A 144,179-nucleotide genomic window follows, 5' to 3' on the forward strand; every position below is an offset into this window, starting at 1 on the left:
CCATGGATGATGATGATTTTCTGTCGACGTTACGCCAAGAATTTCCGAGGTCCTTGCCATACACAGCTTCGCTGTAAAACGAACTTTGTCCGTGGCCACCTATGAGATTCTCAACTTATGCCCATGTGTCATTGTACACATGGTCGACTGTGGCGCTAACCGCAGTGATATCGGGCATGTTTATAATTGTTCAGTGCAGAGCCTGCAGCTTAAAGAAAAAAAAAATGACCTGCCATCCCAGCTCGGCGAAAAAGTGGACGTCTAGCGAAGCTGTTGAAAACCACAACTACAACTGCTCAGAGAGGTATGCAATGTTTTATAGTTTTAGAGTGGTGGAATTAATGCTGTTTTACAGCAATAGTAGCAATGGGAGTATTACTAATTTTGACAGCATGCTGCTACAATTAGTGCTGCTGCTGCAGCATTGAAATAAGCTAATAGACAGGTTATTTTATGTACGAAAGGCTATAGGGACGTCACTCCCCAAGTCGCAAGCTGCCGTCACTGCGGCAGCTTGCGCAAAAGTAGTTTCACTGGAAACGCACGCGGGAAGCACTACGCGCTTCGCATTGCGTGTTGGTGCAGAAAGGCCTTATCATCAATTATATGGTTCGGATATTTCTTTTGAGCTAGTTCTTTATCTTGTATGTTGTATGTATGTTTGTTGTATTGTAACGGGGATGTTAGGAGTATAGAAAGAATGTATTTGCACTATTACACAAGCCGAGTGAGTGTAGATAAAGATGACTGACCAGCAACAACATGCAGCAGCCAGCGTCTCGCGATCTTCTTCCTTACTCTTCTTTTATCCTTCCGTAACAGGGCCCACGGGTGTTTAAGTGACGTCTCAGCGCATGGTATGCGAAGGATTGCGAGCGAAGATGGCTGGAGCCGCGAAACGTGCTCGATGTCAACAGGCGTCGGACTTGAGGATGGATCAAACTGTAACGGCGAAATCTCCTAATTGACGTCGTTAACTTGACGTATGACTTCATAAGACCCTGTATAGCGACAGAGAAGATTCTGGCAGAGGCTGACCCGACGACATTGTGACCAACGAAGCACCCAAGCACATGGAGTGAACTTAACATCGCGATGGCACCGGTCATACCGCTCTTTTTCTATTTGTTGCCAGGCTAATAAACGCGATTGAGCGACGTGACGCGCCATGTTAGCGAGATCGATGACTTCACGAGCGTACTAAGTTGCAACACGTGGCACAGAAGCGAGGATGGTGTCAAACGGCAATGTGGAGTCGTGAGCATACAAAAGATAAAAGGGAGGATATCTTGCTGTGTCATGTCGGGATGAGTTATACCTGAATGTGACGTAGGTCAGCGCGACGTCCCAGTGGCGGTGATCGTTGGAGACGTACATCGACATTATCTCTGTGAGTGTGCGGTTGAGACGTTCCGTAAGACCGTTCGTTTGTGGGCGGTAGGCGGTGGACAGCTTGTGCTCAGTGGCACAATTGCAGAGGAGGTCTTCAACAACTCGTGACAGGAACGAGTGGCCGAGGTCTGTAAGTAATTGCCAAGGTGTACCAGGAGGAAGAATCATGTCCTGGAGAAGAAAATCGGCGACGTTTGTTGCGAAACCAGTCGGCAACACTTTTGTGACCGCGTAGCGTGTCGCATAATCAGTAGCGACGGCGATAAACTTATTCCCTCTAGTCGTCGTCGGAAAAGGGCCGAGCAGGTCAATGCCTACGCGAAAGAATTGTCCAGCGGGAACTTCAATTGGATGGAGTCGTCCGACAAGTGGCAGGGGAGGTTTCTTCTGGCACTGACACAATTCTCAAGTTGCGACATAACGACGCACGCAGTGTTAGAGACCCGGTGAGAAGAACCGGCGTCGTACGCGGTCGTATGTATGCAAAACTACAAGGTGTCTTGCCGCCGGTGCATCGTGAAGTTGTTCGACAGAGACCGATCGCAGATGACGAGGAAGGACAAGGAGCAACTCAGGGCCCTCAGGTTTTATGTTGCGGCGGCAGAGGATGCCGTCATGCAGCACGAACATGCGGTACGTGCCGTCGGGGCTGCCACATCGCACACCTGCTACGATGGACTGTAAGGATGCGTCGCGTTGTTGTTCAGCGCGCATGTCGGTCATGTTAGTAAAGCCATCACGCAGGTCAACGGATCATGCACAGCAGGATCAGGGGGATCCACTGGGTGACGAGAGAGGCAGTCAGCGTCCTTGTGGAGGAGTCCAGACTTGTAATAGACAATTCTTGGAGCCGCAAAGCTCAGCGAACAAGCTGTCCTGTTGGGTACCGGAGGGAAGACAGCCAGCAGAGTGTGTGGTGGTTTGTAACTACCGAAAGCGTGCGGCCGTGCATATATATGGCCGGGGCTTGGCGACAGCCCAAACTAAAGTCAAGCATTCCCTCTCGGTGATGGAGTAATTCATTCATTCCTTCATTCGCAAAACTTTATTAGTGTACTGAAGCCCGGTCTTTTCAGACCGAGGCGGGCCGCGTCCACGTCGGCACCGCCAGGCCGAGCCTTATGGCGTCATCGTGGACCCTCTGGACAGCCCGTAGTTGATCTTTATATGAAGAGCTTTTCTCTCGGCAGGTGACAGCAGGCGCCTGGCATAGGCTATGAAACGCTCGGTACCATTCTGTTGGGCGAGAACAGCGCTGATGTCATGGCCGCTTGTGTCAGTGTGGACTTTGGTCGGTGCAGCTCGATCAAAGTGGGCAAGTATGAGAGGGGTTGTGAGAAATCCAATAAGAGCGGCGAACGCGTGAGCCTGCTCCGGGTCCCAGGAGAATGGCGTGTTCTTCTTCAGAATATCTGTCAATGGCGAAGTTTTTGACGAAACGGCGAAAGTAAGAACACAGGCCGACGAAGCAGCGCACGTCAGAAGGAGAACGTGGCACAGGGAAACTGCGAACGGCGTGAACTTTTTCTCGATCTGGTTGTCCGCCGGATGCGTCAAGGAGGTGTCCCAACACGGCAATCTGACGGCGCCAGAGTTGACATTTCGTGGAGTTTACTTAGGGGCCGGCTTTTCGGAAGACCACAAGAATGGCAGCAAGTCGGGTAAGGTGGCTGCCGAACGTGGGAGAAAAAACATTAACATCGTCAAGGTAACAAAGACAGACGGTCCATTTGTAGCCTCGTTCGCAAGAACGAGTCCATCATACGTTCAAATGTCGCAGGAGCATTGCATAGGCCAAAAGGCATGACTTAGAACTGATATAAACCGTCCGGCGTGATGAAGGCTGTCTTCTCACTGTCCATTTCATCAACTGAAATCTACAAGTAGCCGGATTGAAAATCGATGGACGAGAAGCATTTAGCTCCGTGCAAGCAGTCCAAGGTGTCATCGATGCATGGTAGGAGTAAATGTGTTTTCACGTGATCTTGTATAGCGATAATTGATGCAAATACGCCAGGTACCATCTTTTTTTTCACAAGGACGACAGGCGAAGCTTAAGGGCTGTCTGATGGTTCGATGACCCCTTTGTGGACCATTTTGTCTACTTCTGATTGGATGACTCGACGTTCGGCATGCGATACACGATAGGGGTGCCAACGAACAAGAATCGTGTCCCAAGTGTTTATACGGTGGTGAAAAACAGATGTTTGGCCTAAAGGCCTTTCGCCAAAATCAAAGATCGTATCCAGCTTTTCTGGACACGAGGGGTTAGTTAGCGTGAGTGCCCGCACGTGGCCTACTAACCTTAAACATTTCACAGTTCCCGCGCTGACGTGTGATGACGTCAACAAAAGGAAAATAAAATAATTAAAAGCTGTCCCTGCACATTGAACTTTACCACAATGCTTGTCCCACCGGCGTTATCAGTGTTCTTGATAAAGCGTAGCTGTTCGTCGCCTGGAGATGACTTATCATCCTAAGAGCGTTTAGTCGCGACCAGCGATGATGGATTCTAGGCTTTTGATACGGTTCTTTTTCTTTCTTTTTCTTTTCGATGCTACGGAGTAAACAAGCTAGGTTAACCGTCAGAAGCACTACGTGGCAGTCTTTCTTCAGTCGGCAGACATTGTTAACGTCCAAACATCGCACAGCGTCTACGAGAGACGCCGTCGTGGACGGCTTTTGATTTTGAGCTATTGATTTCGTTAAGGTGCCCCCAATTTTTTCGCTAGCAACTTTGCTATCCGCACTCACGGGCTACCGCCACAGCTGCAGATCGAGATGTGCTTAAGTATTAAGACATATACATGGATTTGTTGGTTTTGCAGCTTGACGCAAAGGTTACGACACAAGAATTGAGCAAGCTGTCTCTGTATCGTCGTCTGTAAGCATGCAATTGCCGAAGCTGCTCGCAATATTACGTCCCATTTACTGGCCACCAGGCCTCGTACACCCTTGTGTATGACATATACAGCACTTGCAGTTAGTTTCTAAGGTAGTCTCCTATGACGGTTATCCACGTGTGTGAAGGAAGACCGCTATTTAAAATTATTGCGCAGGAACATATGCGGGATTTGTTTGCTCTCCATGTTGTCTACCATGTTGCCGTTTCGCCGTTATAATATTGTCACCCAGCTATGACAACTAAAACAGTTTAGCACCGACAGATTAAGAAAAAACGTCTGCCTGTAGCGATGGCTGGTCCTCGGAGAGCCCGCGCGCAACCACGAACTTCGTCGTTCTCGCCTTAAGGGTCCCGTTTCAACACGTGCAAACCTATTTCGCGTCATTGCTCCCCTCTCAAAAGCGACCGGCCCGGTCGCTTCAAGGGCAGCGGGCGCGCACTATGGGCAAGAGTGCCAACATGAAAAGGCAAAAAAAAAAAAACATAGAGGCATGTACACAATGCTGAAGCAGTTTGTGAGGGTTGCTTAGCCCTGGCGTGCGTAGTACGGCTTCATCCGTACTACGTGGACGACTTCAGCACGGGGACGGCGTCGGTTCGAGCCAGCATCAGAGGTTTGAGGCACCACCTCGTAGTTCACATCACTGAGGCGGCGTACAACTTCGTAGGGGCCGAAGTAGTGGCGCAACAATTTCTCGGAGAGCCCGCGGTGTCGGATAGGTGTCCACACCCACACGCGGTCGCCTGGTAGGTACTGGACATTACGTCGGGTCCGGTTGTAACGGTAGGCGTCGGTATTCTGCTGGGTGCGGATGCGATTCCGAGCAAGCTGGCGAGCTTCCTCGGCTTTCTCGACGAAATCTTCAGTGTTGTCATTCCTTGTGGTTCCGTGGTCTACCGGGAGCATGGCGTCTAAGGGAGTTGTAACGCGACGTCCGTAAACAAGCTCGAATGGTGTAAACTCGGTGGTCTCCTGCACAGCGGTATTGTAAGCAAACGTGACGTATGGCAAAATTTCATCCCATGTTTTGTGTTCCACATCAATGTACATGGAGAGCATGTCGGCTAATGTTCTGTTTAGGCGCTCTGTTAAGCCGTTAGTTTGGGGATGATAGGCTGTGGTCTTTCGGTGGTCGGTGTGCGTCAGTGTGATGACGTGTTGCAATAACTCCGCTGTAAACGCCGCACCGCGGTCAGTAATGAGTACAGCGGGTGCACCGTGGCGAAGCACGATGTTGTGGACGAAGAAGCTGGCGACTTCAGCAGCAGTTCCCCGCGGCACAGCTTTCGTCTCCGCATAGCGAGTTAAATAGTCAGTTGCCACGATTATCCACTTATTTTGCAAGGAGGACGTGGGGAACGGCCCAAGAAGGTCCATTCCCACTTGCTGGAACGGCGCCGGAGGCGGATCCAACGGCTGAAGGAGGCCGGCAGGCTTGACGGGTGGAACTTTACGCCTCTGGCAGTCACGGCATGTTCGCACATAGCGCTGAACCGACGAAAATAGGTGTGGCCAATAGTATTTTTGCCGTATGCGCGCTAATGTCCTCGCGAAGCCTAAGTGGCCGGCACAGGGATCGTCGTGACACGCCTGTAAAACTTCCTCGCGCAGTGCCGCCGGAACGACGAGAAGGAACGTTTCCTGGCTGTTCTCGAAATTTTTCTTATACAGGACATCGTTTCGCAGGCAGTACGACGTCAATCCTCGTGAAAGTGGGCGTGGGACAACAACGTCAGCTCCCTCGAGATATCGGATGACTGGAAGCAGCTCAGAGTCTGCACGTTGATAGTCAGCCATGCGCACCACGTCGACGACACCAAGAAACGGCAAATCTAGCTCCAAGTCGGAGGATGTCAAAGGAATAGGAGAACGTGACAAGCAGTCAGCGTCGCTATGCTTATGGCCGGATCTGTAGACAACAGTTATGTCGTATTCCTGGAGGCGGAGGCTCCAACGAGCGAGGCGACCTGACGGGTCTCGTAGATTGGCAAGCCAGCAGAGCGAGTGGTGATCACTGATCGCTCGAAATGGCCGGCCGTATAAGTAGGGTCGGAACTTGCTGATAGCCCACACGACTGCTAAGCATTCTTTTTCGGTCGTTGAATAATTAGCTTCTGCTTTTGTGAGACTACGACTGGCATACGCAATTACACGTTCTGCGCCATCTTGCCATTGAACCAGAATGGCCCCGAGTCCTACGTTGCTGGCGTCGGTGTGTATTTCAGTTGCCGCGGTGTCATCAAAATGCGCCAGCACTGGAGCGGATTGAAGGCGTTTACGCAATTCGGCGAAGGCCTGCTCCTGTTCTTTCGTCCACGCAAAGGGCACATCTTGTCGCGTCAGTCTCGTGAGCGGTTCAGCAATCCTTGAGAAGCCTTCAACGAAACGACGGTAGTAAGCGCAGAGGCCCAGGAACCGCTGAACAGACTTTTTGTCTTTAGGACGAGGAAACTCGGCAACGGCAGCGAGTTTTTCTGGGTCTGGTCGTACTCCTTGGGAGCTGACCACGTGGCCTAGAAACTTGAGTTCCTGGAAGCCAAAGTAACATTTTTCAGGCTTGATGGTGAGGTTGGCCTTGCGTATTGCGGTAAGAACACTTCGTAGCCGGGTGAGATGTTCATCGAACGTGCTGGAAAACACAACAACGTCGTCTAGGTATACTAGACACGTCTGCCACTTTAGTCCAACGAGTACAGTGTCCATCATTCGTTGGAACGTAGCAGGAGCGGAACAGAGACCGAAAGGCAGCACTTTAAATTCGTACAGCCCATCGGGAGTCACGAAGGCGGTTTTTTCACGGTCACGCTCGTCCACTTCGATTTGCCAGTAGCCTGACTTTAGGTCTAACGAAGTAAAGAACTGAGCATGACGCAGACGGTCCAAAGCGTCATCGATCCGCGGCAGGGGATAAACGTCGCGTTTCGTGACTCGGTTAAGCCGTCTGTAGTCAACGCAGAAGCGGAGTGTGTTGTCTTTCTTTTTTACTAGGACGACAGGCGATGCCCACGGACTTGTCGACGGCTGGCTGACGTCATCCTTTAGCATTTCTTGAACTTGACGCTTAATCGCCTCCCGCTCCATAGGTGACACGCGATACGGATGCTGACGAACAGGCCGCGCCGACTCCTCTGTAACTATCCGGTGTTGCGTAACGGAAGTGCGCTGGACTTTGGATTCCGTGGAAAAACAGCCGGAGAATTCTGTCAGTAGGCCCAGTAGCTGATCCTTCTGGACATCTGCTAAGTCAGCATTAATGTGGACGCGGGTATTCAGGCTGGCGTGAGTTGTTGCGTCCGGTGAAGTCACTTGTAACGTGCTGATATCGGAGAAGTCAGCAATTTCGTTCAGGAATGCCACAGCTGTACCTTGAGGGACGTGCTGATACTCATGGCTGAAGTTTGTCAACAAAACTTGCGAGCACTTGTGCTGTATTCGAACAAGGCCCCGGGCGATGCAGATGTGTTTTTCAAGCAGCAGCGGGATATTTGCCTCGGCAATACCCTCATAGCCGTCGAATGCGTCGCAGGTGACGAGGGTCAATACGCTGCTCCTTGGTGGCACCGTGATGTTCTCGTCAACAATCCTCAAGGCATTGACATACGTGTCGTCAGTGCTGCTCCCTGCTAAGGCCTGCGCCGTCGAAAACGTTACCCGCGACTTTTGTAAGTTGATCACAGCTCCATTAGCCTGCAGAAAGTCCATTCCCAGAATTAGGTCCCTCGAGCAGCTTGGGAGGATAACAAAATCTCCGAGGTACGTAAACCCACTAATACTCACTCGCGCTGTGCATCTCCCTACCGGGGTTAGCAGATGGCCTCCTGCAGTTCGAATCTGCGACCCTGTCCACTCGGTAGAAACTTTCTTCAGCTTGCAGGCAAGGTCCATGCTCATAACTGAGGTGTCCGCTCCAGTGTCGATTAACGCCGTTATTTCTTCGTCGTCTATGGTGACGGGAATGTTCGACGTTACAACCTCTCGCAAGGTGTTCGACTTCGTCTGTACGTCTGCGTCGTTCTGTTTTCGTCGTTGTCGTCGTAGTGGAGGATATTGCGTACGGTCGTCGTCAGCGGCCTCACCTCCGGAGGTCGCTGAACTCAGTTTTCCCGACCCGCCGGGCTAGGCGAGCGGCGTCTCAGAGCGCCGCGAGTAAAAGCTTGGCTTGGTGATGGTGACCTGTAACGAGCAGGAGACGACGAACGGTGCTCCGGCCATCGCTGATCATCATTGCGACGATTTGTGACGAAACTCTCTATTTCCGGCGGCCGCTCACCAGGTCGTGGACGAGGTGCATTCGGTGAAAATCCACGAAGCCCCAGATGACGATAAGGACACATTCTGTAGATGTGCCCGGCTTCGCCACAATGAAAACAAAGGGGTTTGTAGTCCGTGGTGCGCCAGACGTCGCTCTTCCTAGTCCTTGCTTCGGCGATGTGCGGTGGGCTGCGAGGCGGCCTGAAGCTTACGTCCATTTGTTGAGTGGGGTGTACCATGCTGCTCGCACTTGAGGGTGGCGGACGGCGTACTGCTTCAGCGTAACTCATTTCAGCGTGCGGTACCTGCTGTGGTGCCTCGTACTGTCCAGGAACATGGACGGCCTGTCGGACCTCGGCGCGCACCATTTCCGCAATGGAAAGTTGTCCCACAGGGGCAGTGGTCGTCTGCATCTTCTGCAGTTCCTCCTTGACGACAGCCCTGATGAGTTCTCGCAAGGCGCCAACGTCGTTACCGAGGGTAACGGCAGAGAGCTCCCTTGAAATGACACGGTCGCGGTTGTTTTGCCTGGCCCGCTGTTGAAGGGCCTTTTCCATAGTACTGGCTTCGTCATGGAACTCTGCAAGTGTCGTCGGCGGATTTCGAATTAGGCCAGCAAAGATTTCCTCTTTGACGCCGCGCATGAGATGGCGCACCTTCTTTGTTTCAGTCATCAAAGGGTCCGCACGTCTGAAAAGCCGATTCATGTCTTCTACGTACGCAGTCACTCGCTCATTCGGGCCTTGAATTCTTGCTTCCAACGCTAACTCCGCTCTCTCCTTCCTGTCCGCCCTGGCGAAGGCATTGAGGAACTGCCTACGAAATTCTTCCCATGACGTCAGTGTCGCCTCGTGGTTCTCAAACCATGTTTTCGCGGAATCTTCAAGAGCGAAGTACACGTAACGTAGCTTACGCTCGTGGTTCCAGTCGTTGAGGTTGGCAACCCGGTCAAAATGGTCAAGCCAATCATCGGCGTCCTCTGAAGCACTTCCGTGGAACGGATTCGGCGTCCGGATGTGATTGACGACAACGTGCGATGCTGCAGGAGTGGCAGGAGGTGGTTGGGTCGTCATTCTAGTTCGTTCAGGTAGCAGACCGTGCTGTGGCTGGAGTCCCTGGAGGCGTCGGCTGGCACGTACGTGCACAGGGGTAAGCTCGGTTGAACTACTCGCCGGGCTGAGGTCTGGGGTATGCTCCGGAGATCTTAACATCGACCGTACCCCGCACCTCCACCAGAAATGTCACCCAGCTATGACAACTAAAACAGTTTAGCACCGACAGATTAAGAAAAAACGTCTGCCTGTAGCGATGGCTGGTCCTCGGAGAGCCCGCGCGCAACCACGAACTTCGTCGTTCTCGCCTTAAGGGTCCCGTTTCAACACGTGCAAACCTATTTCGCGTCAATATAGCCTCATTGTAGACTAGCATTTATCGAGCACCATAAAAACTACCGACATACTCAAAGACCTCGCGCACAGCTCCTGACAATTACTTCTTTTCAAGAGTTGTACGACTGACAAGGACATCCTTATTGCCATTGTCCATTGTCCATCCTGCCATTGTCGTACGTAATCTCCACAGAGTAGTCAGGCACCCTCTAATGAAGTGCTGTCAATGTTTGCCTGATTACGCCCGCCATTGGGATGTAAATAAATGTAACTTCAACTAATTTTCTCAGAAATGAACGCTGAATGAAACGCTGACGTCATCCTGAACAAGATCATCAAGCGCCGTAGTGCTCGATCTTATGATGCCCCTATGGGCAATGTTATTTTCGGGTGTTTCTTTTTTTTTGGGGGGGGGGGGGGCGATGTGCTCTTGTACCGTAGAAACGTCCCTCGGACGTCTCTAATGTACTCGTTTTTATTCTCAACCACCCAATGGAAACAGTCATCGCTGCAACTCAAGATGTCCTGCTGGCAGGCCACCATGGCGTGTCATGCAAGTATGACCACGCTGATTCATTTGGGTTCGCATGTACTATTTTATGCGTCATACTTCGCCACATTCATTCTCCAAACTATGCCAGAGCTCGAAAATGCCGGCCAAGTTACTAGGTCCCTTTCTTCTGTTTACTTCCGCGAAGTGTGCATATATCGCTGTGGTTACCAAATATGCCCAGCGGTATGCTATTACTCAAGCCTTTCTGGTGCACTGAGCAACTGAAGTCGCAGGCTTTCTTCAACCGGCGTTGACGTTCGATATGGCTATCCTCAAGTACTTCTCGCGGACTTCGCTCACCGCCTTCTCTCCAGTGTCATCTCTTACACTACTCGCTCCTGCTAGACACAACACAAAACGCAGCGACCTTAATGAAGTATCAATTGCACGCTCACTGACATGCTGTTGATGTACCTTTTCGCTGAGCACCGGGATTGGAGCGTGGTCCTGTCTATGGGGACATTGTTGGTCTACAGCCTCGCTTCACAACAGTGCTCGTTACTCCACTTTTTTTTGTCGACAGCAGCATACTGTACTTGCTCTGAATATACTTTCGGCTTTAGGTGTGACCTTGCACGCCCGCTTATTCTGTTGCGTTGACGGCGACCGTTTTCGTCAGGCTGCCGCCTCATTCTGAGCTTCGCCCTCACCAGAGAACACAGAAGGTTGTTTTCACAAATAAACCACCGGAATTCAAGCTCATGTATTCGCAGCATCCTCCATTTGGGAGCTGGGCACGCTAACCATTACGCTACTACCTCCCTCCACAATTTTGTGTTTATCTGCCTTCCCACTTCTCGTTTTTGTCGCAGACGCAGGCAGAACGGACGCAGAAACGAAAAAAAACTAAAGATCGCTTGAGCCGCCAGCTGACACATGATCTTAACTTTGGCAGGTTACTCTCATTGGAGCGCATGTGCTTGCGGGTCGTGGGTCGCCTTAGCTTTATCGTAAATTTGCTTTCACCGACTCTTTTCGGATAAAACTGAAACGCCGGACAAAAATGAGACCTACCGTTGTATTTTTTTCTTGTTTTCTAAGTACAAACCAAAAACACTCATTCGCACAAACAGTGATTTTTTAAAGAAATGGCTTAAGGATGATTTATTTCGAGGCCATGTAGCTGCCAATATGGGCCAGCACCACGTATTGACGAAAGGGCATCACACTGCCGATGCATGCGGCAGGTTACTGAATGATGAAAACAGGAAACACGACTGTTTTTCAGTTCACGCAACTTATTATACACAGTACACCAGGCGCCCACCATCATTACATTTTTTTGACAACAGCGACACACAACGTCGGACTGATATACTTCTTAAAGGGGTTTAATTTTATTTTTTTCCTCGCAGAACCGCAAGCACAGGGAGCGCCGCGCCGTATACCGCGGCCACGTACTCTAGTCGCCCTCCTTTTCCTCTAACAATATGGCCGCCGGCGACTTCACGCGCTCCCGTAGGCGGCGAATTGGACTGTCATTCCAGAAGTTTAACTATATAACCTCTTTGCATAGAAACGACAGCATGATTGCCAATATATTATTCGCTTGGATATCTTTGGCACGAGGCCCAAGACGGCACCCTGTCTTCTAACATGTTCTTACGTTTGCGTTCGCGCCACTGTCTTGAAGGGACGCCCACCGTAACCTGCTGCAATGGTGCTTGTGTTGGGCGTATGTAAGGCGAGAAACGCTCTTCTAAAATGTCTGTTCTCCAACTTGTGCAGCGAACCCATGTTTATAGTATTCCCGCCATACCAAGAGGCCCGAGTACAGCAAGCGTAGCCGCAAGCGTCAAGTTATAGTCATAAGTTGAAGCGACAGCGAAGTTGTAATCAACAGACCCTGCCAGTAAGGAGTGAGCGGTGAGGCATGACTGACGAATAAGTAATTGCCAAGATTGGTTTTCAGTAAACGTTTGTTACCAAGAATGGCGGGTGCTAATACTACCGCAAAGGACGGATGCTGGGCGGCGACTGCAATCATTCACTTGCCACATCACACATCTACACTAGAATTCAACTGGTTTCACCAGCTCTCGCTTATGTGCTCTCGACCCTAAACTGTGACTTCGCCTGCCATCCGGGCTCCAGCTTTTCCTCTCTTTGTGCCTCGCTTCTTTCCCAATGTGCCTAGACGTGCGTTCACTGATGCTTGCTGCTCCTTTTCCTCAATAAATGAAGGGATTCATTCATTCATTCTTAAGTTGCTGCAGAAAATAGCGCGTCTTCATCTCCATACCTACCGTGTCTCTCACCTGGACTTTGCCATCGCAAAACAATGTTGCTGTATTGAAAATGGCTGGGCGTCACATATACAATTTTCTAGGAATGGCCAGCAGCGCGGCTTGCAATTTTCGATGGGTGTCGAGACAGTATATCAAGCGCCTTCTCTGCCACATCCACACTTAGCGCTCTGCTCCGTGGGCTACTATTAGCCGCTAGCACGCAGTACGAAATGAAAGAAACCTATCTGGGCTGGTCGTGGGCAGCTCATTTCGGATTCGTGATGCGTCGATTTAAAATATATATTTCTTATCTAAGCCTAAATGACAGCGCTATAGGCGATGTGAGTTACGGTAGCTCGTTGGTTTGGGCTAACGACGCTCTTCATGGAGCACTTTCGTCTTACGCCTGTTTTCGAACGGGAATGAAAGGCAGGAGGGTAACACGCCTTCCTGAAATGGAACATTCGGAATAACTCATTGTTTGACTTTTGGACATATGCCAAGGGCCAACGATATGAACCACCTGCTAGTCGGTATCAGCTTCCAAAGGGAAACTCAGATGAAACGTTGTCAAGCGGATAGGCTTTTAATTATCATAAGGATATATATATTGAAATTCTTTAACATGTGGTGAAAGCCGACTAATAAGCATTAAAATTTTCTGTGTTATGAAGACCTCATGTTGATATAAGGTTGCTCTCTTTTACAGCCTCCTAAATTAATAAATGAGTTATGAATAACAAATTGTTGCGGTAAATGTGTAAACACAGACGCCAAGAAGAGTCCTAGTCCGTTTCTCAGTATTAACTCAATGTCTTAAGATGGAGAACGTCTATGCTCTCACGCGTTGTAGTGATGTGAAGAACAAAACACTTTCAAAAGAGTGAGTCAAGAATATAACATATTATAAAAGGTGAGCGTGCGCTGGAAAACACTCAAAGTACAACGATGGCCGCGCGCATAGTAGTGCTTCCTCTGGATCTGGTCTATGGATCAAGACATCGGTTCATCAGATTGAAATGCCCGTACATTGCAGCACAATCTCGGGTCCTCAGATGTTATGGAGAATGTGCGCCAGTATTCGCTTCAGGGGCGCAATCTGATACGATAACGCTATTTCGCTATTGAATCCGTGACAACATGCTGGATATTATAAACACGTGCAGGTGCGTCTTGAGCTAACCTACAACTTAGAAACAGTGATTAGACGCTAAAAAAAGCTCCCCCCCCAAAAGAAAGTGAATACAGTTCCTTTCAATATTAGCTGAAACATAGTGCTCGTGGTAGAAAGGGCCCCCAGGACTGCAAAGCGGCGCCGACATGCAGAAAATTCAAAGAGCTAAACACTTTCCAATTACTGGCATTTATCAAACCAGCATTTTGTGGTTCAATGTAGCCCTGTAGTCCAGGGGCCAGTTCCACCACGGGTACTGTGTCGGAGCTCATATTTCATGGCAGCATTAATTGTCACAAAATCACCGCATTTTTTCTTTAGATCTTAGCATTAGACAGCCAAAATACATGCAGCGACACCATCATCCTAATACTTCAGTACTTTTCGTTCTAACGTACATGTCCGCACTGATCTATATGTTACGAAGTACCGAAAATGTTTCCAATGCTTTCCCCCAGGCAGCTGTTTTTCTTTCTGATCATGGCACGAAACCGAGCTTGATGCTACCAGCGCTCAGAAATCTAAACAGAAGCGTGGACAATGTTCTCGTACACCCTGTGTGATGTACCGTAGCGCTGAGAATAGTCCATTGTGAAGGCAGAATTGCATGGTTGGGCACATGTGCTTAAGAGGAAGCTTAAGCTCGCATGCTCCTATCTAAATACATGTAAAAGCAAAATTCGTGTTTCTCGGCAATCACTGCGCGAGATTCCACGAGGTCTTAATAGACTTAATATCTAGTGACTAGTGTTTTCAAATGTTTGATTGAGGTCGCAAATTTTTTATTAAAAATTGGCAAAAATTGAGAATTTTCAGTAAACGAGGCTACCAATTTACAACTCCGTAACTCAGCAATCAAACAAGATATCACGATTCTGTGAATTGCACCTAATAGTAGATCTAAATCGGACAAAATTGATATGTTACAGATGAATCTCAAAAAAATTCAGTAATATGGAAATACAGATCTTGCAGAACCCTCATACACAACGTAACAAATTCGCGCAAGATATAAACTGACATAGAAAACTTGTCCACTATGAATGATCTGATGGATGCTGTCTACAAATCCGCGATATCTGTTCTTGATGCAGAGCTATTAATTTAGCAACTTCGTTTGTCTATTATTTTCGAAATTTCGAATTTTTTAAAATTCTTTTCAGAAAATTCAGACCCTAAATCAATATTCCGCTTTCAATCGTCGCTAGAATTCATACTCTCTCAAATGCAACAAATTTCATTAAGATTGGTCTAAGGGTAATCTCAGAAAAACGTTTTTACGTTTGGCATGTATATGAATAGGCCGCTTCGAAGTTGGGCCCGAGCTAAAGCTTCCTCTTAAGCTCGTGAAGTTGATTTGCGTCAAGATATCCCGTCCATACTTCCATATTTACTTTATAAGAAGCCTACCGCACCACAAATATGCCGACAGCTTCTAACTGCACCAAACAAAGCTATTCAACCAATACAAGCAATGGTGACATCATTTTATCATGCGAGTGTTCAGATTTGTAACCTTTGGATGCGGAGTAAGTTGAAAAATGGTGTGCATAATTAGCAAAGGTACGTTAATTACCTTTTCAGTAATTGATCTTATACCCCTGACACACGGGCAAAACTAAAGTCCTTTCCAGTAAACCCCTTTTGCTACTCTGAAGGACCCTTTGGAGAAAGGAGTTGCGCCGATGACACACGGCACCGCACTCAACTTCTTTCTGTAGTTCCTCAGATGAACGCCGCAAGAAAAATAGCGGTGGCTGTTAAAGCCACAAGAGAGAAAACATTCTCAAAAAGCTGCGTATTTAATTACACTTAGCTACTGTAGAATCTAAAAATATATTTTTTTCCTTGTTGATGGCTAATAATGCTTATAGTCGTTTATATTATTCATGTTTTTGCGTTGTTAGCAGCCATTTAACTTGGTCCAGCAACTATGTGCAGCCGGTGTTTTGCTGTGCGTGCTGTTTATTCTGGTGATGCCCACGTTTCTGTCGTCCTTTTTCACGTCTTTGTCGTCCCTTCCTTTGTGCGCTCAGGCGTAACGCGTTTTATTCAATATGTTATTCCAACAACTGTGGTTTCTTCTGGGTATTTCCTGCGGGCGCTGATTGTGCAGTCTCCATCTCGCGACGTGAACACACCACATGTGCGCAGCAAACGACGACGACACTGCCGGAATGCAACATGGCGGCACTAGCGACGTTATGCGAGCGTTTGAGAGTATAGCTAGACGAAATCTTCACTATTCGATGAATTGTATTACCGCTAACAATTAAAACATTTTCGCAAGGTAAAAAAAAAATACCTATGGGCACCGTAGTTGTGTGGCAGGTTTCCTTCTGTTGACGAGTTGTGCACGCTGTGTGCGAGAGTAACTCCTTTTCCGCTCGAAAAGTAGTTGCGCGATCTCCTTTCCCGAAAAGGAACTTTGCCGTAAAGGAGATACTCCTCTGTCGTGTGTCACTGCACTTGAACGCCTTTCCGGTAGATGTCCCCTTACCTAAAGGACTTTAGAGTGCCCGTGTGTCTGGGGTATTACATGGCTAAAGAAAATGAGCAGCTTGGAGCCCGTCCTCGATATTAGGCAGCCAAGCTAAGAAATGTCGATTAAACATGCTTCTGTAAGAGGCATGCGAACAAAAATTTTCTAAGGGAACGCTCTTGGAAGGCGTAACTGACGTAGAAAAGAATATATGTAAAGTCACAGAACAGCACTTCAAGACGGGACACAAAGGAGGAACCACACACAAACTGCGCTAACAATTTGAAGCGCTGTTCTTTCTGTGATAATGAAGCAACTAGCCGGTCAGTCATTACTTGCAAATCTGTAAAGTCAACCTGATCGCACCAAGTCTTTTGTGATGCTGTCATCAATAGTATGGCCCCGTGAGCATGTTCTTTGTGGCCGGCCAGTCCGCTTTCGATTTTTATTCACGCTGTTGTTTCGAAGGCCAGCAGTTTAAATTCTTATTGGCAATATAGCAGCGAACGTGTACCGTCGAAAGCTTGCTTGGTCGCAGGCGATGCATGACGCAATGATCGTGCAGATATAGCGCGTCACTGGCATCAAGACAATGCGCTGCCGCCGAGGAAAGGAAGATAACAAAAGTGAACAGCTTGCTAGCTGCTCACAGAGCCGTGCTGATGGTGACGGTGCCATCGTGACGAAATCTGGTGCGGCGGTATTGGCGGCTGATGCATTGATTTTCTTTATATATATATATATATATATATATATATATATATATATATATATATATATATATATATATATATATATATATATATATATATATATATATATATATATATATATATATATATATAAGAGGATGTTCTAATTCGGGCCCAACTCCGGCGCGGCCTATTCAAATAGATGTAAAACGCCGAAACGCTTTTCTCAGATAACTCCTCGACCGATTTTACTGAAATTTGCTGGATTCTAGAGAGAAAGGTAAATTCTAGTGACATTTTGAAGCGGACTTTCCATTTAGTGCCTGAATGATGTTAGAAGAATTTTAGAGATTCGAAAGTGCGAAAAAGATACAAGCGCGAAGTGTACAAATTAATAGCTCCGCATCAAAAATAGATATCACGGTTCTGTCAACGGCATCTATTAGATCATTCAAAGCGGACAAATTCGATATGTCTATTTATATCTTACGTGAATTCGTTACGTTGTGTACAAGGGTTCTGCAAAAGCTGTATTTCCATATTACTAATTTTCTGTTGAGATTCATGTGTAATATATTAATTTTGTCCGCTTTAGATGTGCTATAACATTCAATGCACAGAACTGTGATATCAGTTTTCATTGCCGCAAGACAGAGTTGTTAACTTGATGGTTTCGGGTTCAGAAAATTTACGATTTTTGCAAATTTTCAATAAACAAATGATGACCCAAATAAAAAATTCGAAACCAACAGTCACTAGATTTTACGTTTTCTTTAAAGTGCAACAAACGTTGTCAAATTTGGTGCAGTAGTTGCCAGAAAAACGAATTCTCCTTTTACATATATTTAGATAAAATTACCCGAGCTAAAGCTTCCTCTTAAGGGCTACTGTCTCCGCTATCGTGTCCACCTGTAGAACAAAATCCCGAAGATAGTACAATGCAGGACTGACCCGCGGCGGCGGTGAAGCAGGCGTTAAGCACTCCCTATACGTGAACCGATCCCGAAGATAATGAAATACTGACCCGACCCGACCCGCGGCGCTGGTGAAGCAGGCGTTAAGCACTCCCCATACGTGGGCCAATCCCGAAGATAGTGCAATGGCGGGCTGACCGGCGGCGGAGGTGCAGTTCGCCATTAAGGGGCCCACATACACATCTTCGCCGGTCATCCTTCTTCACAGAGTGGAAGGACACTGAGATTTTTTTCTTATCCGCGTTTGTACTGCATGCGTCTGCGATGAAAACAAGAAGCAGGTATGCACGGAAAATCTAAGGTGGCGGCGGCCGGTGGTAGCGCAGAAGTTATCATACTCAGGCCCTGCAACTACTTATATCTGCATTGACCTTGGTTCGTGGTAGTGATAGCCACCAAAGCTCTCCTTTTTCTGCGCGCTCTAGTGATTGGGAAACTAAGGATGTGGTTAGCATGCCGAGCCACTGAATGCAAATTGCAGCAGTTACGAGTGGTGGAATCCCGCTAGGGGCTGATTGTGAAGAAAGCTTTTTTTTCTTTGTCCGCTTTCGCGATGGTGAAGCTAAAAAGGAGGAGGAGGCCTGATGGACACAACGTTGATCGTCACCATAACATAATGACTGGACGACCTGAGGAAAGGGCAAGGCACACCAAGTTCTTAGCACTTCACTCGTCCTACAGTAAAGGGCTACAATGGATAGTATGCCCTCATGGGTATGATCCACTGAACTGCTTCTCACTGCTAACACTGGACTGATACTAAGAAAATGCTCCATTCGCAGACACCTCGCTACACTGAAATTAGCAAAACAATATCAATTTATAAAAGTGCGTGTGCCAATTATCTGGTGTCCTTTTTGTGCATGTGGAGGGCATAAAGGTCCTGGCAATGAAACGGTAGTATCGACGTTTTTGCTGCAGTTGCACACAAACAAAATTCGTTGAAGAGATCGGACAGCGATCTACCGACCGAGAAGACCAACCCGCAAATTTAAAAAAATCGCTGGTTTCAGATCTTCCAACGTACTTTGCGCTCAGTTACCAAATGCAATATTTTTCTTTCTGTGCTCTTATGAAGAGGAAAACTCCACATTACTACAATATCAACAATAGTACACAAAATAGACTGGCTTTGAAGCTGTGACCACCCACCGCACTTTTGTACATTTAGCCCTTGCAGTATTGAGGCAACACGTTTGAGCAAAATGATTAGGTTTTCGGTCAAAGCACTGTGACATGCGGGAAGAAATTGTTGTCATGCCCGGTCAAAACAAGACCATCTGAAATCTTATTTACTTATATATTTTTTTGAAAGATCACTATAACCGTTTATACATTTGCTTCGTATGAGTTATATACTAGCTTGCCTCGTCAATCTCAAGAATTTATTCTCTTTGCGGGAGACGGCCTTCGTGAAAAACGACGCAACATAACAGTTAAGCATCCAGCAAGGTTCATATCCAGATGATTGGCGAAATTGTGCACTGATAGCGTGTTGACTAGCGTGCGACTGAAAGTTGAATTATGATCGTTGTAAGCTTGTGTTGCGTCTAGCACGAGTAGTAGTGTTAGTGATGATAATGGTGTGAAAATGGTCAGCTCGGTCTGCGATAAGTTCTTGTGGATGTCCACAGTGAACGCCGCAGTCGTCACAATGAGAGCACTCTTGTATCATTATTAGCCCAGTGGGCTGGGAAGGCTCGAGTGGTAGCTCACCTTGAGGGCTATTGGCTAACAATGATTAATATACGTACTTTGCGATGACGAAAAGGATGCAGAAACACCACTGGTGTTGTCTAACTATTCGTAAACAGGCCCCCAAATTTCAGTTAGCCCGCCCCCAAACAATAATTAGGCCCAACCCCAAATTTAGTCAGCCACGCCCAATTTTCGTTTCGTCCAGACTTAAACTTCAAGTTCTCCCAATCCCAAATTTCAATTGCGCCACCCCTAATTTTGAAGTGGGTCCACCCACGAATTTCAATAAATCACCCCCAAATTTCGAGGCGATGCACCCCACAATTAGGTTGGCCCACCCCCATATCGCACCCAAATTCAGATTGGCCGATCCCGAGATTGCCCCAACAATTAGGTAGGACCAACCCCATGTCACCCCCAAATACAGATTGGCTCGCTTCCACAAGCCACCAAATTTAGATTGGCCCACTCCAATACCACCTGCAAATCAAGGTTGGCCCACCCCTATATCAGCCTCAAATTGACGCTGGCCCCTCCCCTCGATCCCCTCAAATTTAGGATGGTCCACCACAAGTCACGCCCCAATTAAGCTTAGTTCACCCATATAACCCCCCCCCCCCCCAATTCAGCTTGGCCCAACCGCACATCACCCCCGTGGTTAGGTCAGCCCGTCCCCATGTCACCCCCAAATTTAGGTTGGCCCACCCCCATATTATCCCCAAATCCAGGTTGGCTCACCCCCATGTCAGCCCCAAACTTAGCCTGGCCCACCCCTCTATCACTTCAAATTTAGGAGGGCCCACCGCAAATCACTCTCAACTTTAGGTTAGTCCACCCCCATATCACCCCCAATTCCGCTTGGCCCCGCCCCTTATCACCCCCATGGTTAGGGTGGCCCACCCCTCATATCATCCCCAAATTTAGGTTCTCTTGCCCCCATATCATCCCCAAATCCAGGCTGGCCCAACCCCCATATTCCTCCAAACTTAGGCTTACCCACCCCTACATCACCTCAAATTTAGGTTGGGCCACCCCCCTATCAGCCTCAACATCAGCTTGGTCAGGCGGTGAGTGCGCCAAAAAAAAAATTTTGGAACATTTTTTTTTGTCTTTTGTGTTACTGGCGCACTGAGCGCCTGACTGGCCCTTCTAGTGCCACAAAAACATGCCGCCAACGACTCCCCCTGAATGCTTCCTAACCTCTCGCATCCCCAACACGCTCCCAAGCACCCGTGTTTTTTAAAATTTTGTTTTTCTCTTTCTTGTTCTTTCTCTCTCCCCTTTTTTCTGTCTTGGTGCCGCCCTGGATTCCCTCACCCACCCTTTTTTCTTTTTTTCTTTTATTTCAGCTTTTGTTTCTTTTCCTTTCTCCCCGCGTGCCCACTCTCAGGCTGTTGTCCCCTCGTCTTGGGAACGAAGCTCACAGACGTCGAACGACAGCGCTTGTTTCCTCTGGTCGTCTTTCTCTTTAAAACCAGCCGCCAGCGACAACACCCGCACGTGACGTCACTGAACTAACCCTTTAAAACTAACACGCCGAGAATGACGAGGCCGCCTTTGACGAAGATACGTCCTCCTATCGAAACGTTGGCCAGCCTGTCTGAGGCACCTTATCCCTGTTTACAAACTGTATACCACAGTATAGAACTCCTCAGTCACTTGAACTATGTCATCCCTATCAGTAATGATATTACCGGCTTTGTCTCTTAAAGTATACATCTCATTCTTGCCTATACCTAGTTTCTTCTTAACTGCTTTTAGGCTTCCTCCGTTCCTGAGAGCATGTTCAATTCTATCCATATTATACTTCTTTATGTCAGCTGTCTTACGCTTGTTGATTAACTTGGAAGGTTCTGCCAGTTCTAATATAGCTGTAGGGTTAGAGGCTTTCATACATTGGCGTTTCTTAATAAGACCTATTGTTTCATGCGATAGCTTACTGGCATCCTGTCTAACGGAGTTACCACCGACTTCTATTGTACACTCCTTCATGATTCCCATAAGATTGTCGTTCATATCTTCAACACTAAGGCCATCTTCCAGAGTTAAAGCCGAATACCTGTTCTGTAGCTTGATCCGGAATTCCTCTATTTTCCCTCGTACCGCTAACTCATTGATCGGCTTCTTATGTACCAGTTTCTTCCGTTGCCCCCCGGGTCAAGGCTAATTCGAGTTCTTACCATCCTATGGTCACTGCAGCGCACCTTGCCGAGCACATCCACATCTTGTGTGATGCCAGGGTTAGCGCAGAGTATAAGGCCTATTTCATTTCTAGTCTCGCCGTTCGGGCTCCTCCACGTCCACTTTCAGCTATCTCGATTGCGGAAGAAGGTATTCATTATCCGCATATTATTCTGTTCCGCGAACTGTTCTAATAACTCTCCCCTGCTATTCCTAGAGCCTATGCCATACTCCCCCACTGACTTGTCTTCAGCCTGCTTCTTGCCTACCTTGGCATTGAAGTCGTCCATCAGTATGGTGTATTTTGTTTTCACTCTGCCGATCGCCGATTCCACGTCTTCATAGAAGCTTTCGACTTCCTGGTCATCATGACTGGATTTAGGGGCGTAGACCTGTACGACCTTCAATTTGTACCGCTTATAATGTTTCACAACAAGACCTGCCACCATCTCCTTCATGCTATAGAATTCCTGTATGTTACCAGCTATATTCTTATTAATCAGGAATCTGACTCCTAGTTCTCGTCTCTCCGCTAAGCCCCGGTAGCACAGGACGTGCCCGCTTTTTAGCACTGTATATGCTTCTTTTGGCCTCCTAACTTCACTCAGCCCTATTATATCCCATTTACTGCCCTCTAAGTCTTCGAATAGCACTGCTAGACTCGCCTCACTAGATAACGTTCTAGCGTTAAACTTTGCCAGGTTCAGATTCCGATGGTGGCCTGTCCGGATGCAGGGATTCTTAGCACCCTTTGCTGCGTCACAGGTGTGACCGCCGCGGTGGTCAGTTGCTTCGCAGCTGCTGGGGACTGAGGACCAGGGTTCGATTGTTGCATTCTATAGGAGGTTGTCGCCAAGTACTGCACCAGGGTGGCCAATCCTGCTCTGGTGAGGGAGTTCGTTACCGGTTCTGATCACCGGGATCAGGCCGCACTCCAGGCCTTGTTTATGCAATTCTATCAACACGCGGACATTTTTTTATAATCCGGTGGAAAATTGCGTGGCACCGCGATTCGAACTACGGTCCTCTTGCACGCGAGGCGGATGCTCTACCTCTAGGCCACCGCTGCACCTCCATCTCACCTCCATCTCACTCCCATATCACTTCCAAATTCAGCTTGCCCATCCCTGTATCACGCCCAAATTTTTGCTGATGCCACTTCCAACTTTAAGTTGGCCACCCCAACCCTTTTTATGAAGACCTATATATGGGGAATGCGTCAAGTTTTTTGGCGTTACAGACACAATTTTGCACGATTTTGCTACCAAACTGCTGGGGTACTCGCCAAATAATGCTGCGCATTAAAAGCAAATGCACCGAACGAGGGACGCCATATGTTGATCCTGAATGCTGACGGCTAGCCAAGCTAGCTTCTCGGTAGGGCGACCGGGGCAAACACAGAGCGGGACATTTATTCAAATGGTTTTTTGCGGCCACACCTACGGATTCATACCACTTGGCTCTAGGGAACACATTAACAGTAGCTATTAATCTAGATGCTGCACATCTCCTACTTGGTGCATTTCTTATTTCAATGAATCGTTAGGAATAACTAACGTTCGGGCAGCGACTCAGCCTAGCAGACCCTTTGTTTGATGTATAGGAATGGCACTGGCCAATGGGTGGCATTGTGGCGCAGGTGGACCTGATTCGCTAGGTGTGTGTGCCAATAAGGACAGCCGGAAGTCGAAGAAAACGCACCTTCTAGAAGAAAGCAATACGAATAGCCATTTTGTTCTCCCAGGTTCCGCTCTACAAAGCACGAAAGGTTTTTTTGCATAACACAAAGCCATGCGCAAGCTTATAGTTATGATGGCCAATGAACAAGATCTTCATAAAAGCGATGACTTAACAAATCAACACAACACTGCTGCGTTTTAGTAAGGAAAAATAGAAAACATAATATTTCAAGAACGCCACTGGAAAACCAGAACGGAAAGGAAACCTTGAATTTTGTGTTTCTGCCACCTGGTAGGAGACTATAAAACTAAGCCCTATGCTGCTTTAAAAAAACTTGCGCTGCTGAAAAGCCAGAACTGAAAGCAAATCTTGGGTTTTGTCCCAAAAGGACTTCTTCTTGGGCAAGTTGGTGCTTAGATTTCCTAGGTATACCTAGGAAAAGTATACAAGGTATACCTAGGAAAACTTGGGTTTTGTGTTTCTGCCATCTAGTGAGAGACAATAAAACTAGGTCCTATGCGGCTTAACAAGGAAGTGTGAAGCGGGAATCAAACCACGGCCACTGTGACGCGGGTCTATAGGTGCGCGCGATTCAACCACTCGGCCACGGCTTCCGAAGCGTCGCTAAGCGGTACGCCCATGTTTTTATAGATACCACGTGAATTTTTACGACAGTGGTACAAAAATTGCTTTTGGGAACAGTGTTACGCCATGTGGGGAGAGTCGAGATAGGCATCAATCGAAAGCTGAGTCTCCGGACTACATGCACTGCACTGGGTATTACGATAGACGCCATAGTTTTATCACGGGCATCGTTCTTGCCTCGAAAATCGAGTACAAATTTTCGTCGTTTCCATAGGTTTCTATTGCTAAATCTTTAACCGCTGTGGGAACAAAATTCTTACGTGACATAGCGTGATCACTGCATTTGGCTCGTGTGGATTGTCTTCCAGAACATGTCTGTCACCTGCTGTTACGTTTCGCCTACGACGCGCGGTATAGCCGGCGCGGATGCAACGGACGCCGGGGCTTCGTTCAAAGCGGCGGACATTTTGACCCGTTCAGCGCCGCCGATACGCCTCCCCGCCAAGCGCGTCCAGGCATGTTTCAATGCCACGTATCTTCAAGTGTGCGTGTGTGTGTGTGCATGTTGGTGCCCACGCTTGTCAAAGCGCGGCAGCCGGGGAGAGGAGCTCCCCAAGTGTGAAGCGAGGAGGTCGGACCGGCGCCGGCCCGGCGGATGCGTCACTACACTCGTCTCAACCTGTCTCTCAGAGTGTCCGTGCCCCGTCACGTGCGCCTCTATCGAGGCGTTCCCTCTTGCCCTCAACTGCGAGAGTATACACGATTTTACGGAGAGAGCGGGGATACTCTCGAACGAGGAGCACTGCGTTCGATTCGCCGTTTCCGTTTCCGGTAACCCAGAGTGGCCCTCTTGCATTGGGCTGTTAAATTTGCTCGACAGAAGCTGACGCGTGCCTGTTTCAATGTGTTTTCTCCTTTTTGCATGAGCTGGTTAACAGTAGAAATGCCTTTCACCGAGCCTACGTCGTCCGGTCAGCACTGTGTAGTGGTGGGTTGTGGCAACAACCAGCGAAAACGAAAGAATATCGCGGATAGCTTGTGCGAAAAACACGCTGTGAAGAAGGAGCAATGTGGTTGCGATATGTTTCTGTTGCACCGCTTCCCCGCGAACGTCGACTTGGGTCGTCAGTGGACTTCTCTGATAAACAGGAAAGACTTCGTGCCAAACAGAAATTCACGTGTGTGTTCTGCGCATTTCGTTGATGGAAAACGCACGGAGCAAAACTCGCTGCCGATGCTGAACTTGGGTTACCAGCGAAAGGTAAGTGAACACTTGTTCATCGCTACCTGACCCGTTATAAAGCACCGCATTTCGTGTAATTAGTGCCTTAGACATTGGGCCTTTACAGCTCTACTGAAAAAGCTTTGAAGTCATGTACCGTAGCTCGTAGCTATTTCTGCCCCTCGATTTCTGCCGAACCTGAATAGGAAACGTGCCGCAGTTTCATGCTCGATAGTGGTGCTGTGAAATGTTACAATTGAGCTAGGCTTCATGCTATCGGTGCGGAGGACACGATATCTAACTGGTGAGACGTTAACTTTTTACATCTTCGTCGCTTCGCTTGTCCGTGGCGATCTATCAGCAATTGTTGCTGAATCGAAGCCTCCGTTCTTGGCTGCGATAATAGATTTGCTGCGGTGGCCTAGCGGTTATACGCAGCCGAGGCGGCGACATTTCTATTGAGGCAAACCGCAAAAACGCTCCTGTACTAATGATTGGGTGGTCTGAGAACTTCGGGTTGTCAGAATTAATAAGTTCGTCTCTACTGCAGTGCGTTTCATAATTTTGTCAATGGCTTTGGCACATAAAACCCACGAATCTTTATCTGCGATAATAAAAAAGCTTCGTAATATTTCAGGTTATCTTTGGGCGCAGACGCCTGAACCGTGACGAAAATACGCCAGCACCAACTAAGCGGAAGGCAAGTGTACATATTGTTGTCACTGTGTGGCTGATAATGATTTATTTCCATTCCAGAGAAAAACGAGCAGAGACACACGAGATGAAGAGTCACGTCAGGTTCCTTCACAGAGTGTAAGGCTTTTCTTTGGTCTAATTTGTCAGAATCTGAACATACCAGTGAATTGAACTATGGAAAATAGCCGGTGTGTGTCGTTATAAGAACAATGTAGCCGATTAGTCACGAGAAAGATTTAAGTATGCTGCGTACCACAATACGGGAACATATTTCGTTTGTTAAACAAGCTTGTCTTTGAGAACAAGAACTTAGCTAGTTGATGTTTTGCCTACAAGTAACTTCACTTACTGGAAATGCCCCAACTAGGTCTTTCCCGTGCTTTGAAGTTTTCATAACTATGTAGGCCAGCGGAAGTTCTGTCAATGCAACAGGCTTAAAGCTATTGATGTGTTTTTACAGGTCACTTATGATGCACAAGCTTCCACATTGACCTCTCTTTTGGACAGTTTGGAATATGTGAGTAGGCATTCACTGTCTTGACATACTATCACTGAGAACATGTGCTCACTGTTATGTGTCCTACCCATACCAGGTTGGAGATAGTGCCGAGACAATTCTAGAGAGCGCTTGTGCATGTCAGGAAACAGAAGTAAGCAATCATGCCAACAGCTTAAGCTTACAGGTACACTAGACACGATAAAACCATGCCAACTGTTGCTATCGTTCTCTCAACAGGAGACTTCCCACAGTGAGCCTGCAGTGTTCACTGATGCATTTGAAAGTGAACCAGCTGTAAGTGACCTCCTGCACCACTTATTGGCACAAGTGCTGTTCAATTCTTTACCCATTATGAAAGAGTAAGCAGTTGTGCAAATTCTTCTGCCTCCTTATATTGTCATATTTAAAGGTAACTCAACTTCAACAGGCTGCAGCACACATGGAAACCACATCATTCAACAATGTTTTGGGGAATGAAGATGTAAGTGCTCACACAGCCAGTCTAGGCTTCTGAACACGGTGCCTGTTAAGAAGTACACACATTCACATGGTTTCTCCTTTCATAGGCTCACCGCAATGAAGATACGTTTCCCAGCTTTGGCACAGTTTGTGAACCAGATGTGAGTGGTGGGGACAATCTAGGCTTTTTCATATGCTGCTTCAAGTGGAACTGAGCTGCCAATTTCTTCTGCAGGTTTCCCTTCACATTGGAAATTCACTAGGCAGATGTACATTGGATAAGGAACCAGATGTGAGTGTACAGGCACTGTCCTCTCCACATGATCATGTCTACTTCCTGTGTGACACTGCAATGATGATTGCTGCTGTGCTTTGTTTACAGGCTTTCACTTATGGTGTAGCTACTCCAGACAGCAGTTTTGCAGAAAATGAAGTTTGTGGGAGCTTAATATCAGATCACGAAGTTGACGTAAGTATGCACGCAGATTATTTGAGTTGCCGGATGACGTGTTTAAGTTTCTCACAAAACTGTCATTTTGTCAGATTCACGTAAGCAAAACCGAGCACATCATGACAAGGAAAAATACAAAGGTAATATTGTGTAATGTTAACGTGTTCTACATCATGAGATGCCTTTCCACGTTCTTGTAGGTGATGAAAGATAGGTCCACACAATGGGAACTGCCACCAGCTGACCATTCCTACACCAGCACGAGACTTTCTATGACTATGAGAACTATTTCCTATCGAACACTGACCAGTGATGACATTCTTTTTTATACTGGCATTTCTGTGGCTGCATTTGACAAGCTCGTGTCAGCACTGAAGACTCAAGACAAGACAATTCGCAAGCTCTTGACCATCGAAGACCAGCTGTTATTGACACTCATGAGGCTTAGACTTGGCCTCCTTTGTGGAGATTTAGCAAGACGGTTCGAGGTCTCTGTAGCTTATGTTTCTAGAACATTTTCGAGAGTGCTGGACGACCTGGTGAAGATCATGCAAGAAGTTGTTGTGTGGCTTCCCCGCTCAAGGTTGCGGGCAAGCATGCCTGAGAGTTTCAGAAACAGCGAGTACAGTCATACAACATGCATATTCGACTGCACTGAAGCACTAATGCAAAGGCCACGGAAACTGATGGCCAGATCCCAAAGTTACAGCCAATACAAGGGTGCAAACACGATGAAATTTCTTACCGTCATAGCACCAAATGGATTTATAATGTTTGTGTCAGATGTGTATGGAGGCAGCGCATCAGACAAATACATTGTAAAGACATGTGGAGTGGAAGAGTACCTCCTTCCAGGTGATGAGATAATGGCAGACCGTGGTTTCAAGCTTGACCCTTATCTTGAAGCTCAAGGGATTAAAATGAACAGGCCTGCATTTACAAAAGGTAGGTGTCCACAATAGTGTTTTCATAACCTCCATAAACTTAAGAGCTACACAGTAATTACATGTACATGACTGCCTCTTCATCTTTTTTTTCTCAGGAAAGGATCAGCTACCTGAAAGTAAAGTCACCGAAACTAGGCGCATCGCATCGCTACGAATTCATGTTGCGCGGGCAATCAACCGAATCAAGACGTACAGAATTTTCAAGCAAGTACTGCCCATCAAGTCAAGAAAGTATGCCAGCAAAATTGTCCTTGTTTGTGCAGGACTCTGTAACCTTTAACGCCCGCTCATCAACGAACAGACAAAAGCATAAATGTCCCGTATGTACTTTAATTTAGCCTTAAGCACTCTGAGAAGTGAGTAGGGTAAACTTCACTAATGCCGTTTTAAAGTGAAAGCTTTATTGGTCTGGACTTGCAACCTGGACTTGCAATCAAGATTAACCAAGGCTAACCATGCTATGCCTTAGCTTTCGCTATGTATAGCCGAGGTAAGCCACTGCCATTTTTTTTGTAACGTCACTGGTTTCGTACCTGTGAAGCTTATGGAAGTGATTTGAAGCCAAGGTGTTAAAATGTGGTTGAATGTTTTTTTATTCATTCAATATACTTGGATGGCTCCAATGAAGCAGACATTATGAACAAATAAAATTTCACTTGCTCATCACAAATCGCAAATCTCGTCATACTTATTGCACATAGCCAGCTTTTTCTTATAATGTAGGTCCTCAAGGTGAGGCAGGAGATGCAAAAAGTAGAATGTTTTGAGCCTCTTCAAGTTCTGTTCAATGTACCGTGTGTCAATAGGCACATTTACAATGACATCACTTTCAGCCGACCACACATAAAAATAGCAGGTGGTTTTGCCACAGCAAAACATGCTAAACTGCACTTGGTCATAATAACCATTTTTGCCACCTGGACAAAGCACAGGTTCCCCATTCACAAGCTTAACGTCATACTTTCCCTTTTCAATTAATACCGTGCAATCTGACACCGTGGGACACTTGATCTCAACTAGAGCATCATCAGCACAGATGCCATCAGGGCTTGCAGACAGCCAAGGATGTGTACTGCTCACTACCATACCCGACTGCGCCACAGCCAAACCAGTCTTCCTCGTAAATGCTACTCTTGCAATGGCTTCATACTTCAGCCCATGCTTTGTGGCAGCATTACCGGTATAGCCTGGATTTGAAAGCGCAGAAACAGCTTTCGAGGGATCAGTGCTTTCCCTTTTAGGAACCCGCTTCACATTTGATGCAGTTATGCGAAGGCGCCTGGCCATGCGCCATAGCGGGCACCCCTGTTCCCTAGTGGCAAATTCAAGGGAAGCCCGTCCTTCATTCGAAAGCATAACAAACTTTTGATAAAATACTCTGCAAGGGTCGCAGCCTTTTGGGAGTTCCAAAGGGTCTGTATGTGAGTGGCGAGGCTGGCTTGGCAGATCAGTAGCCCGTGAGTCCCAAGCAGCCGCATTCAATGTACTATGAAGCAAGGTACCTGCAAGATATAAAGCAATTACACACAATTCACACTGCACTGTGCCGGCTAACACCACTTGTATATATAATGATGTGCAATAACCAAACATGATATCTACTGTATTTGACAGGCACCAACACCTATCACAATCTGCATTACCATTATGTTAAATAAATGGCAACAAATAACCCGTCAGTCTCCTAACGTATGCGTGTCGATGCCAAAAAACATACTGATGCCATACAGTGGCAAAAAAAATATAGGGTTTCAAGGAACAACCGCCGCTGTAATTTTAAGGCATTTCACTTAACACAACTGCACTCATTTCATGTTGGAAGAAATGTGCCCTCACCAGGAATGTTGAAGAGATCTGAAAATGGTTTCCTCCCAATGTGGTTCATCAGCTCTACATCATTTCCGAAGTGATGAAACTTTCGTGCGGGTTTTGGGACCTTGTTTTCGGAGTCCACAGTTCGTTTTTGCAACTTAAAGTCCATATCTTCAATCAGGACAGGTTCCACATTCCTCTTTGTTCCCCTGTTCCACTGAGCTGTTTGGTCAGTACATGATGTGCCGGTCATTCCCGAGGCGACAGCCATATCGACTTTCCACAGTAGTGCACCAACATGGCTGCAAACCCTTGCTTTCCCAGCCATACACGAGCAACCAGCAGTGATCACCTGTTCGGTGTGCCTTACGCAAGCCCATGCTGTCCAAGGCTTTTGATTTATGGCCTCCGATGGTCGAACATCCGCCTTGAGGTACACTAAGTCTGCGTTAACATTGTGACAAAGCACCTGGCCCACCCAGCCACTCTGTACAAAATTGTAGGAGTCTAGGCTTTTGTATGCCTCAGCTTCTTTGAGGTCACATGCCTTGCTCTTGATGAGGTAGCACACAATGTGGGCACTAGACACACTTGGCCACGCCTTGACATCGTCCACCCAGCTTTTGACAAACATTGGGTGCACGTAAGTCACTCCATCTGAAAAATAGGTGACATCAATCAGTGAGTGAATATGCAGGCTAAAAATATTTGCATATACTGCAGCAACAAATACAATGATTAAAAATTATATTCTGAGGATTTACGTGCCAAAACCACGATTTAATTGCAAGGCACGCAGTAGAGAACGACTCAGGATTAATTTTGACCACTTGGGTTTGTTTAACGTGCACCCGATGCACAGTACACGGGCATTTTAGCATTTCACCCCCATCGAAATGCGGCCGCCGCGGCCGAGAATTGATCCAGCGCCCCCGGGCTTAGTAGCGCAACGCCATAGCCACTACGCCACCACGGTGGGTTATCAAATACAATGGGAACATGCGATGGGAGATGGGAGATGAGATCATCGATCTCATATGTGTTAAACCAATGCCTCATCTTTGGTTACACTGCGAGATAACCCGCCGTGGTTGCTCAGTGGCTATGGTGTTGGGCTGCTGAGCACGAGGTCGCGGGTTCGAAGCCCGGCCACGGCGGCCGCATTTCGATGGGGGCGGAATGCGAAAACACCCGTGTACTTAACTTTAGGTGCACGTTAAAGAACCCCAGGTGGTCGAAATTTCCGGAGTCCTCCACTACGGCGTGCCTCATACTCAGAGAGTGGTTTTGGCACGTAAAACCCCATAATTTAATATTAAAAAACTGTGAGATGCACTTGGAGGCGACATTGTCATGCCCGTGGCTCAGACTGCAACGTCCCTACATTCCCTTCACTAAAACATTAAATGCTGTTTGTAGTGGGGTACTCCAGATTACTTTGACCAGCTCGGCTCCTTTAGTGTGAACACAACGCACGGCAGTGGACGCTGCGGCCGGCCTTAAGTCCAACAGCGCAACACCATAGCCACTGGGCTACCGCGGAGTGCTCGTTTTTCTGAGACGGTAGATATCGCTTCGTTCCCACATCGTTTCCATTTATTACGCGAGATTAGGCTTCGTAGCACGCCAGCGATGCGGGCGGATTATTAGGACGGCTAGACGGCTTTCCGCGATCGCAGATCAGTACAAACTGCGTCGTTCCGCACATGTCTGAGTGGAAAGCACTTGCAACAGAGAACGAAGATTTTGGGTAGGACACCGCCGCGAAGCTATCCTAAGCAGCTTGGTTGCAGACCAGTCATGCGATAAGATATTGTTCATAGCAGGATAGCGAGCGATGGGAAGATGCGGTGTCCGCGCCGCCACAAACGTGCGAGCTGACAGCTGCTGCTAACACTCCCGTTCAAAGTACAACTCACAGACGCACCTGTATGTAATTGCTGGCTGCGCGATCACGGACACAGCGAACGATGAAACACAGCATGCATTGTTTATTCTACGCGAAATTGACGCGCGAAACATTGCGAGTTGAGCGCACACACTCACCGATGTCGATCGTATCCCCAGCCGACAATGTGTGGGTCCCGCTGGCTCCTGGCTGCGTGCTGCTGTTCGTTGTGGCCACTGTGGCCATTTCCTAGCAGCGATGAAGACTTCGCGAGCAGAAAGATGCGTCTGCAACGCGCTAACAAAAATTCTGCAGGAATTCACAGACACAAACGTCGGCACACCTCATACAAACACGTTGCCAAAAGGCACTGCCGGCGCAGTTAACACACAGTTAACAGCCCAGCATGGCGCGGCAATGACGCTTCCGGTGAAAGCCGACAGGTGGCGCTAGTATGATGCATATGGCGGCGCCCAGCTGCCTTAGGTAAAACAGTCTATAAAAGCAGCTGCCCCCGGACGCCAAGGGGGAAGCTCCGATTTCTTCCGTTGAGTAGCGTGCTCTCCCGTCTCTCCACTTCGGTCGACCTGACCGCCCGCTCTTTTGCGATGCTAGAATAAACAAGTTGTTCTGTTACCAGTCGACGCATGCTTTGCCGTGACCTTCGGATGCTTCCAGTTGTGCCCCAGGCCGCCAGGCCAACGCTACCCTTGGGGCTTGCGACCCATTTGCAACAACGGGTGTCAGCGCCGAGATTCCAACAACTGTCTGCCAGCGGTGAGATCGCGACAACGGAGGCCAGCAGCGAAGATATGCGGTTGACTGTATGCTGAGCAGCACAACGACCATCCGGGAGCAGTGCAACGAGCCTTGTGTGATGACTGGTTGCCTGCAGCGGAACGACTGCGCTGAATTCTTGGCTGCGAGGTTTGGTGAGTGCGGGACTTTCTTCTTCTGAGTTTTGCCAGGCTTTTGTTAGTGTCAGAAACAGAGCTGGTAATTGTGGTTGTCGTTGCTGCCGGGTTAGTTTGCGGCAAGACAATAGTAGGCAGTAGAGAAAGCAGCATTCAGAGTAGCCATGGATTGGAAGTCGTTGCGCAAACTGAAATTGCTGGAGCTTGCAAGAGAGTTGGGTCTGGATGTCTCAGACAAACTCAGAAAACCAGAGCTGCTAAGGGCTATTCTTGAGTTAGAAGCTGAGGATGACGAGCTGTCGGAATGCCTTGAGACCATTGAGGAGAGGGAGCACGAACTTAAAGAGCAAAAAGAGAAAGAAAAAGAGGAGCGCGACCGTCAACACGCTTTGGAAATGAAGCGTCTCGAGGTAGAGATGGAACGCGCTCGTAATGGAAGTCAGGCACACGGTGCAGGAGAACGAGTATTGTTCAAAATGACTGACCTGATGCGGCCGTTTAAGCTTGGAGAGGACATTGGTCTGTTCCTGGTTAACTTTGAGCGAACGTGTGAGAAGCAGGGGTTCTCTCGGGAAACGTGGCCACAGCGCTTGCTCACTTTGTTACCCGGCGAGGCGGCCGACGTAGTCGCTCGCTTGAAGAGAGAGGAGGCAGAGGATTTCGACAAAGTGAAATCGAGTCTGCTAAAAAAGTACAGGCTGTCAGCGGAGGCGTTCCGCCGGAAGTTTCGGGAAAATGAGAAAGGCAGAAGTGAGTCATATACAGAGTTTGCCTACAGGCTTATGTCAAACATGCAGGAGTGGCTCAAAGAAGAGAAAGCGTTTGGTGACCACGAGAAAGTTCTGCAGTGTTTCGGGCTGGAACAGTTTTATAGTCGGTTACCTGAGAACGTGCGGTACTGGGTCTTGAATAGGCCAGACGTTAGTACGGTGGCTAAAGCAGCCGAGCTAGCCGAGGAGTTTGTGACGCGTCGGGCTCGCGGAGCTAAGGACGGTCAAAAGGGTCAATTTAACTCCAAGTTTGAGAGGCCGAAGTTCACGCCCATGAGAGCAAGGGGGGACACACGAAGTGCGGATGCGAATGAAAATAGTCCGACCGAACGTAAGGAAACGGCGGCAGCCGAAGCCGAACGCAGAAAGCGGTTCGAGATGAGGCAAGCGCGCGTGTGTTATACGTGCCAGAAGCCGGGTCACTTTTCGGCGCACTGTCCAGAAACAAAAACAAAAGTCGTGTTTTTGTCATTATGCAGCACTGACGAGAACATGAAGCTTCTCGAGCCTTACATGCGAGACCTCCTCGTGAACGGGAAAGAGTGCCGAGTGCTTCGCGATTCCGCAGCTACAATGGATGTAGTTCACCCCTCATACGTAGAACCCGATATGTTCACGGGCGAGTGCGCATGAATCAAGCAAGCCGTGGAAGCTCATAGCATGTGTCTGCCCGTAGCAAAAGTGCTTATTGAAGGACCTTTCGGAGCACTTGAGACGGAGGCCACAGTGTCATCTATGCTGCCCCCCCAGTACCCGTACCTATTTTCGAACAGGTCCGATCACCTCCTGCGCGAGAAGGGACTTCTGTTTGGTGAGGCTAGCGTTCAGGCCTTAACCAGGTCGAAAGTTCGGGAGCTCGCTGCAAAGGCGGTAGTTGCGGGGCCGACGTTGTCGAACAATGAAAAAGGGTCAGAGGCGCAGCAAGCTGATATTCAGAGCACGTCCGAACTGAATAAACTTGAGCCTGTAGCGTTGAAGGCACCAGATACTGGAGAGGACATGCCCGACACGAGAAAGTTAGAAGAGCTATCTGCAGATTTGCTCATCGCGCCTACGTCAGATGGACTCAATGGTCAGCCGGTCGGCTTTGATAGCCGAGCAAAAAAAGGATGGCAGCCTAGAAAACATACGCTGCAATGTCAAGGAAGGTATCGCCAAGAAAAATGCTCGTTTTGTGGAAAGAGGTGGGGTCCTGTACCGGAAGTATCTAGACCGCAGGGGAGTGGAGTTCGATCAGCTGATCGTGCCTCAGTGCTACCGTCAGGATCTGTTGCGCTTGTCGCATGGGGGTTCGTGGTCCGGACACCTAGGAGTTAAGAAAACTAAGGACCGTCTCTTGCAAGAGTACTATTGGCCAGGGTGTTTTCGGGACGCAGACCACTTTGTGAAGAGATGTGACACCTGTCAACGGGTGGGCAAACCAGGGGACAAATCGAGGGCGCCGTTGAAGCTGGTACCTATCATTACGGAGCCTTTTAGACGGCTCGTTATTGATACAGTGGGACCTCTGCTGGTAACAGCCACGGGGTACAGACACATTTTGACTGTGATCTGCCCAGCGACAAAGTTCCCTGAAGCAGTGCCGCTTAAAGAACTCAGCTCAGTTGAAATAGTCAGTGCACTACTGTCCATATTTGCGCGAGTTGGTTTTCCTGCGGAAGTCCAATCAGATCAGGGCACAGTGTTTACTAGCGCTTTGACGATAGCCTTTCTCGAAAGGTGCGGGGTAAAGCTGTTACACAGCTCAGTGTACCACCCCAGTCGAATTCCGTTGAGAAGCTCCACTCCGTCATGAAGCGCGTGTTGAGAGCATTGTGTTTTGAACATCAAACTGACTGGGAGCTGTGTCTGCCTGGAGTGATGTTTGCATTAAGGACCGCGCCGCATGCGGCTACGGGGTTTTCGCCAGCTGAGCTGGTGTACGGTCGCTCGCTGCGGTCTCCGCTTCGCATGCTTCGAGAATCGTGGGAAGGCAGGGGCGACGACCCAGTCGTGGTGGAGTACGTGCTTAGGCTCCTCGAACGCTTAAGAAGGGCACAGGAGTTGTCAGGTGAAGCAATGGCAAAGGCCCAGCTGAGGGCCAAGGTTTATTATGATCGGACAGCCAGGGCCCGTCGTTTTGAGGTGGGCGATGAGGTCATGATATTGCGCACATCGCTAAAAAACAAACTCGACGTGCAGTGGGAGGGCCCAGCACGGATTGTTCAAAAACTGTCGGACGTTAACTACGTACGTGGTGAGTCTGCCAGGAAAACGGAAAGCACAGCAAGTTTACCACTGTAATCTGCTCAAACCCTATAGACAACGGGAAGCAGTCGTGTGCATGATGGTAAACGTTCCCTAAGAGCTTCCGGTCGAGCTTCCGGGACTAGGCTCAGTGACGAACAGGAAAGACACCGATCAAGTCATTAGTGACTTAATCAGTAAAGCATCGCTGTCGCCTGAGCAGAAAACCAAACTACACCAGCTCTTACAGGAGTTTCAAGGTCTGTTCTCTGAGAGGTCTGGTAGGACTTCTGTCCTTACTCATGACATAGAACTTACCTCCCCAGAGCCAGTACGATCCAAGGCGTACCGGGTGTCACCCCGCCAGAGCGATATTATGGAGGCTGAGGTAAAGAAAATGCTACAGCTCGGTGTTATTGAGGCGGGTGAGAGTGATTATACCTCCCCTTTGATTTTAGTCGAGGTACCGGGCAAGGAACCTCGTCCTTGCGTCGACTACCGCAGGCTTAATTCCATCACTAAGGATCAAATTTATCCGATCCCTAACATCGAGGAGCGCCTTGAGAAAGTGAGTAGCGCTCAGTTTATTTCCACCCTAGATCTTGTCAGGGGTTATTGGCAGGTTCCACTTACAGAAGAGGCTAGTAGGTATGCGGCGTTCATTTCACCAATGGGGACATTCCGTCCTAAAGTTTTGAGTTTTGGTTTGAAGAACGCGCCATACTGCTTTTCAAGCCTCATGGATAAAGTGTTGCGGGGACAGCAAGAATTCGCTTTACCGTATCTAGACGACGTAGCGATATTCTCCGCATCCTGGTCTGAGCATATGGCACACTTGCGGGCAATGCTAACCCGCCTGTGCGAAGCGGACTTGACAGTCAAGGCTCCCAAGTGCCAGTTAGCACAGGCCGAGGTTGTCTACCTCGGTCACGTGATTGGTCGGGGTCGTCGCCGCCCCTCTGAAATAAAGGTGGCCGCTGTGCGAGACTTCCCGCAACCGCGCACGAAGACCGATATTCGGTCGTTCTTAGGTGTCGCCGGCTACTATCAGAGGTATATCCCCAGGTACTCTGATATCGCGGCTCCCCTGACGGATGCTCTAAGAAAAACAGAGCCCCAAACAGTCGTATGGGACGAGACAAAAGGAAAGAGCTTTTAGCGCCCCAAAGAGCGCCCTAACAAGCCAGCCTTTGCTACGATCGCCAGACTACACAAAAGGGTTCGTTGTTCAGTGCGACGCTAGTGAGCCAGGCATGGGCGTTGTACTGTGCCAACGGGAAAATGGAGAAGTGGAACACCCCGTCCTGTATGCTAGTCGTAAGCTGACCAGTCGTGAGCAGGCGTACAGCGCCACCGAGAAAGAGTGTGCGTGTCTCGTGTGGGCCGTTCAGAAATTGTCATGCTACCTAGCCGGCTCGAGGTTTATCATTGAGACGGATCACTGCCCTCTCCAATGGCTGCAGACCATCTCTCCCAAAAACGGCCGCCTCCTGCGCTGGAGCCTCGCTTTGCAACAATATTCCTTTGAGGTGCGTTACAAAAAGGGGAGTCTCAACGGTAACGCCGATGGCTTAAGTCGAAGCCCCTAACGTGGGAATCAGCCTCAGAGTTGTTTGTTACTGATGTTTTTCTTCCTGAGGCAGGATTTTTAACATATTGCTTTTGTTTAGTGTTTCAAAGTGATAACGTGCTTTCTAGTGCAATTTTCCTATTTGTGGACCCGTTCTGAGTGCTGCTAGACTACTGTAAGGAACTAGGCAGTGGTATAAAAGGGGAAAGAGCCTGGCAGGACTTGGTGAGGGTTGTTTCGTGCTTGCTGACTGAGCGGTTGAGTTTCGGCGTAGTTCTAACGCTTGCCGGGAACGAGAACAAAAATGTCAACTCTCCCGAAGTCACTTTGCAGTGTCCTGTGTGAACCTGAACGAGAGAACGAAGCCTTCTCTGTGCGCTGCGCTCAAGAAACGCCGAAGGACGCCCGACTTCGGTTATGAGCATCATCGAGCGACATCCATCCGGACAGCGGATGCAGTCCCCTGACCATCGGGATCTCCTTTCCCCGGCGGGGCGGTCTGTTACGTTTCGCCTACGACGCGCGGTATAGCCGGCGCGGATGCAACGGACGCCGGGGCTTCGTTCAAAGCGGCGGACATTTTGGCCCGTTCAGCGCCGCCGATACGCCTCCCCGCCAAGCGCGTCCAGGCATGTTTCAATGCCACGTGTCTTCAAGTGTGCGTGTGTGTGCGTGCATGTTGGTGCCCACGCTTGTCAAAGCGCGGCAGCCGGGGAGAGGAGCTCCCCAAGTGTGAAGCGAGGAGGTCGGACCGGCGCCAGCCCGGCGGATGCGTCACTTACACTCGTCTCAACCTGTCTCTCAGCGTGTCCGTGCCCCGTCACGTGCGCCTCTATCGAGGCGTTCCCTCGTGCCCTCAACTGCGAGAGTATAAAAGCAGCTGCCCCCGGACGCCAAGGGGGAGGCTCCGATTTCTTCTGTTGAGTAGCGTGCTCTCCCGTCTCACCACTTCGGTCGACCTGACCGCCCGCTCTTTTGCGATGCTAGAATAAACAAGTTGTTCTGTTACCAGTCGACTCATGCTTTGCCGGGACCTTCGGATGCTTCCAGTTGTGCCCCAGGCCGACAGGCCAACGCTACCCTTGGGGCTTGCGACCCATTTGCAACAACGGGTGTCAGCGCTGAGATTCCAACACTGCCTTTATCAACATTCGACCTGCAGCTTTTGTTATTCGCGAAAAACCCGCTCGTTCCACTGAAAACGCGCTAGATTCATGCCGGGCCCGCTTAGGGCGCTAGTCTGTACGTGTCCAGAAAAGCTGGATATGGTCGCTGTACGATTCGAGTAGGAGACGTACGTCCGTGGCCTGTGCAGAGGTGAGGTCAGGTGCAATCATATCGCGAAGTCATCCGTTAAGGCACCAGAGCTGTGAGCAGCAAATGGGATAATAAGCTAGGCATGCAGACTCTCAATGTGAAATTGGGAACTAGTTGAAAGGCTGGCCAAGGACATGCCGGCCGGAAGCACTTGAGAGCACAGGCTGAAATTCAGAAGCGGTAGAACGACGTCGTTATTATTAACCGCGACCAACGTATTCGGAACAGCAACGTTCCGGTTCAAATGCACGTCGACGATTGGGTGAAGGGCACATTCACCGTCAGGAACCTGTGGCTGGGCGGTCAGAGTGACGTAAGTAACTACCTCGGGTGACATACGCACATCGTTAAGCGAGCACAAGTGCGGTGAGGCCGTGCTCAGACCATCGGCGAGTTGAGCCACTTGTAACTGAAGAACGTCGGTTGCGCAGTCGATGAGAGCAAAATGACTGGGTAAGAAGTACATTACAAGGATAACGTCGTGAGGGCACTTGTCGATCACTGCAAAGAGAACAGAAGTAGGGCGGCCGGCTATACTTAAACAGGCAGTACACATTAAAAGAACAAGCAACACACCGCCGTCGGTCACACGAAGCGCTCGGGCAGCTACTAGGGTGAGGACCTTGTTTAAACGTCTACGTAGGCTAGCAGTCATCACAGACACATGGGCGCCAGTGTTGACGAGTGCTTGGACAGGTACGCCGTCTATTTTAACTTCAATTACACTTCTCTTTTTGGGCACAGACAGAGGATTTGCTGCAGAAGTAGCCAATGCAGCACACGTCCGAGGGCTGCATTTCAATTTTCCAAAAGCCACAGGGGACGAAAGGCGACGTGTTTGCGGTGTACGAGAGTGGTGTCCGCGCGGCCATGGTGAGCGACTGTACCATATGTTCCTAGAAGAGTTGTTGACACTGTTAGACTCGGCGGTGGGCCAAATATTGCGGGCATTTCCATCAAAACGGCTCAGCTTGGTCGGCATGCGAGGTGTTGAGGGCCACGAGTTGCGACAGTATCGGGCGACATGACCAATGCGGCGAGAGGTGAAACATATTCGCTGGTCGTCCGCGGTTCTCCACTCAGTCGGGTTGCGATAACACGGAGAGAAGCGTAGGGGTGGAGCGAAAATAGTAGCAGGGCGTTCGTTCGCTCTGGCATTGGCGACAGCACAGAAAGAATGTGAACCAATATTTTAAAGCTCCTGGCGAGCGATGGCTTGTACGAGAGGAACTGGAAAAGGGTTAGCATCAGGGCCGCGCGAACAGGAAGCTGCGGGCGCCATCGCATGCTGTTCACTTCGAATGATTCGCACCGCATCCTCTGATGGAGACGCATGCTGCTGTGCGGGGCGATCTTCACACGTCCACGTTGCAGCAGTGTTGGGAAGTCTGGCGAATGGTTGCAAGACTCGTAGTCTTTTGACCTGCTCGAATTGTCGGCACTCTTTGATGATAGCATCAACTGTCGAGCAGCTTTTGCACATGAGATGATTGAAGGCGTCATCAGCAATGCCGTTCAGTACGTGGGCGACCTTCTCAGCTTCTCGTATTTACGCGAAAGAGCTAGCACATCCTGGATGTACGAGACATAGGAGTCCGTGGGGGATTGGGCACGGGAGGCCAGTTGCTGCTTTGTGGCAATATTACGGCCGGCTGGTTTGCCAAACAACTCTGTCAACTTCTCTTTGCATTGGTCCCAGCGGGTCAGCTCCTGTTCGTGGTTATCATAGCACACCTTTGCCGTGTCTCTTAGGTAGGACAACAGGTTAGCTAGCATAAGCGTAGGGTCCTATCTGTTGATTCCACTGGCGCGTTCGTACATCGCCACCCACTCCTCAACGTCGGTGCCAACGGTCCCGCAGAAAGTTCTAGAGTCCTTGGGTTGCACAACCACAACCGAAGGGGACTGCGACGTAGACGTTGACGTTGGAACGGCGTTGACGTTCCAACGGTGACGTTGGAAGCGGCAACGATGTTGATTCCGCGTGCTCACCGACATTCAGGGTGCGGACGGTGATACGACGTCAACTGCGGAGCTCCGTTTTCAGCCGTGGTTCCCAGGAGCTCCCACCAATATGTTACGGGGATGTTGAAAGTACAGAAAGGCTGTATTTACACTACATACCCAAGCAGAGTCAGTGTAGTTAAAGATGGCTGACCAGCAACAACGCGCAGCAGCCAGTGCCTCGCGATCTTCTTCATGCCTCTTCTTTTATGCTTCCGTAACAGTATGTTGTATGCTGCATATTGTGTTTATGTTATATGTGTGATTCCGAAGAATGCATGATCTGTTCGCTTCGCTTTGCTGAATGCTTGCAGCCTCTGATCTACGGGGCTATGAGTAAATTCGTTTGGCGGTATAGGCCATTGGTGTTGATAGTTTGCTGTCGACGTAACACCACGAAGAAATCACGTGAACCTAGGCATAGACAGCCTGGCTGTAAAAAGTAGCGGCATGACCCATCTGACTATGACTGACGACGGACATGCGTTAGCATTGAATGACTACAGTGACAAAACATATTGCCATCATCGAAAGGAATTATGTATGAAGCGTATCCTGCAGCGGGACTCTTGTTTCGGCCTTCGCTAAAAATACCCGGCGCTATTTTATGCCACCACCGTGAAGCCTGCACGTGGGGTCCGAAATGTTTAGTGCGCCGGTGTGCGTGAACACTGGGAAACGCGTGGCCTAAGTTGGCGAGTTGGCGAGAGGTTCACTGAAGAGCGAAATACGCCCAGGGCATTTATGGCGCAGCTTGATAAAGCATTGGCGAGAAAGTCGTTCATCGAAAGCGGCACACAACCCAGTGCACTTACAGTGCAGCCTGCCAATGTGTCCGATTTATTGTCCTTAACAAATCCTTGTGACCTGAGTTTGATTTCACTCAGCATCAGATAAACTTAAGTGATCATTTTCGCCATTGTAGAGAGGCGCATAGCCAGTGCCGCATATCTACTTACCCAAGCTGGCATCAAATATGTTCTTTGAAGAACAGCGCACCTACTGGCACATAATGAGTGACCCAAATTGGCATCAAAGAGTTCTGTTGTAGAGCTGCACGTATGTACGCATTGTCACATGTTCAATTACTCAAGTTGGTTTGATGGTAAGTTTCGGACCTTGTTAGCTCACCTTGGCCGCCCAATGCGTTACTATGCGAACAACGGACTTCCCATTGACCCAGGTAAGCAGGAGAACGGTTTGATACAAACGAACGTGCATATAAACAAACACATAAGCGTACATGCATACATTGTATACCGAAAGTGCTTCAAGTACGCTGAGAATGTTAACGCATGAATGTAAATCCGCGAACCTGTACTTGCCGCACTCTTTTGAGGCGTGCTCTGTGAGATCGACGACGGATAAGATGCTGTCCACCATGGGTTTTAATTCGTTTTCAGGGATGCCTCGCAGCCGACCGACCAGGTACAGGTACTGGTACGCGTTCATATTGTCCAGGAGGCCTCCGAGCTGGAAGCAGTAGCTGATCTGTGACTGCCACTGCGGTAGGTGTGAATAAAGAAAAATATACATGTATATAATCGACAAAGTGAAGAGCATTACAGAGGGGAGTGAATAATATCAATAAAGAGAATAGAAAAAATTTAAACGGATGAAAAATCAATCATAGATGTAGGAAAATCTGAAAACCCATCCGTCATAGGCTAAGCAAGTTTTCACACCGCTTGGAAGCACTAGGGTTTCTGCTTATTCACGGCCTCTCTCGAACACAGCAGCAGTTGTAGCACTTGATGCTGCGTCCGACCGTGGTCATGGCTTGCTGTTGAAGGTCTTAGTGAGGTCAACCACGTGAATTGTCTTGCAGCACGACGGCGTCAACTTTCGCTGCCGCAGTAGCTGGAACTCCTGTCTGGGCTCCAATATCGAGCCCGTATAACGTGACGTGATAAACAAACATTGCCTCATTACTGGTCAATATGTAAGTTCTTGTCGGCAGCCATGAAATGTACGCAAGGTAGCTTGTATTTTAAAATCAATGACAAATACGTTTCTAGCAAAATTCGGGGCTTGGGCACACATTGCGCTGCGCTTGCATTTCACAACGACCGTGCTTTCGGAGGCCCTTCCCCGCCGCACTGAAACCGTTGTGGAACTCCCCTGAAAAGACGTGCATTAATTATGCGAAAGCATAATATGTTCCACGAGGAAGAGAAGGCGTTGTCCGTCGTCAGTGGTAAACATCATCATCAGTAACTCCATCAGCGTCTTGTATGGCGTCGGTAGTAACACATATTTAAAGTTGGAACAAGTTAGAGTGAGGTGACTTAATGCGGAGTAAAGTGAATGAAGGCGAAATAGAGAGGAAAAAGGTGGATTAAAGGGTGTCAAGGTTGGTGCAGATTAGAGCAAAATGGATTAAGGTGTACTAACGTAGACTTCTGAAGGACACGGGACAACGTATGACGTTATGTATCATGAACGTAACCAATCAATTAGAGATGTCAATATGCTTTCGAATTCAAATCATGCAGGGATATTTAAGTGACTGTCAATCATTTTACTGCTCAATGGAAACTGCTGAATTGTATAGTGGAGAGGATTGACAAATTCGGGACCCTGTGGTTTCACATCGATGCGGGTGGTCCGGTCGAAGGATTTTCTTTAGAATGATTATTCGCGCATATCACTGGTGGACTCGATTCCAAGGGACGGGAAGCGTAGCAGGGGGCGGCAGAAGGTTAGGTGGGAGGATGAGAGTAAGAAGTTTGCAGGGACGACATGACCACAATTAGTACATGACCGGGGTAGTTGGAGAAGTATGGGAGAGGCCTTTGCCCTGCAGTGGGCGTAACCAGGCTGATGATGATCATCATCATAATTGGTGGCAAACAAGAGTATTCAAAAGCGTCCCGGCAGTGCTCGGTCAAGAGCAGCTGCGTTCGAATGGGTGAACCGGAGCAGGCGCACTAATGGCAGAGCAGGAGCAGTACGGCTACAGCTAGAGTAGATTAGAGCAGTTGGAGCTGCTCCTGCGCGAGATACGGACGCCACATGGCGCAAAGGTGTCTTATCGTTTTATTTTAGTTTTGTTTCCGTCGTTTCGGATGAGTGTGTGGCAGCGGCGGCGGCTAAAAAGTGAAGTTCGGATGATAGTCACAGCACGTCTGGCATCATGTGATTCACTTTGTTGAAAGGTAAATGTCCTGTCAGGGACGGCAAATTACCTATTGACAAAGGGTTCAGGCAACGAGAGACAAGCTCTCCACAGGAGTACTTTGATTTAGCTCAACTACCCATAAGGGACCATGTTCATGAGGAGGACATTCGCAGAAGAATGAAGATGGGTTGTAGTGGCATACGGCAGGCAATACGAAATCCTGACTGGGAGCTTACGGCTGTCACTGTAATGAAAAGTGTAAAATGATTGCCTTCTACTGATGCTAACACAATAAAAAAACTTGGAGGTTAACAAAGAAGCTCAAGAACAAGTTAAGGACTGCACGAACAGCGACGGAACGTAAAATGTTAGGCGTAACTTTAAGACGCAGGAAGGAGCGGTGTCGATCAGTAACCAACCAGGTATAGTCGATATTCTAGCCGATACTAATAGAAATAAATGGAGGTAGGTGGGCCATGTAATGCATAGGATAGATAATTGGTGGACCATTGGAATTACAGAATGGTCGACGCATATTTTTCTACCAAGGGAAGAGGAACGTAGTCGAGGACGGCAGAAAGTTAGGTGGGGTAATGAAGTTAGGAAAATTGTAGGCCCTAGTTCAAATCAGTAGCTCATAACTGGAGTAATTGGAGATCGCAGGGAGAGGCCATCTTCCTGTAGAGTGCACAAAGAAATATGGTTCTCCCGTAATCGAGAGTAGATGTAAGGAGGAAATGGCTACCGGCAAGGCAGATTTGTTGGAGATGATACTAGCCACAATCTTAGCATGGGTATAGTACTTGTTCGCAAAGGCACACCCAACCAGACCACAGCGCACGGACCTGTTTTGAACTGTACCTCATTGCAAGTGTCGTCCCGGCCAAACAGCCATCTGTCGTGCGTCGGACGCAGCCGATTAGGTGAGGCAGCGTCTCTCGAGGCGGCGTAGAAGCCGCGCCAGTCAATGTCGGTCAATGTGCGCGATACGACGCTCAGCCGCTAGTTATGCCCCGGCATGGGCTACACTATAATTGGCCAGCCCCTGTTGCCACTTTGCCTGTATATGTTTCGGGGAATAATCTATTGTGGGTGTAGCGGAAGGAGCTGACGTTCAAAAGTTTTTCTCAAGGCGCTAGTTCCTCTTGGAAGGCAGCGCAAAACGGCATTACCCGAGTGCCAACATTTCACGCAGCCGTCCTTTCAGTTCCTCTCTTTTACTGACAGTGTTCTGGAGAACGCGGAGAGTGAGTTGTGGTTTTTCGCATGTCATATTCCTGTGATCCAATGAGTGACTTGGTGAAATTTGTCGTGGCTCTTTTGATCCAATGAGTGGCTTGGTGAGATTAGTCGTGAGGTGTTCTAGCTCGAGAGGGCATAACCCTAGTGGCAAACCGAGCTCTCGACCCGACGCGAGGTTTCTGGACGTGGTAGCGGAGCTTTCCACTTTCGGCGTTCCAACGTTCACGTACAATTGATGGCCTGTGAATAGTACGTGTATAAGGTCTAGTTATCTTTTTAGTCACAACGCGTCTCTGGCTTACGTATATTGCACATACAGAGCTTCGCTGGTTGTCCTTCTTCACAGAGTGGAATGGCGCTGAGTTTTTTATCTCCGCTGCAGGATGAAGGCTCCTCCTAGTGATCTCCAAGTACCCCTATCTTGCGCTAGCTGATCCAAGCTTGCTCCTGCACAGTTTCTAATTTCATCCTCCACCTACATTTCTGCCGTCCTGGACTACGTTTTCTCTCGCATTGTTACCCATTTTGTAAGTTCAATGGAAAGCCCACCTCCTAATGTCAACTAGAATTCCGGCTATCCTGGTTTGCTCGATGGTCCACACCACTCTCTTCCTGTCTCGTAACGTTACGCCAAACATCTATTGTTCCATCGTGGCCTAAGTGGATTATTGCAGAGTCATTTCTCAAGCCAGCACGAGTACCCCACAAGCCAATGGCTCTGGCGAAAGGAACAATAGACGGGCAGAATCGAAAGACATGACAACGTGAAACGTTCTTGCGTTCCTATTGAGGCAGCGCTGGCAGCGAAGAGATTTGCCGAATAACGCAAGCAGCGCGCTCGCAAACATGCACACACTCATAAACACGTACACACATACACATACACACACAGAGCAAGCGTTCAAGAGTACTTGGTAAATAATAATGTTACCAAGGTAGAGATGAATTCTCACACAACAAAAATTAAAGGTTTATAATCTCTGAAGCTTAATTGTCTCACGGCAATAATTTGAATACTTCCTGTTATTTTTATTCTCGATTATGAGACATGAATAAAATTTTGCGTAAACAGATCGCTGCTGCGCTCGTTCTTTCTCCTATCAAAGGTACGCTGTCTTCTTCAAGCTGTCAGTACGACTCTCCTAATATGGGCCCCCGACCGTCGTGTAGGACGTGTTGGAGATAACAAAAAACAAGAGGGTGGTTCACGGGAAGATGGGCGCTTCAAGTGATTAACAGTGGTAGAACAATGGATGCCACCGTAAAGTGGACCAGTCTTCATCAGGGCAGCGACTGCACAGAAGAAGACCACGGCTGGACAAAAATACTTGGCGAAGGTATCATGATACGACGCAAGATACTAAGGCAACAATATTTGATTTAGAGATAGAAGATACTACCGCAATTATTGCGTCTGATACGATACTTTTCATTTGTATGTTAAGATACTCGAATACATTCACAAATTTTTTATTGTAGATATGTATACTGTAGCAGCAAACGTGTGTGCAGAATAATGTTTGCTTAGAAATTTTTCAACGCCAACCAAGCATGTTTCATTATACAGAAATGTCTGTCAATCTCTCAGAATGTTGTCTATCAAGGTAAAAAAAAAGCCACCTTAAACGCGTCGCCCGGAAGCAGCGTCAGGCAACCACCCTCTGGTTCAGGTCCACCCTTTGGTTCAGAACAGTGAAACTTACATCCACGAGATCGTTCAGATCGCTGATGCGTGAGAGTTGCTAGACGCAAGACAACCTCATTCTCGCATTCTTGAGACTTTGCAAGAAAACGCCCAGCAAGAGAAACTTCGGTAACGACCCTATAACGGCATCAGTATTTGCGCGAGAAACGCCACATGCATTGACATAAGCAGCACGGTACCGTGGCTACGAGCAACTGTCATGGCACAGACGCAACGTAAAACAAAAAGAGAAAAGAAAAAAACAACAGGGCAGAAGTTCGGCTGCTCCACACGTTCGCGCGCTTTTTTGGCCAGACGGCGCGAGCGCCATCATGTGGCACTGCTCCGACAGTAGAGACACACGTACTTCACCGCCTGTTCTTGATTGAGGACTCTGGTAGAAAAATGAAAGAATGTCTCTGCCTTTAGTTTTATTCATAGAATATAATATAATAATTAGTAGGGGGAACTCTGGTGCTTCGTCTACAGGAGCAGCAATCGGGGTGGTTCAGCCGGATGGGAGTTACGGGTAGTAGAAAGGCTTGCCTAAACTTCGTCCTTCTGGCTTCAAACAGCTTCGTGACTTCGCAAGCTCACAATTTTTGCCAAAGTGGTGTGTACTAAATCATTCAACAAACAATAATAACGTTGTCCGATGGCAGGATGTGAACACAGGACCTCAAGCACAGAAGCCCCGCATTGAAACCATTACGCCTTATGAATTGCTCGCAGGCAAGTCAGCGCTTTGAGACGCTTGGTGCGTTTCGCTCTGCCCACTCCGACAGGCTTAGCCGATGCAATTAGTGGTGATTGTGTGTGTTTGCAGACTCTTCTGCACTTTGAAAATTATTCATATGTCTGAAATTTCGGAAAATGAAGACTGATAAAGAGCAATAAATGAATTCGCACGAACATCCGAGGCCACAAGCAGGAAGATGAGACAAATCCATCTATAGTACTTCCCATCACGACCATGGTGCCTGAAGGATCGCAGCGCCAGAGCTCCCTCTTGCAGGTAATTAGTATAGGAAAGTCTATGGTTTTGGTGAGGCGGCTTAGAAGCAGCAAGTAGCAGCTTGAGAAGCGAAGTTGAGCCAACCTTTATAGTTTCGTACAGTGATGCTGCGATAGAAATGTCTCGTATCTTAAGATACACGATACATTCTTTCATGTATCGGAAATAGAGATACTGATACACGTCCTGCCAGACGTATCCGGGCACAGATGCAAGCTACTCAAACAGTATCTAATATGTTATCTAAGCTACATGTATCTTCAAAACTGCCCAGCACTAATGAAGGCAAGTCCACTTGTCGTAATGGTGGCTTCGACAGCATTCAGCTATTATTCACCACTGTTCATCACGCGGTGGCAATAGAGAGCAGAGAGTCCCACTCACTTGGCGGATGTTTCCACTGAGTTTCGCCACCGCGGTGACAGCGTCCCCGTCCGAGACACGGATAAGTCCGGCCAGCATCTGAAACGTGGTGGTTTTGCCGGCCCCATTCACGCCGAGGAGGCCGAAACACTCTGAGGGCCGGAGCGCCATGTATATGCCACGGACTGCGTGCAGCGTGCCAAACCGCTTGTGCAGATTCCAGGCTAGGAGCGAGTAGCCTGCGAGCCCGTCCTGCTGGCGCGCAGCTTTTACTCTCGTCTTCTCCTCCTCCACGTCTTGTTCGCCGGGCCGTTCGTCGCTCGCGAGGGCGTGTCCCGAAAGCAAGTAGCCGGACATCAGGAAGATCATGAGCGCCATCAAGAGCAGGCCTTCGGCTACTACGGCCACCAACTCGAAGCCTATTCCGTTGTAATTGAATTGCACTAGACCGCCGGTGCAATCGATCCCGAGGGAGTAACCTGTAAAAGATCAACTTTTACAAGCGATGGCATAGAACGGGAACTCCTGCAACTAACATCAGCAAGCGAGAAGCAGCGCTGCGTAGGGCTACCACAATGAAGGTGCTGAACTTGCAGACTTGATTTTCTGTTTCAGCAAAAAATTCTATTGGAGCTAATAAAAATAACACTTCAGAGGGTGCTATACGTAGTTTATATATTACAGAAGAGAGGAATAAAATATTTAGAAGTTGCCTTCTGGCATCTGGTCAGAACGAAGTTCGCGCTGTACGCTTTCATAGAAATATTTTTGTAAGGCAATATTTCCCATTGATTTGTCTTGTTGCATATTTTATTTGTCCTTAACAGTTGGTCTCGTCTGCATTTTTCGGCATGAAAATTGGTTTACAGTCACTGATTTCACTTCTTATTGAAACTACGCGTACTCCCTTATCTACATAACTCCTGATATCCAACGCAAGGCGCTCCTTTTTAACTCACCATTAAATGTACCTATAGCCTATGAAATGTAGCTATGGACGTCAGACTCTGGAGTTTTGCAAGACGCGTAGCGCCACCTGCTGTTGCGAAGAGGCAGTAATTGAGTAGTGCGAAGCCCGACTTCCTTGCTAAATTGCCTATGCAGCTAGCGACTGCGAAACAACGATTTAACGAGATTTTGGTCCATATTGCGAGTGTTTTGCTCATTTAACACCCAGACAGAGAGCTATGAATTTCTACGCTAGTCGGACGCGCCGCTGAACTGCAATAAGGCGCTTGCTGGCTCACTCTTCAGACTGATGGCGGAAACGACGGCAACCGCGATAGCTCCGCGCGCTACGAAGAAACGCCGCAATCGACGCTACTGTTGTGTTGTAAATTGCCATGAACGTGAAGGACGGAATAACAACGTTCAATTTTACCGATTTCTATCGCGATCGTATGAAGGGGAATGGCTAGAGCGCTGGATACGGGCCGTGCAACCGGTTGCGTAATCGGATTACTTGCATTCCCCACAACACAGCGGCTCGCTTGAGAAAGTGCTACAATTTTTTTCTGCTGTAATTGTGTTGCGTAGCCCTGACGGAGGAGAGTGGTAACCAAGCGAAAACTCAAGAATCTGCAGCCGCCACTTCGTTGGTAACAGAAAAAACAACGTTGCGAACCATCCTGCTTATGTGCCATCGATATCTCCACCTTTTAACAGACGTCCGCCTCCGCTTGACTCAACAAGTGGAACGGAGTGATTTGGCAGATCAGCTTAACCAAACATTTTGACGCGTTTATGAAGTCGAAATCCTGTTCTAGAGGATCGTTGTATCGCGAGCTCATTTCCACTTTCGGTATTTTGTAAGTCCTGCGCCGATACAACAAGCACGCTTCGCAATGTGTTGAGCCTGCTCGACTGCATTTTTCAAATATTCAATATGAACCAATTTGAAATGCTTAGATTTTTATGCTGATATATAGACAAACCTGATGCTCTCTGTACTTTCGAGTTGCAGCACGCCGAAATAACACTTGAGACTTTATTTTATATTGTACACGTACTTCGCCCTGCTGAACTTCCTTTCCGAAGCGTGGATAGGCAGAAGAAGCTTTCCAGGTCCTTGATTTTTAGGAAACCGTGCCTCAACACAAACGAAAGAGAAGGGTCCATTGTGGCCTACGCACCTTCGCTTGCGGACAGCTCTCCTTGCACTACTCAGTTAGCGCCGAGGCGGCGATGAGGGCGCTGGTGACGGGTCTTTCCGCAGCGCCACCTGGGCAGAGTCTGAGGTCTATAGGCCAGCGCTGCCAAACCCGCGCTTAATAGCAAACCCATTTGTCGCTAATAGATATGCTCCATCCTTGTGAACAGCTCTATTTCCTTGAACGCAAACTTCATTGCACATGGTTATGAATAAACACCACCTAGGTTTCCAGAAACCTGCGCCCTTACTTACTATATTTCCTTGTCATAGAAATTATGCAGATACTCGAGGAGCCTTCACGCCACCGCCTCCGCGGCTGTTTTCATGCCAACAGCGCATGCGCGATGCGCACGCGGGCCGATGGAGGATGTTCACTGAGGTGGAGTGCATCTCACCGCAAAAACGACGAAGCCGAGGAGGAAAGAAAGCTGAGGAGAGGGCCGCACTACTTGTCGTGGAGCTGCATCAATAATGAGTGGCGGAAGCCACGTGTCTTTCGCAATGAAGCTCTGGAAATGGTGGTTTAACTACCGTTGGTAAAGCAGGTGCTCACTTTCGTACAAGAATTACTAGGGGGAACTGTGGCGCTAGTGTCTGCGGTAGCTGCTAGCGGGCCGGTTCATCCAACAAGGGAGTGATAGGCACAGGGCAGCACATGATTTGCCTCAACTCCGTCCTTCTGGCTTCAAAGGACTTCGCAACTTCGTAAACTCGTCCTTCCCCACAAAAATGGTGCGCAAGAAATAATTACATAAGTACCGATAAAGTTGTCCGATGGCAGGAATTCAGCACAGAGCCTCTAGCACATAAGCCCCATGTTGACACCATTGAACCACGGACACATGCTTCGAGAAGCGGCATAAAATGTCCTCATGAATTTCTCGCGCGAAAGTGAGCGCCTTCAGACGCTTCGCGCGTTTTGGTTTGGCCACCTCGGTAAGCTGAATCATTGCAATTAGTAGCGATTGTGCGTGTTCGTAGCGTTCTAGACTTAGAAAAGCACAAATTCATTTGTGACAATGAAGGTGGATACAGCGTGATAAACAAATCGTATGACGTATGAATCAACGGACACAATTATCAGACAAATCCATGTACTGCAGATCATTCGCATTGATGTTTTTGTTTTAAAACCTTATTTGGCTTTATTTAGAAAGGTGTTGCGCACCTGCCCACCGGGATACTAAGTCCGGATGCTTCTATTCCCAGTTGGGGTCATCAGGGTCGGTTGCCTTAGGCCAGGGCTCCGTTGGCCTCAAACGCCTTGTGAGCCTACTGCACTAGACCGATTTGGTCTTCGCGGTGGTCGCTGGTCAGCTGTGCGTCCCAATGCTCCCCATTTGGGCTTGTAATATTGGAATCGCATTTACTTTCTGCCACTCCCTGTAGCGTGATGGAGGGTGGGTTTCATGTTGAACCAGGGGAATTGGTCTGCATATTGTGTAGGGTGCATTTTGTTCGTATGTATAAGTTGGGAAAGGTGCCTGTTTGATGTTGCCCACAGTCGACTGCCTATTCCCTAGCAAGATGACTATGTGGGGGCGGGTATATCTTTGTGATCCCTCTGTAATGTGCTAGAATGGCCGAGTAGTCCATGGGTCCTGGTGAGCGATCTTCGAATTCGGGTTCGCTGGGAGCTCGGTTTGTAGTATAGCCTCGTGATTGAATTATCCGGCTATCTGCACGGTGTCCCACGTCCCTTGTTAGGACGCACACCTACTTATGTCAAACACTCGGCACATTTCACTGAATTTGTAAGAGATATCGCCATTGAGGACGATGACATGAAAGGCTTTTTCGGCATAAGATTAATGTTTACTTGTGTGCGAGCGATTACACAGCCCAGTGTTTCAAGGAACTTTTTGAGAAGGACGCTTCACTACCTCGACGTATGCCATTTGAAACGCAAGACATATGTTACCTCCTGGAATTCTACACGAACAACACACACTTCGTGTTCAACGAATAATTTTACATGCACCGGTTCCAAAGAGCAATGGGACCTTCCGTTTCCGCTGCCTGTACAAAGATATCTCTAGAGGCACTTGAAAATTCTGCGATGACCTCGTAGAAGACCACTCCAAAAGTTTTTGCCCGATACATAAAGGACTGGTTTTGTGTGATTCGTCTCCAAGAGTTGTTGCATTTGCTTGAGCATCTGAACTCCTTTTTACCAAGTATCCAAGTCACCATGGAAGAAGAAAACAATGGAAAGATTGCCTTTCTGGACGTCCTCATAAGACGTTCGCCCAAGGACGTTACAACCAGTGTGTATCGGAAGCCGCCTCACACGGGGAGGCATTTGAGGTTATACTGCGCATCCTATAGCCCAGAAATGCTCCGTTGCCGCATCACTCTTCCCTCGCGCATTGCGCATCTGCTCCGAGCCTGGACTGCCCAAGCAAGAGCTAGTCGTGTTAAGGAAGGACCTCTCCAACAGTGGCTATACAGCAAAGATTCTGAGAACTCAAGAATTGCGGTCTTCAGTTGCTGACCACACAAGGGCACAAGAAAAAGAGAAGCTGAATCTGGCGGCTGTCCCCTACGCGCAAAGCACCAGTGAGGCACTGGCATGAGTTTTTGGCACATATGGCGTAAAAATCGCAGACGTGCCAAAAAAAAAAAAAAAAGACTAAGACACAATCTCGTACGCGTGAAACCCCCTTCGGAAAGGTCAAGACTTCCAAAGGTAATCTACAAGATTCCGTGGAAGAATTGTGACACAAGCTACATAGGTGAAACTGGAGAAAAGACGGGGAATGCGGGAGATGGCAATTCCGGACGATGAGCAAAACGTGAACAAGGTGAATGCAGGAGCCAACGTTTCGACAAGTGGACTTGTCTTCTTCAAGGCGTCACCTACGTCGCCTTGAAGAAGACAAGTCCAGTTGTCGAAACGTTGGCTCCTGCATTCACCTTGTTCACGTATTGTTCACAGGTTAAACGGTGCATTTTAAAAGAAGGATTCAGTAGCACCAGAACGCTGCAAGAAAGAGCAATGCAAGTTCAAACGCCTTGGCGGATGATCACATGGCTACCAACCACATCATCGATTAGGATGCTGCGAGCATAATGGTAACAAAGAAGCGACCATCTTCAAAACTACCCTTAGAATATTCACATATTCAAACAACTAAAAACGCGGTTAAGCGGATACGGGGTAATCTTGCCGAGATATACATGCGCACTTTGTGCCACATAACACATATATAATTACCTCCTCTTGCGCTCATCTTCATTGTGAACAAGGGACCCGTAGCGGTCTTGAAACGCCATGTCGCGTTTTATTTTTTTAAGACCTTAGTCGGGTGCCACGTTATCTGACAATGTATCACACCCTCGCCTGACGAGCTTTCGCCGAACTTTGGAGTAAGCACCTCTTGAGTGTATCGCCGTACATTATGAATCGGTGACAAGTACGTAGGCAACGAGGTGCGCTGATTATGTTCCGACCCTTCTCCGCCGTTATAGCTCGTTTCTGCCTCATCAATCCGCGTTCAACCGTTATAAACCATGACCAAACGTACTTGGGCAACCGCACCGCCACACGGACCGATCGTGAAAGCGATCAGCGAGGCCGACAAATGGTGCCCACTAGTGATTTAGCTTCGCCCTTTGTGTTCCCGCCACTTACTTAGCGTTGAATAGAGACGTGGGGTCAACGCCGAGAAGGCCTTCGGAAAGCGTCTGCTACCTCAGCTCCGCGTGAGGCTGCCAACGCCGGCGCCGGAAGAGGAGAGAGGAGATGGGGCTACCTTTGTTTCGTTTAAAAGCTTTAGGGCCGCATAATTGCCCTAGATTATGGAGGACGTAGAGCGAAGGAGAGGCCCCGACCAGCACAGACGTGTTGGAGAAAGCTTGTCTTTCGCAAAGGAGCACTGGTACTGGTACCCCAAACATCAACGTTGCCACAGAAACCGCGCTCCTGAAGCTCCCGCTGCTGCTCTAAGCCACGTGCATAGGAATGCAAGTTCAAAGTTCGGGCCTATCTGCTCCGGTGAGTTCGTTGCAGGTGCAAACTGACATGGCACACCTACATGGCTGTATTTCCGGCTTCAAAAACGTGACGTCCGGGCCTCTGATATTTTCTTTCCACCTTGCGTGCCCTAGATAAAACAATTACCCGCTGTGGTTGCTCCGTGGCTATGGTGTTTGGCTGCTGAGCACGAGGTCGCGGGATCGAATGCTGGCCACGGCGGCCGCATTTCGATGGGGGCGAAATGCGAAAACACCCGTGTACTTAGATTTAGGTGCACGTTAAAAAACCTCAGGTGGTCGCAATTTCCGGAGTCCTCCAATACGGCGTGCCTCATAACGAGAAAGTGGTTTTGGCACGTAAAACCCCATAATTTTTTTTAGATAAAACAAGTTAGGGGCCATCCATAAGGCTTTTGCCGTCTTAGCCTTTGCGCATAAGGAAAGCACGCCGAACTGGAATAAATAATATAAGGTGTTCCCAACCTTAGTTTTCTGCATTTTTTATTGCTGGGCAGGCACTGTTTATGGTGAAAAAACTTTGACATGAATCTAGATGTGTTTAAATGGGCATAAAATACATACGTATCTAGGTGGCGTCTTCTCTCGGAGGTTGGTAGTACGTTAAGTTATCCCTGATCTATGAATGGCAACCGTGAAATGAAGTTAGAGACACAAATTCGCAACACCTAAACGCCTATGCTAGACCTTGAGAGAAATGATAGTGCGGGAAAACTGCAGAAAGAGAGATTCGTACACATATCAGCGTAACAAGCAGAAGCCCAAAGGGCGCTGTCTGCAGCGTGATATTGTGCTCTGCTGGATGAAGGAAAGGGCGCTTTGCGGAGTTGTTCTTGAGAAGGCATACTTGTTTTAAAGGATCGGAACAGTCAAATGTATTGCATTTTCAGTGTTTTGTGATTAACAGTGGCTGCCGCAGAATAAATACTTCCACAAAACCTGGTCAGCATTTTAGACTTTCATTCTTATGCATGTAGTCTATAGGCTCTATTGTTGCGTAAGCTTGAACACCAGAATTTCCGGAAACCTATATTCGCTGTTGCACGAGGAACTGATTAGGTTCTTGTCTTTGGTTATGTACAGTTAGGCGCCCGTCATCAACCAAAGTGTGAATTTGTAATTTTTTAGCAACCTTCGCATCCAACTTCTTAAAATCATTCATGGTTACTGAAGCATTTTCTGGAAGGGTCAGCCGGCCGTTGCGAAGTTATGCACACGTAGCAATAAAATTAGCCCATTATGGCATTTTCGTTATCCATGCCAAAGAGCCTACTAAGGATAGCAGAAGTAGTAGGACTAGAGTGCAAATTGAACTAATGTAATTGGATGCGACGACGTAAGAACACTAAATCGCGCGATTGTTTCGATGACACCTACGAGAGCAGAGACGCTGATTGAAGAGAGATAATATGTGTGCTAGCAGATGGGGAGCCAGCTTGCGAATACATCGGAGATAGCTGTAGAATATTGTTACGTGTAGAAAGACACAGACAAAAGAGGCTATTTACAGACTATTTACACTAAATGGAGCCAGAGCGCCAGGCCGACATTCACTCGCGCCAAGGGCACCGACCCACTTCGTCGTCGTTCTCATGGCGGCTCGTCTCTCGGGTATTTACCGATCATATCGTAATACTACCCCCCGGCGGCAAAAGCGCCGTCACGGTGCAGTTAAATATCCAAGGCACGTGGAGAGTTGTAGGGCTTGAGTCGGGCGACGTGGACAATGTCACTGGTAGTCACAGCAGAGGACGTAGTGGGCGTGGCGAGAACGATTTCGTAGGTGACATCTGTCACTTGGCGAAGCACGCGATATGGGCCGGTATAACAGGAAAGCAGTTTCTCACAAAGGCCAACTTTACGCGATGGTGACCAAAGTAACAAGAGGGTGCCGGGGACAAAAGTGACATCACGGTGACGGAGGTCGTAGCGCTGCTTTTGTTTGTCTTGAGAGACTTGTAGCCGAGCGCGCGCAAGTTGGCGAGCATGGTCAGCATGGGCGATAGCATCACGGGCATAAGCGCTAGTTGATGCTGTGTTGGACGGAAGCACAGTGTCCAGCGGTAGCGTCGGTTCACGGCCATACAAGAGGTAAAAAGGAGAAAAGCCAGCAGTGTCGAGACGGGAAGAGTTATACGCAAAGGTGATGTAAGGTAGAGCCTGGTCCCAATCACGGTGGTCGTCTGAAACGTATTTGGATAGCATGTCTGTAAGGGTGCGGTTCAAACGCTCAGTGAGGCCGTTCGTTTGAGGGTGGTAGGAGGTGGTAAACTTATGCTGTATTGCGCAGGCACGCATGATGTCGTCAATGACTTTGGCTAAGAACGTACGGCCACGGTCTGTTAGCAATTGACGCGGAGCACCATGAATCAAAATGATATCATGCAGGAGGAAGTCCGCAACATCAGTTGCGCAACTGGTCGGAAGAGCGCGTGTTACGGCATAGCGGGTCGCGTAGTCCGCCGCGACTGCAACCCACTTGTTTCCTGATGTAGATTCCGGAAATGGGCCGAGAAGGTCTAAGCCGACACGATGGAAGGGCTCGGCAGGGATGTCGAGCGGCTGCAGGTAACCAGCGGGGAGCTGGGAAGGCTTCTTGCGTCGTTGGCAAAGTTCACAGGCGGCGACGTAACGTCTCACGGAACGGGCAAGGCCCGGCCAGAAAAAACGGCGACGTACACGGTCATAGGTTCGAGATACGCCGAGGTGTCCTGCCGTTGGTGCGTCGCGAAGCTCTTCTAAAACGGTTGAGCGGAGGTGTTTAGGCACGACAAGTAGGAACTCAGAGCCGTCCGGATGAAGGTTACGACGGTACAGAGTACCATCGCGGAGGACGAAGAGGCGTAGTGTGGCGTCGGCCGGAGTGTGTTCAAAACGGTCGATGAGTGCTCTGATGTAGGCGTCACGACGTTGCTCGTCGGCGAAATGAAGCAGCTGCGACACAGAGAATATGCAAGCAGCACTGGTAATATTGGAGGAGTCAGGGTCGTCAACAGGGTAACGCGACAAGCTGTCAGCGTCTTGGTGCAGGCGGCCATACTTGTACACCACGGAATATGAAAATTCTTGTAGCCTCAAAGCCCATCGACCAAGCCGGCCTGTAGGATCTCTTAGCGATGAGAGCCAGCAGAGAGCATGATGGTCAGTGACTACGGAAAAAGGGCGACCGTAAAGGTAAGGACGGAACTTCGCTACCGCCCAGACTACAGCAAGGCATTCTCGTTCTGTAATGGAGTAGTTGCGCTCCGGTGGTGTGAGGAGGCGGCTCGCATAAGCAATAACGCGATCCTGGCCACGCTGACGCTGGGCTAAGACGGCACCTACGCCATGACCGCTGGCATCTGTACGCAATTCTGTAGGGGCATCAGGGTCGAAGTGGGCGAGGATGGGTGGTGAGGAGAGAAGAGTAACGAGACGAGAGAAGGCGGCGGCTTCTGCAGTACCCCACGAGAACTGTACGCCTTTCTTCAAAAGATTAGTGAGGGGTCTAGCAATTGCCGCAAAATCTTGAATAAAACGACGAAAGTACGAGCATAGCCCTACAAAACTTCGAACGTCGGCGGCTGTCTTCGGAACCGGATAGTCTCGGACAGCGCGAGTTTTGTCAGGATCAGGCTGTACTCCGGAAGCGTCAACGAGGTGGCCCAGAACAGTAATTTGGCGGCGGCCGAAACGACATTTGGACGAGTTAAGTTGCAGCTTCGCCTTTCGAAATACATCAAGTATAGCTGTGAGACGCTCAAGGTGAGTGTCGAACGTGGGTGAGAAGACGATGACGTCGTCGAGGTAGCAGAGACATGTGGACCATTTGAAACCTCGGAGCAAGGAGTCCATCATACGCTCAAAGGTGGCAGGGGCGTTGCATAATCCAAACGGCATTACTTTAAATTGGTATAGGCCATCAGGTGTGATGAACGCGGTTTTTTCTCTGTCCATATCGTCAACAGCAATCTGCCAGTATCCAGAACGAAGATCAATAGAAGAGAAATAGCTGGAACCGTGGAGGCAGTCAAGGGCGTCGTCTATACGTGGGAGCGGGTAGACGTCTTTCTTAGTAATTTTGTTCAGATGACGGTAGTCTACACAGAAGCGCCACGTGCCATCCTTCTTCTTAACCAACACTACAGGTGACGCCCAAGGACTCGAAGAAGGCTCAATGATGTTTTTGTCTAGCATTTTGTTCACTTCGCTTTGAATAACTTGGCGTTCCGACGCAGAAACTCGGTACGGTCGTCGGTGAATAGGAGTAGCATCGCCAGTAAGAATCCGATGCTTGACCGCGAGTGTCTGGCCTAAAGGGCGATCGTCGAAGTCGAAAATATCTGTGTAGGCCGATAATACTCGATAAAGGTCTTCAGCCTGCGCAGAAGACAGGTCCGTCGCAACCATTTTCTGTATCTTGGGATCGGCGGCCGAGGCTGGCACGAGAGGCCTGCTAAGCTCGCAAGAAGGATCGGTTGATAAATTTGCCACGTGATGGTCGCCGAGACAATCAACGTTGGCAAGGCAAATACCTTGTGGTAGAATTTGCTTCGCCAATCCAAAGTTAAAGATAGGCATGAAAGTGCGGTTCGCAGTAACAGTAAGTATACTGTGAGGCACGGTAACGTCATACTGTAGTGGAATGTCGCGCAGAGGAGTGACGAGGTACTCGCCATCAGGGACTGGTGGGGAAGACAAGAGTTCAATATAGGCTATTGATTTTGGTGGCAGGCAAATAAAGCCAGTGGGGCGTAGGCGGCACTGGGGTGCGTCAGAAGGTTCTGCGAGAATCGGTAACTCAAGGCGAAGGGTACTGGCAGAGCAGTCAATAAGAGCAGAATGCGCGGAGAGAAAATCGAGGCCGAGAATGAGGTCGTGGGGGCAATGAGCAATCACGGTGAAGAGGACAGGAGTGTGGCGGCCGGCGATGCTAACACGTGCCGTACACATGCCGATGATAGGCACAGTACCACCATCCGCAACGCGGACGACGCGTGCCGACGCTGGGGTGAGGAGCTTGTTCAGTCGTCGTCGGAAGGCAGCACTCATAATAGAAAGATGTGCCCCTGTGTCGATGAGTGCCGTGACAGGATAGCCATCAACGTCAACGTCAAGAAGGTTTTGGTTCGTGTTTAACGTGAGCAGAGGATTTGAGGGCAGTGTCGACAACGCAGCTTCACCTCCAGAAGCTGCAGTGCCTAGTTTTCCGGCTGGGCCCGGGAGGTGATAGGCGGCGAAGAGAAGCGGCGGGGTTGGGGCGAACGGGACTGACGGCGTCGAGGTGAGGGCGAGCGGCTGTAGCGAAGGTTCGGAAGAGGAGCATCAGCGGCAGTGGGTTCACGGCGGGTGGCATAGGGAACAGACGGTCGAAAGGTGCGGGAGTAAGTGGCGGCGTATGTCCGAGGAGGCGGAGGCCAACGGTTGCGGCAGTGACGAGCGACGTGGCCGATGCGACAGCAGTGAAATCAGATTGGTCTGTCATCAGGGGTACGCCAATCGGACGGGTTGCGGCGAGATGTGGCGGTACAAAAACATTTTAGCGGTATTGGTGCCGTGAAATACAACATAATACCTTAATGCATTGTAAGAGTAACCTAGATTGTACTGCACAGTCTATTCATTTCATAGGATTCGGTGCTCAAGATGTTTTTTCTAAGACATATACTGTCGCCTGATGGAATAAATCTTTCTTCACGATTGCACGCACTCCTCAGACGGCCATCATATTTCGGGGAATAAAGGGAAACTGTTTTTTGCACGACTTGTATCCCGTGTTACGAAGCGGGACGAATCATTTTTCCCCATTGTGCGCTAAAACGTTCGATACATTGCTGGGAAAGCTCGCGCAAAAAGAGCATGTGCTCTCAATATACCAATAAATCAATGTGAAATGAAGAAAAGGAAATGGGCGCCCCCGCTGGACCACTACTACTCGCGCGTTTACCGACCGCCGTGCAGTTCGTACAACTGTCATATTCTTCCACCTTGTTCTGGATATCAAAAATTTCGCAATGTTTTTGAATTCACAATCTTGTCAGCTTTCATTGGCCAAGAGAAGGCCGAGAGTTCCGCGATGGCCTTTCTGATAGCTGAAAAGTGGCCCTATTACTGAGCTTGACAATACGGCAGAATTCGAAAATGCCTTTACTAGTGCTCCATGCGGGTAATTCAGAAACTTCGGGACAGGAAGCGTTGAAACAGGAACAGGCACCAATCTGGCGGAGCCTTCGCCCCCATCCGGCTCAAAACTTAGTACCCTTTCGCTTTGTAGAGAAGGTTAACCAGCGAAGCTGTGTGTGCGGTCTCTTTAATTGAGAACAGCACATCCGTTGCTGGTCGGCTAGGCATTGTACTATCTTTGGGATCGGCACACTTATGGGGAGTGCTTAACGCGTGCTTCGCCTCCGCCGCCGGTCCACCCTGTATTACACCTGCTTCGAGAAGGGACCACGTATGGCGTGTCTTAACGCCTGCGTCACCTCCGCCGCGGGTCGGCTCAGCATTGCACTATCTTCGGTATTGGCCCACGTTTGCGGAGCTTCTTGCGAACACATGGACAAGATCATAGGGAAACAAGCTCCTAACAGCTTCGCTGTAAAATACATCAGTGCCTCTTGTATGTTGTTTTGCTTCCTCCACGAACGCATCGAAGTGGATACACCGTCAATGCTATGCTACATTGCCTCGGCAGAGCAGCCAGGCCAGCGTGCGGCCTACTGCTAACCGCGAGTATGTTATACGCACGCACTATAAGCAACTTGTATTGCTACTCAGTTGATGTGTGCATGTTCCTGTAGGAGCAGTAAACGCCAAATTAAAATGCTAAATAATATTACACAGGCCCCGACTAACGCCGAGGGTTTCCTGCCGGTCTCGTCTTGTCGATCATTGATGCAAGACGCGTGCGACGCCATTGGCGGCGTCGGCTCTCATCACGCCCGCGTTCTGAGACGCCTGGTCGGCCACTGGGCTGTTTCCAAATTGCGTGGTTTCGCGCGAAGGCGAAGGCATAGAGTTTCCTACAAAATTACTAGAGGGAACTCTGGCGCTGCAGGCGTTGTCCTACTAAAGCCCCTTGATAATTTGAAAGTAGCGACACTCTCCTCCTCACGGCGCTTTCCTCCTCGATTCTCCTCGCCCGCCGGCTGCGCACGGCACGCTATTCCTCCTCGGCTCCCGCGGACGGGCCGCAGGATTCTATGGAGGTGTGTTATTTTGGGCCAGTTGCGCGCCCCAGTGGGGTTGAAAATTTTGAGAAATGCTAATAACACCATCGATAATGCTGGAGGCAACGTTTATGAGGAGGTTGATTTTTTCTTAAAGCCGTATGAGCGGGGTATACTGGTTTAAAGGGAGCTTTGAGGCGCGTTCTATACTCCAGACAATTTTTCTGCCACACGATCAGACGCTTTACTTCGTGCGTCTGATCTAGTATAGCTTGTGACACATCCCTTTGTGTGTGGCTTATTAGGCGTTTAGACCTCTGTTTCAAGGTCCCGTTGTGAGCTACATAAAACATCACGTGACCGAAGGAAGGCGGGAAGCGAACCAAAGCATATGCAGCCGCGTATAAGAGATGATTAATGATTAGCAAAGTAATGATTGATTAGTGATTGGATTAAGATGAATTCGCGTGTATTAAGGATGATTAAGGTGGATTAGAGTCGATGAAGGTGCATTACATTAGGGTGAATGAAGGTAGATTAAGGTGCATAAAGGAGGACTAGGTTGGATTAAGGTCGATGAGGTTAATTAGGGTGGATGAAGGTGCGTTGATTTGCATTGAGGACGCTCATAGTGGATTATGGTGGAATAAAGTGCATAAAGAAGGATAAGGGTGGATTAAGAGGAATTAAGGTGTATTAAAGAGGATTATGGTGGGCTAGGGTGTATCAAAGTTAATGAGGAAGCATTACGGTTGATTAGAGTAGATTAAGGTCGATGAAGGTGGATTAAGGTGCATTAAGGAGGACTTAGGGTGGATTAAAGTGAATGAAGGAGGATTGAGGTCGATGAATGTGCATTAGGAGGATTATGGTAGACTAATCGGTCTTAATACTCAATGAACCCCGATTCACCTTAGTCCGCCCTAATCCACCTTAATGCTCCTTCATCTACCTTAATACTCCCAATCCACCTTAATCAACCTACATCGCCCCTAATGCAACTTAGCCTACCCTATGCGGTCTTAATCCTCCTTTATCAACCGTTATCCATCATAATCCGCCTTAATCCTCCTTCATCCACCTTAATCCTTATTCACGCACTTTAATCCCACTCAATCCTGCTTAATGGTCCCAATCTACCTTAATACACCCTAATCCGCCTCTATCAAACCTAATCCAGCTCCGTGGTCCCTAATCCACGTTAATCTACCCTAGTCCATCCAAATCGGTCTTAATCCTCCTTTATCAAACCCAATTCACCTTAATCTTCCTTTATCCACCTTAATCCTCCCTAATCCCTTTCATGTACCCTAATCCACCCCAATCGGTCTTAATACCCTTTCATCAACACTTCACCTTAATCCACCATTATCCGACTTAATCCTCCTCCACGCACGTTAACCTTTATTCATGCATCTTAATCCTTCGTAATGCACTCTAATCCACCTTAATCTTCTTTAACACACTCTAATCAACCTTAATCCTCCCTAATCCACCTTATGTCAACCACTAATGATTCATTAACTTGGGTAATCATTCTCTTATACAGGGGTGGACATGCTTTGGGTCCCCTCTGGCCTTCCTTGGGTCACGTGATACTTCGTTTACAACGCGACCTTGAAACAAAGATCTAAAGGCTTTCGCCTTAAAACTTTAAAAAAGCTCAATTTTGACTAGTTAAAGCTCATCACCTGCAATACTACGGGCATACTTGCCACTAATTTTTTCAGGGCGCAAAGCAGAATAAATAATACTGCACTTCCGACTGAACAACAACAGTTAGCGACGTGCGAAGTGATGGAGCCGCCCCAGAATATTAAGCATACTGAGGACAACCGCAACAAAAACGCTGGTGAGCAGGCCGGAAGAATGAAAAAATAATGCCGCATTACGGGATGCTTTGCTACGAGCTATAATAAAGACTCATGAGCTCGCAAATAACGCTGTTCTTTGTCGGTACAAAGTTCTTTCGGCCAATGTCATGCAGCCACTGCTTCCTACGCAAGCCGTCACGCTTTCATTGTGGTATCATAAAAACGGTATAACCATCTTCAGGCTTCTTGCTGCAGTTATATGCGCAACAGCCCGGCATAGCGCTAGCACATAGACCAGAAACACAGCGTACAACGTTCGCTACGCCGAGCTAAAGCGCCGAGCCAGCTGTGCTCAGGAGGAAAATGGCGCGAACGAAAAAGAAAAACACAAGCAAAACTCAAGATCCGCGCGTTTCTAAGGGCAACGGCAGGGAGACCAATCGTCGTGCAGAAAAACGGGGGCAAAACTGGTTGCCGCGGGGGAACGCGCAAGGGGCGAGGAGGAGGCGAGGAGGTCGCGCGGCGGCGGCAGAGTTCAAAGAGTGTCGCTACTTTAAAATTATCAAGGGACTTTATGTCCTACCATGGGAATGATGGGAAGTACATGGATTTGTCTGATCTTCGTGCTTGTGGATTCAGACGTTCTTGTGGTTTTGTATATTACGCTATATAAATATTATTGTCGTATATTTCGGCGCAAACTATATTCTTCGAAGTGCAGAAGACGCCGGGAACGCGTACAGTTTCTATTAATTGCAACGATTGAGCTTGTCCAGGTGGCCAAATCGAAACGCGCCAAGCGTCTCAAGGCACTGGCATGCCCGCGATAAATTCATAAGGGCGTTTCATTCCCTTGTCGATACGTGCGTCCGTGGCCTTATGGTTTCAATATCAGGCTTCTGTGCTAGAGTTCCTGTGTTCGAATCCTGCTGTCGGGCAATTTTAATGATGTTTATTTACTTATTCCGCAATATACTGTTGAAAATGACGAGTTAACAAAGTCACAATGCCGTTTGAAGCCAAAAGGATGAACTTTAGGCAAATCCATGTACTTCCCATAATTCCCATGCTGGGACAACCGCTCCCATTGCAGCTCCCGTAGACACTAGCGCCAGAGTTCCCTCTAGTAATTCTTGTAGGAAACTCTATGGGCCGAGGGACTGAAATCAACACCGCAACAACGCCGTGGTTTAAGGTTGTACTGATTACCTGAGGTTATGTTGTGAAACGCGGGGGTGACGTCTAGGAGCGACACACGGAATTCCGCAGCCGCTGCACAGCCCAAACAGCGCCCTGCAATCCTATTGGAAATCTCCCAGCGGTTGCAATATGAGAAGCGCCGCACTTTTATGGAGCAGGAAACGACACGCAGGGAAAATCGTCAACGTTTTCAAGTTCATGTAAACCGTGAGTTCCGCTAAGACCACCGCGTGCACCAGCCGGTGTGCACCACGGTGTCGTATATGCACGCAGCTACAGAGTTGGAAACTAGGGATTCTAGCTAACAACGCTTGAGTGCAGCCGAGGACATTACGCTGCCCTCAGTCTTACAGCGAAACGCACTCAGCGCGCACCCCTGGCGTCTCTGAACACGTTAGCCTCGATAGTATATCGCGTGCTAAATTAAATCACTGAAACTAGGCGAACGTGACCCCAATGAACATGACCCGCTAGGAGGCGCCTACAAAGAGACATGCACAGTCCTACTCCCGTATCACCCCGCTCACAGTCGACCAAGCCAACACATCCCCCAACCCGCCCTCACATCGGGCACTTTCTATCTTTCACACACCGACTATGGAAGTGCCCCGAAACTCGGGAGTCCCATACTAGTACACAAGAGAGTCACCCCCCCTCCCCCCCGGCCCTGTATCTCACCTCCTAAAGTGGCTCTCTAAATTCCTGAACCCAAATGTCTCTTTTCCTCTATGCCCTTGTTAAGAACATCCAAGACATGCCCGGCTGGTCAAGCATGGGGTTATAATCTGGAAGTGTCCACCTAGTGGACTGTCGATTTCAGCTGCCGTTAAAGTGCTGATTGGCTGAGTCTGGGTAGGAGTGATAGCATGGCAGGCGCCCCAAGGCAATATTTTTCATTGGGTAGACCACGGCAATCACGAATGGCTGAAAAGCACAGTTCACCAGGTGGACACTTACAGAATGCCCTACCCTAGTAGGCAATGAGAATCTTACGCCAAAGCTCCGGACTTGGGACTGCATTATCAGAAAATTATTCTCTCTCTGCCTCCACGCTCAAGTCGCACATGCACCGCTGACCAGGACAGCACGATGGCGCCGGCGCTAGAGACGCGAGTGCACCTCAAGTGCCTGTATACAATTGTAGTTGCAATAAAGGGAAAGTAATCATCGCGCGTGGGCAGGCGTTGCTAGTCAGGGGAGCCTAGTTTTCCGACGTAGTTGACCGTACCTAGGGTAGTGACTTTGGCATGAACTTTTGTCTTGCTTTGGTTAGCGTTAGAATATTGTTTCAGCTTGTGAAACCAACGCTTTGGGGAAAAGTGTTTTTATCAGTCTTAATCATTGTAAGAGGTTACAAGTACGACCCAGCGTGGAAAAAAAAAAATTCAGTAGACTTGTGCGACCATGTAGAATTACAACCCGATTTCCAGCGAAGCTGTACTGTTTGACATGTTGAAATACGAATATCAGTGTACTATCATTAAACCACATGCTTTAAAATGTTACTTGTATATAACTTATGCCTGGTCCGTTTGAAACATTCGCCTCATGTAACGCTATCCATCACATTTTAGGAATTTTAGTACAGGTAGTAAATTCATCCATGCATTTATTTCACCAGAACGTTGGTTGGATAATCGCCCGCCACTGCAAGATTTTCCCTAAATTTGACGGGAATGGAAACGCACTTTCTTTCTGTTGTTGGTCGGCGTTCTACTTTTTAATGATAGGCGCTGTATGATTGTTAAGTTAGATGGGAAGGCTCGACTTTAGTTGCAAGAACTCTAGTTATGGCAGGAAATGCTCGTGGTTCCAATATGCCGAGTCTCAAGTAGGAGTACACTTGTACAGAAAAATCTGCTCTATAAAATAACACCGGTCGACTATGTAGCAGATACGCGCGTCCTCTAAAGAAACTACGAATACATCGTTCTATCTTGCGTTGTGTCACGGCTGACGCGTGCCAGGCTGTGGTAACGCAGAATGCCTTAGAGACCCCGATGAGATGACGAACATTGCACGCTGCTGTGAAGCTGGAATCAGCCGTTCGCCTGCGTATAAAGAAATAAAAATACTTCACCCTGTTCGGTGGCACGATCTTTCTCCAGCAGCTTGCACTGCTTGATCTCTTCTGCGTTGCGCCATAGCTTGAAGAACATGGAATGCACGGTGTAAGAAGGGATGATAAGTGCCACATAGTGCGGGACAACTGACATAGTCAGATGCATAACAGGCTTGACCATTATGCTGATCATAGGACCTGGAATCCAGAAGAAACGCCACAGAATGGTGTAGATCCCTACGGGAAATTAAACACAGAAAAATGGCAGAGCCAACGCCCATTTTTGAAATCCACATATAGCGAAGCTTTGTACAAATACACCGAGTGCTAAAACCTGCCTTAGTTTCTTTGGTATTGCAATGCGAGCGCGAGGTGACGCCAAAGGTCCTTGTCTAAACCACACCATATCTGTAACAAGCTGTCCAGACGAAGCCCATTCACGCCTGCTCTAATGGCAACACGAACTGTACCATAACCGTGTTGCAAGGTGATGCAATAGATGATAGTGTCAAAGAGTTAGTTGGGGTTAGCATGGTATTACTATACGTGCGATTGTGACCTAATGGTTAGAGAATCGGGCTTCGACGCTGTGCGGACGAGGTTGGATGCTGCCATCAGGCACGTAGTTCACATTATTTAAATGTGAGCAGTACGGCGATACAGCAGCAACCAGCAGCCACACACAGAAAAGTGAAGGAGGCTTCGCCAAAGAAGCGTAGCTTTTACAAAAACTAGGTAAGGGCCTAAAACTGCTAACTTTCTAACCATGCGGCCGCATAGCTAGACTATGGTAATTGTAAAATCTGCCTGCACATGCAACTTGGGCGCCTTACATGCTTTGATTTATCAAAGTCACATTTCAATGCCTGGTACCTCAGTGGCAATTAGGTGTACTGTGTGACGCAATCACGTGTGCTCGAGGCATCTCGAGTTTTCTGTTAGATGGTGAAATCTGCCGAAAATGGTATAAATACGCGTGACTGATATTACGGTCTAACCCCTGTCTTCAGTATACAGTCCAATGCTCTAATCATTAAGCTGTAATCGCAGTCTTTGCAAGCTTGACACGTTTAGTTTAGGATGTTTAAAATATTACAGCAGTGGTATAATAGACCGATTAAAAGGATGATTGCGTAGCAGCTCCTACCTTGTTCTCCTAGTGTAAAAGGTGTTATATAAGGTATCCTAGCTATGGCTAGCCAATCTGTCTGATGAAAAAAGAAACATGCAAAATAAGCTATGCCCAAGATACGACACCACGACAGACTGTGTTCGGTCGACACACACCTAACAACCCAACAATGCAGATTTTATTACTGTATCTGGCGCCATTTTTTAATGCTTGGTTTCATTGAGCAGATTGGCTAACGTTGGTTGGGACACACGGTATAGGATCGCAATGCGTCAATCCGGGACAAGAGTAATTGAGCAATCAACTCTCGAAGGCGGGTATCATCCTTCAACGAAATTCTGTTGCGCGCCTGTGACGAGTGGACATACGATGCAGGTTTTTGTGTTTAGGTTTTATAGCGGGTTACTGACGCAGAAACTATGAGCACCCAATTAGGAACAAAGTGCTTTGTTCCCACTGACATACATACGCATTTTAATGGAAAGAAGAAAGGGGAAGCAACTAACCGACAGCAACACAGTTAACAGCATGCTGCGCAATGAAAACTCATTATTAGTGCGCTACAGAACGATATGGTGCCAAGCAAAGGACTTGGGAGCAGGCAGTTCTACTAAAGCAAGAACAGTTCAACGCAAAAAAAAATTAATATGGGGTTTTACGTGCCAAAACCACTTTCTGATTATGAGGCACGCCGTAGGGGAGGACTCCGGAAATTTTGACCACCTGGGGTTCTGTACCATGCACCTAAATCTAAGTACACGGCTGTTTCCGCATTTCGCCCCCATCGGAGTTCACCGCTGCAAAGCGATGCTAGAAACGGTGGTGAGCTCGCGACAACAGTTGTAGGGTTGAGTTACGGGTCGTGGATAATGGGCGAGCGGTTGTGTCCAACTGCCTCAGGAAACACAGGCGTTGCAGCAGGAACCTACAGAAAGTAGCGGTGGTAGACCAGGACATTCTGTCTCGGCAGCTGTACGTAAACTCCGGCCCGTAACCCAATGGCCCACGCTCTGCCTATGAACGTAGGTGTCCACAGGCCTCGGGTCCATGGTGTGGCGAAGTCTCGAAGCGCAGGAACAGGTTGCAGGATGCCCTGGTCGGGCATCGTGCCAAGGCATCCTGCCATCCTGCCACCAAGGCCCTTGTCGGTCCTTGGTGACTCGTGTCTGGAACCCGATGGTCCACGTTCATTTTGTGGTCCAATGGCCGACCTTCGTACTTGGCTCTTCCTGGAACTCCACTGCATTCTCCCAATGCGCTTCGTTGTTTTCTCCATTTCGTGCCTTTGTGGTTGTACACGATTGGTTCTTTGAACATCATGTACTGTCGCGCACCTGTGCTATGGCAGGTGATTGGTTTTTAGGGCTTCGTGCAGTTGTTTAATTAGCTCCTGTCTCTTTTTTATGTTGGTCACCCCACTTGCCCTCTCACGTGCCATACGTCATCATCATCGTCTTTGCCAAACACTTTTTGTTGTAATCTCGTTTTTCCTCTGACCACGCAATGCATCTGCTGCTGCGCAAATACCTCACCACGAAAGACCCCGTCCCTCCCCCCCCCCCCCCCTAGAGAGAGAATCAACTTTAATAAAAAAGGATGGCTCGGTGGCCTCCGCAGAGGTGATTGCAAATAGTGGGGATCACGAGGCAAACAAAGAAATATAGTGCAGCCACACATGCATAACCTGATGGTCAAGCCAAGTTCGCGCACAATCTTTGCAGACTTTATAGTTCCACTGTAGTCGACATCAGGCCGGCGAATTTCATGCCTCTTGTGAGGCAGTGCCGCGTCCCTTGTGTTGCTCTCTTACAATAGCGAGACCGCGACAGTCCGTGCCTAACCGTCGGACGAGCACCGATGTCGCACGCACTGCACGTCACCGGTGACAGCACCACGTTCGGCGTCTGTTTCTTCTTTCCCTTCTTTGGCCAGGCGTTGCCTCTGATGACTTCGCGCCTTCATTGAAGTAGCTAATGCGAGCCACTCAGTCATGGCGTCTACGCGTAATGTTCAGACCATCCTGTGTTTATGCGGCAGGACTTGCGCACTACGAGGAAGCAACTTGGTCAAAGGATGGGCATTGGGATGAGCAATCTGCCTTGAGCTCCAGATTTGCTTGTACGTTGAGTCACCCACACTCACCTTACGGGTCCAGGAGTCCTGGACCTGGTCCAGGCGTCCTGGCTCGTTCGGTTCACTGAACGCCCCACCGTTGCCGATGATGCCGGAGTGTCCCGAGTCCCAGTAAATTCGCCCACCAACGGCCTAATCCCGACTAATGGAATCGCACGTGGCCTTATATCATGCGACCACGTACGACTCTGGGTGTCTCTGTCAGTACCTTTAGGGCGTCCAAGGAGTCGGTGAAGATTGTGAACTATGCATATGTGGTCTTCCGGAGTTTTCCCTGCCATTGTTGTCAGCCTCTTGATGGGAGTTAAGATGGCTTGCAGTTGAAGTGCCCTAATGGTTGGTTCTTGATGATGTTGTAAATGCAGACATCTCGCTGCTCGCCACTAACGGTATACAACGCTGCTTGGGATGTAGCAGAATCCCACGCCGTATCTCTGAATTTGCTTTGTGTCAGCCCCTTCTGCTAGTTTGCTCTATAAGCACCGGGATACTTTTTCGTCTGCCAGTGGGCGACAAGTTTTGTGACTCGAATCTGCACGCCATCTAAAGCAGCGAGAACAGGAAGCACTTGCATGTTGTCCAACAAATGTTATCGATATAACTCTTAGAACTGTTCTCCGGAGACTGTGTAGCGGCGACTGCGATCATGTCCCTCCTTGTTTCTAAGATGATGTCCCTGAGAGGAAAACCCGCGTACCGATGGAGGTATTCCATTCGCTCGTGGCGGCAAAGACGGTTGATCACTCAACGATACTCCCAGTACATAATTTGCAGCTTGTTATATTGTGCTCTGGCGAGGTAAAATCATACGACGCCGTAACAGGCCTTAAACCTAAGCACTGCGACGACAAAATGCGAGCAGTACAGGTGTCAGGCGATATGCCTTTCGCGAGTTGAAGGAGTTTCTTACACGTAGGCTCCATTTGTTTGAGCTCGGTAGCCGACCGGCCGCGCTCATGAATTCGACTGCAGAGTATCTCGACAAGGCGTTCCGCAGCTTTTTCATGTTTCCGGTCAGCAGGGTACAACTCAACGTTTTGCCTTTCTTACACTGTCTTACACGGGAGGGTGTACCTTCTCTTGTCTGGAGGTGGCTGCATGCCTGTTTCGTTCAGATAATCTGCCAATCTATAGAGCGCATTGTGCGTCGCCTTAGTTGCTTTTTCTGTTTTCCTGAGAGGGCCGCTAGATTCAATCGAAGATGTCACGTCGTCTGCATATATGGTGAATAGCATGTCATGAACCTGTCGCAAACACGCAAGCAGCCATCGCATCACTAGGTTAAAGAAAAAAGGCGATAAAATTGAGCCCGGAGCATTGCGTCCATTGATAGTTAATGTTCTCGGCTCTCTTTTGCCACCACGGATCTCGAATGTTCGGTGCTTCAGGAAAGACGTAACAGTGTTGCAGTTTTTCACATTGGAACCCTCGTCTGTATGTTGTCTCTTACCTGTTCATTGTATTGAAAGAATAAGGATCTTAAACTGAAAAGTGCAACTGAATGTACGCCCTTCGTATGCAAGGACGCACTTTGTCAAGCACCAAGATTACGGCTTCATGCATGACACACTCGAATACCTTCCATCATTCGGTGGTGACCAAAGTCGCTACTGCCAGGCAACCTGCCTTCACGCTACCCATCCGCAAACTGCCCCAGGGTTTGCGGTCTATATGTGCTGCTCCATCCCTCACGCAGAAATCCCGATGGCAGACCTGACCGGCGGATCAATGGAGGGCTGTGCACTGACCGTGCAGCTCCGATCAAGGGACACTACTGCGGCGAGCATCTATGTGCACCACTGCTGCACCTGTGACGGTCCTTGCCTGCTGCCACTGTCTGCCCATCTGGGAAAGGAGACCATCCACTGCGGCGATTCTGTCACATCCCACAGCTTGGAGTAGCCGCAGCTGCCACGTCCGTGGCAACCATTTGCTAGCTGCTACACTTCAGGCCAGGCTTATCATCCTCAGCACAGCGGAGGACCCTTACATGCGCCTGGCTACCCGCAGCGTGAGCACAGCCATTGACCTCCGACATTATTCAGAACGCTGTTTTTACCCACAGACCACGGCTCCTGACCCTTACACGTCCGATCACTTTCCAATCTCACTGACGCCCTCGTGCGCTTGATACCTCCCCGCGTATTCTCTACAGCAATTCCAGCAGGGACTTCCTTAGGACGATTCAGGAGAGCTCAGCGGCGGTCACCGCACGGGCAACCATGCAACTCGCCCAGCACCTACTGAACCGACGGCTGCGTACTCTAGGTACCCCATGACGCCATGGAGAACGCCTGCCCTGCAGTCCATATGGCCAGAGCATTGGAGTGCTTTACGGCGGATAGACACTGCCGAACGATGCCAGGCCGACCGATGGTGTCGGCAGAGTGTCCGCTCAGTCACCTGGGGTGCTGGTCATGGTTCCAGGGCGTGGAAACCTCTGCGGTACCTCCTGCAAGGTCCCACGATACGCCAGCCTATCATGGCCATCGCCTCACCATGCGGATTGTCTAGACTAACATGGTAGAACGACATGCGGGCGTCTAATGCTACTGGTCCTGGACGACTGTTTCACCATTGCACCGGGGGGAACTCTAAACCAGAGCTTCCTGCTACCTCTGAGGCCTACATTTCCTTCCCGACGGAGCCGACTGCAGCCCTCTGTGGCCAGCAGAACACTCCTGGCGAGCCCTTATTGGTTATGGGCCGTGCACTGCGAGGTAACACAGTGGGGTTGGACGGCATTACTTTTCAGAGGCCACGGAAGCTGGCTCGCATGTAGCAGGACCGACTGCTGGAATACTTTAATGCCACCAGGTGGTTTCGTTGTCCACCATTACCATGGCTTATGGCTGTCGTTGTACTGGTCTTGAAGCCGAGAAAGTCAGTCAAGGAACTCACCTCCTACAGGCCCGTCTCCCTCACTTCAGTGGCCTGCAAGGTGTTGGAGCCTTAGCATTGAGGCGCTTCGTGTGGCTCTCACGAACTCTCTGCTTCTTCCCTGAGCAGCAGACGGGGCTCTGCTTTCAGCGGTATGCGGCTGAGTCCATCGCGGACTTCATATCGTCTCTGGAGGATGACAGAGTCTCTGGCAAAGCGTCTGTTGTGCTTCTCGGCGTAGAAAGCGTTCTTGATGGCTGACCCCACACAGTTATTGAGTGCTCTCTCAATGACTTTGGGTTCACGGGGTGCCTCAGTCGTTTCATCTTAGCCTTTCTCGCATGGAGCTATTTTCGCGTAAGAATGGGAAATGCTGTAATCTCCCTGTGGGCGGTCTGTTCTGGAGTGCCACATCGATCCGTCCTGAGCACCTCTATTTTTAACTTGGCGCTAGCGTCTTTCCTTTGTGCCATTGAACGCTCGAAAAGAAGTGCCGAAATCGAAGATAATCTTTTACCTAACAATCAAAGCTTCGCAAGTTACGTATGTTGTCTCTGAACGCTCGCAGCATCTAAAATTAACAAAATAGATTTTAATGTCTTCTGCTGCTAATACACCTTATTTTTGCGTAATCAATCAAACCCGGTTGATCCAGTCAGTTCTCGATCACGAAAGAGTTTCACCAGCTTATCACTTGTATAGAAGAAACAGGCTCTCGTGGTGCTGGTGTAGCAGTCATTGAAAAAAACGAAAAAAAAAAAGTAGACGTTCTCAACGAAATCCACAATCACGAGAGGTTGTTCCTGAGAGTGGTGTCGGGAAGAACATTTTTTCTTGTCACAGTTTATCGATGTGCTGATTGTAAAATGATTATATGACTCAATTGTAGTATGAATTTGTAAGCACAGGTGACTTTCATTCGCCACATGCTCGATGAAACCTCCGCTACGAGTGTTCTGCTTCTTAACACTTGATCCTTGACATTAATTTTTCCCTTAACCTCGAACAAGTAGTGAAAGTGAACAAAAGAGGGAACTTGACTCTCGACCTTATGTTCATGAGTCAAATCTTCAGCGGCGCACATGTGACGATTGAGACCGGAATCACAGATAATTTTTTTTATGTGGGGCAGAGCTTTTGATGGCTAGAAAGAGTTACGATCAAGCAGATGATGCGGCAATAATAGGCTACTTTGATACAAACATTTGCGATCCCGTGTATACTAATAAAAACGCGCAGCAGATGTTTTGTAATACCGTCACAAACTGTGTAGAAAATATTATACAATAGAAAAGGGCACACGTCGTTCAAATCGATAGATTAAAATTAAATTATGGCGTTTTATGTGCCAGAACCACGATCTGATTATATGGCACGCCTTAGTGGGGGATGCCGAAATAATTTTCACCACTTGTGGTTCTTTAACGTGCATCTATATTTATTGAAAACACCTTACAGGCCCAAATAACGGGCATTGGGTAAGGGAAGCTTCAAAAATTTTACATAGTATAAAGAACATACAATTATACAGTACATAAAGCGCTTTGTTAATAATAATACAACGAAGAGTGAAATGTACACAAATTCTAAAATTCTCAGAAAAAAAAGGAAAAAGAAGGCATACAAGAAGCAACGCAGACAAGAAGTTTTTTGAAAGTGAGAAATGAATGTTTACGTTGTGACGGAATCTTTGTTAGCTTCAGCTACCAGGGTATCGGGAAGGTCGTTGCACAAGCGGATAGTAAGTGGAAGTGCAGAAGAGTTAAAAGCGTCTGTTTACCATAGACGTGCATGAAAGAAAGATGATTATGCAATCGTCGAGAGGTAAATGGAGACTTGCAGAGCTATTGGTGATGGCCTTGGTCCATGAACCTACTTGTGAAACAGCAATAAAAGTGCACACATCCCGACGGGTGTTCAAAGAAGGAATCCATAAATTGTTTTTGATTTGCGTTATACTTTCGCTGCAGTTGTAATTTTGAGAGATGAAACGAGCAGCTCTATTCTGGACTTATTCTAGCATAGTGGTTAAATAAATGTAATGACAGGACCATATTGAAGAAGCAAATTTAAGTTTAGGGCGAAAAAATGTAACATAGGCTAATTTCCGGACATTTGTCGGCGTGTTGCAGAGGTTCCGCCGTAAGTATCCCAAGGATCGGGAGGCATTTCCGTAGATGTTGGTATGTGTATTCCAGGAAAGGTTTGATGTCAGGGTTACGCCTAGGTATTTGAAGGAAGTAACTACAGACACAGGATTGTTAATATAGTATGAAAAGTTGGAAAGGAAATGTTTGCGAGTGAAAGACATTACTTTACATTTATCTGGATTAAGCGACATTAGCCAGGTGGTACACCAATTGCTAATGACGTCAAAATCATTTTGAATTTGTACGTGGTCATCAGTACAAGTAATTTATCGGTAAATTATACACTCGTCAGCAAATGTCTGCACACGAGAAGATATGTTATTCGGTAAGCCGTTAATATACAGCAGGGAAAGTAGTGGACCGAGGACACTGCCGTGTGGCACACCATAGAAAACGTAAGAGAGCGGGGAGGAAAAATAATTAACCACGGTGAACTGCTGCCTATAGATAAGAAAGTTCCGAATCCAAGATAGCGTTAGTGAATCTAAGGATAAAGAACACAATTTAGAAATTAGTCGGCAGTCAGCTAGGCGATCAAAGGCTTTTGAAAAATCGAAAAACATGCAGTCAGCTTGCAGGTTTTTGTCCAGATTAAAATGTAATTCAGTCGTGAACTCAGGTAGTTGCGTGTCGTACGACAAGCCCTTCCTGTTGTTGGTTCGCGAAGAAAAACTTATAATTCTCTGACTAGTTGTAAATGTGGGAGGTGATGATATGCTCTCGCATCTTACAGCAGATGGAAGTGAAATGGGTCTGTAGTTTAGCGGTGAGTTTATATTGCCAAACCTAAAGATGGGAATCAGCTTTGCAATTTTCCAATCTTGGGGAAGCATTCCTGTCGATAGCGATTGCCGGAATATATGAGATAATAGTTTACTCGAGACTGATATCGTGTTTTTTAGTATCTTTGAGTTTATGTCGTCAATGCCTGCTGATGGGGACACTTTCAGGTCATTTATAATGAATGCGATGCCGTCGACAGTAATGTCGATGGGCTGCAAAAAAAAAAAGGGTAGTCAAGATCAGCTACGTCAGGCACGTTTGAATCGTCTTCTATAGTGTATACTGATGAAAAGAATGACTTTAACCTGTTTGGACAGTCATGGTCCGCAATTGGAATGTGGTCGTTATCATGAAAGATGGCGTTGCTGTCCCGTCGCTCAGGACACACTGATTGCCCAATTTTTTTTTGTGTTAGTTGTGAGCAGGGATGGCAACTCATGCTAAAGGTACTCATCTCGGGCAGCGCGTACTTAGAGCAGTAGCTTTTCAAGAAGTCGCTGTATTTTTTCCAACATATTGGAATGCGCGCACGTTTTGCGGCCACGTACGATCGCTTCTTATTTCTCAGTTTGTTAAGTGAATTGGTGCACCACGGTTTGCGCTTATCATTTGTTATTCTAATTAACGGAACATGTTGACTAACCAGTGTCATTAACTTGTTTTTGAACAAATACCAGTTATCTTGAACTGTTCGGTTACTGAAACAAGGAAGTAATACACCAATATCTAAGTACGCGTGCGTATATTGCATTTCGCCCCCATCGAAATGCGGCCGACGTGGCCGGGATTTGATTCTCCCACCTTGTGTTTAGCAGTGCCACACCAAAGCCACTAAGCAACCATGGCATGCAAATCCATCGATTACCAGTGAGATAACTCCCTGTAAGCTCAAAATAATACGACTGAGGAAGCTAAAACCTAGTATTTTGCTGGTTTTGAGCACTATGATGAGGCAAGCTAGACGTAACTTCTTCAGTAACACTTTTGAAAAGAGTTTATTAAAAGCGACCCTTCCACATTCTCATGTGTAAGAGACGTGCGGAGTAAGAACGATGATCACGAAGAGCTCAGAGCGTTTGAAACGGCACGAATGCTCGAAGCACGTCACCTGAGCAGTGATCAGGAGAGGAGCAACACTGAGTTGGCATTGTCTGCGTGACTCTGGGTGAAGAGAAAAACACGCGGATTTCGAAAACGTGGTGGCCCCCGCGATGCGACTCGTTCTTTGTAGGGTCAAATTAATATTGTTAGGTGATTTTAACGGACAACACCCAAACTGTAGCTACAGTTGAGACAATCCCAAGACATCTTATTAGGAGACGTCGTAGAGCGCTATGGAATTTTCCAGCTAACTCAATGGGATCTCCCAACGCGAATCGGGAACAGCGTGCTCAAGGACACTTCCTCCGACGTCACGTTCACGAACAACGAATGTGAGACGCGATGGACGAACCAAGGTAAAAACCTAAACAGCGATCACTATATCTTAAGCCTATTGATGCAGCCAGGATGCGAAGAGCTATGGGGAAGGCAAGGCTATTGGAATGGAGCAAATTTAGTGAAGAACAGAAAACTGTCGGCAGCACAACAGACATGGGGGAATGGGCCGAGCGGATCAGAGTGATTCACGCTGAGGTCACAAAAACGATCGAAACGGCAATGGAGGCTGCAGTCATGGACTGTCACCTCTTGCATCTCATCTCTAGGAAGCCCGAAGAGGCCTCACAAAAAAAAAATGAAAAAGGGAGAAGCTTTATCGCAAACTCAGGATAGGGATAGCTCAGCTTGGACAGGAAGTTAACGAATACGCCCAGCAAGTGGCATCAGTTCAGCGGCTCGCTTTGGGGCACGTTGACTGCAATGCAAACATGGCACATTCTTCGAAGTATAATCTACTCGGGAGGAACAAGAACACTCACGAATCGCACACTCAAGGTGCTGGAAAACGAGTTTTAGAGTCGTGAAGCCGACGTGATAGACAACATTAAACAGAGATTCATAGGAACTCTTCCATACGGGCTATACACAAAACCCGTTTACGAAGGTCTGGATCAAACGGAACTGGATGCTCCCACTACCTTTGACGAGCTTCATGCAGCAGCACATTCCTTGAGGAAAAACACGGCCCAGGGGTAGATCAGTTGACGAACACAATGATTTGCAATCTAAGTGACGGCACGCTGAAGAGCTTGACCTAATTTTTTAAACACATGGTCTGGACAGAGGACGGCATCCTTCCAAAAGAATGGAAGTAGCCAAAATTATTCTCAATCCGAAACTGGGCAAGTTCCGTAACATCAACAACTTTCGACCCATCTTCCTAACAACGTGCGCAAGGAAACTCTTTGAGAACGTTGTGCAGGTCCGGCTCTCGAGCAACATAGAACTAAACAACATGCTCCTCTCCAACATGTTCGGTTTTAGACCCCGCGTGTCGGCGTAGGGCGTTTTTCTAGTACTAAACTACGAAGCCTGCGCCCCAGCAGAGGTCCGGAGGAGAAATGTGCATTTGAATTGGATATAAAAAAGGCCTTCAACACCATCTCTCCCGACAATATTCTGGAGGGAGTGGAAGTGGTGAACTGCGGAACATGATTTTACAACTACGTGTGCTCGTTCCTGAACGACCGCACGGTCACAATCGGATTAGGCTCCACGAGGAACGACACCTTGAACTGTCCCGAGAGTGTAGGTTATGACGCAGCGGATTACGTCACTGTACTTTCATACGTAAAACAGGAACCGGCTAACAACTGATATCATTTCTGTCATGATAGCGCTGTGGAAAGGTCATTTATAGCCAGGACTACCCTAGAGCAGCGGGAACGAGACGAGTGGCAACGGGAACAGCAAGGTCAAAGTGCAGAAGTTTGTCATGCTTAGCCTAGGCACGACCCATCTCAACGCTAGATGACACTCATCGATCGGATCATGTGGTTGACAGGTTGACAGCGTGGATTGGAGCACAATTTTTTTCTTCACTTTGAGCCAACGTTTTTCTGTTTCTTGCAAACTCTTTTCAAGATCCCAGACGTTGCGCATACTGGCCTGCTTTTCTCGTACAGGGGTTTGGTCCTTTATGTATGCGGCAGGGATCAGCTCGCTCGAGAGATTGACCGAATGAATCTTCTGGCGGTGATCAAGGCAATGATATTTTAGCCTAGGCTTGAACGCCGTTGTCGGCCCCAAGCGATTCCTCCTGCACAAAACTGGAAATACTCCTTTGTTTCTTTTAGGGGCTTTGAAGTCGCAAGTACGATCAGGGAAAATTCAAGCCTGAGCAAGTGACCTGCGTTCTTTGGAAATTTAACCTACTCTTCCAAAGTGTCTTGACTCAGACTCTAGAATGTGCCAGTTTGCCGATACAGCATTGAGAGTGGAATTCAACAACAAGGGACACTTCCATGGAGCCCAGCGGTCTAATTGACTGTAGCGCACCAAGCGGCTGATGTGAACAACTGGACCACATTTCTGGTTTCGATTTCGGGCGCATGCAGTTTGGGCCCTCGCTCGTACGTTTTACGCCAGCCGCGCTGTTCGGCGTGGCGTTTGTTTTTGCTTCTGCTGCGCAACCTCGCGCTGTCTCAGTTCGTGATCGTTCTTTTAAAATTCAGTTAGGTTTCAATTCAGTTGCGAGTGACCTTTACGAGCCCCCAAAGCGATCGAAGCTGCCCTCCGTACAACGTACAATCTGTTAAAGTAGACGCAAGACACCTTGTGAAACAAGGAAATTAAACTTCGCTCTACATAAATGCTCATTCTAGTCGTTTTGTGCGTGTGTCGTTGTTGTGGCAGCAGGTGAGCAGCTGTAGTTTCTGAACGAAGCTCCGCCTTATGGTATCACGAAAAAAGTAAGTTGCAAGCATGTGTCGTTTTTGGTGCCAGGAAACTGCGTACACAGGTGAAACGTGAAAGTGGTGAATGGGCGACTTTACGCACAAAATCTGTTCGCTTTTACAAACATGGCATAGAAAAAAACCTGACGCATCCCAAACAATGCCACACATAAAATATGATGATGACATCCCGAGCCTTATTTCTTTTTCTTTAAAACCACAAATACATGGCCCACTGCAGGTTTTCGACACAACTTGGCCTGAGCCGACGAGATAGTACGCCACGCACACAGAGGTGACCACAACACTGACTCCCCACCAGACGCTCACAGAATGCCTTTTGCCGAAGACAAATGCGTGGCTGCAGAATGTGTGTCCAGTCGTTCGGAAAGCAGGATTTTCGAGGTGTAAGCTCCTTGTTTTTGAGCTCTTCGGTGTTATTGTTTGCGCGCTTTGCCGGCAGGAGCAACATACTAAGGTGTTATAACTCCTGACAATCGGTGGTCGAGGTTTCAATAAGAGTCAGTACCAAAAAAAAAGGTAAGCGTTGCAGAGGGGGTAGGAGCATATAAAGCGTCACAATCTTGCCCCGGTAACATTCAGTACATGCTGTACTGCTGTATAGACAGGTCGTCACGGCGACCGACTTGTTTTCAGCTAATTGCGTCACAGCGGCTGGCGCGGCAAGCATGCTCAAAAAGCACCCCAAAATAGCGAAATAAGGTACAATAATGTTGGGGGTCATTGCAAGCGTCACAAATATGTACTAGCATGATTCAGTACACGCCCAACTAAATTCGCCCCAGAGCCCTGGCTGTTCTTGGCTGACTGTGACAGATCAACCAATACGGCCAGTGTGCTCTAAGCCAAAATAGCTCGGAATGCAGCCCAAACTGACAAACAAATTTTTTCTCTTTGAAGTAGTAGAGTGCCGTCTCGAAGTGGTTGCATGGGCGTTAAATTCGCCGACAGCCTAAGCAACTAGGGGGCATATTCTGGAGCGATACACTTCGGCGATAGCATCAGCGATAGTATCACCTCGGAACCTGACGGCGAAATATCGCCGGCGCGATAGTATCGCCGAAGTGGATCGTTTCAGAATACGACTCCAGAGCTACAAAAAAAAAAAAAGAACAAAAAAAAAAAAAAAACAGGACGCCGAACGGCCGGACGCTCACAAACGCATCGGGCGTCGCTCGCTTTGGTGACGTGTTTGGCGCATGCATCTGGTGCGTCTGGAGTGTCAATAGCTTGCCGTTAGGTAACGCAAGGAAAAATAAGTAACAATATAGAAATTACTCTAAGCGCAACACTTTCTGGATTTAGCGGGAGAATGAGAAAATATAACTGTGTGCTACCTTAATTGCACATTCTTTTCTTTTAGATTTTCGCGTCAGCTACCGGAAGATGTGAACGCTAGACCGCGACGTGTTCCTTAGTGCTAGTTTTGGCAGTGTGTCCGCTCTTGTTGAATGTTTTTTTCTCTGTAGCTGCAACGTGTTTATAAACTGGCTCCAGTGTGATCGTACATTCCACTTTGATATGTAATGACACGCAACAGGTGTTCTAGCAGTTATTTCCAGTTAGCGGTTAAAATTACGTTGATGCTATTGAGAAGCCGCTGCAGAACGATAGCCTTCTATCCCTTTCTGCGCCAAAGCACGTGTTGACTCTGTTATAAGGTTAAACCTGTAAGTCACGGGATTGTTGAGGCTCCTGGTGCTCTCTCGATAAATACAACCAGTGACCTGAAAATGGGTTGCTTCTTACCTGTGAAGAACAGCATGATAATGCACAGGACTGCACAAGTTGTGGTCGTCGTTAATTCCGCCATCAAGTAGCCAACGCAAATAAAGAGTGGTCCAGAAGACGCAAAACCGAGGAGAAAGAGGCCTAAAAAAGAGGAAAATATATATACAATTTAATTTAATGGCGTAATCATTGCGCGAAAGTGATGCTGCCCGGGATTGAGTTTCTCTTCATGGGGCACCAATTCTCTAACCCTTACAGACCAAAGGTAATGTGCCCCAACTCTTGCATGACATGCCCAGCTACACTTCCTAATGTGAACTACAATATCGAGCACTCCCGTCTGCTCGCTCATCCACATCCCAGTATTCCTGTCTCTCAAGGCTACATTGTAAAATAATAAACACCATTAAAAATAATAGTGGGGTGAATTATTCGACAAGGCATGCCTACCAAAATATGTTCCGTCGCTCGCTGTGCTAGTATATGCGTGCGTGCATGCGTGGGGGTTTTGAAACGCGTATGGATGTGAACTATGTGCGTTCGTGCATGGCTATGCATGTGAACACATTTGTAAAAGCCTATGTGGGCATGCGTATTTGTGTGTGCATGCAGTGTGTGTGCGTGCGAGCCAGCATTCTGTCGCTCCCACGTACTCTCGTAGACAAAGTGTAAGTAGAGGTTATATGAAGCCCTTCTAATAGCGAGGACGCAGGGAGCAGCGGAAGGGAAACTACCTCGCTCACATTTGTACGGATGCTACATTATATAACATCATGATCACGTAACATGCCGAATGTGCCAACTGTTAGTAACAAATAGCATCACTGTGCCAGTGCGTGCTCTTATGACCATCTCTTACATTCCTCCCCAAACAAAAGATACAAACATACAATACTTAAGCAGGCATTCGTGGTCAGAACTGCCCAACTGGTTTTCTGATCCTCGTGCTTCGTCGCATTATCGGTGTACTATCATTGCCATTGCAAACAGCCCGAGTGTGTGTTGCTAAAGCTTCACCCTGTCCTGCTTCACGTTGCACAGCTTCAGTTTGACTGTGCATACCAAGATACGGCTTACATGACTATGTGTGCTAAGTTACCAAGATACGGGGTCGCTCAACGACTGCGCGGGAGAAGGCGCGGAAAAGACGCCACCTTGCGGACGTCAGTCGAGGGAAAGGGAGGCAACCTTGACGGGGTTTGTGGGCTACAGTGCGGCAGAAGGCACTAAAGAAACGGCGTCTTGCGGAAGCTAGTCGAGGTTAAGGAAGAGAGGCTTGACGGGGCTTCTCGGCTCTAGTATAGAAGAAGGCACGGAAACAATTCCGGAAGAACGCATTCATTGCTGCAAAGCAAACATTCGTCGCCTGGGTCTCAAGCTAACACTGCGTCGCTGAATATAGCTTGTGTACCGCAGTGTTTATAGATTTTACTGGCGCATAAACGCTGCAAGTTCCACTGAAGTTCTAACCGCGACACACAGCTGCCTCCCGTTTCTGGCCCGGAAGAAATAGAAACTCACGCACACAAGTTGCCTTTGTATCCTGTGGTAACTAGCACGGAGGGTGTTCATTAACCACTTTAACAGCACTAGCGCGCATTTTTGCGCATAAAATGTGGAGGAAGCTTAAGCATTGCCTTTAAGAGTGGAACGCGACAGCATTAAAACACCCCTGACTGCTTCTCATGTTTCCCGGCAACTGCAGCTTACATAAGCGTAACGTTTACGGGGAAACGCTGGCGGTGAACGCTATGCACGAAGACAAGCTTCCTGGCAGAAACGCGGCCTCTTGCGTGGGTCGATGTCATGCTATTGTTTCGCACTTTTAATAGTTCTTTCTGAGAAGAGATAACATAACAGGTATGCGTTGTCCGTGTTTTTACCACTACATTTGTTTGTGGGCTCCCGTTCTCAAAATTCCGAGGAATAACCTTCTAAAGAATGAAAGGCAAGCTATTAGGGACTTTGGTGGTAGAAGAGTGGTTGGGTATGCGTAGTTGGGAATTATGGTTGAAATTATTTTTGCCGGAGTGACGGCCGACGCTTGATTCCGGACGCGGGATGCCGAATGCCGACGCCGGATTTTCTGCGAGACGGCGCCCTTAACGCTATCACGTTAGAAACGCCGCCATGCGAACGCTAGTCGACGCAGTAAGAGAGAGCCATGATAGGATTTCTCGGCTCCAATATAGGAGAAGGCATGAAAGAAGAAACGCCTCCTGGACGCTAGTCCAAGCAAAGGCTTTGTTTTTTTTTTCGTCTCCTGTGCGGGAGAAGACATAAAAAAAACTGCGCCATGCGGACGCTAGTTGAATTAAGTCGAGGCAAAAGGAAAGAGCCTAGTTTGACGGAGTTCCTCGGCTGCGGTGTGCGAGAAGGCGTGGAAAGTACATTGCCATAAAAACGCCAGTCGAGATAAAAGGGGAGATCCATGACGGCATTTCACGGCTCTGGCGTGGGAGAAGGCACAAAAGAAACACCGCCAAGGGAAAGGGGCAGAGCCTTGAATGTGTGTCCCGGCTCCGGTGTGGGCGAAAACATGGAGGAAAATTAAGTCACTGCAGCATAGCCAAAGAGGGCGAAGGCGAAAGCCTGCCCGCTAAAGTGACATTCATTAAATTACTTAACATTCTCATTCGAATATACTGTTACTTCTTATCACTTACTTTTTACGTCAAAGATTTAGGCTGGAGTGCCTTATTTGACGTTATCTTAATTACCTGTAACTCTGCCCTAATTAACATCAAAGGTTGTGGGTTCGGCTCCCGCCAAAGATTAAGGATGCGACTTTCACCAAAGGTGACCTGTTTGTGTGCCCTGTTTCACTCCGCATTAATTACTGTGCCCTAATTAACTTCGCACTAACGCCAAAGGTCGCGGGTTCCACTCGTAGATAAGCTCGACGGAAAAACACCGCATTGCAAAGACTAGTAGACGCAAAGGGAGAGAGCCATAATCGGGTTTCTCGCCTCCAGTTTGGGAAAAAGCTTGGAGAAAACACAGCCATGCGAACGTTAGTCGAAGCTATGGGAGAGGGCCATGACGGTGTTTCTCGGCTCTGATGTGGGAGAAGGCATGGAAAAAATTATGCAGGTCGCACGCGCTTTGCCAGTCGACCTAAGCGAAGCTTCCCGCGCTGATTGGTTTGACTAAAGATAATTAGCGGTGATGTTGATGGTGAAAGCTTAGTTTCATCAACGCTTAGGCTAACAGGAGAGTAGTGAGTTGATGTTGAACGTTACCTTACGAGCGCTACTGCTGTTTGTCTTTGTAGTGCGCAGAACACTCAGAAAGAGGTGTTTACTGGAGGCGTTCTTGCGCGCCATTTTTCATAACCTCTGAGAGGGTTGAGCATTGTCATTGCCTCGCATGGCACGTCGCATCATGGTAGAAGGATTAAACTTGAAGTGGATTTTGGGGCTGTATGTGACAAAACCACAATCGGATTATAAGACACGCCGTAGTGGTGGACTCCGTATTAATGTTGACATCGTCATGCACTTTTCTTTGTCGTAATATCTAAGTGCACGTTTACTTTTCTATTTCCCCCGGTAAGAATGCTGCTGGAGCGGTAGGGATCGAAATGGCAACCTCTAGCAACGCTATGGCCGAAAAGCTACTGCGGCGGGCACCGAAGTGTTGATTTGATGGTCCACCGCTTCCGTTGTGTCGCCCGGACCCTGCGGTGCACTTTAATTATTGCGGTGCTGCTTCAGCACCCCCTGCGTAATTTGTCCGCTTGACATATTTGGATGGTGTTTATTTTTCAGAAATAGCAGGAGCGCACTGTACCGTGCTTTGAACCTTGACTACCTTGGCTTATCCAGTTCCCCGCAACCGCTGTCGTATAGTAATAGGGTTTCCTTGCCTTCTCACGTCAACTTCCTCCCCTACACCTTGTATGAGAACTGTCTCTTCTCCTCCCTCCTATCTACAGATCTGTCTACATCCCCTATAGACTCGCGCGTTAGTAGAAGTAGAAGTGCCGCTGTTTCTGCAATGCTTTTGAGGAGGACTGTGATGTGTGGTGCGCGACATGGTGCAGTGATCGGGACGGACAGGAGCAGACGACAAGGAGTGCGCGCGCCGAGGCTAATTCCGTGCTGGAAGGAGGAAAACGACGACGCCGAAGAGCGTCCGGCACGTGAACGCGCGGCGCAAGAAAAGCAACTAAAAGAAGAAAAGCCAACCAATTAGGAAAAACCACGGGGCGTCAGGCAGCCAATCGGAGAATGCCTAATCGACCAGATAGAAGAAAAAGCGTGGTGCGCTGGTAGAAGGGGGCAGACGCAGGGTAGACGCCGGGAGAGTTCCAGGAAGCGACGTCATGAGGAGGTCAACCACCTGACTGGCAGTTGAAGACGGGCCGTCGGGTTCCGGACCCGAGCCACTAGGACTTCACCCGACCGGGGCCTCCTGCCAGCCCGTTCCTGTGCGTCGCCCGTCTACCCGAGCGTGCCGCCAGCTGCTCAAAGCCGGTGAGCTTCTGTGCCCGTGGGCAGCACGAGAGCAGTCGGGCTACGGGCCCGAGCTCTACACCCAGCTGCCCGGCTAGAACGCCGTCTGCTTCTATCTTCAAGCCAGAGCAAGGGCGCTCCGGTCGCCCGGTCATCCAACTTACACCACGACCTTCGATGAGACCGGCGCAACTCCTTTCGTCAGCTTGTCGCCGCGTCGCCGCGTCGAGACTTATGTGTCTCTGCCGTCGTGGCAAGCCCGGACTCGCGCACTAGTTAGCTTCATACTAGCACCAAATGTGTGTCTTGCTGCCGTGATGTCTATTTGAGTGTTTCTTTTATGTTTTCTATTTTCTGCTATTTATCTTAAGCTTTTTTAGCTCCATTAAAAGTTTTGTGTTTGTTTTTCAAACCAACGGCTTTGTCCTCAATTGGGTTCTCGGAGGCTCCGCCTAAGAAAACCATTAAAACCTCTGAGTGCACGAACCTTTGTCCCCATATTTGGGCATCACAAATTGGCGTCCGCGACAGGACAAAGCCGTTCGTTTGGATTTTTTTTTCTAACGGCTAGAACTATGGATAGCACACGAGACTTGTTAGCGTTAGCCGAACGCATGGGGCTAGAAGGTACGGAGATGAGGGAATGTTTAGATGAGCAGGAAGCGCGGGCGCGAGAAGAGCGCGCAGCCGAACGCGAGGCTTGGAAGGAGGAGCTTGCCTTTCGGGACAGAAATTTACAACTATGGCTTAAAGTCGCAGAGGCTGAGGGCGCATTTTTGGCCAAGAAACAGCCAGAAATTAGTTTGTTTGACTTAGCCACCGTGGCCCAGCGAGTGGGTTTGCATGGGGCAGACTTGCACAGGCGGGTGCAAGAGAGATGGTTGTTAATGTGCGGGAAAGCTCGGAGGGAGTGCGACAGGCGAGTGGCAGAACAGGCAGCTGAGAGGGAACGCCTGGAGGAAGAGCTTCGCAGGGTGCGCGTTCGCATCAAGGCACTCGCGGATGCTTGCTCCGAAGGGACGAGGTCCATTGTTGAGGATGCAGCACAGCAGTGCAGGGGCGACCCGAGGGTTCCCTCCGACATGGCGTCAGGCCTTGGCGAGAAAAAAGTGTCTCAAGGAGAGACAACTTGTGATCATGCCATTGCAGGCAAAAATACTGATGTTAGATCACAAGACAAGAAGCAGATTGCTTTCGTACCTCAACCAGTGGTGCGTGGGCCCAGTGCAGGCGATGACTCGTTTGTACAAGGTTCAGAGCTACCATGCATAAGCATGGTTGAGAAAACTAAAGTTAGATCTGAGCACCTCCTACAGGCTAAATATAGTACGTCGGAGTGTTTGCGCCAGTGTCAAGATGAACCTGAAGATATCAGGGCTCCTGAGGAACCAGGTTTGGTTTCCATAAAAAGTATTGAGTTGTCCTTACTGCGTTCCTTGAATCCAACAAAGGCGACCGGTTGTGACCCTATGCGCACTTGGGAGGGCTCAGGCCAGTGTACCACATCAACTTATGGCTTTAAGGTTCCAGAACATCCTTTGTGTTCTCATGCACTCGTGTGTGGTTCGACCATTGGCACTGATGCTGCAACCACACATTACAACGGTAACTACCTTAGAACGCAGGCAGTGACTTGGTCGACACCATGCAGAGACATCAATGCCTGGAGCGTTATGGCCACAGACGGGCCAATGTATTCTAAACGAGAAGATAGATGTCTAGTCCGCTTGATCTGGGAAAGGGTCACCTAAAGGAGCCGATGCTTCGCTTATGGCTTTTCTCGGACTTGTGACCTCGGACATGGTGACCTTGGACTTTATTGTTTTTTTTTCTTCAATAGGGTATTATGACAGCCTTTGACGCTACCATTTATTTTTCACTTGTTATACTTTCTTTTAATTAGTGTTTTCCTTTAACGTTTTTTTATCTGTGTGCTCAGTGAACTGTGCATTAGAACCATACAGTGCGTTCTCGTGAATGGACCATGACTGTAGTGTTCCGAGCATGCGTGAACTATGTCGCGCACTGAGCGGCAGTTTTTCTTCAGAAAAACTTGTTAAAAAATGGCTGTGGCTTAGCTAAGGTTAAGCCCAGGATGCGAAGCATACTAGCCTTTATTTTAGTTGTTGAACCACTGTTTAGCCTGGTGAACTGCTGTTGCTTCGCTATATTTGGTTCGGCTCGACCAAGAAACAACTCATGCGTTACTCTGCTTCGCCTTCAAGAGTGGAACGCGACAGCGTTCCCGTAGACCCGCCAAGGGGTGTAAGACAATGGGCTACGGTGCAGCGACTACGCGCCCCGCATTGGACGCGGTGAGCGTCGAGCAACGCAGCGTTCGCCGCGGCAACGAAATGTGCGCCTGAGCAAGCGACGCACGCCTGAGCCTTAGAAACAGCTCGTTTCTAAGGCAACACCGCATTCACTAGAGGCGCTTTTGTACCGCTTTGAAGCATCGTACTCGTGGCTCAGTCAAAACGAGAAACAATCTGTCGTAAGAACAAATGCGGCTTTTATGTATGTATGTCATTTTGTGAATAAAGAAAAAAAAAAAAACTCGTGGCTCAGTGGTAGCGTCTCCGTCTCACACTCCGGAGACCCTGGTTCGATTCCCACCCAGCCCATCTTGCAAGAGTTGAGCCAAAGCCACCTAGAAACAAGCGCAGCTGCTTATATACCGCCGCGAGCGACGGCGCGAATTGCTGATGACATTACACTGCTTATCCTTACGGGAATAGACCTTGCCCTGTAGTATACTAAGTTTTCTTCTCACAGATTTCATCTTGCGGCAATTTTTACTACTTCCACTGTATTTCTGACGTTATAATTTGGTGTATTGCTTACTTTATTCTTGCTTATAACTTTCGCAGTTCAGTGAATCCTATCTGATCACTTGACTTAGACACTTTCATACTTTGTCGCTCCTTGAATAGGTCGTTTGTTACTTGAGACCACTTACCTATTCGATGACTTAATGTCTTAACTTTCACTGCAACTGCTGCTTCTGAAATCAACCTAGTTCCCGTTTTATTCATCACCTATGTGTTGCTTTTATTTTCCTGTTCTAAAGCTGCATATTTGTTTGCGAGTAACAGCCTGAATTTGTGTGCTTTTAGCCTTAATACGTCTAGGTAGGCCTGTTTGTATTTGACTAATTTAGCACTTTCTCTCTTCAAATTAAGAAAATCATAGACATCACAAATCAATGGTCACGGCCCGTTTGCCCTATGTAATACTTCTACATCCTGCACTATGGTGTTATCAGCAAGATATATATAAATCTACTTCAGTTCTAGTTTCTCCATCAGGGCTTTTCCAGGTTCAGTTCCTGTTACTGCGCTTCCTCAAGAAGATTTTCACTCTCTGGAGTCTTCCTTTCGACCAATTTCACCACTAAATCTCCTCTAGTGTTCCTGAATCGATTCTGTAGCTGCCAATTGCTTGTTACCCCGTGTGCTTTTCCTCCGCTTTCGCAGTGAAGTCGGCGATGACTACACTATACTCAGTTTGCCCCTTTCTCATTGCTAATTCAACATCTTTTTAAAACTGTTTTATTTGCTAATCAATGGTACTGGAGGTTAGAGCATAGGTTTGAGGTACCTTTATTCAATATGTCATATTTAGCTTTATTACGATGACTGCAACCCTGGCATTACAGCTGTAGAATTCATCAAAGCTGCCAGTTACATTTTTGAAAATGAGAAATCCTACGCAGTGACCTTTTTTATCAGGAAGACCTCTGTAGCAGGAAGCCTGGCCGTTATTCAGCTGTGTATAAGGCTCCCCAGTTGTTCTAACCTTACTGAGCCTAATAATATTGTTGCGTGTGGAAAGACACAGACAGAAGAGGCTATTTACAGGCTATTTACACTGGAGCCAGGCAGCCAGGCTGACACTCGCTCGCGCCAAGCGCACCGACCAACTTCGTCGTCGTTCTCGCGGCGGCTCATTTCTTGAGCATCGCTTTAGCATATCGTAATACTACCCCCCGGCGGCAAAAGTACCGTCACGGTGCTGTTAAATATCCAAGGCGCGTGGAGAGTTGTAGGGCTTGAGTCGGGCGACGTGGACGATGTCCCTGGTTGTCACAGCGGAGGACGTAGTGGGCGTGGCTAAAACGATTTCATATGTGACATCGGTCACCTTGCGGAGCACGCGATATGGGCCTGTGTAACAAGAAAGGAGTTTTTCACATAGGCCAACTTTACGCGAAGGTGACCAAAGCAACACGAGGCTGCCGGGCACAAAATGGACATCACGGTGACGGAGGTCGTAGCGTTGCTTCTGCTTGTCTTGAGACACTTGTAGACGACTGCGCGCAAGTTGGCGAGCGTGGTCAGCATGGGCGATTGCATCACGGGCATAAGCGCTAGTTGAAGCTGTGGCGGACGGAAGCACAGTGTCCAGTGGTAGCGTTGGTTCGCGGCCATACAAGAGGTAGAATGGGGAAAAGCCAGCAGTTTCGAGACGGGAAGAGTTATATGCAAAGGTAATGTAAGGTAGAGCCAGGTCCCAGTCACGGTAGTCGTCGGAAACGTATTTGGATAGCGTGTCTTTAAGGGTGCGGTTCAAGCGCTCAGTGAGGCCGTTCGTTTGGGGGTGGTAGGAGGTGGTAAATTTGTGACGTATTGAGCAGGCACGCATAATGTCGTCGATGACTTTGGCCAAAAACGTACGGCCACGGTCTGTTAGCAATTGACGCGGAGCACCATGCATCAAAATAATATCATGTAGGAGGAAGTCCGCAACATCAGTTGCGCAACTGGTCGGAAGAGCACGGGTTACGGCGTAGCGGGTCGCGTAGTCCACCGCGACTGCAACCCACTTGTTTCCTGATGTAGATTCCGGAAATGGGCCGAGAAGGTCTAAGCCGACACGATGAAAGGGCTCGGCAGGAATGTCGAGCGGCTGCAGGTAACCAGCGGGGAGCTGGGAAGGCTTCTTACGTCGCTGGCAAACTTCACAAGCGGCGACGTAACGTCGTACGGAACGGGCAAGACCAGGCCAGAAAAAACGGCAACGTACACGGTCATAGGTTCGAGATACGCCGAGATGTCCTGCCGTTGGTGCGTCGTGGAGCTCTTCTATAACGATGGAGCGGAGGTGTTTAGGTATTACAAGCAGGAACTCAGAGCCATCCGGATGAAGGTTACGACGGTACAGAGTACCGCTGCGGAGGACGACGAGGCGTAGAGTAGCATCGGCCGGAGAGTGCTCAAAACGGTCGATGAGTGCTCTGATGTAGGCGTCACGGCGTTGCTCGTCGGCGAAATGAAGCAGCTGTGATACAGAGAATACGCAAGAAGCACTGGCAATATTAGAGGAGTCAGAGTCGTCAACAGGATAACGCGACAAGCTGTCAGCGTCTTGGTGCAGGCGGCCACTCTTGTACACCACGGAATATGAAAATTCTTGTAGCCTCAAAGCCCAGCGACCAAGCCGACCTGTAGGATCCTTTAGCGAAGAGAGCCAGCAGAGAGCATGATGGTCAGTTACTACGGAAAAAGGGCGACCGTAAAGGTAAGGACGGAACTTCGCAACCGCCCAGCAAGGCATTCTCGTTCCGTATTGGAATAGTTGCGCTCCGATGGTGTGAGGAGGCGGCTCGCATAAGCAATTACGCGATCCTGGCCACGCTGACGCTGGGCTAAGACGGCACCTATGCCATGACCGCTGGCATCTGTACGCAATTCTGTAGGGTCATCAGGGTCGAAGTGGGCGAGAATGGGTGGTGAGGAGAGAAGAGTAACGAGACGAGAGAAGGCGGCGGCTTCTGCAGTACCCCACGAGAATTGTACGCCTTTCTTCAAAAGATTAGTGAGGGGTCTAGCAATTGCCGCAACATCTTGAATAAAACGACGAAAGTACGAGCATAGCCCTACGAAACTTCGAACGTCTGCGGCTCTCTTCGGAACCGGAAACTCTCTGACAGCGCGAGTTTTGTCGGGATCAGGCTGTACTCCGGAAGCATCAACGAGATGGCCCAGAAGAGTAATTTGCCGGTGGCCAAAACGACATTTGGACGAGTTAAGTTGCAGTTTCGCCTTTCGAAATACATCAAGTATAGTTGTGAGACGTTCAAGGTGAGTGTCGAACGTTGGCGAGAAGACGATGACGTCGTCGAGGTAGCAGAGGCATGGGGACCATTTGAAACCTTGGAGCAAGGAGTCCATCATACGCTCGAAGGTGGCAGGGGCGTTGCATAATCCAAACGGCATTACTTTAAATTGGTATAGGCCGTCAGGTGTGATGAACGCGGTTTTTTCGCGGTCCATATCGTGAACAGCAATCTGCCAGTATCCCGAACGAAGATCAATAGACGAGAAATAGCTGGAACCGTGCAGGCAGTCAAGGGCGTCGTCTATACGTGGGAGCGGGTAGACGTCTTTCTTTGTAATGCCGTTCAGATGACGGTAGTCTACACAGAAGCGCCACGTGCCGTCCTTCTTCTTAACCAACACCACAGGTGACGCCCAGGGACTCGATGACGGCTCAATGATGTTTTTATCGAGCATTTTGTTGACTTCGTTTTGAATTACTCGGCGTTCTGACGCAGAAACTCGATACGGTCGTCGGTGAATAGGTGTAGCATCGCCAGTAAGAATACGAAGCTTGACCGCGAGCGTCTGGCGTAAAGGGCGATCGTCGATGTCGAAAATATCTCGGTAGGACGATAATACTTGGCAAAGCTCGTCAGCCTTCGCCGAGGACAGGTCCGTTGCAACCATTTTCTTTATATTGGGATCGGCACCCGAGGCTGGCGCGAGGGGCCTGCTAAGCTCGCGAGAATTATCAGCCGATAACGCTGCCACGTATTGGCCGTCGAGACAATCAACGGTGGCAAGGCAAATACCTTGCGGTAGAATTTGCTTTGCCAATCCAAAGTTACAGACAGGCATTCGAGTGCGGTTCCCAGTAATATTAAGTATACTGTGAGGCACTGTAACATCATACCTTATTGGAATGTCGGGCAGAGGAGTGACAAGGTACTCGCCATGAGGAACTGGTGGGAAAGACAACAGTTCAATGTAGGCTATTAACTTTGGCTGCAGGCGAAGAAAACCGGTGGGACGTAAGCGGCAGTGGGGTGCGTCAGAAGGTTCTGCGAGCATCGGCAACTCAAGGCGAAGGGTACCGGAAGAGCAGTCAATAAGTGCAGAATGTGCGGAGAGAAAATCGAGGCCGAGAATGAGGTCGTGGGGGCAATGAGCAATTACGGTGAAGAGGACAGGAGTGTGGCGGCCGGCGATGCTGACGCGTGCTGTACACATGCCGATGATAGGCACAGTACCGCCATCCGCAACGCGTACGACGCGGGCCGACGCTGGTGTGAGGAGCTTTTTGAGTCGTCGTCGGAAGGCAGCACTCATAATTGAAAGATGTGCTCCTGTATCGATGAGTGCCGTGACAGGATGGCCGTCAACGTCAATGTCAAGAAGGTTTTGGTTCGTGGGTAACGTGAGCAGAGGATTTGAGGGCAGGGTCGATAATGCAGCTTCCCCTCCAGAAGCTGCAGTGCCTAGTTTTCCGGCTGCATCCGGGAGGCGATAGGCGGCGAAGAGAAGCGACGGGGTTGGGGCGAACGAGACTGATGGCGTCGAGATGAGGGCGAGCGGCTGTACCGAAGGTTCGGAGCAGGAGCATCAGCGGCAGTGGATTCATGGCGGCTGGTATAGGGAACGGAAGGTCCAACGGTGCGGGAATAAGCGGCGGTGTATGTCCGAGGAGTTGGTGGCCATCGGTTGCGGCAGTGACGAGCGACGTGGCCGATGCGACAGCAGTGGAAGCAGATCGGCCGGTCATCAGGGGTACGTCAATCGGACGGGTTGCGGCGAGATGGGTCGAAAAAAGACTGCCGAGGACGAGGAGGGCTGCTAGAGAACCGGGAAACGTTGGGTTGAGACGTGGAACACACAGAGTTCAGACCCATGTTCTGAAATTCCTGTCGGACGACGGCCTGGATCATCGCAATGGTGGTTGTTGGCGGATCGGGAGGCGTCTTGGAGAAAGCTGGCGAACAGGTGGCCTCGAGTTTGCGGCGAACAATACTGGTGACGTCGTCAGAGGTGGTGGTCTGACGTGGTCGACCCTCACATATCGACGTAGCAGCAGTGTTGGGTAGCCGTGTGATGTGGTGTGTAATACGGCGGCTCTTAGCTTGCTCAAGGCGACGGCATTCTTTGATGATGGCGTCGATAGTCGAGACGTTGCCGAAAACAAGCAAATTGAAAGCGTCGTCGGCGATGCCTTTTAGAATATGTGACACTTTATCGGCTTCGGACATACCATCGTCAGCTTTGCGGCATAGAGCTAAGACGTCGAAGATGTAGGAAACGTACGGCTCCGTAGATGACTGTACACGAGACGCAAGAGCCTTTCTCGCGGCAGCCTTGCGCCCAATGGGGTCGCCGAACAGTTCCCGTAGCTTCTCTTTGAAATTATCCCAACTGGTTATCTCGTCGTCATGCGTTTGGTGCCACACGCGTGGGGTGCCGCCGAGATAAAAGATGACATTGGCGAGCATAATCGTTGGGTCCCACCTGTTATTAGCACTGGCGTGTTCATAAAGTTTGATCCAGTCGTCAACATCCTGGCCCTCCAGGCCAGAGAACACACCGGGGTCGCGATGTGGGGCGACCGTGACGATTGGAGCAGTGGGACATGCCGAAGTCGTTGCAGTGGTGGGCGCGTCACCGGGAGGCATGGTGGCAAGCTCCGTGTGCCGACCAGTTCTGAGTTCCGTGGTGAGGACGGGGATCGCTGACCTCCACCAGAATGTTGCGTGTGGAAAGACACAGACAGAAGAGGCTATTTACAGGCTATTTACACTGGAGCCAGGCAGCCAGGCTGACACTCGCTCGCGCCAAGCGCACCGACCAACTTCGTCGTCGTTCTCGCGGCGGCTCATTTCTTGAGCATCGCTTGAGCATATCGTAATAATATCTTAGGCAATGCCTGATAGCTCCTCAAAGATGCCTGCTAAGCTAGCCTCATTCGAGAGCGTTCGTGTGTTAAATGTTGCCAGCTTCAGTTTCCAGTGGCAGCCTGTCTGAATCAAAATTCTTAGCACTCTCTGTCCCTGGTAGGTCGGATTATCGCCTTGGTGAGGTGCTCCACAGCCACTGCAGATTTATTGCCACGGGTTAATTGCAAGAGTCTCGAGTAAGGCGGCGTACGGATACTGCGAAAGGGAGAGCAATTCCTGTTGTGGTGATGTGCACACTCAATCGTTGGAGGCGGAATCCGCCATTCGCTGAGTGCATGCGAGACAGTAACACAATACTACGCAGCAACGTATTGGATTTAACACCTTGGGAATGTAAATCTGTGTCCTTGCTTTATTCCAAGTCATTTCTGTCACAGTGATATGTAAATTAGCGTTTAAGTTTGTAGCGACCTTCCTTGCGCGGCACCACGAAACCGGAGAGCACGCGGCCGCATGAGAAGAAAATAAAGATGGCGTCTGGTCGTGACACGGGAAGCCCCGGCTCGAGGTTCTTTTCCTGCATCGATTCGGGTCACCTGTCGTTCGCCTTCGCTCCTGAAGCATAAACCTACAAGTGGTGACTTAGGACGAACACAATGACTGACCTGCCCGAACCCTCCACGAAACAGGATTCACGTCTACAGGACGTCCCGTCACTGTAGCTTCGCCTCCCACTATTCTGGCTCCAGAAGCCGCATGTTTGGTTTCTCTAGATAGAGACATAAGTGTGCCTCTACCGCATCACCTTGGAAATGACGAGCTACCACCACGCCACCCCGGTTTTTCCTTCTGACGTTGACAGCGACCTCTCGGATGTTCTCAGCGTCCCCACGGGCGCTGCGCCATATCAGCACCTCAAGAACAAGGTGCTGGAAGATTGATGCCATCGGAACGCACCTACATCCAGCACCGTCTTACCGAGGAGGACATTGGCGACCGGCGCCCTTCCTAACTGCTGCACCCGATGCGACACCAACTCGGGGAGCGCCACGGCCCCAACCAGTCCGCGTCGCTTCGAGAACTTTTCCTCCAGCGTCTTTCCCGGCCCATCCACCTCGTCCTCGTGGCGGCCGGCGATGTCACCCTCGACCGCCTGGCGGAGCTTGCCGATCGGCTTTATGAGGCGACCTCCCTGTCCGTCACTGCTGTCTTACCGCCTAGACCCGGCGATTTTGCGCCTTGACGCCCTCATCGATGAGCTCGCCGCCTCAATCGCCGCACTCCGGAGGCCCTCACTGGAGAACCGTTCGGCTCGTCTCGGTCACCGTGCACTTCAGCGCACTCGTCAAGCTCGGAGTCCCAGCTTGACGAGGTGTTTCTGACACTGAGCCACGAAGGGCACACCTCCCTGTTCGTGGCTGAGAAACGCCCGCTGAGATCAACTGACGGTGGCGTATGGTCTCACTTGTTGTCGCAGCCGCCTTTTTATAGTAACAGACAAGTTTGCTCGCGCCCGATTCGTTATAGGCGTAGACGCTTCCCCTGACTAAGGCTGATCATTGCAGGCCATCGGGCAGTTGCTTCGTGTTACCAACGCCTCGTGTATAGCAGCGTACGGACTCCGATCTCTCACCCTCGACTTCAGCCTTCGCCGCACTTTTCGAAGGGTCTTCGTCATTTTAGGCGTAGTTCACCCGATCATCGGCTGGGACTTGCTCTCATACTTCGATTTGGACGTCAGCGTGCGGCGTCGTCCCCTCCGAGATGGTCTGACTCGTCTCTACATCTCTGGATTCCTGTCCGACCTTCCTCCCATGGGCTTCCGCACGCTGATGCTTTCTCTCAGTTCGAAGAAGTCTTGGCGGATTTTGCGGAGTTGGCAAAGCGAACCAACCTCATTGAACCACCTAAGCATACAGTGACAGACCACATCATCATCCGTAGTCCACCAGCAGCTGCTCGACACCGACCCTTGTTTGAGGACCGTCTAGTTATCGCCAGACGGGAGTTCGACCACATGCTACAGCTCGGCAACATACGCCTGTCGTCCAGTGCTTGGACTTCTTCGTTACTGCTGCATTTAGTGCCCAAGGGTGACCCTGGTGATTGGCCTCCCTGTGGAGACTACCGAGTGTTGAACGCCAAGACTGTCCTCGACAGCTTTCCGCTGCCTCACATCCGGGACCTTACATCGCGCCTCAGCGGCTGCGCCATCTTTAGCACAGTGTTGTTAAGGCGTACCACCAAATTCCCATCGAATCCAACGACATGCACAAGACTACCATCACGATGCCCTTTGGTTTGTTTGAGTACGTGCGGATGCCGTTTGGACTTCGCAATACGGCTCAAACCTTCCAGCGGTTCATCGCTGAGGTCATGCGGGGCCTTCCTACTGTGTTCGCGTACCTTGATGATGTACTCATCGCCAGCCCTACGCCTGTAAATCATTAGTGCTATCTACGTGCCTTGTTCCAGCATCTACAGCGACCCCGCTTGGTTGAGAATTCGTTCAAGTGAGTTTTCGGCGCGTTTAAGCTCGAGTTTTTGGGGCATCACCTATCATACGAGGGTATACGCCCTCGCCCATCCCATGTGAAAAACATCCAGGGTTATTCCCAGCGTACAACACTGCGCCAGTTACGCCAATACCTCGGGTTTGTGAACTTTGCAAGGCGCGTTATGCCGCACTGTGCAGAGCTGCTTCACCCGCTCACCGATCTCTTTCTGTGAAACATCGCCTCGTCCTGTTCCACTTCTTGGTCATGACAAGCCCAGGGCGCCTTTACTGCTGCCAAGCAAGGAGTCGCGAACGGCGAGCTTCTCATCCATCCGCAACACCCCATCTCGCATGATAGCGGATGCCTCCAGCGTGCCCGTCGGTGCCGTCTGGATTAGGTGGATTAAGTCCGAGTAGATAGCTCTGTCTTTTTACTCTCGGAAGCTACGACCTCCTGAGACACGCTACAGCGTTTTCGGCGGAGAGCTACTGGTCATCTACACTGCGATATAGCACTTTCGGCATTTTCTGGAAGGATGCCAGCTTCACGGGCTGACCAATCATAAGCCACTGGCGTATGTTTTTCGCACCAACTCATCAATGTACATGCCACGCGAACTTCGCCATTTCGCCATTACCGAATTTACCACTGCCCTCCGTCACGTGAATGGTGCCTACAACACTGCCGCTGATGTCCTTTCTCGTATAGCTGCGGTTGATTCTCTATTTCCAACCATCAACAGGGTCGAATTCTCTTCCACACAGCAGAATGACAGAGAGCTCGCTGCTTTTCGGGTGAACCCCCTTTTTCTCCTACTACGGCTTGTGCTTCAGCTATCCTCGCTTGAACCCTTGTGGTGCGATGTCTCAGCAGACCTTCCCCGCCCTTTGATTCCGGCTTCACTACGTAGCACCATTTCCCGCTTTCTATACGACATAAGTCACCCAGGTTTTCGGGCTACTCAGCGCCTTCTCACCCAGCGCTATGCCTGGCCCAGAATTAACGCTGATCGGCGAGCTTGGACGCGCAAGCATATTCAGTGTGAGACGACAGAGGTTTCCAATCATACCAAGAATCCTTCCCAAGCGTCCTTTACTACCAGCTGTTGTCTCAACCATGTTCATCTAGACATCGTGCGCCCTTTACCACGTGCCTTCAAGGCTATCGTTATATACTTGCCATGGTCGACCGTTTCACACGATGGCCGCAGACTGTTTCCATTCGTGACATCACGGTTGAGGATGACGGCCGCGCTTTGATTTCTGTGAGGGTACCTCGCTGTGGTTCTCCTGGCACCGTGACAACAGATCGTGGAGGCCAGTTTGAGTCTTCCCTTTTTGCTTGCACTAATCGCATTCTCAGCACCAGACATTGCCGTATCACTGCGTATCACCCGTGTGCCAACGGCACGGTGGAACGCCTTCACCGCCAACTGAAGGCCACCCTGGCTACCCACCTCAATTGCGCCAACTGGATTGACACCTTGCCTCTTGTGCTCGTGGGTTTACAGGCCCTCCTCCGGGCAAACCTACAGTGCTCAGCAGCAGAGCTGGTGGTGTATGCTAGTTCTCTGCGCCTCTCCAGACACTTCTTCCCATCAACGCAGCTACCAGCCGAGCAACAAACATTCCTACAACGCCTCCTGGACTGTGTTAAAGACCTCCGGCCTACTGCGGCTCGTCCTTCCCACCACAATGCAATCTTCGTGCACACCAGACCTGGCCACTTCAGCACACGTTTTCGTGTGCCGCGACCACCGCTAACACCGGCCTTCGACGGACCATTCTGCGTCGTCTACCGCACCCCGAAAACCGCCAGTCTACTAAAGAACAGTCGTGAAGAGACAGTTAGCTTAGGCCGCCTTAAGACGACTTACGGGGAAATTGCGATGAAATGCTTCGCATCACCCCCTGACCTCGCGCTAGAGTGCCATAGCCGGCCCTCAATCTGGTTTCGACTTCCAGTCTAGGCGGGGGGCCCTGTAGCACCCTCCCTTGAGCGGCGCCTTGAACCCCAATAGCGCGTGTCCGCATGAGAAGAAAGTGAAGATGGCGCCTGGTCGTGGTACACGAAGCAGTTCTTATTCAGCATTGATTCGGGTCTGCTGTCTTTTTCTTTCGCTTCTGAGGCATACGCCTACATTTTTATCAGGGGATATCAGCGCCGCCATTAGTTAGGAAGCAGGGATGCAAAATACAGCTTATGCACATGGAATGGCCGAACCTGTGATTTCGCCGAGTCCTGACTGAGCAAAGCCAGTTAACGTAAGATATCCTCAGAAAGGCCTAACAATATTTTACATGATAGAAATTTGCAATGACTTGTTCATCTCTATTTTTCGCTCTAGGAGGGCAAATCCATAGAGAAAGCTAATAAATCTTCTTTCAGAACTTAATTAGCACACTAATTAAAATTGTACTTGGTTCGCAGAATACTTCATAGTGAAATGCTCGCCTCAGTGTACGCAAAGGCTGTGCTTATTGGTTCGACTTCGTGCGACTCAACCGAGAAGGGCAATTTCTACCACCCTATGGCCGCGTCAGTTCTGGCGCACGTGGGAGCAGCAGCGTTTGCCAGAGCGTAGCAAACTCAAATATGAACTTAGGAGAACATTTGCCATTTTTAACTTAGGCGAACAGTTGGACTTCTAAGAAGCGTGCTTGTCGGCATGCAGAGCTGTTTTGGACGTGGATGGCGCAACCGTTTCGGACGAGCAGCGCGTACTTGCTACAACACCTGTATCATTGCTACTGGCTTAGCGTTTGGGGGCGGTATTGTCCGGTGATCACTTCCCCAGTTTGTGCGAGTTTCGTCAGATTTTGCGAGACTCGGCACTGGGCGCGTCGGTGTATGTGGTCTACAGCGCTCCCGGCGCCCGTGCGAAGGCGACGAGCTCGACACCGTGCCAGAAACGCTGTACGCCGTACACGTGGATGTTTACGGTGCCGAGGCTCGTGAAATCTTGTCGAAGTGAAACCATCTTTGAATGGGATCGCCCGAGAATACTGCCCTACCTTTCCGACTTTCAAAGTCGAATGGCAAGGAATGATACTGAGCGTGGAAATAATGAGATACGTTGCTTATTGCGGGTGTTAAATGTTAGAGCTATAGAGAAGCGATAATGGTGGGCACTCAGTGCACGAGTGGAAGTGACCTCTTTCTGCGTAATCGCCATACGATGCGCGCGCGACACCGAGGCCTCGAAAGAGTCCGCCGAATGGCCGCACCTACCGGTTGTGCTCAGCGAGCAGGAGCTGAAACCGCAATGGATGATGCACCACGAAAGGCTGTAGTGGACGTGGTAGATGAAGTCGAAGACAAAGTGGGCGAAGACGTAGTCGACGCCCGAGAGGCCCGTCATGAGCTGCACGTCTCGGGCTCCGCTTAGCCGCTCGGTCAGCGGAAATACGCAGTATACGGAGAAGGCAGACGTATAGGTCAATGACAGACCCGCCACCCAGTCGTCCAAAGATGAAATGTTTAAAAGTGTGACGTCCAATGCATCCGGATTTTCACGGCTTTCCATGTAAGCGACGGTGACGTTGATCTGCGCCGCCGGCTGAGCCGTCAGTGCTCGCAGCCAAGCCGTGTACACCAGGTTGACAGTGATGGGAAGCGTGATGGCGCTCGTCGGGTTGGGCACCATGCAGATGCTGCGGACACACGAGTTCAGATTACGTCGTCATGCCTTCTCGAAAATGAACCGCGCAGCGATTCAAGGGCACAAACATTAGTACTCGGTCACTCAGCTACTTCACGGGCTATACAATTACAGTTGATGAAACGAAACTTGGAAGCTAAATGTAGTTACTCTCAGTTTTCATGCTACCAACACGGCGAGCCGGTATGTTCTAGGACTTTCCCCAACTGAATTTTTGGGGAAAAAAGGTTAGTGTTTCACTCTACTTCTCTAAACCTGTCACACTGACCGCATGGTAACCTAATCTGATAACACACAAAAGAAACGAAAATAAACATGATGCACCAAGATTGTCTCAATCGTGTACATTTACTGTGTACTATGTTGGGCGGCCATAAAGAAAAAAAGATTCAGCTTAAGCCTTTGGCCGAGCAGCAGCGAACATAAGCTCTACATTTACTCGATACGAGTAAGATTTGCTTAGACCAGGATAGACTGAGAGTTCGGTACAGGAAAAACGATTAAAGTGGCAGCTTGCTGGTCTAAACAACCCTTTTTTCACCTAATATCACATAATCTAGCAGTATCTTATGTCCTTATTTAAACCTTTATTATCTTCAATGCCATATTATTATATTACAATATTTTTTACTGCACCCATCCCACATTCTAACCAAGAACCGTTCAACTACTTTCTTCTTCTCCAGTAGTGGGTGAGCGCAATTACTTAAGGAAAAAGCAGGAAAGCAAGAAAAAGAATTGTAGTATTCACTGCTGGGGAATATTGCTGTCGTGAAGAATGATTTCACCAATGCAGGAATAGCTTATAACAGCTGCCATTCTTTTATTTTGCTGCTTCTTTAGGGGGGAAGCAGAGAATCTGTGCAACTCAATATGGTGTCTAGCGTATTATTGTTGCAGGTCGTACACAAAATGTCACGCAGAATTTCTTCTGTAGGTACGGCTCCCGATTGTACGTCGTACGTCTACGAAATTACATTACTCATGCACTTGCATTGATGCCTAGTAGAGAATAGCGCGTTTCTGATAAGCACCTGGTCTTTTCAAATCCAGCTTTAGGGATTTGACAAGCGGTGTGCCTTTAACGGCCGACCTTTTCATCCAACAGTCAAGTGAACGACATTTTACCCAGTAATTGGCGAGTGCTTCATGACTTCCAGGAAGGATACTCACGATCTACGAAACGCACAATCGACGCTGACTCAACATGAGCCCAGGTACACAAGTCAGCCGTCGAAATCCCCGGCACCCTTCCAAAACCTTTCAAGCGGTGCGCGGCAGAGTGCAGCACAGGTAAATGAAAAAGGCGAATTGATTGAGCACCGTCATGCGGTATTTTTCCCGCGCTTTACTTTTTCCTGTCCGCGTCTCGGCCAACTCGCCACTATGACAGTTGGGCGTCGAGATGCTGCAGCGAGGCATTTGCAAGTGTTTTGATAGGCTTTAGCTAAGTTTAGTACCTTCCCGCGCCATTGAAGAACTCCGTTCTTGTTTTGTTTTATGTTAGGAATTGCTTTTAAGGGTACTCAAGGTGCAAAAGTGCACCTACAGAGCTTTTTTATTTGTTCACCGGGTGCGGAGTTCAGGTATGGGTAAGCTTATGCACGGGTGCTACTCTGAGTGCTCGTTCAGACTTTTTTCCTGATTGCGCTATATTGAACAAGTGTATGAAGCTATGGAATGTGTAGGCTGTGTGCTGTTATATATCGTGCTAAAAATGTATATTATTGTGCAACTTAGAGTGCGTTGCTTTGACGGTTCCATGCTTTTCTGAAGCGCTGTAAATAAATTTCGCAAGAGGGAGAACCAATTAACCCTTTTCACACTCGCGTTGCAGCGCAAAAGGCAACACTGGTAAAGTGCTCATTGATGGAAACCATTTCCATATGTATCTTTCGTCTTTGAAAACGCTTTGTTTACAAATGAGGTAAAGGTAGGTTCCACTGTTATGTTTGCCCTTGAGAGGCAGCGGAACCAGTCACTTTGTCATAGAGGTGTGCGACGACTTTCACTTCATGCAGGGATGAGAGCGTCATGACGAAACGAGGAGAATCTTTTAGATGGTCCGCGCTGATTGCGCACAACTCTACATGGAGCTCGCATTATTCAGGCAAATATGTCACGTGCCTTGCCTTCATCGCGGTTCTGTCATGATTAAATTGTAAAGCTACACAAGATAGACACACGGCAGCCGATGGGGTACCCGCAGGTACGCACCTACGCCCTGGCAAGCAGCGCAAACCCGTCGAATTGTTGAATCAGTAGGTGCTACATTCTGCTACACGCACGCAAACACATCGATTTCCCCGTGCACCGGCGAAACCTGGATTTCATTGCAGCCCTTTTACGCCATGCAGAATGGCGTAATGGGGATTTGGAGCCGGCACGCTTGCCGACATGCAGCTCACGCCACTGTTGTTTCTGTAGGTTTTCGGTGCTCCATGAACGGTGCTCGCATATATCGGCCGATTGGTGGGCGTGCGGTTAATCTGTGCTACCCCGAGCAATCTTCTGACCCATCGTGGCACATGTCGACAATCGACGCAAGCTCATCGCTGTACGAAGAAGGCCGCAAGGCTCACGGCGGCGGTTTCGTCGACTATGACGTCGATGGCAGGCTCGTCGAGCGTTGTGAGCCACGTGAACCGGCACTGGCCTATATAGCTGCGTGGCACCTTGACTGCGTGGGTTTTAGAGCCGGCACGCTTGCCGTCATGCAGCTCACGCCAGAGTTGTTTCTGCAGGTTAGCACTGTTCACCTAATGGACACTTCTAAAGCAGTTATGGCGTTGCCGGCTCCTCCCATGAGTGTGGCGTGTACAACGCGAGTACCGTGCGCTAGACGTGATAGACGTTTTCCTTTAGTTGTGAACCGAGTTTTATGGCTCCTTTTGATCTTTCTTCTTTCCGGCGACATTGAGCTCAACCCTGGGCCTTCGATAAAGGCGAAATGGATTTCTTGAAAAAACTACAGGATACTATTATGAATGAGTTAGAAAACATTGATGCCAGGATAACTAGTCATGATGCCAAAATAGCTGCAATGGACGGCAAGCTTGACAGAACCAAAGACCAGATAGGTAACGTTATGAAGCTAGTACAAGAACAAGCAACTGTAATTAGGGATCTCAGTCATCAAGTAAGAAATCTGCAAAAGAAAACTGTAGAGCTCGAAAACAGGAGCAGTAGGTTGAACCTGGTGTTTTACGGGATAGATGAGAATGATCGGTCCAAAACGTGGGAACAAGCTGACGCCTTGGTTAAAGGTATCTGCACTACTAATTTGGGAATCAAACTGCAGTTGGTTCAAAGGGCACATCGGGTTGGTCGCTTTTATGAACGGAAGAAAAGACCTATAATTGTACATTTTTCATCTGATAAAGAAAAAATAGCCGCTTTGAAAAATGCAAGCAAGTTCAAGGGCTCCTTTGACAGTGTAGAACAGGACTTTTCATTTGAAACTCGAGTAATGCGAAAGAAACTTCGGGAATATGGAAAAGTAAAGAAGACGGATAAGAAAAACTAGGTTATATTAAAGGCCGATAAACTAATCATAAATGCCACAGCGTTTACGTGGGACGATGAGAAGGAAGAAGCTGTTGCCCAGTGAAAACGGTGACGTACAAATGATATTTGCTTTGTTTATCGTGATTAATTATTGCGGTGGTAAATTGCCAAGTATAATCCACAAGATAGATGAGTTTGCTGAATTGGTTGAGTTATTAAAGGCAGATATAGTGTTTGGTACTGAATCATCGCTTAACCCCTCCATCACTGATAGCGAGGTGTTCCCCTGCAACTATACTGCTTATCGCAACGACAGGCCGGGTCACGGCGGTGGTGTTTTTCTATTAGTTCATTCGTCCCTTTCGCCTTTGATGAACATCGGTCATGACTCGGTCGAGTCGGTTTGGTGCACACTTGCACTGGCTAATAATCTTTCTTTTGTCACTGGAGAGTTTTATCGGTCACCAAGCACGGATTTCAGTGTTTCGTAAATGCTCTACGATATCGATTCGGAGGCATCTGGCTAAATAATATTGCTTGCGGGTGATTTTAATTTGCCCGACCTAAAGTGGGAAAACGGCACATGCGAATTAATGAATGCAAACCATACTAATGTAGAAATGAGGAACCTAATTGATAGTTCTGGCTTTTTTCTGTATGTCCTCCTACCCACTTGAATTACCAGTACCCTAGATCTTTTCCTTTGTAATTCGCCAAATTTAGTTGGTAATGTTGATATCACTCCCGGTATTAGTGATTATCGGGTTGTGGCTGCAGGGATTAAAACGAAAGTACAGCGCATAAAAAGGTGCATCAGTAGAATAGTTTTCTTCTTTGAAAAGGGCGATTATTCATCAATTTGTGATGAACTTCTTGCTTTTCTTCCTGTTTTTGAATGCTTTGCGGGGGAACACGAAGTAGAATTTTTGCGGAGCACATTTAAAAAAAGAAAAGCTGTTTGACCTTACAGAGAAGTTCATACCAAGTATTGAATCCGCTAGACAGCGAAAGCGTAAAAAACCATGGATCACCTTTCGGTATTGAGGTTAGTTAAAAAACGAAGGCATGTGTTTCAAGGATATAAAAGAAGAAAAACACACGCGTGCTTTAAAATGCTGCAAGAATTAACACGCGAATACAAAGGCCTGTTGAAAAAAGCAAAAGACGGCTATCTTAAACGATTAAATCACAAAATGAAAACAAATCCTAAACCGTTCAGGAAATATCTGAAGGGATGTGGGTCTGATCCTGTTGGAATAAATGAGATTATTTACAATGAACTCACTCTTTCTGACGATGCAGAAAAAGCGACATGCCTAAACAGATACTTTTAATCAGTCTTTCTCCCTCAATCTGCATGCAGCCCAGAAACATCCAATAGCAACATTCCTCTTATGAAACCAATCGAATTCAGCGTTAGCGGCATTGAATCTCTGCTAAAGAACCTTGGTGAAAGTAAGGCTATCAGTCCTGACGGTATCTCTGCAAGAATTTTAAAGCAGTGTGCTCACGCCATCTCACTTTACCTTTATTTAATTTTTCACAAGTCATTAACTACTGGCCAGATGTCACAGGGCTGGAAACTTGCGAATGTAGTCCCAATTCATAAAGGGGGCTCTAAAAAAGAATTGACTAATTAAAGACCTATCTCAGTTATTTCGATTTCGTGCTAGATCATGGAACACAATATATATAAGGCTATCACGAAACACCTAACGGACAACACGTTGCTTACAAACGGACAACACGGATTTCGCAAGGGGTTTTCATGTGCGACACAACTGATTGAATTTTATGATGACTTAGCGTCTGTAGTTGATTTGGGCGGGCAAATAGACTGCATACTTCTGGGCTTTCGCAAAGCATTTGATACTATTTGCCATTCTTTAGTACTTCGTAAACTTCGAATGTTAAATATAGCTTCTATTGTTTTTAGCTGGATGAAAAACTATTTGTCAAGTCGCTGTCAACGTGTTGTCCTGAATGGTACTAATTCAGATTATCTTGAGGTCACATCAGGCGTGCCACAATGATCAGTTCTGGTTTCCGGCGACTGCGGTCAGCAGCTGACTCTCTCGCGGACGTCGGGGCTACGCTCGAGCATGCAGCAAGTCGCGAGGAAGTCGGATATCTCGTGCTGCTCGATGTGCAACACGCATTTGATGGTCTCCCTCACACCACCATCATTCAAACCCTTCCTGAGCTACGTGTCACCGGCCGCCTCTTTGACTACGTCGCTGCCGTCCTCAGTAACCGCACGCTCGGAGTGCGAGTTGGCGACGTGCTCAGTGCCCCTCGCAGCTTGACCTCCGGGGTTCCCCAAGGCAGCGTGATCACCCCATTTCTTTTTAACTTGGCTCTAGCAAGACTACCTGACTACATCCCGAAGATGACAGCCCACGAAGTCCGTGTGGCGATCTACGCCGATGGCATTGCACCGTTCGCGTGCGGGCCCACGGGCCTCGGCTTTCAAGTGCGAGAATCCCTGCAGTCGGCGATCAACGCCGTCGATGAATACCTCGCCAGCATAGGGCTCCAGCTCTCGGCGTCAAAAACTGAGACCTTGTTAGTACACCCCCGGTGCCCGGGCGTGCTTTAAAGTGCATTGTCTCACGCTACGCGGAAGCAGCGAGGCAGAGAAAAGTGCACTATCTTGGACTCGACGCTCGACTCGAACTCGACTGCCGGGTCAACTTTAACGCCGCCGCCTCCCAGCTCTGTAAGAATTCTAAGAAGATGGCTGGCACCGCACGCTCCCTGCTCGCCCAAGGTCGCGGTTGTGTGCCGCGACTTGCGCTTCGAGTTTACAACTCGGTGGCAACATCGCGAGCACTTATGCGCTTCCCCTCAGATTACCTATTAAGCGTGTTTTTCTGCTTGTGAAGCTTTCGATGCTGGCCACCTGACATCGCGACACGTGCAAGAACAACAACGTCACCTGAGTCATCAAGCTTTCGATGCTGGCCACCTGACATCGCGACACGTACAAGAACAACAACGTCACCTGAGTCATCAAGGTACCTGCGACCCTAGCGGCCTTGTGACCCTAGCGGCCTTGTGACTCTAGCGGCTGAGGCGGACACCAGAGTTCTTCGCCACTTAAAGCGTGGAAGCTTCGACAGGCGGTATCATTGACAGCAGCGACGGCACTGTGAACACCTACTAAGCGCGTTCTTCGGCTTGTGCAGGTCAGTAATTCTGTGCTTGAGCACTTTATCTTTGGTTTTGTTGCTTTGCTGTCGCTGCTGCCACATATATTCCGTGCCTTTACGTGTAGCTTTACGAAGGTTCTGTTTTCTTGCATGCGTGTTTCAAGGCTGTTTTCACTATGCCCACTTGTGCTGAGCTCGCGAAAAGAATCGATGAACTCGAATCAAAATTAGCAAATGGGATCGGTAAATTTGAAAAAGACATAGCTGTCAAGCTAATGGTAAAATTTAAGGCAGCTGGCATAGATTTTGGTGAAATGAAAGAGCAGATCCGTAACCTGGTGTCAATCTTTGAATTTCTCAACGACATGATTGAAAAACTGCGCTCAGAAAACGCCTTGCTCGTTAGTGAAAACAAAGAGCTGAAACTGCAAAACACCTCGCTCACTACTGAATGCCAAGAAATCAAGTTGGAAAACAGTACTCTCTCTTGCAAACTGTCCGATTTAGAGCAGTATTCAAGGGTAAACGTCGAGAATAAAGGCATTCCGTGCACCTAAGGTGAAGATTGCAATGTAATCATTCAGACCATCGGAGATAAAATTAGCTGTCCTGTCTCGCCCATCGATCTGGAAGTCGTTCACCGTGTTCCAACCAAAGATGAAAAAAAAAACGTGATTGCCCGGTTCTACTCTCGAACAAAGAAAGCAGACTTCGTCAGCAAGGCGCGAAAAGCGAAGCTTTGCCTCACTGACATCGGCTTCTCTGGACCAGTTCAGGACATTAAAGTTTATGTAAACGATCACTTGACATCGCAGAACAAAGCACTATTATCTAATGCCCTGTCATTAAAGAAGGCTAAGAAATGGAATTTCCTCTTGACAGATAACTGCCAGATTAAAGCCCGCAAGATCATCGGCAGTAAGGTGTTTCGCATTGCTAACGAATCTGACTTGGCTGTATTTACTTAATACAGCACTGCATCTTAGGAAACTTTTCAGAAACCCTCGCTAATAGCAAAAACAAACATGTCTGTGTATTTTTCAACTAGCCAATTAAATGAGCTAAAAACTAATAGTTCATGCTCAGCCGTTCATTTTAACGCGGGAACTTTGCGGAAACACTATGACGACATTAATTCCCTTCTGTCTACGCTCTTTTTTTTATTTAAAATCATTAGCTTTACTGAGACTTGTCTCTGCGAAGACGACAAAAACTTATTTTCCTTCCCTTCCTACTCAGCCGAATACTGTCATCGACAAACTAGCAGTCATGGTGGTGCGTCCGTTTACGTATCATCACATCTTAGCTATAAATGTCGTCATGACCTCGACTTAAACCTAAAAAACTGTGAATCTGTTTGGTTAAAATTCAATCATCCTGTTCTTCAGCCTGATAACAGAAACTTTATTTTTGATTGCATTTGCAGACCACCGTCTTCATCTTACACTGACTTTTGTTCCGCCCTCGATCAATCCATAGAGAAACTATCATTTGAAAACAAGAATGTAGTTATTATGGACGATATCAATATAAACCGTCTGGAGGAAACTTCACCTAACCCCTCCCTTTATAGCCACTGTTCTCAGAGTTACGGCTTTGAATGTTTGGTAACGCTACCTACTCGTTGTAATAAGATAAATGAGGCAACGCTACTAGATCATGCGCTAAGCAACATGACTTCACCGCCAGAGGCTGGTATCATTGATGTCGACATAACAGATCATTACCCTATCTTTGTTTTCCTCAACTCAGAGCCGCAGTCAGCCACTATTTCATACTTCAGCTACGTACTGAACAAAGATGCCTTTTTGGAATGTGTGACTAAAACTCACTGGTCTGGTGTCCTTGAAAATAATTATCCGCCAGAAGCCTTCTTTCAGTTCTCCGCAATTTTGTTATCATTAATCGATTCAGATACCGTCAAGAAAAAATGCAAGAAAATATTATCCCTTCCTTAAAACCCTTGGTTAAATGCTAGCATACTATCCAATATGCGGAAATGTGACAACATATATAAAAAAAACTAAAAAGCAACCTTTTAATGTCGCCCTCTCTGCGTGATACAAAAAATTTTGCAACGCACTCAACAGCAAAATAAAGAATGCAAGGTAGAGCTGCTATGAGCCCGAACTTGGTCAGTCTGGCAGCAACTCACTACAAAAGTGGCAAGTTTTAAATTCCTTTTTGCGCAGAAATGAACAACTTTCATTTATCGGTACCATCACAAACCATCGCGTTACATCTTATTACGATATCATCGAGCGATGCTCAAAGGACGAGCCGCCGCGAGAACGACGACGAAGTGGGTCTGTGCCCTTGGCGCGAGTGAATGTCGGCCTGGCGCTCTGGCTCCAGTCCAGTGTAAATAGCCTCTTCCGTCTGTGCCTTTCTACACGTAGCCTTCTGGTGGAGGTGAGCGATCCCCATCCTCGCCATGGAACTCCGGAGTGGTCGGTACATTGAGCTTGTCAGCATGCTCGAGACTGCCTCTGCAACGGCTTTGCCTTGTCCGACTGTTCCGGTCGTCACGGTTGCCCAACATCGCGACCCTGGTGTGTTCTCTGGCCTGGAGAGACATGACGTTGGCGAATGTATCAAGCTATATGAACATGCCAGCTCTAATAACAGGTGGGACCCAACCATTATGCTCGCCAATGTAATCTTTTATCTTAGCGGCGCCCCATGCGTGTGGTACCAGACGCATGATGACGAGATAAGCAGTTGGGACACTTTCAAAGGAAAGCTACGGGAACTATTCAGCGACCCCATCGGCTGCAAGGTTGCCGCGAGAAAGCCTCTTGCGTCTCGTGTTCAGACATCTACAGAGCCGTACGTTTCACACATCTTCGAACTCTTGGCTCTATGCCGCAAAGCTGACGATGCTATGTCTGAATAAGATAAAGGGTCCCATGTTCTCAAAGGCATCGCCGACGGCGCTTTCAATTTGCTTGTTTTCGGCAACGTCTCGACAATCGACGCCATCATTAAAGAATGCCGTCGCCTTGAACAAGCCAAGAGCCGCCGTATCACGCACCACATCACGCGGCTACCCAACACCGCTGCTACGTCGACATGTGAGGGTCGACCGCATCAGGCCACCACCTGTGACGACGTCACCCGTATTGTTCGCCGCGAGCTCGAGGCCGCCTGTTCGCCAGCTTTCTCCACGACGCCTCCCGATCCGCCAGCAACCACGATTGCCATGATTCAGGCCGTGGTCAGACAGGAATTTGAGAACATGGGTCTGAACTCCGTGTGTTCAACATCTGAACCCAGCGTTCCCCAGTTCTCTATCGGCCCTCCTCGTCCCCGACACTTCTTTTCTACCAAATCTCGCCGCAACCCGTCCGAATGGCGTAAGGCGTAAGCCATTCGTCCATTGACAGACCAATCTGCTTCCACTGCTGTCGCATCGCCCACGTCACTCGTCACTGCCGCAACCGATGGCCACCGCCTCCTCGGACATACGCCGCCACTTATTCCCGCACCTTTGGACGTTCTGTTCCCTATGCCACCTGCCATGAACCCACTGCCGCTGATGCCCCTGCTCCAAACCTCCCCTACAGCCGCTCGCCCTCACCTCGACACCGTCAGTCTCGTTCGCCCCAACCCCGCCGTTTCTCTTCGCCGCCTATCGCCTCCCGGGCCCAGCCGGAAAACTAGGCACTGCAGCTTGTGGAGGTGAAGCTGCGTTGTCGAGACTGCCCTCAAATCCTCTGCTCACGTTAAACACGAACCAAAACATGGAGGCGAAATGCGAAAACACCCGTGTACTTAGATTTAGGTGCACGTTAAAGAACCCCAGGTGGTCAAAATTTCCGGAGTCCTCCACTACGGCGTGCCTCATAATCAGAAAGTGGTTTTGGCACGTAAAACCCCATAATTTTTTTTTTAACGAACCAAAACCTTCTTGACGCTGACGTTGATGGCTATCCTGTTAAGGCACTCATCGATACAGGGGAAAATCTTTATATTATGAGTGCTACCTTACGACGACGACTCAAAAAGCTCCTCACCCCAGCGTAGGCACACGTCGCCCGCGTTGCGGATGGTGTTACTGTGCCTATTATCGGCATGTGTACGGCACGAGTTAGCATCGCCGGCCGCCACACTCCTGTCCTCTTCACCGTGATTGCTCATTGCCCCCACGACCTCATTCGCGGCCTCGATTTTCTCTCCGCGCATTCTGCTCTTATTGATTGCTGGGCCATTACCCTTCGCCTTGAGTTGCCGATTCTCGCAGAACCTTCTGACGCACCCCAGTGCCATCTACGCCCCACCGGCTTCATTCGCCTGCCGCCAAAATCAATAGCCTATATTGAAGTCTTGTCTTCCCCACCAGTCCCTGATGGCGAGTACCTCGTCGCTCCTCTGCCCGACATTCCACTACAGTGTGACGTTACCTTGCCTCACAGTATACTTACTATTACTGCGAAGCGCACTTTCATGCCAATCTTTAGCTTTGGATTGGCAAAGCAAATTCTACCGCAAGGTATTTGCCTTGCCAACGTTGATTGTCTCGGCGACCATCACGTGGCAACTTTATCGACCGATGGTTTTTGCGAGCTTAGCAGGCCCATCGTGCCAGCCTCGGCCGCCGATCCCAAGATACAGAAAATTGTGGCGACGGACCTGTCTTCTGCGCAGGCTGAAGATCTTTACCAAGTATTATCGTCCTGCAGAGATATTTTCGACTTCAACGATCGCCCTTTAGGCCAGACGCTCGCGGTCAAGCATCGGATTCTTACTGGCGATGCTACTCCTATTCACCGACGACCGTATCGAGTTTCTGCGTCGGAACACCAAGTAATTCAAACTGAAGTGAACAAAGTGCTAGACAAAATACCACTGAGCCTTCTTCGAGTCCCTGGGCGTCACTTGTAGAGTTGGTTAAGAAGAAGGATGGCATGTGGCGCTTCTGTGTCGACTACCGTCATCTGAACAATACTAAGAAGGACGTCTACCCGCTCCCACGTATACACGACGCCCTTGACTGCCTCCACGGTTCCAGCTATTTCTCTTCAATTGATCTTCGTTCTGGATACTGGCAGATTGCTGTTGACGATATCGACCGAGAAAAAACCGCGTTTATCACACCTGATGGCCTTTACCAATTTAAAGTAATGCCGTTTGGATTATGCAGCGCCCATGGCACCTTTGAGCGTATGATGGACTCTTTGCTCCGAGGTTTCAAATGGTCGACATGTCTCTGCTACCTCGAGACGTCATCGTCTTCTCGCCTACGTTCGACACTCACCTTGAGCGTCTATCAGCTATACTTAATGTATTTCAAAAAGCGAAGCTGCAACTTAACTCGTCCAAATGTCGTTTTGGCCCCGGCCAAATTACTGTTCTGCACCACCTCGTTGACGCTTCCGGAGTACAGCCTCATCCCGACAAAACTCGCGCTGTCCGAGACTTTCCGGTTCCGAAGACAGCCGCAAGCGTTCGAAGTTTTGTAGGGCTATGCACGTACTTTCGTCGTTTTATTCAAGATTTTGCGGCAATTGCTAGACCCCTCACTAATCTTTTGAAGAAAGGCGTACAATTATCGTGGGGTGCTAGGGAAGCCGCCGCCTTCTCTCGTCTCCTTACTCTTCTCTCCTCACCACCCATTGTCGCCCACTTCGACCCTGATGTCGCTGCAGAATTGCGTACAAATGCCAGCGGCCAGTCTTAGCACAGCGTCAGCGTGGCCAGGATCGCATTATTGCTTATGCGAACCGCCTCCTCACACCATCGGAGCGCAACTATTTCATTACAGAACGAGAATGCCTTGCTGTGGTCTGGGGGGTTGCGAAGTTCCGTCCTTACCTTTACGGTCGCCCTTTTTCCGTAGTCAGTGACCTTCATGCCCTCTGCTGGCTCTCATCGCTAAAGATCCTACAGGCCGGCGTAGTCGATGGGCTTTGAGGCTACAAGAATTTTCATATTCCGTGGTCTACAAGTGTGGCCACCAGCACCAAGACGCTGACAGCTTGTCGCGTTACCCTGTTGACGACCCCGACTCCTCCAATATTACCAGTGCTGCTTGCGTATTCTCTGTGTCGCAGCTGCTTCATTTCGCCGTTGAGCAACGTCATGACGCCTACATCAGGGCACTCATCGACCGTCTTGAACACTCTCGGGCCGACGCCACACGACGCCTCTTCGTCCTCCGCGACGGGACTCTGTACCATCGTAACCTTCATCCGGACGGCTCCGAGTTCCAACTTGTCATACCTAAACACCTCCGCTCAACCGTTCTAGAAGAGCTTCACGACGCACCAACGGCAGGACACCTCAGCGTATCTCTAACCTATGACTGTGTACGTCGTCGCTTTTCTGGCCGGGCCTTGCCCGTGCCGTACGACGTTATGTCGCCGCTTGTGAACTTTGCCAACGACGCAAGAAGCGTTCCCAGCTCCCCGCTGGTTACCTGCAGCCGCTCGACATTCCTGCCGAGCCCTTCCATCGTGTCGGCTTGGACCTTCTCGGCCCATTTCCAGAAACTACAACAGGAAACAAGTGGGTTGCAGCCGCGGCGGACTATGCGACCCGCTACGCCGTAACCCGCGCTCGTCCGACCAGTTGCGCATATGATGTTGCGGACTTCCTCCTGCATGATATTTTGATTCATGGTGCTCCCCGTCAATTGTTAACAGACCGTGGCCGTATGTTCTTATCCAAAGTAACTGACGACATCATGCGTGCCTGCTCAATACAGCATAAATTTACCACCTCCTACCACCCTCCTACCTTAGGAGGCCAAAAGAAGCATATACAGTGTTAAGGAGCAGGCACGTCCTGTGCTACCGGGGCTTAGCGGAGAGACGAGAACTAGGAGTCGGATTCCTGATTAATAAGAATATAGCTGGTAACATACAGGAATTCTATAGCATTAACGAGAGGGTGGCATGTCTTGTTGTGAAACTTAATAAGAGGTACAAAATGAAGGTTGTACAGGTCTACGCCCCTACATCCAGTCATGATGACCAGGAAGTCGAAAGCTTCTACGAAGACGTGGAATCGGCGATGGGTAGAGTGAAAACAAAATACACTATACTGATGGGCGATTTCAATGCCAAGGTAGGCAAGAAGCATGCTGGAGACAAGGCAGTGGGGGAATATGGCATAGGCACTAGGAATAGCAGGGGGGAGGTATTAGTAGAGTTTGCAGAACAGAATAATATGAGGATAATGAATACCTTCTTCCGCAAGCGGAATAACCGAAAGTGGACATGGAGGAGCCCGAACGGCGAGACTAGAAATGAAATAGATTTCATACTCTGCGCTAACCCTGGCATCATACAAGATGTGGACGTGCTCGGTAAGGTGTGCTGCAGTGACCACAGGATGGTAAGAACTCGAATTAGCCTAGACCTGAGGAGGGAACGGAGGAAACTGGTACATAGGAAGCCGATCAATGAGTCAGCGCTAAGAGGCAAAATAGAGGAATTCCAGATCAAGCTACAGAACAGGTATTCGGCTTTAAGTCACGAAGAGGATCTTAGTGTTGAAGCAATGAACGACAATCTTGTGGGCATCATTAAGGAGTGTGCAATAGAAGTCGGTGGTAACTCCGTTAGACAGGATACCAGTAAGCTATCGCAGGAGACGAAAGATCTGATCAAGAAACGCCAATGTATGAAAGCCTCTAACCCTACAGCTAGAATAGAACTGGCAGAACTTTCGAAGTTAATCAACAAGCGTAAGACAGCTGACATAAGGAAGTATAACATGGATAGAATTGAACAAGCTCTCAGGAACGGAGGAAGCCTAAAAGCAGTGAAGAAGAAACTAGGAATTGGCAAGAATCAGATGTATGCGCTAAGAGACAAAGCCGGCAATATCATTACTAATATGGATGAGATAGTTCAAGTGGCTGAGGAGTTCTATAGAGATTTATACAGTACGAGTGGCACCCACGATGATAATCGAAGAGAGAATAATCTAGAGGAATTCGATATCCCAGAAGTAACGCCGGAAGAAGTAAAGAAAGCCTTGGGAGCTATACAAAGGGGGAAGGCAGCTGGGGAGGATCAGGTAACAGCAGATTTGCTGAAGGATGGTGGGCAGATTGTTCTAGAAAAACTGGCCAGCCTCTATACGCAATGCCTCAAGACCTCGAGCGTACCGGAATCTTGGAAGAACGCTAACATAATCCTAATCCATAAGAAAGGCGACGCCAAAGACTTGAAAAATTATAGACCGATCAGCTTACTGTCCGTTGCCTACAATGTATTTACTAAGGTAATTGCAAATAGAATCCAGAACACCTTAGACTTCCGTCAACCAAAGGACCAGGCAGGATTCCGTAAAGGCTACTCAACAATAGATCATATTCACAGTATCAATCAGGTGATAGAGAAATGTGCGGAATATAACCAACCATTATATATAGCTTTCATTGATTACGAGAAAGCGTTTGATTCAGTCGAAACCTCAGCAGTCATGGAGGCATTGCGGAATCAGGGTGTAGACGAGCCGTATGTAAAAATACTGAAAGATATCTATAGCGGCTCCACAGCCACTGTACTCCTCCATAAAGAAAGCAACAAAATCCCAATAAAGAAAGGCGTCAGGCAGGGAGATACGATCTCTCCAATGCTATTCACAGCGTGTTTACAGGAGGTATTTAGAGACCTGGATTGGGAAGAATTGGGGATAAGAGTAAATGGAGAATACCTTAGTAACTTGCGCTTCGCTGATGATATTGCCTTGCTTAGTAACTCAGGGGACCAACTGCAATGCATGCTCACTGATCTGGAGAGGAAGAGCAGAAGGGTGGGACTAAAAATTAATCTGCAGAAAACTAAAGTAATATTTAACAGTCTCGGAAGGGAACAGCAGTTTACGATAGGTAGCGAGGCACTGGAAGTGGTAAGAGAATACATCTACTTAGGACAGGTAGTGACTGCTGATCCAGATCATGAGAGTGAAATAATCAGAAGAATAAGAATGGGCTGGGGTGCGTTTGGGAGGCATTCGCAGATCATGAACAGCAGGTTGCCATTATCCCTCAAGAGAAAAGTGTATAACAGCTGTGTCTTACCAGTACTCACGTACGGGGCAGAAACCTGGAGGCTTACGAAAAGGGTTCTACTTAAATTAAGGACGACGCAACGAGCTATGGAAAGAAAAATGATAGGTGTAACGTTAAGGGATAAGAAAAGAGCAGATTGGGTGAGGGAACAAACGCGCGTTAATGACATCTTAGTTGAAATCAAGAAAAAGAAATGGGCATGGGCAGGACATGTAATGAGGAGGGAAGATAACCGATGGTCATTAAGGGTTACGGACTGGATTCCGAGGGAAGGGAAGCGTAGCAGGGGGCGACAGAAAGTTAGGTGGGCAGATGAGATTAGGAAGTTTGGAGGGTCAACATGGCCACAATTAGTACATGACCGGGGTAGTTGTAGAAGTATGGGAGAGGTCTTTGCCCTGCAGTGGGCGTAATCAGGCTGATGATGATGATGATGATGATGATGATGATGATGACCACCCTCAAACGAACGGCCTCACTGAGCGTTTGAACCGCACCCTTACAGACATGCTATCCAAACACATTTCAGACGACCACCGTGACTGGGACCAGGCTGCACCTTACATCACCTTTGCGTACAACTCTTCCCGTCTCGAAACTGCTGGCTTTTCTCCTTTTTACCTCTTGTATGGCCGTGAACCGGTGCTACCACTGGACACTGTGCTTCCATCCACCACAGCATCAACTAGCGCTTATGCCCGTGATGCTATCGCCTATGCTGACCATGCTCGCCAACTTGCGCGCGCTCGTCTACAAGTCTCTCAAGATAAACAAAAGCAGCGCTACGACCTCCGTCACCGTGATGTCAATTTTGTGCCCGGCACCCTCGTGTTGCTTTGGTCACGATAGAGTAAAGTTGGCCTTTGTGAAAAGCTGCTTTCCTGCTACACGGGCCCATATCGCGTGCTTCGCCAAGTGACCGATGTCAGCTACGAAATCGTTCTAGCCACGCCCACTACGTCCTCTGCTGTGACAACCAGTGACATTGTCCACGTCGCCCGACTCAAACCCTAGAACTCTCCACGCCCCTTGGTTATTAAACAGCGCCGTGACGGCGCTTTTGCCGCCGGCGGGTAGTATTACGATATCATCGAGGGATGCTCAAGGGACGAGCCACCGCGAGAACGACGACGAAGTGGGTCCGAAATGAATGTTGGCCTGGCGCTCTCGCTCCAGTCCAGTGTATATAGCCTGTAAATAGCCTCTTTCGTCTGTGTCTTTCTACACGTAACAATATGATCAACCATTTGAGATACCAAGAGCGTTCAGTGATGCCTTTTTTTTTTCGGACAAACCAGTCATCAGTAGCCATCCTTTGTCACTGAATCGTGTGCCGCATTCATTTTTTCTTTACCCTATAACTCCCCATGAGGTTCTTGATGTCATTCGCAAGCTGAAAGTAACCAGTGCCGGCCTTGATAATATTCATCCTAGTAACATAAGACTAGTTGCTCATCTCATATGCGATATATTATGTTTTATTACCAATTTATTATTCAGAACCGGCATTTCTTCATCTGAGCTGAAACGAGCAAAGGTAACTCCAGTTTTTAGGAGAGGCGACCGTTCTTTACAAATAAATTACCGACCAATATGTATACTGCCGTTCTTTAGTATGATTACGAAGACGGCACCGAATAAAACAACACACGAAGAAGGGAGACACGAGACAAGCACGTAGACATGCTTGTCTCGTGTCTCCCTTTTTCATGTGTTGTTTTATTCGGCGCCGTCTTTGTAATCATGCTTAACCAACTAGCCCACCAGCACATGCTCAGTTCTTTTGTAAAGTGATTGAAAAGTTGATTGGTACTCGATTAACTAATTATATGTCTAAATTTATTATTCTTTCCAATTCTCAGTATGGTTTTCGTCCCAGCTATTCGACCGACCTTGCTCTTTTCTTCCTAACGGATCGCTTAAAGGAAGCTAGTGATAAAGGGTATTTTGCTGGTTCAGTTTTTATTGATCTTACGAAAGCTTTTGACACTATTAACCATCACATTTTGTTTTTAATCTTGGAAGCACTCGGCATAACTGGGCCAGCACTAATGTTACTACGAACCTACCTGCAGGATAGACATAACATAGTTAAAATTTCTAATGTTTTTTTCAGAAGCTAAGGTTACTAACCTAGGGGTACCACAGGGTTCTATTCTCGGACCTTTATTATTTTTAAGTTACATTAATGATCTGTCTGACTGTCTAACATCCTCACAATGTGTATTGTACGCCGACGACACAACCATTATTAACTACGATAAAAATATTTCGTCCTTAGTTACTAAACTCAATAATGACTTGGCTAAGGTTAGAAACTGGTGTATAAATAATAATGTTGTTATTAATCCCTCGAAAACCAAGTTTATTGTATTTAATTCTTCTCAGAAACCATCTTGTTCAGTTCCATTGCTGATTCTTGGTTCCAATTTAATCCCTTTTAGCACTCATTGCTCATTCTTTGGGGTAGAACTAGACTCTATCATCAAGTTTCATTATGTCTTGAATATTAGAAAGAAAGTTGCTTACGGCATTCGGTTACTGATTAGAGCCCACCAATTCTTTAACTGTTCTACACTTCTCTCGCTATATTACGCTTTTATACACTCACAGAATAACTACTCGTAAATATTATTACGATATGATAGGTAAATACCCGAGAGACGAGCCGCCATGAGAACGACGACGAAGTGGGTCGGTGCCCTTGGCGCGAGTGAATGTCGGCCTGGCGCTCTGGCTCCATTCTAGTGTAAATAGTCTGTAAATAGCCTCTTTTGTCTGTGTCTTTCTACACGTAACATTCTGGTGGAGGTCAGCGATCCCCGTCCTCGCCACGGAACTCCGGAGTGGTCGGTACGTCGAGCTTGTCACCATGCCTCCCGGTGACGAGCCCGCCTCTGCAACGGCTTCGGCTGGTCCGACTGCTCCCGTCGTCACGGTTGCGCAACATCGCGACCCTGGTGTCTTCTCTGGCCTGGAGGGACAGGACGTTGACGAATGGCTCAAGCTATATCAACATGCCAGCGCTAATAACAGGTGGGACCCAACCATTATGCTCGCCAATGTCATCTTTTATCTTGGCAGCACGCCACGCGTGTGGTACCAGACGCATGACGAAGACATCAGCAGTTGGGACTCTTTCAAAGAACAGCTACGGGAACTGTTCGGCGACCCCATTGGCCGCAAGGTTGCCGCGAGAAAGGCTCTTGCGTCTCGCGTTCAGACATCTACAGAGCCGTACGTTTCCTACATCTTCGACGTCTTGGCTCTATGCCGCAAAGCTGACGAGGCTATGTCTGAATCAGATAAAGTGTCACATGTCCTAAAAGGCATCGCCGACGACGCTTTCAATTTGCTTGTTTTCGGCAATGTCTCGACAATCGACGACATCATTAAAGAATGCCGTCGCCTTGAACAAGCCAAGAGCCGTCGTATCACACACCACATCACGCGGCTACCCAACACCGCTGCTACGTCGACATGTGAGGGTCGATCGCGTCAGGCCACCACCTGTGACGACGTCACCCGTATTGTTCGCCGCGAGCTTGAGGCCGCCTGTTCGCCAGCTTTCTCGACGACGCCTCCCGATCCGCCAGCAACCACAATTGCCATGATTCAGGCCGTAGTCCGACAAGAATTTGAGAACATGGGTCTGAACTCCGTGTGTTCAACATCTCAACCCAGCGTTCCCCAGTTCTCCACCGGCCCTCCTCGTCCTCGACAGTCCTTTTCCGCCACATCTCGCCGCAACCCGTCCGATTGGCGTACCCCTGATGACAGACCAATCTGATTTCACTGCTGTCGCATCGGCCACGTCGCTCGTCACTGCCGCAACCGTTGGCCTCCGCCTCCTCGGACATACGCCGCCACTTACTCCCGCACCGTTGGACCTTCCGTTCCCTATGCCACCCGCCGTGAACCCACTGCCGCTGATGCTCCTCTTCCGAACCTTCGCTACAGCCGCTCGCCCTCACTTCGACGCCGTCAGTCCCGTTCGCCCCAACCCCGCCGCTTCACTTCGCCGCCTATCACCTCCCGGGCCCAGCCGGAAAACTAGGCACTGCAGCTTCTGGAGGTGAAGCTGCGTTGTCGACACTGCCCTCAAATCCTCTGCTCACGTTAAACACGAACCAAAACCTTCTTGACGTTGACGTTGATGGCTATCCTGTCACGGCACTCATCGACACAGGGGCACATCTTTCTATTATGAGTGCTGCCTTCCGACGACGACTGAACAAGCTCCTCACCCCAGCGTCGGCACGCGTCGTCCGCGTTGCGGATGGTGGTACTGTGCCTATCATCGGCATGTGTACGGCACGTGTTAGCATCGCCGGCCGCCACACTCCTGTCCTCTTCACCGTGATTGCTCATTGCCCTCACGACCTCATTCTCGGCCTCGATTTTCTCTCCGCGCATTCTGCTCTTATTGACTGCTCTGCCAGTACCCTTCGCCTTGAGTTACCGATTCTCGCAGAACCTTCTGACGCACCCCAGTGCCGCCTACGCCCCACTGGCTTTATTTGCCTGCCGCCAAAATCAATAGCCTATATTGAACTCTTGTCTTCCCCACCAGTCCCTGATGGCGAGTACCTCGTCACTCCTCTGCGCGACATTCCACTACAGTATGACGTTACCGTGCCTCACAGTATACTTACTGTTACTGCGAACCGCACTTTCATGCCTATCTTTAACTTTGGATTGGCGAAGCAAATTCTACCACAAGGTATTTGCCTTGCCAACGTTGATTGTCTCGGCGACCATCACGTGGCAAATTTATCAACCGATCCCTCTTGCGAGGGGAAAATGTTGGGGAAATACACATAATACTCACCTTAGTTCACTTCAAACTTTGCAAAACTAAGCAACTAGAATAGTCACCTCTAGTCCCTATAATACTAGCGCTCTCCCATTGCTACACTGCAATAACATTATGTCTGTCAAAGAAACTGTGTTGTATAATCTGGATATGCATATTTTTAAGTTATTACATAATGAAGTTCCTGCATGTTTAATTGCTAAAACATGCCTGATAAACACTAATGTCACTAGATTTGCTTTACACAATAATCTAATTTTGCCTCAGGTGCGCACCAACTATGGCAAACAATCAGTTCATTTTGCAGCCTTTTCATTTTGGAATTCCATACCACTTTGCGTTAAAACTTCGCGTTCAACATACGTATTTAAAAAAAAAATCATCTGAAGAATTTTCTTCTAACAGAAAATATTTAACATTAACTGTTTTTCTTTTCTTTTTCTTTCTCTTTTTTCTTCACCCTTATTACTGTTCTGATACTTTTTCTTCTTTATTAATAGTCATGCGTATTTCGAAGTTGTTTTGTTGTTGTTTCTATTGTTGCATTTATGGTCATGTATACTTGAAATTCTTTTTTTTTTGTATTACATGTTTACGTAAAATGTTTTGTCCGTTACTGTTCAATTCGTTTAGTTCATTTAGTTTTGCTACATTTGCTTCTTACAATAGTACAATTTTCTTCGTTAGATTTCTTGTAATTAACTCGTAATCTTGCTTTGCATTCTCCAGCACTTACTTTCTTCCATGTTTGCTTATACATGATTTTAATGTAGTTCTATTCGTTGCTTTAGAAAACGCATATTTATATATAACAGGAGGTCCCGATACAGTCATTGACTATGGGACCTCTTTGTGTATATTATTTTTGTTATAACCTGTCATCTATAATGAATAAAATCAATTTCAATTTCATTTTCAACCCCAGGGCCGCCATCTAGAAAGCCATCGATATGGAGCACCGCACCGTAATCCGCCAAATCCAAGGGTTGCCTCGCAGTTCGCTAGTGGGAGCAACTCTCGCCGTAGCGGGAAACTTGCCGCCCTCACCACGCTCGCGGAAGCAAGCGCTGCACCACATCAAACGCCTCCAACTATAGCCACAGGGCCAGCGCCTCGTGTTGCCGCCTCCACACCCTCGAGGGCTCGGGCATGGGCCAGCGTGCCACGGAGTTCAGCGTACTCATCGCGTCACTGCCGCTCTCGCCGCACGACTCCGCTTTACTCGCCGTTACCACCACTGTGCCAGGTGTCAAGTCAAAGTGCCGAGCAGCTGGATGTGCCATGTAGCAGGAGACGGCTGCTTTTCTCTGCGAGCGCCTAGGGGACCGGCTGCTCTTTTACACCGACGGCTCTGTGTCGAGTGATGGCTCCGGTGCTGCTGCGTGCACGGCGCCGGACATTTCCGCTAAGCGACAGTGCCGCGTTCGGTTTGCTTCGTCGTTGACGGTGGCCGAGCTCGCTGCGATAGACCTTGCGGCTGACCTACTTCTACAGCAGAGCGGCGTCGCTTCCGCTGCGATCTTATCTGACTCGTGCGCGGCACTGTGCATGCTTGCGAAGGGCTATGTCGGTCTTCCGCTTGTGCAGCGGGTCGGTTCAAAATCTCCGCCATCTCATCGGGCAGGGCTGCGATTTGGCCTTGCAGTGCGTCCCGGCGCACGTCGGCTTACCGGGCAATGAGGCGGCCGATCCCCTCGCTAAGGAGGTTCACTCCGATCGCTTCCCCATCGCCACCTCGGTAACCCCTTTCGACGTCGCCAAGACAGATTCTGCGCACCCTCTGCGCGCAGCACCTGGACCCGCGCATTGTGGCAAGTACGCCCCCTCGCCTCCTCCCCCGCGCCGGACTCTCCCGTGAGGACCACTCGTTCCTCCTTCGCCTGCTTGTCGTATGCTACATTACGGCCGCAAGGCTACATAGGCTGCGGGGAAAAGGCAGCCCCGTGTGCAGCGACTACGCCGATGTGGAGACGCTCGGGCACCTCCTACTTCACTGTCCTGCTTTCAGTGTGGCGCGCACGGACATTTAATCATCGTATCGGCGTTTGGGACTACCTTGCGACACGACCAACGCGCTGCCTTTTCTTGTTGCCCACTCGTCTATAGTGAAGAGTGCGCTTGCGGCACTACTTGACTTTTGCAGTGCGACGGAACTAAGAGCGTGGCTCTGAGCCCCGCATTCTCTTATGTTTTTTTGCCGCCTTCTGCTTTCCTCTCTCTTCATCCTTTTCTCCCCACACGCTTTCCCCATGTAGTGCTGTTGAGGTGTCCTCCTGTGAGAGACAGTTCCGGCACTGCACTTATCTCTTCCATTTTCTCTAAAGTCACTTCGCGCGCACGCGCGCACGCACGCACGCACGCACGCACACACACGCGCGGGACATGGATGGCGAAAAGACCGTTTTCGTAACAGCAGACTTGCTTTATTTGTTTAAATGTTATGCCGTTCGGCGTCTGTAATGCCTCGTTAACCTTCGACCAAATCCGGGACTCTATACTTCGGGGGTATAAATGGCCCACGTGTCTATGTTAGTCCCCCCCCCCCCCATTTGCGGGTCACCTTACGCGGCTTTGGGCCATTCTTGATGTATTTCGACTTGCCTGCCTGCAACTCAATTCGTGCTTGCGCCACTCTGGACATTACCAGAATACTGTTTTGGACCAAGTTGTCAGTGCCGCCGAGGTTCAACCTGACTCTGACAAGATTCGCGCCGTCGATAACTTTCCCGTACCATCGTTCACAGTAGATGTCAATACCTTTGTTTACCTATGCTCCTATTTCTGTCGCTTCATCAAAAACATTACCCACACCACACGCCCGCTTACAGACCTACTGAAAAAAAGATGTTTCCGTCTCATGGACCCTGCGCAACCCGAAGCCTGCGCCAATCTAATCCTTTAGCTAACTACTAAATCATAGTGATCTAGCTGCAGCTGGCTCACTACGAGCTAGCTGCTGCTACTGAAATTCACAGATGCCAGCGGCCATAGAACAGGAGCTGTTCTTGTTCAACATCAGAACAACGCACAGCGCGTAATTGCGTACGCTAGCCGCCTTCTCTCACCCACAGGACGGAAGTTTTCTATCACGGAACGCGAGTGCCTAACGGTAGGTTGGGCAGTAGCCAAGTTCCGCCCTTACCTATTTGGTTGCCAATATTTCGTTATCACTGACCACCACATCCTGTGCTGGCTCTAATCGCCGAAAGACTTGAGTGGACGACTGGGTCGGTGGGCGCTGCGGCTACCAGCCTGCACATTTACTGTTGTGCAGACATTTTGCAGTTTACAGATCAACCCCGACTGTCTCCCCCATCACCCGGTCGACAGTCCATACCATGATGCCCACGACACCAATGCTTGCGTCCTAGGCATTTTAGACTTGCGCGACGTTCGCATTGAGCAATGTCATGATGCCTCTTTACGGCTCCTTATCGATCGCGTAGTTTCTGTGTATGCTGAACCCACTGTAAGCCCATCGGTACACAGGTGAGGGCGTCGTTCTGTACCGACGCAGTTTTCGCCCTGACGACCGGAACTTTTGCTCGCCATACTTCCACATATTCGACCATAAGTTCTTGAGAAGCTGCATGACGTGCCTACCGCCGGCCACGTCACTGTGCCCTGTACCTACGATCGTGTACGACGCCGTTTTTGCTGACCCCGCCTATTTCGCTCCTTGCGCCGCTACGCTACTGCCTGTGTACACTGTCAGCACCACAAACGACCTGCTGTAATAACCTCTGGACGCTCACTCCCCGTCAATGTCCCGTTACGAACCATCTTTTCCCGTCGGCCTCAAGTATACTAGGCCCATTTGCTTCGTATACAACAGGCAACAATTGTGTCGCTGTCGCCACTGTCTACACGACAGGTTTCGCCATCATGCGAGCATTGCCGACAAGTTGCGTTACGGATGTTGCGGATATAGTTCTACATGTTTATGTAATGGTAAACTTCGCGTAAGCGTGCTTTTTCTTTTGCAATTCTGCGCCCATTGCGAACCTAATTATCGCCTTATTGTTTCTCGAACTGTTCTTTCCAAGCGGTGATTCAAAACTTATTACGTGCCTCTCCGAGCGCCACGTTAGATCGGACGCTGTAGTCATCCGCTCTGCACCGCGCTACCTCGGCGAGTTGGCACCATGCCCGCTGTGCCGGGGACGTCATCCGCGCTGCCCCTCACCTCTTCTTATCTAGGCCATCCCTCAGCCACCATGACAGATGCGCTGTCTACCTCATTCTCGGCGATGTGCCAACCTTTATCGCTGAGCTTCATACGCCCGCATCGTGAATCTTCAAAATGGGAGTACAGGCTCCACGTAATAAATAACACGTAATAGTCAGCGTATCAGTCGGAATGCTGAGTCTTGCAGCCACTATAAATCGGTCTACACGACCCTGTACATGATTGTAGAAAATAAACCATGGTAGTTTCTTGTTGCCATTGACATATTTGGATATATATATATATATATATATATATATATATATATATATATATAGAGGTGGGCCGGCTCAACCGCGCGGTTCAGGAATGTTCTGCGGCAGCGACCACCTCGATGGGGAAGCCTCGATCGCCCGCCACGTGTGAGCATGTAAATTCCCACAACAAATCAGTTCCGACGATGATGTTAGCTAACTTGGTGTTCTACCTACAAAGCACGGCAAAGGTGTGGTATGCCAAGCACGAGGAAGAGCTTAACGTCTGGGACATGTGTAAACAGAAGGTAGGGACCTGTTCGGCCGTCCCGCCAGACGAAAGATTACTGCTAAGAAAGCGACCCGCTCCCAGACGTCCAAATAACCATACGTATCTTACACCCAGGACGTGCTGGCTCTGCGCTGTAAGGCCGACAGTGATATGGCTGAGTAGGACAAGGTTGGGCATGTACTGTATGGGATCATTGACCATGCTTTCAACCTGCTCATGTGCAAGAATATGGAACAGTACAAGACATTATAAAGGAGTGTCAGTGCTTTGAGCAGGCCAAGAACTGCTACAGCGCAACGTTGTTTGAACGTCTGCCGAACAAATCTGCGACATCCTGTTGCGACGACAGGCTAGGATTATAGTGATCATCATCATGAGATGATCTGACGCGGATAGTACGGCGATAACTTAAAGCCATGGCTCCTGCAGCTCTTTTTTCCTGCCCCAGTACATCGAACAGCGTACCTATAGCATCATTTGGGCAGGCAATAGTTTGCGTAGAACTAGCCAATGCTGGAGCTAATTTTGTATGTGCCGTTGCCGCTTCACAGCTGTATCATGCTCTAGGTCCATCGACTTGTCCGCGGTATCCTTACGCTACCAAAATCCAGCCGAGGGGCGAACCGGAGATGATCGGCCAATCTGGTTTGCCTGCCTGCGTATCAGTCACGTTGTTGCCACTGTAGCAACCGTACGGTTTCCTCTCCTCTGTGACCATCATTCACCAGTTCTTATCGCCCCGAACAGAGCGTGTCTTTACCAGCCCCCAATGGCACTGCAACAGCCGAACAATGACACTCGTGCTCGCTGCAAAACAGTCCCTCGTCGTCATTCCGACTTCACCAGTCCCGTTCGCCACCAGCTCGTTGACCATCGTCTCTATCGCCACAGGCTCATCGCCCACCTTCCCCGATTCAGCCTCGACGCCCGCCTCCGGAAAATTAAGCTATGCAGCCCCGGGAGGTGACGCTGCATTTACGACTCGACCGCAAAACCAACTGATCACGTTGCCGACCAAACAGAACTTGATGGATGTTTTAGACAATGGCATCAGTGTCCTAGCACTCATTCACAGTGGCGTGCATGTATCCGTGATGAGTGCCCAATTGTGCCGTCGTATGAACAAAGTTCTCACACCCGCTGGATCACGCTCCCTCCACGTCGCCGACGGCGGAACGCCTACTGTGCTTGGTTTGTGCACCTCTCGCATTGGAACTGCGGTGCGCCTAACGAATGTTTTGCTTGCCGTCTTGGAATAACGCCCTTACGATGTTATACTCGGCTTAGACTCTTTAACGTCCATTAAGTCCTCTTTGAGTGCGCGTCTAGTGTCAGTCAGATTGAACTGCCCCACGGATCCTTTAGGCCACCAGTCACAAAACCACGGTTATACTCGCCCACAGACATCCCCTTGTAGCTTCAAATCACTACGTACTTCAGTCTACTGTCGCTCCTGTCTGGTCCTGACGGCGTCTTTGTACTATGTCCCACCGCTGACATACTGCTTGAAAAAAAATTTGGCCTTTCCCCATACCATGCTCGCTGTTAAAGGCAATCAGATTTCGCTCTCTATCCTTAATTTTACTGCTCGACTCAAATTATTCTCAGAGGCATGTCTTTGGGCGACTTCTCGCCTGCGAACGATTGCGAGACATCGGCTGATGACGCCGAACTTCTGTTGCCGTCTACAGGAACCTCCAATTCACTGCTTCTCACAGACGAAGTTAGCAAGATGACTGCACCTGATCTTCTTCCGGCAAGAGCTGCTGACCTCCGCCGTCTCTTGGAAACTTACTATGCCATTTTCTTACCTTGATGGCCGCTGTTTAGCCCAGACATCTGTGGTCATCCCTAGCATTTACACACGAGACGCCAATACGATACGCCGCCGGCCTTACCGTCTTTCACATGCTGAATGACAAGTTATGCAACGAGAAGGAGATAATATGTTGACTAAAGGCGTTATGGAGCTATCATGCAGACCATGCGTGTTCCTTGCTGTCCTTTTCATGAAGAAGGACGGTAGTGGGTGGTTTTTTGTGGATTACAGACACCTCAACAAAATGACACTTAAGGATATGCCTACCCTTTGCCGCGTTTCGATGACACCTTGGACTGCTTGTAAGGAGCCAATTACTTTTTATTGATGGACCTCCAATTCGGCTATTGGCAAATCTCGGTAGATGACGTGAACAGTGAGAAAACTGCCTTCGTAACACCCGACGGCCTATACGAAACAATGGTTATGCTGTTCGGCCTTTGTAATGCACCAGCAGCCTTCGAAAAAATGATGAACTCCTTACTTCGCGGCAGTAAATGGTCCACATTTCTGAGAAATTTAGACGATTTCATATTTTTGTCACCAACTTTCGCGAGTCATCTAACGCATCTATCGGCTGTTCTTGCGGTTTTTCGACGCCCAAGCCTGCAATTGAACTCGTCCAAGGGCCAGTTTGGATGACGTGAAATTACCGTTCCACGCAATCTCGTCAGTGCCGCTAGTGTTCAACCAGACCCTAACAAGATTGGGCCTGTCCAGAGCTTTGCTGTTCCGTCTTCCGCCGCGGACGTAAGAGCTTTGTTGGGCTATGCTCGTATTTCTGTCAATTTATCAGGAATTTCGCTGAAACCACTCATCCACTAACCGACTTACTTACGAAGGACGTTGCTTTCGCATGCGGCCTTGTTCAAAGCAAAGCCTTCTCCGCCCTCGTACGCTTGCTCAAGGCTCACCCATTGCTGGCTCATCATAATCCATCTACCACCACTGAAGTTTACATGTCCATGTAAATGACCATGAATTGGGCTGTACTTCTTCAATGGCAGCGTAACGCAGACCGCATAAGTGCATATGCCAGCCGCTTCCTGTCACCCACCGATTGGAATTTTTCGATTACCGAACGGGAGTGCCGGGCGTTAGTTGGGGAAACTGCATATCTCGGCTCTACTTGTACGGCCGCACGTTTTCCGTGGTTACGAATCAGCACGCCTTGTGCTGGCTCTCCTCACTTAAAGAGCGATTGAGTAGGTCGGCGGTACGGCTCCTAGAATATTCATTTGCTGTTCCATGCAAGTCAGGCCGTTTGCACAAGGACGCCGACTACCATTCATGTCATGCTGTCCACCACCCTGGGTTTTATGCACAGCACACCTACCCTTCTGTCCTGGCCATTCCTGACCTGCACGACATCTGCACTGAACAATGGCGTGATGACTGCTTACGCGTTCTCATTGATCGTCTCAATTGTGGACATTCGGAGCCCATGCTGCGCATGTTCGTGCTCCGCGCCAGCGTTCTCTACCGTCGCAGCTCACGTCCTGAAGGACTAGAACATTTACTGGTTGTACCACGCCATCTCCGGACATACGTTTTTGAACAGTTGCATGACGCCGCTACTGCAGACTGCCTCGGCGTTTTGCGTCCTTACGACAGCGTACGGCGCCGTTACTACTGTCCAGGCCTGTACCGCTCTGTGCACCGCTACGTTGCACCCTGTGTGCTCTGTCAGTGCCGTAAAAAACCTGCTGGTCTGCATGCTGGACGTCTTCACCCTACTGATATGCTCTGAGAACCATTTGTTCGTGTCTGTGTTGATCTGCTCGTCCCTTTTTCTACGTCGAAATCTGGCCATATTGCGCCGTTTTGGCGACTGATTACGCAGGCTGGTACGCGATCATGCGAGCTTTGCGCAGCTGTGCAACTGAGGTGGAAGATGTCCTTTCGCATGACGTCATCTTCCATCACGGCGCACCCCAGCAGATCCTCACTGATCGGGGGCGCACCTTCTTGTCTAGAGTAGTTGAAGAAATACTTCGCTCATGCTCTGCGGAGCAAAAACGTTCCACCGCCTTGTACCTGCGGACAACCGGACTGATAGAGCGGCTTAATCGCACGTTGAAAGAAATGCTGTTTATGTGCCTTTCCGACGACCGCAGTGATTGCGACCACACGTTACGCTTCGTGACCTTTGCATATATTTCGCCCCGCCACGAGATCGCTGGCTTTTCACCCTTTTACCTCCTCTTTTTTGGAATGCATCATGTAACCGCACAAAAACAAGGGACAAAGAAGGAACACACAAGACAGGCGCGGTCTGTCTTCTGTGTTCCTTCTTTGTCCCTTGTTTTTGTGCGGTTACATGATGCATTCCAATATCGACCACTAACTAGCCCGCCTATCCCTGTTAAAAATACCTCCTCTTTGACTGACACCTTTCTTTGCCCTTTGAGACACTGCTTCCACCCTGAACGAACTGAATATGATCAATACGGCTTGGTCCGAGGCCACACGGCACGCCAGATGGCCGCTTCCAGGCTCACTGAGTCTCAGGCCGCGCAGAAGATCCGGTACGACCGGCGACATCGTGACGTTCGATTTTCTCCTGGCTCCGCAGTCCTCCTATGGACACCATGTTGCCGCGTCGGCTTGTCTTAAAAGCTGCTGCCACGCCAGACAGGGCCCTACACGATAGTGCCTCACCTTGGCGATGTGAACTACGAGATCGCTCCGCTGGACTCGAGTGTCCTCACGTACGGCGTGCATGTTCCCAGGCTGAGGCCTTACTTTTCTGCCAATTCACCTCTCTTATTGTTAGCACCGAGATGGCGCCTTTACAGGCTGGATTTATGTTACGGTGCAACCAAGGGTTGCGTCGTTCAAATGAAGACCATTTACCGTATGCAGATGGAATCGGTCTCGACAGCAATCTTGTTTACGCATCGTTGTCTTTCTTTTAAACATTGTAAATACATCGTTACATGTGACCTCTACAACGAAACAATAAGTATCGCATCTATGTGTTTCCTGAACAACCTATTGGTTTCTAGCGCTTGCATGGTCGTTGTTTTACGAGTCTTGCGTGGGCCGTTGCTTGTTGGTGTTTTGCGGGGGAAGGAATGTGTACCATGTATATCCCTGTTGACCACACTTCTACGCGTAAAATTGAATGAAAAAGTACTCCTCCTATTGGAGGTAAAGGCGCGAAACCACGTGAAGAAAGGAATGGGCTTGCCCAGCCGTTTCTTTTCATGGTTTCACATTGCTTTCACCATAAAACGAGTATCAACCAGCAAACCCCGCCACAAGTTCTGAAACCATGTTCAACGGCATAAATGGAATCAATATACTCACTCATTGGACTCAAATGCCACTGCCAATGGGTAAACGGCGAAGAAACTTGGAAAGTCGTCGTTGGTATATTTGCGGAGCTCCTTTTGCGCGTCTTTTGTGGGCCGCACGGTGCAGCCTTGAGCCTCCACGAGTGTCCGTAGGTTTCGGCTGACGTCGGTGGCCGGTGACTCGCCGACAACGACGCGGGATCTCGGGAAGTGGACGCCTAGTTCCACGGGGATGTCGAGGGTCTTGTTACGGCTTTGATCCGGGGTCTGATCGATGGCTCCAACTTCTGAATTGATCAACGTCATCACCAGCAGTGCCAGCGGCGCCAGGAAAAATAATAGGAAGAGATCCCAGCTACGCAGAAGGCTTAAGAGACGCTTGACGAAAAGGGCAAAGAACGACCTTGCCATCGTGCGCCGTTTTGCAATCGGCTTGCAGACAACGTCGATGTCTTTCCCTGCAAGTTGCACGCGTAGGAGTGATTACGCTGAAAAAGTTGCGGCTATAGAGAGTGTTAATAATAATAATATTTGGGGTTTTACGTGCCAAAACCACTTTCTCATTATGAGGCACGCCGTAGTGGAGGACTCCGGAAATTTTGACCACCTGGGGTTCTTTAACGTGCACCTAAATCTAAGTACACGGGTGTTTTCGCATTTCGCCCCCATCGAAATGCGGCCGCCGTGGCCGGGATTCGATCCCGCGACCTCGTGCTCAGCAGCCCAACACCATAGCCACTGAGCAACCACGGCGGGTTATAGAGAGTGTTCCTACGAAGGCTTTAAGTAAGGTTTGAATATAGCAGCTCTGAAATGACCGTACGGCTCCTTCGGAGACATGCCGTCAGTGGTATCGACCACAGGGAGACCGGTGATTGGCGGTAATTAGTCGCTGGCAAAAGAAAATCTGTATAATTAATTTTAGTCTTAATTTCTGTAGGTTCATTGTAATTTGGTCGTTGATGCGAGCTCTCCGTACAAACCCTACGATATTTGGACGCAGAAAAATGGCATTCTCTGCGGTATCCTGATACGATAAATTTCGGCTATCAGAATGCACGAACCCGAAAGGGGCAGGCTGCAGCGAGCGTGAAGCCGTGGCTCTTGATGTGACGTTCTGCTTACTTCAGCCAGCAGTGGGCAGCCACCGCGCTGCAGATCCGTATTTCCAACGCCATCTGGATAGAAGGCCAGTACACTCTGCTTTACGACGTCGTGCTACTTGGAACATTTTCCACTGTCACGCCTGGTCAGACGAAACCCGTGACCTGAAAATCACCATGCCTGACTCGGGCGCATCTCCCTTAAATTCTGTGGCAGTCGGTCATGATAGCATGACGTCATGAATCGAAGTGCAGAGGCCTTGTGCTATCTAGGAGGCGTTGACATTTCTCATGGTTTCAGCGCACTGCTAGCGCGCTGGTTACGTAAGCAGAACGTCGCCTGGTGGCGCGTGGCCTTGCGCTCTCGGCAGCTTGGCAGTTACGGCTTCGCGCGCTCTGGTAGCCGAATTTCGCTGTGCCATTCTTTCGCGAGTAATCGCATTTTTTCAGGTGTAAAAGATGATGTGGCTCTTACGGAGGGGTCGGTTCAATTATCAAATTTTGATTAGCCCGGCGAAACTAGAAGTTGATTGATGGATTTTTGTTAGTGACTAACACGCATCCTACGTCACCCATGCTCACCACCACCAACAGCATGTCTCCCCAGGAACCTTCATTGTACTCGTATTTCCAAGCGGCTGTTTTTAAATAATATTTAAGGTCTTCGTATAATCACGCCACATAACTTCAATTCAGACTACAAAGGCATAAACCGTGTAGCATAGTAAGCCCATACCTCCATATTAATCTTGACTGACGTTTTTTTCTTCGCTAAGACAAACAAGATGAATTTTGTTAGTTCAACAAAGATTGCGTCGGCAGGAGCAGGTATAGAATGCGTCAGTATGGCTGTGCCTCGTACAGCTGGCTTAATAATAATAATAATAATAATAATAATAATAATAATAATAATAATAATAATAATAATAATAATAATAATAATAATAATAATAATAATAATAATAATAATAATACTAATAATAATAATAATAATCAACATTGCCATCAGCCTGGTCATGCCCCGTGCTGGGAAAGGCCTCCCCATATTTTTCCAACTACCCCGGTCCCGTAATAATTATGGCCACGTTGTCCCTGCAAACTTCTTAATCTCATCCACCCATCTAATTTGCTGCCGCCCTCTGCTACCCTTCCCTTCGCTTGGAATCCAGTCCGTAACCCTTAATGACCATCAATTATCTTCCCTGCTCATTACATGTCCTGCCCATGCGCATTTCTTTTTCTTGATTTCAACAAAGATGCCTTTAACTCGCGTTTGTTCCCTCATCAAATGCGCTCTTTTCTTATCACTTAACGTTACACCCATCGCTCTTCTTTCCATAGCTCGTTTCGTCGTGCTCAATTTGAGTAGAACCCTTTCCGTAACCCTCCAGGTTTCTACCCCGTACGTGAGTACTGGTAAGACACAGCTGTTATACACTTTTCTCTTAAGGGAGAATGGCAACCTGCTGTTCATGATCTGAGAATTCCTGCCAAACGCGCCCCAGCCCATTCTGATTCTTCTGAGTATTTCACTCTCATGATCCGGATCCGCAATCACTACCTGTCCTAAGTAGATGTATTCCCTTACCACTTCCAGTGCCTCGCTACCTATCGTAAACTGCTGTTCTCTTCCGAGACTGTTTAACATTACTTTAGATTTCCGCAGATTAATTTTTAGACCATCCCTTCTGCTTTACCTCTCCAGGTCACTGAGCATGCATTGCAATTGATTCCCTGAGTTACTAAGCAAGGCAATATCATCAGGGAATCGCAAGTTACTAAGGTATTCTCCATTAACTCTTATTCTCATTTCTTCCCAATCCAGGTCTCTGAATACCTCAAGTAAACACGCCGCAAATAGCATTGGAGAGATCGTATCGCCCTGCCTGTCACCTTTCTTTATTGAGATTTTGTTGCTTCCTTTATGGAGGACTACGGTGGCTGTGCAGCCACTATAGATATCTTTCCGTATTTTTACATTCGGCTCGTCTACACCCCGATTCTGTAATGCCTCCATGACTGTTAAAGTTTCGACTGAATAAAACGCTTTCTCGTAATCAATGAAAGCTATATATAAAGGTTGGTTATATTCCACACATTTCTCTATCACCTGACTGATAGTGTGAATATGGTCCATTGTTGAGTAGCCTTTACGGAATCCTGCCTGGTCCTTTGGTTGACTCAAGTCCTAGGTGTTCCTGATTCTATTTACGAATAGCTTAGTGTATACTTTGTAGGTAACGGACAGTTAGCTTATCGGTCTATAGTTTTTCAAGTCTTTGGCGTCCCCTTTCTTATGGATTAGGATTATATAAGCGTTCTTCCAAGATTCCGGTACACTCTAGGTCATGAGGCATTGCATATACAGGGTGGGCAGTTTTTCTAGAACAATCTGCGCACCATCCTTCAACAAATCTGCTGTTACCTGATCCTCCCCAGCTGCCTTCCGCCTTTGCATACTTTCCAAGGTTTTCTTTACTTCTTCCGGCGTTACTTGTAGGATTTCAAATTACTCTAGACTATTCTCTCTTCCATTATCGTCGTGGGTGCCACTGGTACTGCATAAATCTCGATAGAACTCCTCAGCCACTTGAACTATCTCATCCATATTAGTAATGATATTGCCGGCTTTGCCTCTAAACGGATGTATCTGATTCTTGACTATTCCTAGTTTCTTCACTGCTTTTAGGCTTCCTCCGTTCCTGAGAGCATGCTCAATTCCATCCATATTATACTTCCTATGTCAGCTGTCTTACGCTTGTTGAATAACTTGGAAAGTTCTGCCTGTTCTATTCTAGCTTAAGGGTTAGAGGCTGCCATACATTGGTGTTTCTTGATCAGACCTTTGTTTTCCTGTGATAGCTTACTGATATCCTGTCTAACGGAGTTACCACCGCTTTCTATTGTAGACTCCTTAATGATACCCATAAGATTGTCGTTAATTGCCTCAAGACTAAGGTCCTCTTCCTGAGTTAAAGCCGAATACCTGTTCTGTAGCTTGATACGGAATTCCTCTATTTAGCCTCTTGCCGCGAACTCATTGATCGCTTCTTATGTACCAATTTCTTCCGTTCCCTCCTCAAGTCTAGGCTAATTCGAGTTCTTACCATCCTATGGTCTCTATAGCGCACATTGCCGAGCACCTCTACATCTTGTTTGATGCCAGGGTTAGCGCAGAGTATTATTTATTTATTATTTATTTTACAATACTGCCGCTCTCAGCCGAGAGTCTAGCAGACGGGCATGAACAATTTTTTTTCCGTACCTAAATACACGGCGAGTCACACAAACAATGAAAAAGCAACGATATTCAACAAAATACAAAAGATAACGTCTACTTCATTTCTAGTCTCGCTATTCGGGCTCCTCCACGTCCACTTCCGGCTATCCCTCTTGCGGAAGAAGGTATTCATTATCCGCATATTGTTCTGTTTTGCAAACTCTACTTATAACTCTCCCTGGCTATTCCTAGAGCCTATGCCATATTTCTCCACTGACTTGTCTCCAGCCTGCTTTTGCCTACCCTGGCCTTGAAGTCGCCCATCAGTATAGGGTATTTTGTTTTGACTTTACCCATCGCCAATTCCACGTCTTCACAGAAGCTTTCGACTGCCTGGTCATCATGACTGCATGTAGGGGCGTAGACATGTACGACGTTCAATTTGTACCTCTTAAGTTTCGCAACAAGATGAGCCACCCTCACGTTAATGCTATAAAATTCCTGTATGTAACCAGCTATATCCTTAGTATTCAGGAATCCGATTCCTAGTTCTCGTCTCTCTGCTTAGCCCCGGTAGCACAGGACATGCCTGCTTTTTAGCACTCTATATGCTTCATTTGTCCTCCTAACTTCAGTGAGCCCTATTATATCCCATTTACTGCCCTCTAATTCCTCCAATAGCTCTGCTAGATTTGCCTCACTAGATAACGTTCTAGCGTTAAACGATGCCAGGTTCGGATTCCAATGGGGTCCTGTTTGGACCAAGGTATTTTTAGCACCCTCTGCTGCGTCACAGGTCTGAACACCGCCGTGGTCAATTGCTTCGCAGCCGCTGGGGACTGAGGGCCGGGTTTGATTGTTGTATTCATATAGGAGGTTGTAGCTAATTGCTGCACCAGGGTGGCCAAGCTTGGTCAGGTGAGGGAGTGCGTTACCGGTTCTGGTCCCCGGGATCAGGCTGCACTGCAGGCCTGTTTATGCTATTTCTTCGACACGCGTATTTTTGTTCCGGTGGAAAATTGCGCGGCACCGGGATTGAAACGCCGTTCCTCTTGCACGCGAGGCGGATACTCTACCTCTAGCCACCGCTGCATCTCACAGCTGCTTACTAAGAGGAAATAATTTCAGCGACAATCTCCGCCTAAGCAACAATAGTGCAAAGCTGATGTTAAAGGGACACTAAAGAGAAAAATTATTTTTTATGCATCCGTAAATTACCTCTCTAACACACCGAAAACACCACTCTTACTGCGATAAGACGCTTGGTAAGCCAGAAAAAGCGCAAGAACGATAGACGGGTGGCGACGCCTCCTTGAAGTTCCCGCACCTGGTCGCTGTGACGTCATGGATTCTGATGGCATCTTCTATGGCCCAATTAATTATATAGCGGCACAGATTGACTACATCGTGTCCTAAAGGAACCAAATATTAAACATGGCAAGTTTCGGAAACCTTTACTCAGCCAACTTGGCCCAAATGCGAAAACACACTTTGGAATACTTGACGTCACACTGACGTACCGGCGTCGGGGTTTCGGCGCAAAATTCAAATGCTGATACTTCGACCTTCGTTTCCTCATCTAATAATCCAAGTATTATTTTGAAATGACTGCGTGCAGTGTTTCCAAACAATGTTTTATTAGTCTAAACTGATTTGTTGTTTCGATTTAGTGTCCCTTTAAGATATGGTGGCTGGAAGGGCTAGTGTGATAAGTGAGAGCAGAAGCCTTCACGAATTCGCGTTGAGAGATGGTGGCTGTGGTAATATATGGCATGCGGGAGTGGGAAGCATAAACAGATTAAGGCAGTGCGCTGTGCGGTCGCGAAGAGGACACCGACTCTTTGCATATACCCGCAAGAGAGAGCCATCATCATCAACGACACCGATTTGGGAGCGTCGACAGTGGCGCCTCGAAAAACGTGGCACGTGAAAGTGTGGCCCGTGGCGTGAGCAGTGCGCGAGGTTCGGCGTTCGAGGGACAAGAGCTTCCTCGCTGGGCTCATAGGAGCTATCGGGGCCCGCGTGAACACGCCACATCCGAATCACCGCTGTCGCTAGCTGAGAGGCTTCCTCACCCAGTTGTTCCGCTGGGCAACTGGTCCAGTAGGGCTGGCGGTCTTGAACCTGGGTGAACGAGCGTTCAGGTGAGTGGCCACAGGGCTACACCGCCAGCTTTGGATGTGACCCGGTGGCTTCTGCTGCAGGCTCCAGAGCGCAAACTTCGCCGGAGGGAAACCGGGCACCCGGAGGCTCCGCTATATCGACAGTGGCGCAGAGCCACCGAGCCCCGTGAGGCGGCCCGACCCTGCTGCCCGACCCTGCTGTCCGACCCTGCTGTCCGACCCTGCTGTCCGACCCTGCGGTCCGACACTGCGGTCCGACACTGCTGTCCGACCCTGCTGGCCGACATCGCTTCCCTGACGTCTCCGGCACGGCGACACGTGCTTCCGCCTGAACTGTAGGTGGAATATATTTGACCAATACATATGTATAGCTGCATGTCGTCTAGAAGATATTTTGGGTAACTGTCGCGTATGTGTGCCGTTTTCAATCTGTTAAGTGCTTCAAAGCAAGTCTGATATGTGCTTGTGCTTCTGCCTTTTTCTGGAGTGATCCTGCACCCAATAACATCACAAACTGGCGACCCTGCCAGGATTCACTCACAAATACAGTGAAAGAGGACAGTCTCGCTTGAGCGCAGACACACTTTAGTAGACGGCACCATGGATTTAGAAAAACTCACGGCTATAGGGCTCCAACTCGGATTCTCCGGCGCAGAACTTCGCAGATGGATTGAGGCCGAACAGGCAAAACAAAAGGACGAGAGAGCTGAGGAGGGAGAGGCAATCAAGGAAGCTGCTGAATTAGCGCGCTTATCTTACGAGACGCACTGTGAGATCCTCCAGCTAAATCTGCATCTGCAGGAAGGAGCTCAGAATGTGCCGGCAGCGGCTTCTGAAAGTTTGACTGCGCACAGCACTTCCTCGTCAACCCTTAATCCACAGAAGGTACTTCCTCTGTTTGACGAGAAGCACGATGACTTGCATGCTTATTCACAGCGATTTGACCGCGTAGCGACAGGGCAAGACTGCCCACGGCTCAAAGCTACCAAGAGAAGTTTTGGAAGGCACGAGCAGTAAAGGACGAAACTGGAAGACAGTTAGCCGCAAGAATTTCACCTTATTTTGATCATTGGATTGAGATGGATACCATGCCTACAACGTATGGAGGTCTACGGGATCACATGATCTCTGGCCAGTTTCTGCGCTGTTGTGAACAAAAGCTAGTCATTTTCTTGAGAGAGCGAGAGTGCCAATCTATTGATGAACCTGCTACCTTGACGGATCGCTTTCTTGAAGCGCTGAGATGGACAAACCTAGGAAAAGGTCGCGATAACACAAAGGATTCGGGCGGGAAGAACATTGAAGCTCCCAGGAAACCGCAACTCATGTGCATGCTCTGCCACCGGTTTGGATATTTGGCCCCTGATTGCCGCAACCCAAGTGAACATATGCTAAAGTGTATGTAGTGTGACATACAGCAGAAAATTGGTGAAATCAGTATGGGGACAACAAACCGAGTTATTCGTGTACACTCACCGAAGCTGAACCAGTTCGGACTTGTCCAGGGAAAGCATCAAAGCGTCCAGGAAACAAGACTCGCCGATAAAGTGACAACAACGAAGAGAACCTTGGGATTGCTGTCACTTTCCTCATTGACGGGATGCCAGCGGTTGAAGGCCGACTGCTAGAAAGAAATGTTCGTGTATTACGAGATACCCGTTATAATACCGCAATTGTCAGATGAGAACTCGTTCCAGTGGTGTATATTACCAGAAAAACGTGCAACGTTGTTCTTCTGGACGGCTCAACAAGCTACCTTCCTGAAGCTGTCACACAAGTGAACACGCCGTACTTTACAGGTAAGTTAACAGTGGTATGTATAGACGAGCCCCTCTACGACCTTGTTCTGGGAAATCTTCCATGCGTCAGAGGCCCATACCACCCAGACTAAGTGGAAACACTGCGCTGCTTCCAACAAAGAGTCTTCGTCGATGGAAAGGAAGCTGACTAAGGTGCCTAGAAAGCCTCAGCATGAATTGAGCGTGGCTAAAGCCAAAACTGAAGAACAAGAACAAGGCAAGACTCGTTCCTTGTGCGTTCCGACAATTGTCTTACGTGACGTAAGTAAAAGACAACTCATTGAAGAACAGCGGAAAGACCCGACGCTGAAACATACGTTTGCCAAAGTGAGCAAGTCGTTTAAGTCTGGAAAGAGTCACAGCTATGAATTTGTCGAAGAAAAAGGATTGCTGTATCACCTTTACTACCTGGTCACTGGCAGAATATTTAAGCATGTGGTCATATTAAAAGCATTTAGACATGGCATATTAGAAGTGGCACATGAAAGCATCATGGCAGGACATCAAGTGATCAAAAGAACAACCGATCGTGTCCTACAAGAATTCTATTGGCCAGATGTACACGGAGACGCAAAACGCTTCGTGAAGTCGTGCGACAAATGCCAAAGGACAACCCCTAAAGAAAAAGTAGGAGTCGCTCCACTGGGTAACGTGCCTTTGATCCATACAACTTTTGAAAGGGTGGCTGTTGATTTAATCGGGCCATTTTCACCAAAGTCGGGCCGTGGGAACTGATACGTTCTTCCGTTATTCGACTTTGCGACTCGTTATCCAGACGCTGTGGCTCTCCCCGCAATCGACACAGTTCGTGTTGCAGAAGCGCTGATGAAGATCTTTTCTCGCGTCAGCTTGCCAAAAGAAATAGTCACTGACCAAGGAGCAAGCTTTACCTCAGAATTGATGGAAGAGGTTAGTCGACTACTCTCAGTGAAGCTACTCAAGACGACACCCTACCATGCATGGCGAATGGTCTCGTCGAGAAGTTTAGCGGCACCGTGAAGATGATGTTAAAGAGAATGTCTCAAGAGAGACCGCGATCTTGGGACAGATACCTTGTTCCTTCGCTTTTTGCATACAGAGAAGTGTCACAGGCAAGCCTCGGGTTCTCTCCCTTTCAGCTCATTTACGGCCGGCACGTTCGAGGACCGTTGACGATATTAAGGGAACTGTGGACGAACGAGGAACTAGATGGAGAAACGTGAACGACATACATTCATGTCTTTGATTTGTGCAATCGCCTAGAGGAGACATGCAAGATCGCACTTGAACAACTAGAGAAAGCTCGTGACACACAAAAAACTTACTATGACAGGAAAATTCGCCCTAGGAAATTATGTCCAGGCTGCTAATTTTGTTGCCAACTGACTCAAACAAGCTCTTAATGCAGTGGAAAGGGCCGTTCCAAGTCAGAGAACGGAAAAATGACGGTGATTATTTCATTCAAGTTTCTGGAAAGAACAAGACCTTTCATATAAATATGCTCAAGTGCGAGGAGCGGAAAGCTACACAATCACACCAAGCCTCTGTTGCTGCAGGTGTCAACGGAAATTCATCCGAAGGTGACACCACGGAAGCCAGGGAGCCTTCATCTGACGCAGTTTTCTACTGACGTTAAGTTGGCAACAAATCTTACGGATGAACAAATTCAGGAAGGACAGGAGCTATTTGAAGTGTATGCAGACATTTTTTTCTGAAAACTGCGCTCTTCGAGTGTTCGCTTCGCCTAACCTCCGATGAACCAGTGCGCGTTCCGCAGTATCCTATACCCCTTGCTTTGCAGGAAAGTGTCGAAAAATAAGTACAAGAGATGTTGAAAATGGGTGTCATTGAGAGATCAAAGTCGCCGTACCACGCACCAATTGTAGTCGTAAAGAAACCGGACAACACTATTCGGCTGTGCTTCAGCTTCAGGGGACTAAACAAGATACTCATCCCGGCTTGCGAGCCAATACCACGTATTGATGTAGTACTTGCGTTTGTGGGTCAAAAGAAGTTTTTCTCAAAATTTGACTTCACTAAGGGATATTGGCAAACACCCATGTCTGTCCAAAGTTGAGAAAAAACTGCTTTCTCCAGCACGTCTGGTTTCTACCATTTCACCTGCATGCTGTTTGGCATTAAAACGGCCGCGGCCGTATTTGCGCGCCTCATGGTATCCGTACTGGGAGGCGTGGCGAACGTCCATCATTATTTCCATGATGTTGTCGTTGCCACCGATACATGGCAAGAACACATAGACACCCTCAGACAAGTCTTTCAGAAAATGAAACAAGCCAACCTCACAATCACTCCAAGCAAATGTGAAATAGGAGAGAGCAGCATAGGGTTCCTGGGTCATCGTATCGGGAAGTCTAAAGTTGAACCACTTCTCAAAATATTAGATAAGGTTCTGGCTACTAAGCGTCCTACCAACAAGGAAGCAGTGCAGTCATTCCTTCGCCTGGCCGGCTACTACAGGAAGTTCATCCCGAACTACGCCGAACTGACGAAGCCATTGGCGGACCTTAGAAGGAAAGGACAAAGCAGTACTGTTGCATGGGGCTCAAGAAGAAGCGTTTACGACACTAAAGAGGAAGTGACGCTCCCATCCTCCTTGCTCCCAGCCTTTCGAAAAAGTTGGTACTGCGCACGGGCACCTCGAACACAAGCCTGCGTGCACTATTGCTCCAGATGGAAGATGACCAGGTGCTGCAGCCTGTTGCTTACGCTAGTGGTAACCTATTACCCCGAGAAACCCGGTATTCAACAATGGAACGGAAATGTTTAGCACTCATTTGGGCTGTACAAAAATTTCACATTTACTCATATGGCAAACCTTTTGTTGTTCAGTCAGGTCACCAACCCTTGCAGTACTTAAATTCCACCAAGCACGTCAACAACAGCGTGTTGCGTTGGAGTCTCCTTTTGCAGGAGACTCCAACTCCAATTCTTTCACTGTTCACTACATAAAAGGTTGTGACAATGTCGGTGCTGACTACTTGAGTCGCGCGTATGTTCATATACCAAAATACGATTGGACAATGCAACCACTCAAGTGCTTAGTCTTTATTTGAAATCGAACAGACTTGTGCGTTCGTTCCTTAACTAGGAAATGCCCTGCTAACAATGTGCGTCTTGTGCTCATATGAACAACCGCACAAACGTGCATGACACTTCTCGTTATTCCTTTTTTTTTCATTTCGCGTCCTTGTGTTAGAATAGTTGTGAACAACTTTCTCGAAAAAGGGGGGGCGTAGTGTGATAATATACAGAACGCGGGAGTGGGGACCATACACAGATGAAGGCAGTGCGCTGTACGGCGGCGAAGAGGCCACCGACTCTTTGCAAATACCCGCGAGAGAGCCATCATCATCATCGACACCGATTTGGGAGCGTTGACAGTGGCGCCTCGAAAAGCGTGGCACGAGAGAGTGTGGCCCGTGGCGCGAGCAGTGCGCGAGGTTCCGAGTTCGAGGGACTAGAGCTTCCTCGCTGGACGTCCGGCCCATTTTCACCGCCCACGTCACTCATCATCATCGCCCCTCATCAACGCTGTCACCCGCTGAGAGGCTACCTCACCCAGTTCTTCCGCTGGGCAACTGGTCTAGGAGGGCTGGCGGTCCCGAGCCTGGGTGAACGAGCGTTCGGGTGAGCGGCCGCAGGGCTACCCCGCCAGCTGTGGATGTGATCCGGTGGCTGCTGCTGTGGGCTCCCGAGCGCAAACCACACCGGAGGGAAACCGGGCACACGGAGGCTCCGGTATATCGACTGTGGCGCAGGGCCACCTGAGCCCCGCGAGGCGGTCCGGCCCTGCTGTCCGACCCTGCTGGGCGACATTGGTTCCATGACGTCTCCGACACGGCGACACAACTGTAGGCCGGTTTATATTTCACCGATACATATATATAGCTGCATGTCGTCTAGAAGATATTGGAACTGTCGCGTGTGTGTGCCGTTTTCAATGTGTTAAGTGCGTCAATACAAGTCTGATGTGTGCTTGTGCTTCTGCGTGCTGCTTCTGCCTCTTTCTGGAGTGATCCTGCACCCAATGACATCACAGTGGCCCTGGTAGATGGCACTGGCTGTGAAACAGAGGCCAGCGCTGGCGGCGGCGGCACTGGCCGGTTTTGTGTAGGGCAGCGCGTGGTTATTTTCGCCTTGTTTTCAATAATTACACACCGCTTCCGTGTTGCGGGATAACAGGGCAAGGACTAGAAATTTTCTTATTCTGTTTAAAAGTATGCGTTTGGAATTGGAAATGTTGCTAAATTACACAAAAACCACAGAAAGTTTCGAACAGACGCAACTGGCACGTGGGGTTTAGTTTATACCTAAATGTTTCTTAGCATTGACAAGTATTTACATGTTTCACCTACTTCAGTTGAATTATCCCATTTAAGCGAGCGCATAGCAAAACTGCTTAGGGTGTTTTGGTTTCTCTCTCTCAGTGAGCTTTGTTTGGAGTGTAAACTGCTTGATATTTTCATTAGCTAGTAATGATTCGAGTGTAGTGTGTTTAGTTATCGTTCTGTGTTTCTCTCTCTCTGATGAAGGTTTTGTTCGGTGTTCAAAGCATTTCGATTTAACTTTCTATTTCTCTCCCTTTTCCTTGGAGTAGATTATTTTTAGAGTAGAAATGGCAATGCTATAGCTGGGGCT

At 48.7% G+C, this 144,179-nt stretch overlaps 2 protein-coding genes across 2 annotated transcripts; one reads left to right on the forward strand and one right to left on the reverse strand.

Moving 5' to 3' along the window:
* The first annotated feature begins 25,163 nt into the window (after nt 1-25,163).
* On the forward strand, nt 25,164-29,140 carry LOC129381546 (uncharacterized). Its single transcript, XM_072285492.1, has 11 exons — nt 25,164-25,445; nt 26,563-26,619; nt 26,696-26,752; nt 26,839-26,895; nt 27,011-27,082; nt 27,168-27,221; nt 27,296-27,352; nt 27,443-27,529; nt 27,604-27,651; nt 27,712-28,456; nt 28,554-29,140. Exons 1-11 carry the CDS (start codon nt 25,266-25,268, stop codon nt 28,736-28,738), a joined length of 1,599 nt encoding a protein of 532 aa, XP_072141593.1. The 5' UTR covers nt 25,164-25,265; the 3' UTR covers nt 28,739-29,140.
* Nucleotides 29,141-30,851: 1,711 nt separating this feature from the next.
* On the reverse strand, nt 30,852-100,949 carry LOC129381618 (phospholipid-transporting ATPase ABCA3-like). The gene is made up of 6 exons (XM_055064629.1): nt 100,535-100,949; nt 66,775-66,993; nt 48,406-48,863; nt 42,275-42,462; nt 32,317-32,445; nt 30,852-30,927 (listed from the first exon to the last, which is right to left on the reverse strand). Exons 1-6 carry the CDS (start codon nt 100,947-100,949, stop codon nt 30,852-30,854), a joined length of 1,485 nt encoding a protein of 494 aa, XP_054920604.1.
* Between the last annotated feature and the right edge of the window lie 43,230 nt (nt 100,950-144,179).

Source organism: Dermacentor andersoni, chromosome 11, assembly GCF_023375885.2.
Source record: "Dermacentor andersoni chromosome 11, qqDerAnde1_hic_scaffold, whole genome shotgun sequence".
NCBI lineage: Eukaryota > Metazoa > Arthropoda > Arachnida > Ixodida > Ixodidae > Dermacentor > Dermacentor andersoni.

Bases quoted from the DNA above. Each gene is read 5' to 3' on its own strand.
- LOC129381546 (XM_072285492.1), top strand. From the start codon at position 25,266: ATGTTTCTGTTGCACCGCTTCCCCGCGAACGTCGACTTGGGTCGTCAG. The intron at 26,753-26,838 runs GTAAGCAATCAT...TTCTCTCAACAG, and splicing joins GTGCATGTCAGGAAACAGAA to GAGACTTCCCACAGTGAGCC. The intron at 28,457-28,553 runs GTAGGTGTCCAC...TTTTTTTCTCAG, and splicing joins CAGGCCTGCATTTACAAAAG to GAAAGGATCAGCTACCTGAA.
- LOC129381618 (XM_055064629.1), bottom strand. From the start codon at position 100,949: ATGGTGCCCAACCCGACGAGCGCCATCACGCTTCCCATCACTGTCAAC. The intron at 66,994-100,534 runs GTAGGTGCGGCC...AATTTCCCGTAG, and splicing joins CTGCTCGCTGAGCACAACCG to GGATCTACACCATTCTGTGG. The intron at 32,446-42,274 runs GTTCGCGGATTT...AGCGCGTTGCAG, and splicing joins AAAGAGTGCGGCAAGTACAG to ACGCATCTTTCTGCTCGCGA.